This window comes from Muscardinus avellanarius (assembly GCF_963383645.1).
Source record: "Muscardinus avellanarius genome assembly, chromosome: 14".
NCBI lineage: Eukaryota > Metazoa > Chordata > Mammalia > Rodentia > Gliridae > Muscardinus > Muscardinus avellanarius.
In genome coordinates, this window is record NC_137800.1 from 78,335,304 (window position 1) to 78,479,482 (window position 144,179).

A 144,179-nucleotide genomic window follows, 5' to 3' on the forward strand; every position below is an offset into this window, starting at 1 on the left:
AGACCCAGTGCCTATGGGCTGACAAATATGTGTATGAAGTTAGTTAATGTTTTATAAACTGTGAGTGGCCAGAAAAAGAGAGAAGTATTTCAAAATAAGTATGTCTACATTTACTAATAAGAATCAACCTTGTAAGCACAGAAAATAAATAGATATATTATCTAAAAGTATGTATATTATGAGTTGGTTAAAAAAAAACTCAACTTTTTGTAGCCGGGTGTGGTGACACATGCTTGTAATCCCAGTACTTGAAGGATCACAGGTTTGTGGCCAGCCTTAGCTACTTAGTGAGGCCCTCTGCAACTTAGTGAGACCCTGTTTTAAAGTAAAGGATATATATATATATACACACACACACATATATATATTTATATTTACTGTGTACTTGGGATATTATTGCTGGGTGCTTAGCTCAGAGATAGGATGCCCCTGGTTCAAGCCCAAGTACTGAAAAAAAATACAATGTGTGTGTGTGTGTATGTGTGTGTGTGTGTGTGTGTGTGTGTGTGTGTGTGTGTTCTACCTCTGAGTACACCCCCAACCCTATTTTATTTTGAAACAGGGTCTTGCTGAGGTGTTGAGGGTCTTGCTAAGTTACTGAAGCCGGCTTCAAACCTGAGATATGCTTGTCTCAGCCTCCCAAGTACTGAGATTATAGGTGTGTGCCACCACATCTGGCAGGTCCATTATCTTTAGCTTCCAGATGTTCATAGCTGAGAATCAAAATAAAATTTACCGCTGGGCGTGGTGGGGCACGCTTGTAATCCCAGCATTCGGGAGGCTGAGACCGGAGGATCGCGGTTTGCGGACAGCCTCAGCTGCTTAGTGAGGCCCTCTGCAACTCAGTGAGACCCGGTTTCAAAATAAAGAATAAAAAACAGGGCAGGGGATATAGCTCAGAGGTCAAATGCCCCTGGGTTCCATCCCTAGACCCGCAAAAAAAAAAAAAAAAAAAAAAAGAATTTACCATGTACTGTTCTCCTACTATCCTACTATCACTTTCTTTATGTCTATTAGAAATCATCTGCACTCAACAAATGACAGCCGTTTTTATTACTTGTCATGTTATATGCTAAGCACTTTTCATTTTTTGATAACATTTTAGCACTTTACTCTGGTCCAAGGAGAATTGTCATTTTTTGAGTGGTAATGATGTAACCTCATCACGGACACACAGTTGGGGAGCAGCGAAGGCCTGGGATAGATTCTTTCTTCCTTTCTTTCTTTCTTTCTTTCTTTCTTTCTTTCTGTCTTTCTTTCTTTCTTTCTTTCTTTCTTTCTTTCTTTCTTTCTTTCTTTCTTTCTTTCTTTCTTTCTTTCTTTCTTTTTTTCTTGTACTGGAGGTGGAGCCCAGGGGCTTTTCTACTCTACCGCTGGGCTGGGCTATACTCCCAGACCTTTTTTTTTTTCTTATAGTTTATTTGGAAACAGGGTCTCACTAAGTTGCTGAGAACCTCACTCACTCAGTAGCTGAGGCTGGCGTGCAACCTGTGCGTTCCTCCTGTCTCAGCTTTCCAAGCACTGGGATTACAAGCGTGCACCAACATGCCCGGCTATAGAAGATTACATTCTTATCAAAATTTTATTTTTTTAAACCAAGTGTGGTAGCCTATGCTTGTAATCCCTGTACTTGGGAGGCTGAGACAGGAGGATCCCAAGTTCAAAGCCAGCCTTGACAGCCTTGACAATTTAGCTAGGCTTTCAACAACTTAGCGAGACCCTTTTTCCAAATAAATAAAATTGGGTTTAGGGTGTAGCTTGGAAGTAGAATGCCTGTGGGTTCAATCCTTAGTATGAAAGAAAGAAAGAAAGAAAGAAAGAAAGAAAGAAAGAAAGAAAGAAAGAGAAAGAAAGAAAAAGAAAGAAAGAGAAAGAAATTCTTTTATTGGTACTAAGAATTGGGCATTTCTACCTCCAAGCTACAACCCAGCCCTTTTTATTTTTCATTTTGAAATAGGGTCTTGCTAAGTTGCTGGCTGGCCTTAAACCTGCATCTTCCTGTCTCAGCCTCCCCAGTACTGGGATTACAGGTGAACACCTCCATGCGTGTCTAAGAAAATTTCATTCATGATGACTTTCTACAGTTCCTGAGGGCTAGACACATGATATATGATAGGACCATGGAGAAGGGACATTTAAACCAACCTGGGGATTCCAGGAAGACTTCCCATGGGAGATGGTGGCTTTAGAAGGTTATGAAAATTGAGAGGGAATTTGAAAGAGGAAAGAGAGGAGCTGAGAGGCAGCTCAGTGGTGGAACACTTACTTGGCTTGCATTTGCAAGGCCTTGGGTTCAATCCCCAGTACCAAAAAAATAAAAATAAAAAATAACAAACAGACTATACAAATAGCCAACAACGGGCTCCGTGTCTTCGGGGAAGGCTGGCATGGCATTGCTACAAGCAGCCAGCCGAGCATTATCAGAGTGTAAAGGAGGTCAGAGATTTATGGGGAAAGAAGACTGAAGGGAGAGGAGGGTGGTACCTGCCCCACAGCTGTGTTCCTTTGGAAATCTATAGAAACAGCAATAACCACAGGAGTGCAGGTAAAACCAACAATCCCCCAAGCCTCAAAATAAAACCCGACAGATATTTTTTTGGGGGGGAGAAAGTAAAAACATGGATTATTTGTTATCATTCCTGGGAATTAAGAAAATAAAGATTTCAGGATAAGCAACTTTTCTTAGTAATGTTTCTGACCACAGGGAACTTGTGAGGCAAGCCAGAGAATATCTGAAATTGAATAGCAGCTACTATTATTTGTAACCCCTAGATTAAGTACTTTAATTTAGTATTTAATTTTTTTTTTGTGTGGTCCTGGGGGTGGAACCCAGGGCCTTTCTACCTCTGAGCTACACTCCCAGACCTATTTTTTTTTTTTTTTTTGGCTTTGAACCTGAGTGATCCTCCTGTCTCCGCCTCCCAAGCGCAGGGATTACAAGTGTGCACTACCACACCCGGCTCCCAGATCTCTTTTATATATATTTTTTGGAAACAGGGTCTCACTAAGTTGCTGAGAGCCTCACTCAAAGCTACTTAGCTAACGCTGGCTTTGAACCTGTGCAATCCTCTTATCTCAGCCTTTCAAGCGCTGGGATTGCTTGTGCCACCACGCCCAGCTTAATTTAGTATTTAATTTAATCCTCACAATAACTCCACAAGTAGATAATGACTCTTCTGATTTTTATCTTTCTTTTGTTGTTCTGGGGATTGAATCCAGGGACATTCTACCTCCAGATGTTCTACAGAAAATTTAAAGTTTCTTTCCAGCTGGGCATGGTGGCACATGCTTGTAATCTCAGCATTTGGGAGGCTGAGACAGGAGGATTGCATTTCATGGCCAGCCTCAGCTACTTAGTGAGGCCCTTTGCAACCTAGTAAGACCCGGTTTCAAAATAAAGAATAATAAATAGGGCTGGTGGTGTAGCTCAGAGATAGAATGCCCCTGGGTTCCATCCCCAGTAGTGCAAAAAAAAAAAAAAAAAAAAAAAAGTTGCAATACTTAGCCAATAGTAGATATCTCATGGTTACACAGTATGAAATGTGTTTGCTCCTCTCATCTGTGGCTGAATCAAAACCCTTCTTTGTTACTTCTTTTTCTTGTCATACTGGGAATTTAACCCAGGGACTTGTGCATGCTAAACATATATTCTACTAGTGAGCTACACCCCCAGCTCCCTTCTATGTAACTTTTGACTCATTTTTCAATAAAGCAGGTTGTCACAGTATTTCTTGTCCTATTGCTGGCTTTCAGCATTAAGGCTGTAGGAACTTCTTCACGATTGTTATGAATTTATGAATAAAACTTTCACACATGATATATGATTTTACTTAATCCCTACTACTGGGTCATTCAGTAAGATATCTGATCTTGAACTCTGACCCAGAAAATAAATGAGATTACTCAAAACATTTCTTGTTACTAAAATAACTTTGGGGGGAGGGAGGGATCTGATTTTGTACCTTCATTCTCCACATAGAAGGAATTCCTTCCTTTAGAGAGAACATGTTGAGTTCCTTCAGATGCTAAATCTGAGCGGAGGATTGGAGGGCAAGCACCATAGTCTGCTTGGAATGGGATTCTAGAAGCACCAGCAGGAAAGACAGTACGGATCTAAGTCGGAAAGAGAGGAAGGAAAGAAAGGAAAGAAGAGGCAGAGGGGAGGGGTGAAGGAGGAAGAAAAAAGGAAGAAGGAAGGAAGGAAGGAGGAAGGAAGGACACACACGGCTCGTCAGAGGTTACTCTAGTAACCAAGACTCAAAGTTGGGGGCCTCAGGGAGACTGTAAAATGTAGTTTGCTATAGTCCCACCTCCCAGTGGGGGAGGATTTTTAGATCAACTGTCTTTGATTGGCTAGGGTCTGTTTTGAGTGGCAGTCCCACCTTTCAGTGGGGAAGGAGTTTTAGATTAACTCCTGTCTTTGATTGGCTAGGGTCTATTTTGAGGGGCATTCTCAGACTGTACCTTTGGGCCCGCCCCTCCACAATAGCCAAGTGGGACCTAGAGCGGAGCAAGCCCTTAGACAGAACCACAAATGTGAGAACCACGCGATCAGATGCCATTGGTCTACCAGGAGACGGCCACCACTTAGTGCAGAGCACTGTCAGGATACAGTGCTGGGTTTATAATAGATGCATTTTTTTTTTTTTGTACTGAGGATGGAACCCTTCTACCTCCGGGCTATACTCCCAGACCTATTTTTTATATTTTATTTGGAAACAGGGTTTCTTAAGCCAGCGAGGCTGGCTTCGAACCTGCGTGATCCTCCTGTCCCCACCTCCCAAGCATGCGCCACCATGCTGGGCATAGATGCATTTTTTAGTTTGGGCAATGTTAACTTTAAACAAAAAGTTTTACGCCAGGCGTGGTGGCACACACTTGTAATCTTAGCATTCAGGAGGCTGAGACCAGAGAATAACAGTTTATGAACAGCCTCAGCTACTTAGTGAGGCCCTCCGCAATTTAGTGAGACCCTGTTTCAAAGTAAAAAGAATAAAAAACAGGGAAGGGGGTGTAGCTGGGAGGTCAAATGCCCCTGGGTTCCATTCCCAGACCGGCAAAAAAAAAAAAAAAAAAAAAAAAAAAAAATTAAAATGTGGCATCTGAGAAAAAACGTCATCCTTTAAAAATGTCACAGTGGCAGGCATGGTAGCACACGCTTATAATCCCTGCACTTGGGAGGTGGAGACAGGAGGATTCTGTAGGTTCAAAGCCAGCTGCGCTGTCTTAAGAGAACCTGTTTCCAAATAAAAAGTATAAAAATAGGTCTGAGAGTGTAGCCCGGAGATAGAAGGGTTTCCAGGAACCCCAGTACCACCCCCCACTAATAATAATAATAATAATAATAATAATAATAATAATAAATGTCACAGTGAACAGGTCCTACACAGCTCAGCCCCAAAGTGGCCTTTTTACAGAGATGGGGGAGCTCCGTCCATTTAAAGACTAATACTTGGAACAACTCCCTTTTTTCACAAGCAGGTTGGGAAAGAAATACTTCAAACAGCTCCAACAGGAGAATTTCATAGGTGGTGGGAGAACCCTTCTACAGCCGTACTGACCTTCCCACCTAGCAAGTGGACCCCAAATTTTCAAAGGATGAGTGATGCTTTCATAGATTTGACTAGTACTCTGTAACAGTAAGTAGACTATCAGATATTCTTTAGAAGTTAAAAACTCAGTCTTGGTTGATTCACTTAAAAAGTTCAGTTATTTTTCCCAGAGTTCTCAAAGTTCTGACTTCCCATGATTTTCCATGCAGACACCCCCCCCCCCAGGTTAGGGGAAGGGAAGACTTTGTCTGGGAGAGAATAGACTTCTCCTAAAAAGAGAATCCTGGAAGTCATCATAATTAAACAAAGAGGAAATTGTGCCAGACAGGAGTGGGTGGGGGCTGTTTTCTCCTTTTGTGCGCTCAAGGTTCCTAACCTAAGATGAAGTTCTGGGCTTCCAAATGCCAGGGTCTGCGGGAGAGACCCAGGACTCTGCAGAGGCCGCAGGTGCGGGGCCACTCAGGTGAGAAGGCGCGCTTGCCTGCGGGCCGAATGCGTCCTGGGTCCAGGCGAGGCGGTGCGGTAGCTCTAGACGCTCTCCCCGCCTAGGGCGCGGCTTGCCTCCAGCTCCTGCAGCGCCCTGGGCTCTCCGCAAAGCCTGGCCACTGTCCTCCGCGGTCCTAGCGGCCTTTTAATCTTCTGGCCACCTTTTCCCGTCCAGCGCTGCGCGCTCGGGAGTCCAAACTAAAAACACAAAGTCCTTAAGCAGGAGCCCTGGAGAGCGCGCGCTCCGCCCGCCCTTGCTCCAGCATCTCCCGGCTTCTTGTGGGCTGGGACCCTTGGCGCAAGAGACGCGGGAGAGGGCATCTCTGGTCCTGGGATGCGATGGTCCCAGGTTCTTCAGGCCCCCGCACGGTGCGCGGTGCGCGCCAACTCGGGAGAAGTTGGTTATAAAGTTGGCGAGTGCGGCGAGGGCTCCGCTCTGCGAGTGCAGCTTGGGCGGGGTGCGGGCTCCGGAGGGGAGGCGAGGACAGAAGCTCCTCGCGGCCTCTTTGTTCTGCTGTTGGGCAGAGACCTGGCATCAAGTCGCAGGGCGGGTACTGAGACCCTACACCCGCAACATTCCAGACCCAGCAAGGGCCCTTAGCCCTCTTCCTTGGCATCCCACCAACCTTACCCGGAACACAGCTCCCGAGTCCCCGGCTGGCTTTTCACCCCATCTCTGTACCTCCCAAACGTCACCAGCCCGCCAAGATCCCCAGGCTGGGGTTGGGGAGAGAGGCGTGGGTCCTGCCAGATGAAGGGTGGTGGGTGTTCTCTGTGGAATGTTTTATTTTTCCCCTGTACCCTAGAAACTGCCTCCCCAGGCAGCCCCTTCTCCACTTTTCCACACCCCTCCACTTTCTTCTTCAATTCTAGTGTGACTTAGAAGGAAAATTGGGGCTGCTCTGAGCCACTCATCCAGGCAATGCAGGGGTCCACAGTGGGTGGAGGGTCGCGGGGTAGGGGTAGGAGATGGGAAGGATGAGGTCCCCAACTCTCGAGGTCCAGGACGACGGACAAGGGACCTAGGGAAGGGCGGGAAGCTGTTCTAAGTTCCGGACACCTGAGTTGCCCGGGACAAGGCTTTGGGGGAGGGGACGGCGAGAGGGGATGCTGAGCCGGGACTTGCCATCACCAGGGGTTAGGGATAGAGAGGCAGCTCCTCCGGACTCTGACTTGCATCTTTGCGGCGAGGACCAGATCTTGGTGCAGGGAAGGGAACGGGCAGGGGAGCTTTGGGCTCTAGGGTCAGAGGGAATGCCGTGGTCCTGAGCACCCGGCCCAGGCAGTTTGAGATTAGAAGGGGTTTGGGGGGGGGGGGTCTGAGAAGGTAGACGGGCTGGTGGAGCTGGGATCCGCCCTCAGAGCCCGGGACCCAGCAGCTCAGCGCCCGCAGCAACAGGTAGCCAAAAGTGGTGGGGGGAGGCCCCGCGCCCGAGCTGGCCTTTGTCCTGTGGACTGGAGGGCTTTCCAAAGGGCAGGGTGGGTGGGTTGGGGTAGGCGCCAGGGCCGGGAGGAGAGTTTTTCTGTTATTCAGGGTCTCCTGTGAGTTGTTCTGGTGTGTTGGGTGGGGGGTCAGGATGAAGAGGCTTGCGTGCGCCCCACCTCCGATTATGTAAGCGCCTTTATCTTCTAGGGCTGACCCTGACCCTTCCCTTAGCGTCTCTCGGGATGATGTAAAACTGGCAGAAACTCCGTGCCATTCGCATTCCCGGAAACAATGATTTTGGAGACCCTCCTCCCCGCGTAGGCTTGGGCGCGCGCTGGGCAGGGGGTGGTAAAAGGGATCGCGGGGAGGGGACCCTGATGGTGTCTCTGGAGGAAAGTTTGCCGCGAGGTGGAGAAGGAGAGGGTCGCCAGAGTGGCCGGGGAGCCGGGGGCTGCGCCGCCCGGGCTCGGCTCTGCACCGGGGTTCCCAGCCTGGCGGGAGATGCGGGAGAGGGAGGGGGCGGGGAGGGAGGGGAGGGGAGAGAGGGAGAAACCTGCCGCCGCTCGCCGCCTCTTTGTCTGCTCCCGGACTTGGAACAAAAGGGGGAAACTCTGATGAACTCTCTCTCCTCCCCTCTCCCCCGGACGCCCAGGGTATCTTCCCTTCGCAACTTCGCCTGCGCGACTTTCTCTGCTGTCAGGCCCCAGAAAAGTGTCCCAGCGCCTCGCGGACCTCGGCAAGGGACACAATGTCTCTGGAAAGTGCGGTGAAGTGGGGAGGAAGGTGAGTGTAGACTGTTGCGCTGTTTACCTCCCGTCCTGGGCTCGCCGGCTCCCCGCCCTGCGGAGAGCAGAGCGCAGTCCCGGGACAAAGTTAGGCTGGTATGTTCGCACCTCTTTTCCCTCCCTCCCTTCTCTCTTTTGTTCTTTTACGAACTTGCAGAGGTTGTTTTATTTATTGTTGTTGATTTTTTTTTTTTTTAGTCTGCCAAACCCAAGCAAGCAGGGGAGTTGGGATGGGAAAGGGGGGGGGCGTTGACTCGCTTTCTCTCAGCTGCGCATTCCTGGATGCAAGTTAGCCGATATTGGTGGGGACAAGCCCACTCTCGCCGGGACCCCCGCCCCGATTTTGGTCCCGCAAAAGGCCGAGATGCGGAGGTGGGGGGTCCGTTCTTCGTCCTCTTTAGAACTTAACTGTCTGCGAGCGCTCTGTGAACTCAACTAGCCAGAGGATCGCAACAATAGAATGCAGAAGAGGTTTGCGTGTGGGGAGGGGTCGGGCTGTCCCGGCTTGTGGTCTGGGCGGTTGCAGCAGACAGATAAGAGTTGGGAAAGTTTTCTTAGGGGCCTGGGTGGGGTGGAGGAAGCCACAGGCTTCAGACTGTCAGAGATGCGGGGATGAAGGGGATGGGGCCTGGACCACTAGTTAGAATCGGCCATCCCCCGGCCCCTTTCAGTTTCCTTACCCACCCGGAGTGAATGGCTGGTGCTATCTTTGGGATCTTGTTCATCTTTTTTACCTGTCCCATTTTAGTGTGCTCGAAAGGAAAAGGTCCCACGAAGCTCCTCTGACCCAGCCCTCCGCCCAGCCTTTTGTGTTTTAACCTTTGTTTGCCTCGGCCACGCCCGCCCAAAAGAGGGATGGCTGTTGGAGCTTCGCCTTAGCCAGAGGAGCAGTTCCCTCCTTGTTTATAGGCCAAGGGCCACTTCTTAACTTCCTTTCCTAAGTGTTTCAACTTCCAAAGGGTTCTAGGTTTCTTCTGAATCAGATGAAGAAAACATAAAAACGTAGTTAGCGTCTTCCCTTTCTAGAGCATCGAGTTCGCTGCTTTTTACCCCGGCCACTATAAAAGTTGTTTATCCCTTTCTGTCACTTGGTTATTAAGAAAGACATCTTGGGGACCCCCATTTGGGGTATTGTTGAAAGTGGCCTAATGTTTGCTGTAGCTCTTTCAATATGATGGATGGGTCTTGATTCTAGAAGACAAATTTAGGTCATTCTCCTTGGGTGCGTTCGTGGGATGCGTCCAAATACCAAGGAAACTTACCACCCTCTCCACTCTTCCTCTCTCTCTTGTATTCCCCAGAGCTGGAGGTTTCCTTCACACCTTTGGACGTGTTTACTTTTGACAAGCCAAAGGAAACAGCAGCAGCAGCAGCAGCAGCAGCAGCAGCAGCAGCAGCAGCAGCAGCAGCAGCAGCAGCAGCAGCAGCCAGGGACAGAATGCACTGCTGATAATTGGAGGAAACGCCCAAACGCAGTCTTTTAACTTCTTTAAAGTTATGATTTCCGATGGTGCTAGAAGGATGTCGTTTAAAAGTCTTCACATCCAAGACTTCTGAAATAGATGAAGGCGACAGTTGCTTCCCTCCAGACAGCAAGTGGACAGGACAGAAGCTCACCTTCCTTCATTTCAGCTGCACAGGTGTAATTATCCCGGTTCTCTGGAAGCATCAGTACAGGGTGGCTGGGACCCTTCCCACTCTGACCTTCTGGATGGTTCTTACTGGATCTATCAGGGGACAACATGGAAACCCTAGGTAATAGTCCATCCCATCGCTCCCGGATGGAAAAGCCATTGCACTTCATGATTGGAGTTATTCACAAGTTAAATTGTTGTGATTCGGGGTAATACCTTCCCTCTGTGGATTACTACAGTTTGGTGACTGGCGATTCTCCACTTGAAAGAAGGTATGTCTCTTTTTAGCCACTGCACCAACACTTAACTTTGGGGGTGGGTATTGTGCCTCTGCATTTGAGCTGTTGCCTGCTCAAAGTGATTTCTGACTTCAGATTTCCTTGTTTGGAACTAGTTTGGGTTGATCCTTTCGCATTTGCAATGATGGTTTGGATACACCGGGTGAGAGTTGTTAATTCTGTCATGTTTTTTCAACCTGTGCACATGGAATGATTATTGCAGATTAATGGTCACTCACTGAGGAAATTTTGTGACAGTCAGGGGTCCATTCAGTCTAATAGGTAAATGCATCATTTATGGTTGTTTTCCTTCTAAAATTTCACAGTGGATGTTTCTGTGTTAGCAGAACTTAAGTGGCTTTATCTTTTTCATTTTGGCGCTTTGTTTTGGTTAAAAAAAATTCAAAAGTGGCCCCAAGTAAGTGAGTTTCTAATGATAAGGAGTCAATATAAAGCATAAGTTCTATCAAAATGAGAACTGTAACTATGTAATAACAATAGTGCCTGTAGACTTGCTTTCAAGGTTTTTGTTTTGTTTTGTTTTTGATACTAAGGATTGAATCCAGGGACATTCTACCTCTTAGCTACACTCCTAGACATTTTTATTTTTTGTTTTGAAGCAAGGTCTTTCTAGTTTGCTTAGAGTCTTCCTTAGTTGCTGAGACTGGTCTCGAACTTCCAATCCTCCTGTCTCGACCTCCCAAGTACTGGGTTTACAGATACGCACCACCATGTCCAGCCGTATATCAAGTTTTGATAGTGATCAATGAGTCTTATAGCCTCTCTCTTTTTTTTAAAGCTTTACAGTTCATTTTTATTCATCTCTGTGAAAACGCAGTTAAAAATCATATAAATACTGGTAGTATAAAAAGTTAACTTGGATATAACATTTACTGACTTTCTTTAAGCAGTTTTTTGCCATGCGAAGTGAGAGTTTTCAGGGTCTAGTCAGAGAAGTAAATTGGGTACTGAAAGTATTTTTATCCTGATATAAATAAAAAAGTATTATCATTTGCTTATTTCTAGTTGCCAAAACTTAGAAAAGATACTTAACTTTCCAGGGCTTCAGTTTATGATCTATAAAATGAAGGCTTAAACGAACTTTATGAGATCCTTTATCTTTAGGATTCCCTGATTTAGTCATTGTTCCTATAATTAAGACACATCCTCTCTTGTGAAGTCTACTTTTAAGTTGTTAAACAATAGAGATACTGACATGGAAACCTTTATGGGAATTAATTATAATTATTTTGTATGAATGCTTAGCTCAGGGAACATTGCTTAAGGAAAGAAACTTTTTATGTTTTCAGTACTGGGGATTGAACCCAGAAGCATTCTACTTCTGAGCTATACCCCTAGCTGTATTATTTATTCTTTATCTTGAAACGGTCTCACTGAGTTGTGGAGGGCCTCACAAGATCATTGGCCAAGAACCTGCGATCTTCCTGTCTCAGCCTTCCAAGTACTGGCATTACAAGCTTGCACCACCACACCCAGCTAGGAAAGAAACTTTATTTTATTTTTTTGGTACTAAGGATGGAACCCAGGGGCATTCTACCTTTGAGTTATACCCCCAACCCTATTTTTTATTCTTTATTTTGAAACAGGGTCTCACTGAATTGCAAAGGGCCTCACTAAGTAGCTGAGACTGGCCATGAAACGCAATCCTCCTGTCTCAGCCTCTCAAGTGCTGGGATTAAAAGCATGTGCCACCATGCCTGGCTGGAAAGAAACTTTAAATTTTATGTAAAGTATACTTTCTGCAAAGTGTGGTATAGGGAAATTTCATATTTTCTGATGTGTTTCTCTAAAAGTTTATCTGCTAAAATATTTTTCTAGAAGTAGAAAGAGCAGTATTACTTCCCAAAAAGTGTTTTACCTACAGTTGTCTAAGGTGAATATGTTTGAATTTGTTTTAATAGCCACGAGGTATTGTTCTTAGAGTTTTAAAAATAGACTTTGGGATGAAACAGATCATGTGAATCCCAGCCCAAGCAATTACTAACTGTGATACCTTGGTCAGGCTACTTGGCCGTCTAGGGTCTCTGTTTCTTCATTTGTAAGGTGGGTACCCTAATACCTATCTCTTAGGGATGTCGTGGAAGATGTTTTTTTTTTTTTTTAGAAAAGCATATGTGTAAGAATAAAACTCAACAGAGCTCTAAGCATCTATAAACATCTAATAACAGGTACTATTAATTTTCACAAGGATTTACTGATGTTTTGTTATTATTTATTTATCTATTTATTTATTTATTGATACAGGATTGAACCCGTGGACACTCTACCTCTGAGCTATACCCCCAGCCCTTTTTATTTTTCATTATGAAACAGGGTCTCACTAAGTTGCAGAGGACCTGGCTAAGTTGCCGACGCTGGTTTTGAACCTGTGATCTTCCTGTCTCAGCCTCCCAGTACTGGGATTATAGGTGTCCATCACTGTGTCTAATGATTTCGTGGTGTTTAATACTTCAAATCTTCTTTCCGAACTGATTTTCAAACTTCAAACCACATTAACTGAAAATTCACAGAAATATTCAAAGTCGATTTGGATGGAAGTTCGCACGTATTTAAATACATTTTTCTCTAGAAATATATTCTATCAATTCTTTTAGCCAACTAAGTATATATGCATTTACTTCAACACACATTTGTTAAGTCTTAACTATGTGTAAGCATGTTGCTGAAACTTACACCTTTCCCTTAGAACTTGAGGCCCTTTCTTCTATAGGAATTGTTGCAAATTGAGACAATAGCGACTTTCTAGAATTGGCTTACCCAAATTCTCTACTTTCAGTGCTATTAATGATGAGTAGACATAGATATAGTTTTACCCGTTTTGTTTATTCACCTGTCAGCTGGAATATAAAGTGGTAGCTGAGTGGTTTCTTGATGAAGAAATCAAGAACTTCGGCACATTTTCTGATATTAGTTTTTACATAATGGTCTTTATTTAAATTAAAAAAACCCTCACAATTCATATAAACGGTGCTTGGAAGAATAATGTTTCATTCTGAAGTGAAGTTCTGAACCCTGGGTTTTCATTTTCCAGATCCGCAATTTAGCAAGATGGAGTGTCTTCTCCAAGTGGCTATTTAGCTTTTAGATCATTTTACTTTTTGGAGGTTTCTGATAGAAACACAAAAGTGTGACTTCCTCTCGGATGTAATTTCCTGGCAGATATTCACCTAGAGATGATGTGAAGAAGGAAAATGTAGGATGAATTGATTTTAAAATGGGAAAAGATCTTTGGAAGAAAACTTGAACCCCCCAAACTTTGTTTAAAACATTTGTTTTAGTTATCATATTATATAATAATAAAGTTTAAAATAGTTAGCATATTATATAATAATACAGTTTAAAATAATAAAATCATTAAAAATTTTTCTGTTAATTCTCGAAATTATAGCCAAATGTATTTAATAATAACTTTACTGTGCATATAAAATTTTTATAGTTTGGGGTATTTATAACTACTCATTGAGTTGGAACAGCCGGGATTACTGTAATCAGAACAATCTACCAATGTGTTCGCCATAAAGTTACATAGGAGGGAAATTTGAATATTCAGCTGTGCCTTTTAGAAATAATAACTTCCATGTATGCTGAAGTTCTTATATGTATACAAAAACATTTGCCTTTGACTTTTATAGTAAGTTGAGAGGTAAACTATCTGAATAATTCTTTATATTCTGAGTACCTTTTCTACTTATTTATTTACTACAAGGTATTTTTTTGGGGGGGGAAGCACATATGTGTGTCCCAAAGTGACTTTGGTTTCTTATGGCCTCCAGTTTACTGATTTCTGAAATGTCAGCCATCTCCAAGAACTTGAGTGGTATTTCTGTCCATTATTGTTAAAGACACAGATGTTTAGAAGTCTATTTATCATGGATCTAGGAAGCCTACTTTGTTCATCCATTCTTTCCTCTCTGATTCTTTCTTGTAGCACCAGGGATTGAACCCAGGGCTGCACACATCCTAGGCAAGTACTCTAGCATTGATCAACACCCCCATCCCTTTTTTAATTTTATTTTGAGACAGGGTCTCATTCAATTGCCCAAGCTGGCCTCAAACTTGTGATCCTCCTGCCTCAGTCTCCAAAGTAGCTGGGATTACAGGCTAAGTACTAGTGCTTAAATCCTATCTATTTAGTACTTTTTATGTGCCCAAAGTGGCTTCAAGTATTAAGGACACAGAACAGAACAAACTAAACCACAATCCCTGCATTCTTAGAGCTTTTACTAGTGACAATAAAATATATGTTCAAAGGTGGTAATTCCTAGTGGGGAAAAGAAAGAAGGAAAGAGAGAAGGGGGCTGGAGGGAGAGGTGGCAGTTTTCATAAGCTGGCCAGGGGCGACCTCATGGGGAAGGTGACATGAAAGTCTGGTACATAGAAACCTAAAGATTGGACCCCATGAGTCCAGGTGAAGAATCCTTAGGCTGAGGGAGAGCAAGTGTGTGGCTTACCAAAGGGAAGCAGGTGGACACAGGGGCTACAGGGCACAGTGGTAGGAGACTGGGACCAGGTTGGAGAGGACCTTGAAGGCCAGGACTGTGGAGTTCACACCAAGGGAGATGGGATGTCCCCGGGAGGGAGGTTGAACAACAAAGGACCTGATAAGACTTAGGTTGTAAGAGGGCAGGTCTGGCTCGTGGATTGAGACCAGAGCAAAGATGTGTGGGGCAGAAACAGGGAGACCACTAGGAAGCTGTACCCCATGAGAGGAGATGGTGGCTGGGGCAGGGGTTAAGGCAATACTTGAATTCTGAATACATCTTGAGAGTAAGGCTGGGGGATTTTGTGGCCAGTTGCATGAGGTGTCTGAGAGAGAGAGAAGTCATGTATGCTGCTGAGATTTTTGGTTCAAGATCCTGGAAAGACTGAAAGCCTTTAACCAAGATGACAAGAAGACTGGCAAGAGGGAAGACCCAGAGTTCAAGTATGGACACATCAAGATACTTTTTAAGCATTTAAGCAATTTGATATGTCAAATTGGGTTTTGGAGGAAGTGACGTAGAGATACACATTTGTGAGTTGGAAGCAGTTAAATGCTCTTTAAAGTTACGATACTGGATGAGACCACCAAGGGAATGAGTATGGATAGAGAAGAGGGCCAGGTCCCGGGCTTTGAGGCCCTTTGGATTTAGAAGTGGGGAGGATGAGGAGGCCAAAAAGACGAAGAAAGGCTGGAAGCCCAGTGAAGAAAATGCTCCCCAGAGCAAGGCCAGATCAAAATGGGAGCTGAGAAAGATCATAGATTTAGGCATGATGGAGATCCTGCTCACCCATAGTCTTGTCCAGATAAGTTTTGGCAGAATTATGAGAAGTCACCTCTTTTCCCTCAATGGTGTGTCCCCCTGCATGATTTCCAAAAGTCGGTTCTAATTAAAGTTTGCCAGTGCTTTATAACTGGCAAGTTACAAATTGACTCGGCAGCCTAAGAAAAAATGCGATGATATTGTCTGTGTTTTATCTCCTGGAAGAAGAAATTGAGATTTGGAAGGGCAGTGATTTGTCCAAAATCATGCAAATGATGGGGGAGATAGTAATAATAAAACCAATTTCAATATAGTGGGTCAGAGGTGAGACAGTGATATTATATGCGAAGTGTAGAAAAGCAGGGGAGGGTGGGGTTGTTTATTAGGTCAGAGAAGATTTCCTTGAGTTGGGATTTAAAAGACTCATAGCTATTTATTTATTTATTTATTTATTTATTTATTTATTTATGCTGGGGATTGAACCCAGGGCCTCGTGTTTGCTGGACAAGCGCTCTACCACTAAGATACATTTCCACCTTCTTGCCCCATTAAAAAAAAATTATTGGTGCATTGGAGTTATCCATCTTAATGGGGAACAGGATGGTGGAGGCATAGATGCACACATCACCCATTTAGCTCTTCCCCAATTCCCACCCCATTCCCCCCGCCCCCCTACTTCTCATGCTTGGCTTAGTGATTGACTGATTTTTTTGTGAATGTACATTATCTACATTATGAAATTTCCCTCCTCCCCTCTCTCATCCCCCTGAATTAGGTCGCCTTCTTTGCTTATCTATGGTTTTACCATCCTCGTCTGGAGTTCTTCCTATGACCATTTTTCTCCCTAGCTTCAGCATATTAGGGAGAGCATCTGATTTTTTACTTTTTGTGACTGACTAATCTCACTTAGCATAATGTTCTCCAGTTCCATCCATCTCCCTGTAAATGACATAATTTTGTTTATGGCTGAGTAAAATTCCACCGTTTATATCCCACAGCTTTGTAATTCATTCTTCTGTTGATGGACATCTTAGCTGGTTCCATAGTTTGGAAATGGTGAATTTAGCAGCTATGAACACAGATAGGCTTGTATTTGTTTGGTAGTTTGGTTTCCTTTCTTTTTGGGTAGATACCCAGAAGTGGTATTGCTGGATCAAATGGTAGATTTGTTCCCATTGTTCTGAGGATTCTCCATACTGTTTTCCAAAGTGGTTGCACTAATTTGCAGTCCCACCAACAATGTCTTAGAGTTCCCACTTCTCCACATCCTCGCCAGCATTTGTTGTTTGTGTTTGGAATGATTGCCATTCTAGTTGGAGTTAGGTGAAATCTCGGGGTAGTTTTGATTTGCATCTCTCTGATTGCCAGTGATGTTGAGCACTTTTTTCATGCACTTATTGGCCATTTGAATTTCTTCTTTTATGAAGTGTCTATTTAGTTCACTTGTCCATTTTTTATTGCATTATTTGTTTTCTTGGCTGTGAGTTTCTTGAGTTCTCTGTATCTTCTAGATATTAGTCCTCTATCAGAGGAATAGTTGGTAAATTTTTTTCTCCCATTCTATCAGCTCTCTGTTGAGGTTCTTGTCCTTGCCGGGTTTTTTTTGTGTGTGTATGTGGTTCTGGGGATGGCACCCAGAGGCCTCTAGGCTATACTTCCAGACCTATTTTATACTTTATTTGGAAACAGAGTCTCACTATGTTGCTGAGAGCCTCACTAAGTAGCTGATGCTGGCTTCAAATCTGTGTGATCCTTCTCTCCCAACCTCTGAAGTACTGGGCTTGCAAGCATGCACCATGATGCCCGGCTCCTGCCTGCCCCATTTTATTTTTTTAAACTGGCCAGGCTGGGCTTGAAAGGAAGAGTGTTAGAGTTTGGAAGGTGTGATGTGCAGCTGGGCAGGATGACCCTTATCTGTAAGCCCAGACACTCTAGAGGGTGAGGCAGGAGGATCGCAGGTTCGAGGCCAGCTGGGGCAAGTTAGGGAGACCCTGTCTCAAAATAAAAAGGACTGGGGAATATAGCTCAGTGTTAGAATACCTCTGTGTTTAATCCCTAGTATCTCATTTCTTCCCCCTCATTAAAAAAAATGTATAAAAGCTCAGAGAGATGAAACACAGGATGATAACTGGATTATATTCAGGAGGCTTAACCATCTGATTCATGCTGAACATGATGGGGGGATGGTCTAAATGGTAGATGCTAGTTCAAGCTTAGATTGAAATTTAGTTTAAAAAAAAACCCAACTATCTAGCCTATTGTGATAAAACATGCCTATAATCTCAGTACGTGGGAGGCTGAGACAGGAGGATTATAGGTTCAAGTTCAGCTTCAGTAATTTGGCAAGATTATGTTATCAAAATGTAAAATAGAGCTGGGTGTGGTGGTGCATGCTTGCAATCCCAGCATTTGGAATACTGAGACAGGAGGATCTCAGTTCGAGGACAGCCTCATCTTGGCCCTTTGCAACTCAGTGAGACCCTGTTTCAAAATAAGAATAAAAAAATTGGGCTGGGGGTGTAGCTCGGAGGTAGAATGCCCCTGGGTTCCATGCCCAGTTCTGAAAAAAAAAAAAAAAAAAAAAGCTTGACCATGTATACATTTTCACACGTGCACATTATTTTTTTGGTAGGTACTGGGAACCCAGGAGCATTCTACCTCTAAGCTGCACGCCCAGCCCTATCTTTTATTTTTTATTTTGAAACAGGGTCTCACTAAGTTGCAAAGGATCTAAGTAACTGAGGCTGGCTGCAAACCTGTGATCCTCCTCTCTCAGCCTCCCAGTACTGGGATAGCAAGCGTGCGTCACCATGCCCAGCTCACTTTCTTTCAAAACTATATTCTCTCTCCAAAATTACAGATCTTTCTGAATCATATACTACTAAATAGGCTCTGTTGAGTGAGATTCTTGTTTATAGCAATCAGGATATTTTTGGCCTCAAGTGCGAAATTACCCAAATCAGAGTGGCTTAAAAAGTAAAGGTTTTATTTTATTTCCCCTTTGGGTTTCACACTGAGAGAATTCAGACCAGAGCTGTTCTGAGGTAGAGTGCTTGTCTAGCAAGCTGTTTAATTTCATAGCTCAGCTGTGTCATGGTTTCTGGTTAACCGGGGACTTAAAGACAGGAATCCTGGAGCTGGGCGTGGTGGCGCACGCTTGTAATCCCAGCATTAGGGAGGTTGAGACAGGAGGATCGTGGTTCGTGGACAGCCTCAGCTACTTAGTGAGGCCTTCTGGAACTCAGTGAGACCCGGTTTCAAAATAAAGAATAAAAAAGGGCAGGGGGTGTAGCTCAGAGGTCGAATGACCCTGGGTTCCATTCCCAGATCCGCAAAAAAAAAAAAAAAAAAAAAAAAGAAAAAAAAAAGACAGGAATCCTTGTCTTTGATATCTACAATTTTAAGCACATATTTATGTGATGAGGGGGGTAAATGTACAAAGTTAGGCATTTTCAGATAATTTTCAGATAATGGTAACAAAGTTACCATTTTCAGATAATTTCACCCAAAGATCCGCTGTGTCCATGTTTGACCAATTTCTGTTCCCACCAACCAGTCCAAGACAACCACTGATCTGATTTCTGTCTCTATAGATTTATCTTTTCAAAGCATTTCACATAAATGGATTTATACAGTCAGTGGTCCTTATCTGGCTTCTTTTGCTCACCATTACATTTTTATGAGTTTCATCCATGTAGTATCAGTAGCTATTCCTTTTTATTGCTGTGTGGTATTCCATTATATGACCATAACTCGTTTTGTTTAGCCTGTCCTTCACCACGTGCTGGCTATGTGAGTCGCTTCTATTTCTTTGCTGTCATGATCAGTACTGCTATGAATATTTCTGCATACGTCTTTGCATGGACATATATTTTCACTGTGTGTGTGTGTGTGTGTGTGTGTGTGTGTGTGTGTGTGTGTGTACATGCTACGAGGGACCAAACTCAAGGACATTCCCCCTCTCATCTATTCCCTCATCCCTACTTAATTTTTTTTACTTTGGAATAGAGTCTAAGTTACAATACACCACTCACTGGCCTTGAACCTCTGATTCTCCTGTCTCAGCCTCCTAAATATTGGGATTATAGGTGTGCACCACCATACCTGGCTAGATAGCTAGGAGTTACATTGCTAGATGTATGGTAATTTATATTAAGCTTTTAAGAAACTGCTGTTTTCAGGCAGTACCATCTTGTAAGTTTGAGCTTTCTATCAGCAGTATATAAAGGTTCTAGTTTCTATACATCTTGGCCTATTTATTTATTTCTTTGGTGGTACTAGGAATGGAACCCAGAGGCATTCTACCTCTGAGATATACCCTCACCCCTTTTGGTATGTATGTATGTATGTATGTATGTATGTATGTATGTATGTATGTATGTATTTGTGATACTGGGGATGGAACCCAGGGATATTGTACCTCCGAGCTACACCTCCTGCCCTATTTTTTATTCTTTATTTTGAAACCGGGTCTCACTGAGTTGCAGAGGGCCACACTAAGTAGCTGAGGCTGTCCGCGAACCGCGATCCTCCTGTCTCAGCCTCCCAAATGCCGGGATTACAAGCGTGTGCCACCACGCCCGGATTCATAATTCCAGTACTTGGAGGACTGCAGGTGTGAAGACAGCGTTGGCAACTTTGTGAGACTCTCAGCAACCTAGTGAGACCGTCTTTCAAAAAAATAAAATAAAATAAAAAGGGCAGGGGTGTAGCTCAGAGGTAGAATGCCTGAGGGTTCATTCCCCAGTACCCTTTCCCCCTAAAAACGTTAGCCGTAGATTGAAACACAAGTCCTCCTTTTTGTGGGAGGGCCACTTAGGGAGGCAGAGTATTCTCTGCCCAGCACATTCAGAATTTCTGAAAATTAACCTGTGTAAACCAACAGCAAAACAAGCAGCACTTTGGTAAGAAATCCTAGCTCTTGCTGAGCCCGGAATTCCTTTCCTATGAGACAACATGTCACTTTTTGGCATCCTGGTAACAGTTTTTCATAATCTTGATTAAGTGTAAGCAAACAGCCACCACATCCTTGGCTTAAGATATAGAAAGATATTTAGACCAGGTTAAGTGTCAGGAAACTTGGCAGCAGCTTGAGCAAAATTATTTGAGTTTGGATTTTAAAAACAGTCTGTATTTTCATGGTTCTTATCGCTTAAATATATATATATTTTTTCTTTTATTTTGGTGCTGGGGATTGAGCCCAGGGGTGTTCTACCTCTGAGCTACACTCTCAGCCTTTTTTCAATTTCAAGACAGGGTCTTGTAAGTTGCTGAGGCTGACCTCAAACCTGAGGTCCTCCAGTCTCATCCACCCAAATACTGGGATGGGGGGGAGTGTCGCCACGCCCGGCGTCATTTCATCTTTTGTTTGAGTCAGATTCTAAAGAGAAGCTTTGGTCAGGCTCATAATTACTGAGTTGAAAACTGGATTGAAGAATTTCCCTTTGGCTCCAGCCTCATTTTGTATCTGAGTTTGGTTTTCTCTTTCTGTGCACTCACAAACAGACACACACACACACACACACACACACACACACACACACACATTTGTCTTTCTGTATTCATTCTAGGACCCCCTCAGATACCCACACTGGAGGATGCTCTAATTCCTTATATAAAATGGCTTGGTATTTACCTGCAGCCTGTGCTCATCCTCTTCTGTGCTGGACATCTCATCCTCTCTACATTACCTCATACAGTGTAAATGCTAATGTAAATAACTGTTATACTGTATCATTTAGAGCCTAGTCTCTAGGGGAAAAAAATCTACACATTCTGTACAGAGGACCTTTTTTTTTTTGTCACTGAGGATTGAACCCAGGGGCATTCTACCTCCCACCTACAACCCCGGCCCTATTTATTTATTTATTTATTTATTTATTTATTTATTTATTTATTTATTTGGTGGTACTGGGGTTCCTGGAAGCCCTTCTACCTCCGGGCTACACTCCCAGACCTATTTTTACATTTTTATTTGGAAACAGGGTCTCCTAAGCCAGCGTGCGCGGCTGGCTTCGAACCTGCGCGATCCTCCTGTCTCTGCCTCCCAAACGCGGGGATTACAAGTGTGTGCCACTAAGCCCGGCCTATTTAATTTTTAAATTTCAAACAGGGTCTCACTAGCCGGGCATGGTGGCACATGCTTGTAATCCCAGCATTTGGTAGGCTGAGACTGGAGGATTGTGGTTCAAGGACAGCCTCAGTTACTACTTAGTAAGGCCCTTTGGAACTTGATGAGACCCTATTTCAAAATAAAGAATAAAGATAGGGCTGGGGGTGTAGCTCGGAGGTAGAATGCCCCTAGGTTCCATCCCCAGTACTGCCAAAAAAACAAAAACCAAGGTCTCACTAGGTTGATGAGAGTCTAGGCTGTCCTAATACTGTGATCCTCCTTGTCTAAGCCTTCCAAGTACTAGGATTACAAGTGTGTGCCATCATAGCCAGCTTTGTTGTTAGTTTTTTCTTTTTACGGTATTGGGGTTGGAATCCAGGGGCATTCTACCTCCGAGCTACACCCCCAGCCCTGTTTTTTTATTCTTTATTTTGAAGCAGGGTCTCACTGAGTTGCAAAGGAGCTCACTAAGTAGCTTAGGCTGTCCGCAACTGCAATCCTCCTGTTTCAGCCTCCCAAATGCTGGGATTACAAGCGTGGGCCACCATGCTTGGCTGTATTTTTTTTTTTTTTTATATTCTTGATGGGCAGTTGGTTAAATCCATGGATATAAAAACTATTGATATGAAGGCTGAATGTATCTATGCAGAGCAGGTCTAAGAGGCCGGGTTCATACCATTCTTTCTTGCTAGGATTGGGTCCTGCTGGCCTTCTGGGTCTTACCAGTTCAGCAGGGAGGACGACCCGGTCTCTTTTCTAAAAGCCCAGAGCAGAACTATGCCAAGATGCACGAGGCTTTCCCTGTTCCATGGGTATGGGTCTCTGAACAAGGCCAGTTCTGTGATAGTGCTTGTGGTGTCTAGAAGACTTCTTGAGCTCTTGTTTATCAATATTGGCCAGGAAGGCAGAAGACACCTTAGTTGGTCACACCAGAAGTTCTAGGGCCTGTGCAAATGGCTGCATGTGGGTCACTGAGGTTCCCTAGGGCCTGGGCCTAGATCTGCAGAGCTCCAGTTTGGCCTGAGGGGTGATCTCTAGCTATGGTAGCGAGAGCACCAGGCTGTTAGAAGACACAAGGAAATCCCTTTCACGCTTTAATTGTGATGCAAATATGGGTGGAAGAAAGATATCTAAAAACTCAGGTCACCCCAAAGTGGGCAGTTCTTTGCTCCGGGGTCTTGCAGGTGACCCCCTTGTCTCTATGCTTGTTCTGTTTTGTTCTGTTTTGTTTTTGCAGGTCTGAGGATGGAACCCAGGTGCATTTGACCTCCGAGCTACACCCCCTGCTCTATTTTTTATTCTTTATTTTGAAACCAGGTCTCACTGAGTTTGAGAGGGCCTCACTAAGTAGCTGAGGCCATCTGCAAAACGCGAACCGCCATCCTTGGGTCTCAGCCTCCTGAATGCTGGGATTACAAGCATGCGCCACCATGCCCCGCTACACTTGTTCTGTTTATCCCCTACCTCAAATCCCTTCCTGTCTGCATCCTCCTCCTCTTGGAAAAATATCTCTCTTCACCTGTGCAGCCAGGATGTTAGTTCCTAGGGGCAGATGAGCACAGACTGGAACACCATTGGGTGGCCCAGTTACTGATGTGAAATAGTTTCTACTCTGTCTGGCCACAGCAGTCAGGATGAAAGAGATGGGAATGTTAATAGAAATTCCAAGCGCACTTTTTTTTTTTCCCCAGCTTCTTTTACTCTTTTTGCAGATTAGTCTAGTTCAAAGGAGCAACAGAATCTACTTGCTGTCATTCTGTCTTTAGGATAAATAAACCTTGGTTCTATCATAATACATTTTCAGCGTTCGCCTCAGTGTGGGAATTGGGGTGAAAGTTCACGGAATGTTTTTCCACCAGAATTTCTGTCTGTGGCTGCCCGGCACCGCAGCCGAATTCAGAACTCTCGATTAAAGTGCTCTGCCTAAGAGTATGGTGGAGGTTTCTAGCCAAATGGCAGAGGAAGTACTTTTGCGAATTGAGCAAGCAAACAGAGGGCAAGAACTACCACGTTATCACAATCCTTGCCCTGTGTCAGCCTTTGGAGCGCCTGGGGCCTGTGCAAGCTTCCTGTCTTGTTCCAGCTTTGTCTAGAACTGTCAATCCAGGTCCCTGGAACAGGATCTCAGAGTGTGAGCATCTGTGGTCCTCACCAGATAATAGTTCCTTCCTTCCTTCATCTCTTCTCTCCTTCCCACCTGTATTGGAAAGCCAGGGACATTTTACCTCCAAGCTATCCCTCAGCTTCTTTTATTAATTTTTTAAAAATATTCGGAAACAGGGGGTTACTAAGTTGCTGAGAGTCCCACTACTTTGTCAAAACTGGCCTCCAGCCTGTGATCATCCCGTCTCAGCCTCCCTCCCAAGTACTGGGATTACAGGCCTGTGCCACCACCCTGGCTCCCTCTCATTTTCTGACTCTGGTTTTGGCATCAGTTTAGGTCACTACTGACCTGTTAGTTCTAACTCAGTTGTGCAGATTCCCTGGCTTCTGACATCCGGTGTGAGTTCCTGGCCTTTCCCGTCCCTCCATTGTTTGACCACAAGGAATAACCCTGGCTGGTCCTGTTCCGGGTGCTGTGTTCCTAATTCTGCAGTTCCACCTTCTTAAGACCTCAGTCCTTCAGAGTGGCCAGTGTCAGGGGATCATGGCCAGTCCCAGCTCCTGTCTTACATGATAGTCTTGGGTCCTAAGATATTGCTAAAAAAACAAGGAGAGCTCATTCAATATATTTCCAAAGTCACAACTCCCCATCCGCATCACGTGCATCCTCCTCTAGGGCGGTGGTTGCATCGATTCTCATGCTGTTAAGTGACATTGAAGTATGGGGAGATACGGAGCCTCGCCTCTCCATCATCTGCAAAGCATGGAGCTCTGCTGAGTACCATTTTCACGTCAAATGTGTCTTAGTGTGCTGGCTGCCTCTTTGAAAACGGGTGATGGATGAATAATAGATGTGGTGGTTCTTTATTAGGCAGACTCTTTGATGAATCCACACAAGGAATCATAATGAGCGAGGTGGAGCAGGTTGGCTCTGCCGGCAGACCTGGAGTGAGCCCGTATAAGTAGAGCATCTTGTTTTGAGACACTTAAGCCTAGAACGAGCGATAATTTACTGTGAGCTGAATTGATAAGCAGCTGGTGATTGAAACACCATCATTTGTAAAATTGCAGGAGAATTAGGTGCCCAGTGGAAGGAAGGAGAATTTTCATGGTACATGTTTGTGTATATTTTGAATTTTGAATCATATGACTGTATTGCGTGTGTGTGTGTGTATGTGTGTATGTGTGTGTGTGTGTGCATGTAGATTAAAACTAGAGGCACTCTGAGTTACACACTCAGTTTTTTTTTTTCCTTTATTTTGATACAGGGTCTCACTAAATTGCAGAGGGCCTCACTAAGTAGCTGAGGCTGGCCATGAACCTGCGATCCTCCTTTCTCAGCCTCCCAAGTACTGGGATAACCAGCACATGCCAACAAACCCAGCTATGTGACTGTATTTTCTCTAGTATATATAGGAGGATAAAAAGAAAAAAAAAGGGAAGGAAGGGAGGGAGAAAGGAAAGAAACTATTAATTATAGGGAACAATACATCAATTAAATAATATTTCTAAGTGACATGCTTATATAAAGCACTTTGAGGAACTCTTGGGAGATAAAAGTATATAATAAGAGGAGCTCTTCAGAGATCCTAATGTGCTCCTCTTCTGGGAAAATGCTCTCCAAACCTGTCAACAGCCAGTAGGCATTGTTATTCACATTTTGCAAGTAAGGAAATGGAAGCTTTGGATGGTGGAGGTGGCTGGGAGCTGAGCTCAGGGCTCCTGACTCCCAGCAGAGATGGCAGAAGGAACCCGGGACTTATTCTCTGAATCAATTGACTGATCAGAACACTTCCTATGGAATTGTCTTGTAGGTGAAATTTGTGGCTGCTACCATCTGCAGTTCCCAGTGTCTTACTCCCCTTTCTCTCTTTACCTTACTCTCTTCTGCTTTCATATTCTTGGTCAATCAAAGTAGGTGGGTTTTTCAGGTTGCTGTTCCATCCATCCATCCATCCATCCATCCATCCATCCATCCAACCATTCATCCAGCCACCTGTCTGTCCATCCATTCATCTGTCCATCCATCCATCCATCTGGCTACCTATTTATCCATCCAGTCACCTGTCTGTCATCCATCCATCCATCCATCCATCCATCCATCCATCCATCCAACCATCCACTCATCTTTTCATCTGTACACCTGTCTGTTTGTTCATCCATCCATGTATCCATCTACCCATCTGCCTGTCCTTCTATTCACCTACCCAGTTACCCACCCAACCATTTTCCCTTCCTCAGATATTTACTCTTTCAAATACCATCGAGTACCTATCATGTCTCAGGCCTGGACTAGATTCTGGAATACAGAGTTGAATAATACCAGGCATGGCTCTAACTGTCAAATAACTGAAGAGAAGTTGTATATACTATGAGCCTTGCAGACTATGCATATTCTTTTGGAATTCACCAAGCCCTCTCAACCTGACCCTGGGATGTCTGCGTAGTGAAAGCTTAACTTTTTTCTTTAAACTTCTTGAATATGAAACCATGGTCTCCTCCAGTTTTTATTTTATTTTACTTGGTTTTAATTAATTAATTAACTAATTAATTAATTTAGTGGTACTGGGAGTGGAACCCAGGGACTTTTCTACCTCCGGGCTATATTCTCAGACCTATTTTATACTTTATTTGAAAACAGGGTCTCACTAAATTGCTGAGAGCCTCACTAAGTAGCTGAGGCTGGCTTCGAACCTGTGTGATTCTCCTGTCTCAGCCTCCCAAGCGCTGAGATTATAAGCGTGCGCCACCACGCCCAGCCTGGTTTTGTTTTATTAAAACTTACAGAATACTTCATAATAAAATGCTACAGAACTAACCTTTTGACATTTTATTTTGTGTGTGTGTGGTACTAGGGATGGAACCCGGGGGCATTCTACCTCTGAGCTACATCCCCAGCCCCATTTTTTATTCTTTATTTTGAAACAGGTTCTCACTGAGTTGCAGAGAGCCTCACTAAGTAGCTGAGGCTGTGCACAAACCATGATCCCCTCTTGTCTCAGCCTCCCAAATGCGGGGATTACGAGCGTTCGCCACCACGCCCGGCTTCTCCTGCGTTCTTTGAGTGGGCCCTAAATCCAATCACTAATGTCCTTAGAAGAGGGAGGTGGGAATATGGTTCCCATGGAGCAGATGGGGCCAGAGGCAGAGATTGGAGCGATGTGGCCACAAGCCAAAGACAGCCCAGGAATGCCAGTGGCCGCCGGGAGTTGGAAGAGGCCAGGAGCACATTCTCCCCTGAGCCAGGCCCTGCTGACGCCAGGACAGAATAAGTTTCTACTATTCAAAGCCACAACCTCTGTGATAATTTGTCACAGCTCCCTGAAGAAAACCAATCCTGCTGTAGACTTTCGGAGGGGCGGGTCTCTCTCCCTCCGGGTTTGGCTTCTGTATAGAGCGATCTCAGACATCCGAGTGCTTGGACTGATTTCTTCATTGTTTCAGAAATTCAGAGTTTGCAGATTGGTATTTAAAATTTTATTGGAAGAGAAGGAGAGAGCAGCAAGACCGTGGCATTTATTTGCAAAAGAAGAAATGAATGCCCCCGAGGCTCGGTACCTTATGAGTTTATTGCATCTGGAAGCTTGGATTTACACTGCGATTTAATGTAGCAATTCCTCTGCTCTGCTAGAATATTAATAAAACCACCGAGAAAAGCTCATCTAGTAGAACAAGAAAAGCGAGTCAGTCAGGAGAGTGGTTTGATGTCTTAATTAGATACTACCTCTGTGTGTGCCTTCGCTCCTTTGCGAACCACCAGTATCTAAATGACAGTGTTTCGGGATTTCTGGATCCAGTGTAAAATGTCTTCTGCTCCAATCTTCCATGAAATGTAATTTTGGGACTGTGGGCTTGGTTCTTACTCAAGCAGAACCCTTGGTGTGTTACTGGGACTGCCGTTGAAAGGAAACTGTGGGATCGTGTGTTTTTACTTATAAGGAGCACACAGCCAAGTATCTGGAATCTCGGTTCAGTAAACCAGGCTGGTGGTGAACATTATTTTTTCTAATAGTAATGGCATGTGTTACAGGATTTTATTTTTATCCTATACATTTATAAGGTCTCATCTAGACCATTTATTTGTCTAGGAAGCTGGGTTACATTGTAAAGCCTAAATGTGGTTAAATTGCTAGATGCTGGCCGGGCGTGGTGGCGCGCACGCTTGTAATTCCCCGCGATTGGGAGGCTGAGACAGGAGGATCGCGCAGGTTCGAAGCCAGCCTCGGCTGGTTTAAGAGACCCTGTTTCCAAATAAAATATCAAATAGGTCTGGGATTATAGCCCGGAGGTAGAAGGCCCCTGGGTTCCATTCCCAGTACCACCAAAAATACAAAAATAAAAATAAATAAAAATAAATTGCTAGAGCTGGGCGTGGTGGTGCTCGGCTATAATCCCAGTACTTGGGAGGCTGAGACGGGAGGTTCACAGTTTTAGAGGACAGCTGCAGCAACTTACTGAGGCCCTCAGCAGGTTAGTGAGACCCTGTTTCAAAATAAAAAAAATAAAATAGAGTTGGGGTCATAGCTCAGAGGTTGATTGCCCCTGGGTTCTATCTCTAGTACCCCAGAAAGAAAAAACAAATTTTTTTCTAGGACGTTTTACCAATATTAAAACCAGGGGCAAAGAAGAGGGAATTAACGTATCACACAGCATTAAGGCTAGCTTGTTGATGATCTTGCTTTTGTTGCTCTACGGCGTATAGGTAGGGGATTTTACTGTCAGATTTATGTTTTGTAAGTATGTATATTATTGCCTGATGCCACGAGGAAGTATTAATACACTACCGGATTTTGCAAGATTCGGTCACTAATAAAGTCTAGCAGATATTTACAATAAACAACATAGCTGAAGCGAAATCACTTAATCTCCACCTTGGCCATGTGAAGTGGATGGGGTAAGGATTTGATTGGAAAGAAACCTTTTCCCCCATGGCATTGAACTTATATTTGGCCTTATATTCGGATTAAGATTTAAATTGACACGAGGCAGTTCAGTTTTAAGTCAACTCCTCTTCCAGGCCCCATTAATGAAATCCTAGGATCCTTTTTTGCCATTTTTTTTTTTTTTTTTGGTATTGGGGATGAACCTAGGGGTATTCTACCTCTGAGCCACACCCTCTGCCCTTTTTAATTAATTAATTAATTAATTAATTTTGTGATACTGGGGGTGGAACCCAGGGGCTTTTCTACCTCTGGACTATATTCCCAGACCTATTTTTTTTTTTATACTTTATTTGGAAACAGGGTCTCACTAAGTTGCTGAGAGCCTCACTAAGTAGCTGGGGCTGGCTTCGAACCTGTGCGATCCTCCTGTCTCAGCCTCCCAAGCGCGGGGATTACAAGCGAGTGCCACCACGGCCGGCTGTGCCCTTTTTATTTTAAAACAGGGATCTTGCTAGTTGCTGAGGGCCTTCCTAAATTACTGTGGGTCTCCCTAAGTTGCAGAGGCTGTCCTCGAATCCATAATCCTCCTGTCTCAGCTTCCCAAATCCAGGAATAACAGGTGTACACGATCACACGTGACTTCTCCGCCATATCTTAAATATGTTCCAGTGCCACTTAGTTTGAATTATTAATAGCAACAATCTTATTAATAACGAAAGAATGAAGTGATATGATTGTGACACTGTCTAAAAGATTTCTTATGAAATTCCCTAGAGATAGGCCTGCACACTGAACATTGTGTGATTTTTTTTTTGCTTTGAACACAGCAGTTGCTCAGTAAATAATTATTTATTGAATAAATTAATGAGTGAATAATTATTTACATTAGCAAGTTTTGAGGTCATCAGGCACTTAACTAGCAATGTGAGTGTCCTGGGATCTCATATCAACTTAATAACTAATCGATTTTTTTGCTGCTCCTAGAGATAGAACTAACAGCTTTGTGGCTAGACAAGTCCTCTACCGCTAAGTTACATCCCAACTCCTACTAACTTGTGTTACACAGAAGAGTGCCATTAAACAGTTTATTCAGTGCTGTCCAAGATAAATATAATCTGAGCCACAAATGTGAGCTACATATGTAACTAAATTTCTTTCCTTCCTTGGAAATGGGGATGGAAGCCAGGGTCATTCTCCCTCCGAGTTATACCCCCAGCCTGATTTTATTATTTTATTTTGAAGTAGGGTCTCACTACATTGCTCTGGCTGGCCAGGAATCTGTCATCCTCCTGTCTCAGCCTCCCACGTACTGGGATTACAAGTCACCCCACCCGGTTTACAATTTAAAATTTTCTATTAAAAAAGGAAAAAGAACAGGATGTGTTGGGGGCACACCTGCAATTTCAGTACTTGGGAGGCTCAGACAAGAGGATCGCAGGTTCAAGGACAGACTCAACAGAGTACTGATAACTCAGCAATCTAGTGAGACCCTGTTTCCTTATAAAAAATAAAGTAGGTCTGGGAGTGTGGCTCAGAGGCGGAATGCTCCTGAGTTCAATTCCCAATACCATGATAAAAAAAAAAAAAGTAAAAGAAACAAGTAAAATTATTTTAGTAACATGTTTTATTTAACTCAGTGAGCTGAAAATATAATCAGAACATGTCATCAAGATAAACACATATTTATATGTATTTATATGCGTGCTCACGGCACATCTCCATTTGGCTTGACCTGATTTGAAATGCTGAAAAGCCACATATAACTAGTGGCTATCATATTGGAAAGCTCACATCTGTACCATCTGAAGGCTCCCATTTTAAATAATTATTTTTGCTAATTAGCTGCAAAATTCACTTTTCACAAGCTATCAAGTATGGTACATGAATTGTCCTATCTGTGTGTCCCTTAAAAAAAAAATCATCACTTAGAGATTGTGTGAAAAATACAATGCCCTCTTAATTTTAGTGATCATGGCATAGCTTGTATGACTCCGATCTGCAGACACCTCCTGTGTTAGTATGGAGTTAGCTACTACTCTTAAGCCTCAGTTTTCTCCTCTGTAAAATACAAATAATATTTATCTCAAGGTATAGTGATAACATTCACAAAGCACTTAACTCTGAAACATTGATTATTTTTTCTTTTTTTTTCTTTTTTGCTGTACTAGGGATTGAGCCTAGAGGCATTCTGCCTCTGAGGTACATCCCGGGCCCTATTTTTTATTCTTTATATTGAAATAGGGTCTCAGTAAGTAGCTGAGGCTGGCCATGAACTTGTGATCCTCCTGTCTCAGCCTCCCAAGTACTGGGATTACAACCGTGAGCCACCATACCCAGTTGTAATTTGTTCTTATTTAGTATTTTCTTTTTATACAAAACTCCAGAAAATAACTGAATGATTTCTCCCATATATATATATATATATATATATATATATATATATATATATGAAGACTTTTAAATATATATTTTTATATTATATGTTTGTTTCCCCTGGTACTGGGGATTGAACCCAGAAGCATTCTGGACTACATCCCAGAGCCTTATTTTATATTTTTATTTTGAAACAGGGTCTCACTATGTTGCTGAGGGCCTGGCTAAGTAGATGAGGCTGGTTTAGAGACTGTGATCCTCCTGTCTCAGCCTCCCAAGTACTGGGATTACAGATATAGGCTTGCACCAGTAGGCCTGGCTTTTCATTTCCTCAAAGACACCCCTACCCCCTTCTCTGTGGCAAGCACTTTCTGGGATTATTTTCTGGAAAGGAAGTCATTGAGATTCAGTTTGAATCCGTTTCATGGGGGCTGTCCACGTGGCCCCTGCACAGGGACTGTGAGAGCTACTGCTCAGAAAAGACAAGACTGAGCTTTCCACAGACACATCACACCTCAGTCAGCTTCCTTGAGGTTATTGGACTGAATTTGGAGACTCTATTAATGTATTTCCATTAAGCATATATCAATATTAAACTATAAGCTATTATCTAGTGTGGAAAGGTGATCCTGGTAGAGAAATGATTATAGATATTGTCTAGACTACTCATTCTGAAAAAGGTTTATGCAGCCCTTCGCTCTTTTCTGATTTAATGCATTTGGGGAAGGGATAATTTATAATAGGAAGATGTTTTTAGTTCTCATTTACCTTGCTTTGGGTAAGGGTGAAACAAATAATAACAAATCAGTGGAAGTATTTAGCTCAAATTTCTTTTCTTTGGTATCAAGGATGGGACCCGGAGACATTTTACCTTTGAGCTATACCCTGAACTGTCAGGAATTATGTCGCAGTGCCCACACCAACCCTTTTTATTCTGAGGCAAGGTCTCACTGAGTGTCTGAGGGTCTAAGTTGTTGAGACTGGCCTCAGAACCTGCCCTCCTCCTACTCAGCCTCCCAAAGTACTGGGGTTAAAGGCAAATGCTATCATGGCCCGCCTTAGTTGAAGTTTCTATTACTACCCTAGCTCGCCTAGGCTAGGTCAGGTTCTTGTTTTTTTGTTTTTAGATGATGTAAAGACTTTTGGAGTACAGGATATCCTCTGGTGCTTCCTTAGAATTTTTGCATAATTTAAGCACCTTTATTTACTTGATTCTAATTTTAAGTAAGAAGATCTTCATGATAAAGGGCTGGCGCACTGAGATTTGTTCTTGGGAATCTGTACTCAGTTTCCTGTAGCTTTCCCTAATAACTGAATAGCATTCTTATCTCCTGTTAGTTGTTTGTGAAGAAACATTTATCAAAGGAGGATTAATACTTTCAACAATTCTCGGCAAAGCCTCAACACTTTCAGGGAGAACATTGTGATTATTGAGGCTGATGTTGATTAAAGCTCTTCTACTATTAATTAGAAAAACTTTGATTAGCCGGGCGTGGTGGTGCACGCTTGTAATCCCTGAGCTTGGGAGGCTGAGACAGGAGGATCGCTCAGGTTCGAAGCCAGCCTCAGCTACTTAGTGAGGCTCTCAGCAACTCAGTGAGACCCTGTTTCCAAATAAAGTATAAAATAGGTCTGGGAGTATAGCCCGGAGGTAGAAGGCCCCTGGGTTCCTCCCCTAGTACCACATACACAAAAAAAACTTTGATTATTTTCAAATCTTGGTCCACATACAGCTGGACTTCTCAAAAGAACTGTTTACTTGTGTGGTTAAAAACAGCTCTGAAATGTAGTAAAAGCAACTTACCTCTTGTTAAACATTATCTTTTCCTACTAAAAAATAAATGTAATGCTGTTTGTTTGCTTTTCATGTTCATGTAATTTTTAAATTAATTAATTAATTTTTGGAAACAGGGTCTTGCTAAGTTGTGGAGAGCCTCACTAAGTTGCTGAGGCTGGCTTCAAACCTGTGATCTTCCTGTCTCAGCCTCCCAAATACTAGTAATACCGGCCTGTGCCGCCAGGCTCTGGCCACTGTCATGTAAATTTAACCAGGCTTCAAGTATCAAAACTGACCCTTATATTTTTTATGTCGCACCCTCCTCAGCTGGGTGTTGGCCTGCTCCTGGAGTCCAACTACTTGGGAGGCCTAGGCAGGAGGATCACTTGAGTCTAGGAATTTCAGGCCGGCCTGGGCAACAGAGCAAGACACCCGTTAAGAAAGATGGAAGAAAGAAAGAAAAAGAAGGAAGGAAGGAAGGAAGGAAAGAAAAAAAAGAAAGGAGAAAGAAAAGCTGAGTGTGGTGGCGCAGGCCTGTAATGTCAATACTTAGAAGGCTGAGACAGGAAGATCACAGGTTCGAGGACAGCCTCAGCAAGTAGTAAGACTCATGAACCTAGCAAGACCCTGCTTCAAAATAAAAATATGGAAGCCGGGCGTGGCGGCGCACGCTTGTAATCCCAGCACTTGGGCTCGAAGCCAGCCGTGCTGGCTTAAGAGACCCTGTTTCCAAAAATAAAAAAAAAGCATAAAATAGGTCTGGGAGTGTAGCCCGGAGGTAGAAGGTTTCCAAAAACTAAAAATAAAAATACAGCTGGGAGTGTAGCTTGGAGGTAGAATGCCCCTGGGTTCAATCCCCAATACATACACATAAACACACACACACGCACACACACACAAAAAAAAAAAAAAAGAAAAAAAGAAAGAAAGAAAAGAAAAGAAAAGAAAAAGAAAAAAGAAAGAAGTATCTAGATGAATCAGCAATACTTTGATTGCAAATAGTTTGTTTTCACTGAATCACTGTTCAAATCATAGGTTTGGTTTATTTGTGGATAGGGGAAAGTTGGCACGTGTAATGTATATTCTTTGAGGGAAATGTCTAAGGGTCTCTTTTGCTATGAGGTCGAGAAGTGTCTTGTGTTTTTATTTAGTTTTTTTTTTCTCCTGGTGTGGGGAATATATGCTCTATCTCTGAGCTGTGCCCTCAGCCCTTTTTGTTTTATTGATTGATTGATTGTGGTACTGGGGATGGAACTCAAGGGCATTCTACTTCTGAAATACAACCCCAGCCCTATTTTATTCTTTTATTTTGAACCAGGGTCTCAGTAAGTTGTGGAGGGCTTCACGAAATTACTGAGGCTGGCTGTGAACCTGCGATCCTCCTGTCTCAGCCTTCCAAATACTGGGATTACAAGCGTGCGCCATCACATCTGACTTGAGTCCTGGGATTGCAGGTGTGCACCACCACACCCAGCTGAGATTCATATTTTATACTAGATGATGATGATAATGATGAATACCACGGATATTATTATTATTATTATTATTATTATTATTATTATTTTGAAACAGTTTTGAAACAGAATCTCATTAAGTTGCCCAGGCTGGCTCTAACCTGTGATCCTCCTGCTTCATCCTCTTGAGTACCTGGGATTAGAAGAGGGCATTTTTTTTTTTAATCTTTTCCTTGTCACACCCCCACCTTGATGGGGATATTTGAAAGTCTTCCCTTTAGAGAATACGTTCTGTCTGGTTTTGTTTGGTGCTAGGTATTGAACTCAGCCTGACCCTCCACCACTGAGCTCTCTCCCCAGCTCCTGGAGTATGATCTCTGCACTGCACTTGATCTCTGGTAGGATCTTCTAGAGCACGTTTCATTTGGCCGTGGTGCTGAGGTGTGGACTGGATGGCGTGCGTGTTCTCCTTCCTATGGAAATGATTACGCAGGAGTCAAAAAGCACTTGCGGAGCTCTAGGTGTCATCCAGCTGAGTAACAGTTGGGTCATTTCTTTGAGGGAAGAAGTAGGAAAACAAAAAAAGCTGGTGACCTGAAAATGAGAGGATTTGCCTGTCTGAATCTATGTCTGAATCTGGTTTCCTCTTTATTTCGTTTGTTTGCAAAATAAAAAATGTAGAAGAAATGTATGACTCACTTCTTTATTTTGTAAGTCTGCATTTTCAACCTTTGCTTCTCCTTTGTCCTGTCGATGATTGGAAATGTAGTTGTATTGCTTCTTGGACCTGGGCTCTGCTTCTCACTTGGTCAGGCTCCTCTTCTCTCAGCAAAGAAGCCCAGAGAACCGGGCATGGTGGCGCACCCTTGTAATCAGGAGGCTGAGACAGGAGGATCCGGGTTCGCGGACAGCCTCAGCTACTTAGTGAGGTCCTCTGCAACCCAGTGAGACCCTGTTTCAAAATACAAAATAAAAAATAGGGCTGGGGGTATAGCTTGGGGGTAGAATGTCCCTGGTACTGAAAAAAAAAAAAAAAACCCCAGAGAAAAATCTAGTGTAACTGACATTTGGGAATCTAGGAAGTAGTTATTGGATGAAATATGTTCACCAGACGGGTTGGCAGGAAATCCTGGGATCTGGTAAGTTCTTTCATGTCTAACAAGGAATTGTACCTCAGTTTCCCTCCTAGAGGGTTTTTATTTCTGTTTCCTGGTCATAGATTAGAGATGAGTTAATTAATTAATTTTGGTTCTGGGGACTGAACTTGGGGACAGTCTACCTCCCAGGTGTACTCCCTGTACCAGTGTTGGGAATGGCCTAGGAAGATTTGAGAAAGCTCTGATTATTAATATATTCCAAAAATTGGGTGAGGGGCAAATCTGTGAAAGGACTTGGCTTCTGCCTAGAAGCAGGCAATTATTCCAATGTAAATTAACCTAGCTAAAGGTAATTAGCAAGTCTGTAGGAGAGGGGAACTAGGACTGCCTCATCCTCAAAGACAGTTTTACATAATAATTGGATAATCTAGCTAGGATGGGAGGAGGGGTCAACCTTCCTGGAAGGAGACACCTTGCCACGCCTTGCTGGGGGAGGAACCTTACAGGGACATTCACTATGTCAGAATTACTTAAACAAGATGGAGGTCATGGGTATAAAAAGTCAGGTCCACCTGTTGTATCTTTGGTGGTGCACTCATTTGAACCACCCCCTACACCATGCTATTCTGGCATGGGACTGTAACTATCTTTGGTATTTCTATCTTTTTAATAAACCTCTTTAAATCTTCATCAAGAATCCGGGCTAATGTGTATTTATCTTTAGCTCAGGACAAGAACCCGTGGTTTTCCTGTTTTTGTTTTTCTTTCTTCTTTCTGTTTTTGGGGTTTTTTTTTTTTTTGTGTGTGTGTGTTTTGAGGGAAATTGTGTCCGGAACCCTAACAGGGATTCTCGGGGACAGTTTCCCCAAAACCATATCATCTCAAACCATAACCCTCCCGGCCATTTTTTATTTTTAATTTGGAAACAGGGCCTCAACTAAGTTGCTGAAGCTGGTTTTGAACCTATGATCCTCCTTTCTCAGCCTCCAAAGCACTAGGGTTACAGGTGTGCCACACCACTCCTCGATTAGATTCATATTTTATACTAGATGATGGGGATGATGATGATGAGTTCCACTGTTGTTGTTGTTGTTTTTTTTTTTAGCTTAGAGTAACTTGGTTTATTCCATAGAGTCTATTCTCAAAAAAAATAGCTGAGTATAGCCCTGAGCATTAGTCTTTATTGAGCCATAAAGATTTATTTGCTTGCTCTTAAAAGCTTGGATAAAAAGCCTGGAGAATAGGTAGATGATTCTATTTAGCAAAGAATTTCAAGTATCTCTCCTAGAAATAAAGCAAGGTCTAGCCGGGCGTGGTGGCGCACGCTTGTAATCCCTGTGCTTGGGAGGCTGAGACAGGAGGATCACACAGGTTCAAAGCCAGCCTCAGCTACTTAGTGAGGCTCTCGGCAACTTAGTGAGACCCTGTTTCCAAATAAAGTATAAAATAGGTCTGGGAGTATAGCCTGGAGGTAGAAAAGCCCCTGGGTTCCACCCTAGTACCACAAAGAAAGAAAGAAAGAAAGAAAGAAAGAAAGAAAGAAAGAAAGAAAGAAAGGTCTAAGTTGTTTGTTGGCTATGCGTTATAAAAGCATTTCAGCTGATGTTCCATTGCTTGGCGATCTGGGGATGGTGCATTTCAGAACTGGTTCTTGGCCTGTGGGAGAGAACAGGATGGTTCTTTCTGCCAGGGCTGAGTAGCTTGCCTGAGGGGTAAGTTACAGGGCTGGAGAGAGAACCTAACCCTACTCTGCCCATAATGTCTCTAACTTGCTGGTTCTCTGGGGAACTATGCAGGAAAAACCACCTGGGGTTATTCAGGGGTCCTGGTGGTGGCCAGAACTCAAGATGCCTGTTCTCTTGTAGAGCTGAAGAGTTATGGTTAGGTATAGAATGTCCTCCAAAAAGCTCATGTACTAAGGTTCAGAGTTGATACACATTGATATAATTAAGTCATGAGGGTTGCAATCTCAGCAGTAGATAAGTCCATTGAAATGGATTTTCTGGATGAAAACCTAGGCAGGTGGGGTCCCTGGGGGTGTGGCCTGGGGGACTGTGCCTGTGTCTTTGAATCCCCTTGCTTGCTTGCTTGGCTTTCTTGCTTCTGGTATCCATGATGTAAAAGCAAAACCCTTGTCCTCTCCCTCTCTTTGATTTTCCACGGCCATTCCCCGAGCCGGAGCTGACCTAAGCTGTCCGCCGGAGCTGCGGGACAGACCCCGCCTCACGTGGACTGAACTCAAAGTCTCCAAGAAACTACGAACAAAAAAGTCTTCCTCCCTTTAAGTTGTGTGGTCAGTTGTTTTGAATTATAGGAGTGAAAATGTTGACTGAGACGTGAAGCCATACCTTTATGATTTGGGGAGATCATCCAAAGAAAAGTGGAATCAGTTTTAAGAAATATTTCTGATGAACCACACTGAAAGTCTCTCGCGAGGCTTGGCTCATCTTGTCGTGAATTGGCTAGGTAACTCAATTTTTTTTTTTTTTTTTTTTTTTTTTTTTTGGTGGTACTGGGGTTCCTGGAAACCCTTCTACCTCCAGGCTACGCTCCCAGACCTATTTTATATTTTTATTTAGAAACAGGGTCTCTTAAGCCAGTGCAGCTGGCTTCGAACCTGCGCGATCCTCCTGTCTCTGCCTCCCAAGCATGGGGATTACAAGCGTGTGCTGCCACACCTGGCCTAGGTACCTCTGTTTTGTAACACTGTCTTACAAATGTTGACTGCTGTGTGAATGTTATATATATTCCTATATGCTCAGGTTTTTGTGGTTACCATCACATGTAGTAAAATCACTCAAGGCCCATGAATTGTTAGGTTTTCCTGGATACATAGAAGCGCCGCCACAAGGCGCAATATTGCCTCCGGGAAGATCCTGGCTTCTTGAAGATAAGTCTTTGCCCTATAATAACTGTTAGCATCTGGTGTAGACAGTCTGTGTTCCTGAAATAGAAATTCTGTGGCAGGAGTCCTGGAGTAATTTTGATTAATATTTAGTTGTACATAATTGAAGTTAAAAAAGACTTTGGTGAAGTTAAGTCTATGCATGTTATCCAGAAAAAGATGCTGATTTTACCCCTACTCGCCACTCGGGTTCAAGAAAGGACCTTAAGGGTATGGGCTGTTGGCTGGTGTTTGAAAGCAGCTTCCAACGTTGAAAGCTCTTGTCCTGCAGGCAATTGGATTCTTCAGGGCATTATCTAGGAAGGTTTGATGCCCTCTAATTCTGCAGATGGTTACTATGGAATATTAAAGCCAGATGCTTGTGAATAGTTTAAAAATAGTGTGGGGTAGACGCCTCGTTCATCATTTTAAAACCGAGTGCACAGACCCTTGAGGGTCCCTCCCTTGTGAATTACAGGGCCTGACATTTCTAGGACCCAGTAGGAGGGACGCAGGTGGCCTTGAATCACTTCTGCCTGGGCTGAAGTGGCAAGCTTCTGTTTTATGGCACCAAAGATCAAGAGGTTCAACAGAGTCGTGGCTGTTCTCAGCAATGGTGGTTTTTTTTTTTGCCTCTATCAACTTGCTGATACAGCATTTGTGTAATAAAAATGGACCTCTGCACCTCTTTAAAGTGCTTTAAATTTAGACAAATTTATGTTTTATCAAAAGGTTAATCTTGACAAATTATTGTAAATTATTTCTGGAAGGTCCGCTAGAGGTTCAGTGGAATTAATTCTATATGAGGCATGGCTGGATGTATATTTTAGGAGAGATGGGCTGCATTTCCTATGGTAAACGGGGAACTAGAAGAATTGGGATGCTCGGGAAACCATAGTGTATTTCCCAAGCACCCCCAGGATCCAGGCCCTGCTGTGCAGATAAATGGTGCTCATGAGAGGTTAAACCGGAACTTGGGATCCTCATTACACATCTCTACTTCTTAGTGGAATCCATTATTTTTTCTGTCTTTGTGACTCTGCCTCTCCTTTTCATTTTTATTCTCTCTCTCTTTTAATGGGAAGGTAGATCCCCTACTCATTTATCTTCTGAACAAAAGTATTCTTTGGGTTTTCATGACAGGTACTTCTCATACCTATTGTTCTAGAAGAAAGAAGACTTTTTTATTTCCTTGACTTTTGGGTCTCGCAGATGCAGAAAGAAGATAAAACAAAAGTGGATCTTGAGAAAGGAATATAAATGAGCTGTTCAGGCATAACACAACACACACACACACACACACACACACACACACACACACACACACCTGCAGGAGATAGCTTGATAAATGAAACACATAAGCTAAGCCTTGGGCCCAGTCCTTTCTTAGAGACACTAAAGTTCTAAGCCCACACAGGACAGTGCAGTCAGGTTTCCTAATGCTCCAGTCAATGGGTCCTTGGTTTCCTTGGGCCGCCATCAAAAAGGGCTATGAATTGGGTGGCTCAGATGGCAAATGCATTTTCTCACCATTTAGGTAGCTGAAGGTCCAACATGAAGGTGTTGGTGGGGTTGGTTTCTACAGAGGGCTTCAGGGATCTGTGTTGCTCTGTGGCTGATAGATGACTTCTGTCTTCTCACGCACTTTTTTTCCATGTGACTCTGTCCAAATTCCCATTCTTTTCTTTTTTTTCTTTTTCTTTTTTTTTTTTTTTTTTTGCAGTACTGGGGATGGGACCTAGGGGCATTCAATCTCCAAGCTCCACCCCAGCCCTACTGTTTATTTTGAAACAGGGTTTCACTGAGTTGCAAAGGGCTTCACTAAGTACCTGAGGCTGTCCTCGAACCAGTTTCCCCCTGTCTCAGCCTCCCAAATGGTGTGGGATTACAAGCCTGCGCCGTCACACCCGGCCTCTTATTTCTTATAAAGGCAACTGTAATTCTGGATTATCCTCTGCCTTGTCGATCCTGTTTAGTTGGTTTGTATTGGTATTGGGGATGGAATCAAGGGGCATTTTACCCCCAGCAGTGTTTTACTTTTTATTTTGAAACAGTTTCTCGCTCTGTTGCTCAGAGTCTTGCTAAGTTACTGAGGCTGTCCTTGAACCTGTGATCATCCTGTGTCAGCCTCTCAGGTACTGGGATTATAGGCATGTGCCACCTTTGCCTCCAAAACAGGAAGATCCCAGGTTCAAGTTGATTCTATTTTGTGAATTACCTCTTTAAAAATTCTCTAGTGTCTAGGGCTGGGGCTGGGAGTGGGGCAGCAGCTCGGGTAGAGCCTCTGTCCGTCATGAGGTCCTCTATTTGATCTCCAGCACCGCAAAAGACTTCAATTACAGTCATATTCTGAGGTACTGGGAATTAAATTTCATTGTATGAATTTGGTGGAACACAAGTGTTTATACTGTCCCCAGATAGTAACACTCACACCACACCCCTTTTTATTTCCTTTCTACTGTTTTTTAAGTACCCAAGAAGGCAGATTTTTCAACGTTATGATGTTTCTTTTTGACTGTTGCATGCTAATGATGTGGAAATTGCTTTTAGGGTTTCTCAAAGTTTTGCAGTTTTATGATAGCCCTCATTAGTGAGTCAAATTTAGTGACATTGCTTCTTGTTTTCTGGTAGTCTCTCTTGGTCTCATTATTATTATTATTATTAGTAGTAGTGGTATTATTATTATTATTATTAGTAGTAGTAGTAGTACTAGAGATTGAACCCAGGGACACTGTACTTCTAAGTTACATCCCCAGCCCTTTTAAAATTTCCTTTTTTCTTCTTTCTTTCTTTCTTTCTTTCTTTCTTTCTTTCTTTCTTTCTTTTCCTTCCTTCCTTCCTTCCTTCCTTCCTTCCTTCCTTTCTTTCCTTCTTTCTCCCATTCATTCATTCATTCATTCATTCAGTGACACTGGGGATTGAAACTATGGGCATTCTACCTCTGAGCTATATCCCCAATTCTTTTTAAAATGTTTTGTTTTGAAACATGGTTTCAATTGCTAAAAGTCTCACAAAATTACTAAGATTGGTCTTGAACCTGAGCTTCTGTCTCAGGTTCCCAAGCACTGGAATTATAGGTGTGCACCACCATGCCCGGCAATACCTGGCCTTTTTGGAAAAAAAAAATTTTTTTTTAGACTGGGTTTTGCTAAGTGGCACAATCTGGCCTTTAGCTTGCAGTTCTCCAGCTGCAGCCTCCATAGTAGCTAGGATTTTAGTAACTCAGCACCAACAGGCCTGGCCTGATCTGATAATGAACAGAACAGTGAGTAAAAATAGGAAAAAGAAAGTGTGAAACAGGAAACCTTGGTCATGTTCTTATAAAGAGCCAGGCCTGATGATGTTCGCCTATAATCCCAGTACTTGGGAGGCTGAGACAGGAGGATTATAGGTTTAAGGCCAGCCTTAGCAACTTAGTGAGACTTTGTTTAAAAAAAAAAATAGTGCTGGGGGTATAGCTAAGATACAAAACACCCCGGGTCCAGTCCCCAGTACCAAAAAAAAAAAAAAAAAAAAGTCTAGTTGACAAGCAAAAATTTCATATATTCAAAGTGTACAGTCCGATGATTGGCTCTGCACATAGATTGTGTAATAATTTTGAACATTTTTGTAAAATCTCCTGTTGAACATATGTGTGCGTTTCTATTATGGGATGGAGCTGCTGAGACATAAACTCTGTAGACACTGCCAAGTAGTTTCCCCAAAAAATGTCTGTCCCAATTTACATTTCCACCAGTAATGCACGAGAACTCCATGTGTTACTACGTCCTGCCTGTACTTGGTAGTATCCATTTTTAAAATTCAACCATATTCTTGGATGATGAGTCGCATCCGATTGTGGCTGTATTTTATATTTCCATGGAAACAAGTGAATTTGAGTATCTCTCATTTATTTTTATCATTGGACCTGATTTGTGAGGCTGTTCAAAGCAATCACAGTCATCAACCCATCCCAGACATTCTCCAAGCTGATATATATATATATATATATATATATATATATATATTTTTTTTTTTTTTTTTTTTTTTTTTTTTGGCAAGTCTGGGGATGGAACCCAGGGGCTACACCCCCGCCACATTTTTTATTCTTTATTTTGAAACAGGTCTCACTGAGTTGCAGAGGCTGTCCATGAACTGCAATCCTTCTGTCTCAGCCTCCCCAATGCTGGGATTACAAGCATGCGCCGCCGCCATTCCTGGCTTTAAATTCTTAAGCATATAAATAATGAATTGAAGCTGGGCGTGGTGGTGTGTGTGGTGCTTGGGAGGCTGACACGGGAGGATCAGAAATTGGAGGATAGCTTCAGCAACATAGGGAGAACCTGCTTTCACACACACACAAAAAAAGAAAAAATGAAAAAGAATGGGAATGTAGCTTAGAGATAGTATGTATGCACCTGGGTTCAATCCCCAGTACCTCAAAAACGACAATAACGAATTGATCTTTTTTGCAAGTTAATGCAAGGGCGAAGGTTGTCTTTGCTTTGGACGCTCCAGGTTTCTATTCATAGAGTCTCTTGTCTCTCAAAAATATCTAACTTGGATGATTAATTTATAGTCACTCTCTTTATAGCCATCGCCTCTTCTGCAATATTTAATGCTTTTCCCACTGAGATCTCTCATTCATTTTTCTCTGTCTTTGCTGAATCCTTATTCTATGTTGGATAGTGGCGTGAAAACTGGGTGTAGAAAGATACATGTGGAATCCCTACCCTTGAAGTCTTAAGTATTATAAAACAACAACAACAACAACAACAACAACAGATGACAGAAGTGTGTCTGTTACCTGTCTTAATCAGAGCTCCCTCATCCTAAATGAACTCTGCAGGAACTATGCCTATGTGAGCCATTCGTGCTAATGAGATGGTCTGATAGCCCAGTGGTTTGTGCTGATAATTCAGATATGTCTTAGGCTACTAGTAAGTGGCTCAGCAGATATGTTGGCTCAGAATCACTTAGGGGATTTGCTATGTGTTTCCTTGTCTTTAGTGAAGCCTCTAGTGTGACATGCAGCTAGCCCCTGGTGTCCTTGGCATGTTGGCTCCAGGAACACCGGCCCTGAGTACTGACATCCATGAATAGTCAAGTCCTATATGTGAAATGGTATAGCGCTGACACCAAACCTACCCACATCCTCTCGCACTTTAAATCATCTCTAGAAGGAAATTCTCTAAAACACACACTGTACTTAAACATATCGACGTCAACCACTAAGCCAAGCATGGGAGGGAGGGATGGGGAGGGAATGGGGTGGGAATTGGGTAGGGGCTTAAATGGGTGATGTGTACATGTATGTCCACACAAGGTTTTTTACCCCAATATGATGTATGAATATAATGCACCAAAAAAAATTAAAAAATAAGTCATTTACAACACAATATAAAGCCTGTTACATTAAAGTTTTGTTACACTACTATTTAGAGAATTATGACAAGAAGAAAAGTTTGTACCTGTTTAGTACAGACGTGTGTGTGTGTGTGTGTGTGTGTGTGTGTATGTGTGTGTTACTGGGGATTGAACCCAAGTTTGTACCTGTTTAGTACAGACATTTTTTTGTGTGTGCAGTACTAGGGATTGAAACCAAGGGCATTCTACCTCTGAGCTACACCCCCAGCCTTACTGCTTTCTTCTTCTTCTTCTTCTTCTTCTTCTTCTTCTTCTTCTTCTTCTTCTTCTTCTTCTTCTTCTTCTTTTTTTTTTTTTTTTTGGTGGTACTGGGGTTCCTGGAAACCCTTCTACCTCCGGGCTACACTCCCAGACCTATTTTTATACTTTTTATTTGGAAACAGGGTCTCTTAAGCCAGCGCACACTGCTGGCCTCAAACCTGCGCGATCCTCCTGTCTCCGCCTCCCAAGCGTAGGGATTACAAGCGTGCGCCACCACGCCCAGCCTTTTATTCTTTATTTCGAAACAGGGTCTCACTGAGTTGCGGAGGGCTTCACGAGTTGCCGAGTCTGCCTGGGAACCTGGGCTCCTCCTGATTCAGCCTTCCAAGTAGTAGGATTACAAGCTTGCGCCACCACACCTGACAGTACAGACAAGTACTTTCCCCCCAGAAGATATTTAATCCACAGCTGGTAGGTTTTGTGGACATAGAACCTGCAGATGTGGAGGGTCAGCTCTCTAAGCCTTTCGACCCTCTTTCTCAAGCTCGTGATCTGTGTTGTATATTAATGGTCTGTGACTGTTACCAATAGCTTCATCAGAATCATGTTTTGGGCACGGGCCTTAGACATTTGAATTCTGTCATAAGGGAAGCATCTTAAATTGTCCTTCCTTCCTTCCTTCCTTCCTTCCTTCCTTCCTTCCTTCCTTCCTTCCTTCCTTCCTCTCTTATTGTGGTACTGGGGGTGGAACCCAGGGACTTTTCTACCTCTGGGCTATACTCCCAGACCTATTTTATACTTTATTTGGAAACAGGGTCTCACTAAGTTGCTGAGAGCCTCACTAAGAAGCTGAGGCTGGCTTTGAACCTGTGCTATCCTCCTGTCTCAGCCTCCCAAGCGCTGGGATTACAAGTGTGAGCCACCACGCCCAACTTAAATTGTCCTTTAAACACACGATTCTGAGTGGGGCTTGGCGATGTATGCCTGTAATCCCAGTACTTGGGAGGCTGAGTCAGGAGAGCCTCAGAAGCATAGGAAGACTCTCAGTATCGTAGCAAAACCCTGTTGTGAAAACCAAAAGTAAAAAGGGCTGGGGGTGTGGCTCAGAGGGAGAATGCTCCTGGGTTCAATCCCCAGACCCGCAAAAAAAAAAAACAAACAAAAAAAAACAAACCCTGAACAACAACAAATGCGTGCTTCTGGGCCCTGTGCTCTCCAGTGGGGTCCAGCCATGTTAAAAGGCCCGCATCCCGGTCACACAGCTTCAGTTTAACCACGCCGGCTGTCGCATCTGCCCGGGAGCTCAGGTGTTGTTCTGGGCTCCCTCGTGTAAACACTGTCTGGGAGTTGCTGTTTACTTTTCCACCCCCTGGATTAGGTTGTCATCGGCTGGAAATCCCCAGCACCTCCATGGAGCCCAAGGAATCAGCGTTTCCGGTCAGCAAATGCCTTTGGAATGAGTGAAAAAGAACAATTAATGCTATACCTAAACACACACTCATTCACTCTTGCTCTTCACATGTAAATGCAAACCGAGAAAGTATACTGTGCTTGGCATAGAGCTGGGTGCTGGGGCTGGGTCATTGTACCCGAGACAGACACTGGCTGCTGCTCCACAGGCGTGTGTGTGTGTGTGTGTGTGTGTGTGTGTGTGTGTGCATGCTAATAATTAAGGAATCACATATAATAGTGTTAAGTCTCAAATTGAGGCAAATGCTTTGAAGCAACAAAGCCTGTGACCCATGAGCCTGACCTAATTTTGAGGACCAGGTAGGCTTTCTGAAGAAAGTGGTATTTGAGCCCCGCATGGTGGTGCACGCCTGTAATCCCAGTGCTTGAGAGGCTGAGACAGGAGGATCGCAGGTTCGAAGCCAGCCTCAGCAAGTGAGCGAGGCCCTCCACAATTTAGCGAGACTCCGTTTCCAATTAAAAGAAATATAAAATAACCAGGTGTAAATTGGGCGTGGTGGTGCATGCTTGTACTCCCAGAACTTGGGAGGCTGAGACACAGGAGGATCGCGGTTCTTGGACAGCCTCAACTACCTAGTGAGGTGCTCGGCAACTTAGTGAGACCCTGTCTTGAAATAATAACAGATAGGACTGAGGGTGTAGCTTGGAGGTAGAATGTCCCTGGGTTCCATCCCCAGCACCATAAAAATACACAAATAAAGTACATAAATAAATAAAGTAGATAAATAAATAAATAAATTAATTAATAAAATAGGTCTGGGGGTGTAGCTTGGAGGTAGAATATCCCTGGGTTCCATCCCCAGCACCACAAAAATTAAATAAAGTAAATAAATAGATAAATAAAGTAGATAAATAAATAAACTAATAAATTAATAAAATAGGGCTGGGGTATAGCTCAGAGGTAGTGTGACCTGGGTTCACCACCAAAACAACAAAGACAAAAGAATGACATCCACATAAATATGTGGGCTGACTTGAATCTTGATTTGGACATATTAACTATAAAACAAAACACTTAGGATGCAATTGGGATAATTTGCGTAGTGACTGAGACTTGATATTAGGGGATTATTATGAATTATTCTTAAGTGTAGTGATGTTACTTGACTTTTTTTTTATGTAATGAGGATTGAACTCAGGGGTACTCTACCTGTAAGCTATACCTTGAGCCCTATTTTTTATTCTTTATTTTGAAACAGGGTCTCACTAAGTTACAGAGGGCCTCACTAAGTAGCTGAGGCTGGCTGCACACTTGATCCTCCTGTCTCAGCCTCCCAAGTACTGGGATTACAAGCGTGCACCACCATACCCAGTTTATTTTGATGTTTTTAAAAAACAACAGAAGAGGCATTTTTAGAAACACATTCTGAAATATTTATGAATGGAATTATGCCATGTCTGGAATTCGCGTCCGGGTTGGGGATTGCGGGAGCCGAATGGCGGACCAACGAGGGTTCATTTTGCTTTCTTTCCTGCTTTAGTGTGTGATTGAAATTTTCCATTTTAAAGAGCTTTGAAAAGTTATGGGGGAAAAATGATCACCTTGGGTTTGATTTTTTGTTCTCATCCCCAAAACCCTTGGTTGTGCTTCAGTTAAGCTTTCTAGCTCATCACATCTGACTGTCCTGATGTACTAAAGGACGTATTCTTGCTGGGCATGCTGGTGCATGCCTGTACTCCCAGTACTTGTGGATCACAGGTTCAAGACCAGCCTCAGCAACTTAGAGGGACTCTCAGCAGCCTAGTGGGACCCTGTTTCAGAACGAAATCATAAAAAGGGTTGGGGGTGTAGCTTGGAGATAGAATGCCCCTGTGTTCAATCCCCAGTAACACATATGGAATAAAAAATAATTATTTGTAATGTACTGGCTTATTTTAATGCCCATTAGACATTATTTTTTGAAAATACAACATATGGTAATTGTAGAAAATTTGGATAGCTAGGAGAAAATGAACACAATAATGGCAGCCACAATTCTACCACCATGGAAAGAGCTATAGTGGGAATCCAATCTCCATAGGGATATACACATATTAAAATATAATTTTAATCATGAGCCGGTAAGCTCCTTGCTTCTTTTTAAAAGTCTATTGTGACCGTTTTCCCAAGGGCTTTAATTCTTGTATAAGCAAATTTTAGTGACTCTTTAATATTATATCATATAAATATTTGTGCAGAACTTGTTTAATCACTTTCCTCTTGTTAAACATTGTTTAAAAATATATGTATATATATATTAGCAAATTATGCTCTAGTGACCAGCTTTACAGATATATCTTTTGTATATTCCAATTCTGTATGTTCGTGTGGCAGATGCATCTAGTTAAATTACTGAACCAGTGAGCATGTACATTTATAGCAATTTTATAGCCCTTTAAAATGTTGACACACTGAATTATATGTCCATAAGCTGGGTATGAGTATTTTCTTTTTAATTATTCTGGAGGTTGAACCCAGAGGAATTCTACCTCTGAGCTACTCCTCCAGCCTGTTTTTTATTTTTTATTTTTTAAATAGAATCTCACTAATCTCAGTTACCAGAGATATCTTTTGTAGCTTTTTCTATCTGTGCAGGCTTCTTATTCTCAATCACATACAGTCTCTGCCAATACATTATCAGTTTGTGAGGCTTGCCCCAACAATTTACCCGATGTTTTTAACTTCATTGTTGGGAGTTTGTTTAGTCTGCTTATGGATTCTCTCTTTGGTAAACCAAGTCTCTTCCATTTCAAAATTGTGTTTGCCTGTTTTTTTTTTTTTAATTCATACGGACCTCATTTTTGCTATATTGCTTAGAGTTAGGGTTTTAAATTATCCCAGAAATAGAACAAGTCCTCTCTCTCTCTGATTTGAATTCCCACCTCTCATATATGTTAAGTTTTTTTTTTTTTTTTTTTTTTGGTGATATTAGAGATTGAACCCAGGGGCATTCTACCTCGGAGCTACACCCCCAGCCCTATTTTCAATTCTTTATCTTAAAACAGGATCTCACTAAGTTGCAGAGGGCCTTACTAAGTAGCTGAGGATGGATGTGAACCTGCGATCCTCCTGTCTCAGCTTCCCGAATGCTGGGATTACAAGCGTGAGCCACCAGGTCCGGCTTGTTAAAATCTTTTATGCTTTTTTTTTTTTTAATTCTGTTTCAGTGATCTGCTCTCTGTTCTTTTGGGGGAAGGGGACTGGGGATTGAACCCAGGGGCATTCTACTTCTGAGCCACAGCTACCTAATATTTTACAATAAGTATAACACAAATTTTAAATTTTTCAAATTCATGGATTGTTTTAATATGTCTATTATATATAATAGACATATTATTAATATATGTCTAATATACATATATTAATATATGTCTAATATATATATATATATATATTACATTTATTCCATTACAAGGAATGTCTTGGTTTTTTTCTCCTATTTATTTTCCAGATGGCTTGTCCAACCAATCAACCAACCTTCCTTCCTTCCTTCCTTCCTTCCTTCCTTCCTTCCTTCCTTTCCTATACTTATTGTAAAAAAGGAAATCAGTATTTAAATGGTATTATAGCAAATAAAATGTTCCTATAGCAGTATAGCAGTGAAGATTTTTTTTCAGGGGGCTGGGGATGGAACCCAGGGGCATTCTACCTCCGAGTTACACCCCCTGCCCTACTTTTTTATTCTTTATTTTGAAACAGGGTCTCACTGAGTTGCGGAAGGCCTCACTAAGTAGCTGAGGCTGTCTGCAAACCATGATCCTGTGGTCTGAGCCTCCTGAATGCTGGGATTACACATGTGTGCCGCCACGCCTGGCTAGCCGTGAAGTTTTCAAACACATCCTGTGTTTCCTTCTCTGTTCACCTGGTATAATATAATCTCAATATAGTGTCTTTTTACTCCGGGCTACACTCCCAGACCTATTTTATATTTTTTATTTGGAAACAGGGTCTCTTAAGCCAGCGCGCTGGGTTCGAACCTGTGCGATCCTCCTGTCTCCACCTCCCAAGCGCGGGGATTACAAGCGTGCGCCACCACGCCCGGCTCAATCTAGTGCTTAATGCTTCAGAATATCAACTTTGTGTCATAAGTCTGTCAGGCATGGCTAAGAATTAGGTATGACCTCATCTGTAAGGATCTGTTGCCTTCTCTTTCAGCTGTTAGTTTTAACACTTTTCGGGGTGGGGGGAACACCTTTTTATTTTAAGGTTTATTTTTATAACAAATGACCCAACGCCAGTATTTTGAACCTGGTAGCATTTTCACACAAACTGTTTTGTTTCCTATCAATGTAAGACTTGGTTTCACCTAAATCTGAAATGAAATCGGAAACACAATTTGAAATCTAAAATGCTTATTAATTATGGGAACAAATGGAGAATGAATGACAGCACCCTGGCCGAGCCGAGGCTGCGTCCTGCGAGCGGCTTTTAGGGTGTTTAGGGTTAGCGGCTCCTCATTTCTACCACTAACTCTGTTCTCAGAAGGAACTGAACTTGCAGAAGTAGCACATGAAGTCATCTTCTATTTAAACGGGTCCGCACTTTTTGGAATAAATTCTCTTTAACTAGGACGATATTAATGTATGTCTTTGACAGCCCAGGCATTGAGAAGACAGCCTTTGCAAAACACTTTTGTCCCCCATCCAAGTGTGGGTCTTTTAGGAGCGATTGTTGTGGGTCTGAAGGAGCTATTGTGTCCACAGTGAGCATCCTAATGAGTCTAGGAATCTGACTCTATGGGACTGATGCATGTTAATGGCATGCCTTTGACTTTAAAAGGATGGACCAAAATAGCGGGCCCTCTGAAAGCTGGGCATTATTTTATAATGAAAGATGGATAGATGGGTACTTCTGGCTAAAGTAAGAAATTGAGGACTGAAAATGAACTTAGGGAAGAAAGAACCCTCGCACCAGCAGACCGGAAGTGCTGGGGCAGGGTTATTTTGAGTGATGCAGGAGAGGAAATTAAAGGGGGGTTTGGTGCCTAAGGAGGCCTTTCCCAAGATGCAGAGTGGGCTGGGGAGGAAGGAGGCTTACTTCCGGGGGGAACTCAGAACACCCTCAGCTTCTGCCCTGGCCACCCAGGTCACGTTTACTCCCTAGAATGCCACGGAAGCCATTATAAAATAACCTATAACCTATTTCTTTTCTCCTTCCTTCCTTCCTTCCTTCCTTCCTTCCTTCCTTCCTTCCTTCCTTCCTTCCTTCCTTCTTTGTGGTACAGGGATACACCCCCAGCCTTGTTTTTATTTTGAAACAGGATCTCACTAGGTGGGTGAGTCTCATTACTTGCTGAAGCTGTCTTTGAACCTGTGATCCTCCTGTTTCAGCCTCCCATATGCTGGGATTACAGGCCTGTGCCACCATGCCCGGATAAACTATTTTTTCCAATGTTTAAATTTTAATTTTGAGCCGAGTGTGGTGACGCATGCTTGTAATCCCAATGCTTAGGAGGCTGAGATAGGCGTATTGCACAGGTTTGCCTCAGCTACTTAGTGAGGCTCTCAGCAACTTAGTGAGACCCTGTTTCCAAAGAAAGTATAAAAAGTAGGTCTGGGAGTATAGCCTGGAGGTAGAAAAGCCCCTGGGTTCCACCCTCAGTAATACACACACGCACACACACACACACACACACACACACACACACACACAATAAATTTTATTTTTTAAATGTGCTGGAATATCGAGGGTAAAAAGGAGTTTAGAGGTTGAAATGATTTTCTAACATGTAGGAAAGTGCTTTATTTCTAGAAGCAGGGACTTAATCTTCATGTAAAAGGTAAAGAAAAAATGATATAAGAGTGATTTTATTTGATATCGACATCACTACGCTTCTGGAATTATTTTTTGAGAACTGTGTATCGTTTGTATTATTTGAAGGAGAACTTCTAATTTGTGGAACTATATACATTTCATTTTGCTTGCACTTATATTATTCTATTTATTAGGATGCTTATTTAAGGTATTGGAAACCCCATACATGTACCCCTTTTTTTGGTACTGGGGATTGAATTTAGGGCTGCTCTATCTCTGAACTACACTCCCAGCCCTTTTTATTTATTTATTTGTTTATTTATGTATTTTTTTGTGGTACTGAGGATTGAACCCAGGGTCATTCTACCTCCAAGCTACACACCCAGTCCTATTTTTTATTCTTTATTTTGAAACAAGGTCTCACTGACCTGCAAAGGGACTCACTAAGTAACTGAGGCTGTCGGCGAACAGTGATCCTCTTGTCTCAGCCTCCCCAATAGTGAGATTACAAGCGTGCGCCACCATGCCTGGCTCCCTTTTTATTTTCAAACAGGGTCTCCTAGGTTGCTGGGAGTCTCACTAAGTTGCTAAGCTGCCCTGGAACCTGTGATCCTCCTGTCTCAGCTTCCCAAGTACTGGGATTACAGGCCCCACTTACAGTGTGATTTGCAGTTTCTTGGGGTGGAAGTCTGAGAAGAGATAAATAACTACAGGAATTGGAGATACCCCCTCTAACTGAGCACAACCAGCTCGGGAAGGTACATTTACAAGCACAGCGGTCTCCCAAGGAATGTGCCTAGTTCTGAAATGTGATCCTAGGTGCCCTTGGGCATGAAGCCCCTGTGTGGCTTAGATGTGGACTCGAATCAGGTGCCCCAAGCTCTGGGATTGCAGGTTGGTTGTACATTTCTCAGTCTTCTGGGCTGGAGGGAATGCAACCTGCCCTTTAGGAAGGACTATGGAGCAGCCACTTTGCTGCAAGAGTGCATGCCGTCCAGCCAGGTCATAAAGTATTTAAGAAAATGACAGCGCTTCCCACCGGAGCACAGAGAACTCCGGCTGAATGAGCTGAGCAGACACCACCACGCTAGTTGAATGAAGGAAAGACATAGAACAGCCATCGCCTCTCCATTGCAAGTTCCTGAGCTCTGGGCTTCTGTGTTCTGTGATTTGCCCCTGCTGAAAAGAGCCCTGGAATGCACGGATAATACAAAGAAGACATTCTTGTTGACTGGCTCTAGAAAAAGCAGGGCAGAGGTTAAAGAGAGAAGAGGGAAAGCCAGGCTTTGGGGCTGACCAAGCGTCTTACTTGGCGAGGTGGAGGGGGCTGCCGGTGGGGAGCGGGTCCCGCCATTGTGCCGCTGGCCCTGGAGGGAGGTCACGGCCCCTTCCACACAGAGCATGAAGGGAGCTGCTTCTCACGGAATTGCAGTCTGGATTCCAGCGATCAGAAAAGGAGTCTTTTGTTTTTTGGCAAACTTTTTTCTGCACATTCCAGAAACTCATTTGGAGAAGTCAGATTTGCAAGTGATGGAAGGGTGCCATTAAAAAAAAAAAAAAAGGCATCTTTGTTGACCATGGAAGCGGGCAGGGGTGGAAAGGTGAGGTGCGACGCGTGTTCCTGCCGTGGGTCACACAGCATTGACCCAAAGTAGGTGCTTGTTATTTATTTGTTGTATGAATGCCTGTTGACAGCTTCTGGGATGCTATCTGCTACATGTATTTTAGCGAAAGTGTATTCAAGGAGTCTTTGAGCTCTTCTGCACTGACTGTGGCTGAGTGACTGTCATCTTTCCAGAGTGAAGCTTAGCACCAGCAAAGAATATGTCCCCTTGAAAAGGCGCCAAAGCTGAGCCGGGTGTGGTGGCGCACGCTTGTAATCCCAGCATCTGGGAGGCTGAGACAGGAGGATCGCGGTTCTTGGACAACCTCAGCTAATACTTAGTGAGGCCCTTTGCAACTCAGTGAGACCCTGTTTCAAAATAAAGAATAAAAAATAGGGCTGGGGATGTTGCTCATGGTAGAATGCCTCTGGGTTCCATCCGCAGTACCGCAAAAAATAAATGAATGAATAAATAAATAAATAAAAATTTAAAAAAGAAAGAAAAGGAAAGGAAAAGAAAATGGGCCAATGTCTATCTTCAATGTCTGCACTTTCCTTTGTACCTAAAGGAGATTTCACAGTGCCCTTGGGAGCAGCTGGCAAAGAGTTACTCTAGTAGGATGAGGAAGATAGAAAAGTACTTCTGAGCTGGGCGTGGTGGCACCTGCCTGTGATCCCAGTATTTTCGAGACTAAGATGGGAGGATCGCAGGTTGAAGGCCAGCCTCAGCACCTTAGGGAGGCTCTCAGCAAATTATCGGGACCCTATTTCCACATAAAAATGAAAAAAGGGCTGGAGGTGTAGCTCAGAAGGAGATCATTCCTGGAGTCAATCCCTAGTATGAAGGAACCACAATTCTACTCTTTGTGTTTATGAATGTGACTATTTCAGATACTTCATGAAGTGAAGTCATACAGTAGCTATCTTCCTGTGACTGCCTTATCTCGTGCAGCATGGTATGCTCAAGGTTCGTTCATGCTGTTGAATATTGCAGAACTCCTTGCCATTCTTCCTTCATCCACTTATCTGTGGATGGCTACTTAGGTTGTTGCCACACGTCAGCTATTGTGGGTAGGGCTGCAGTGGTCATGGGAGTACCAATATCTCTTTGAGATCCCGATTTCAGTTCTTTTAAGTTAAATCCCTAGAAGCTGGCTTGCTGGATCAGGTGGTGATTCTGCAGCGTTTAAGTATTCCGAGGAACCTCCACACTGGTTTCCACTGCGACTGGACCAGTTTGCATCATTCCTACCAACAGTGAGAAAACGGTTCACGTTGTCCACATCCTCACCCTTATGCCGGAGCCAGCCGGCAAAAGTACGGGTTCCGAAGAGAGGCGTGAGGATGGAGAATTCAACTCTAAGAATTTAATTCTCAGAATATTTAATTTATTCTAACGTGGGGGGCCCCGCCAGCCCACTATCTCTACTGGCCGACCCCTGCTCCTGGGTCAATATTTCTACTGGTCGACGACTACTCCTGGGTCAGTATTCTCTACAGCACTGACACTGGGTTTGTTTTTCAAGAGGTGTTTATACAGTTACAGGTCAATCAATATCTTCGTGCTACCACCACCAGAAAACAATAAAGACCAATCCAAAGCACATATATTACAGATAAGTTAATCAGTACCCTCGTGCCATCACCATCTGATCTTCTCCCAGACTTTTTACTTTGAACTTTCCATGACCCCAAACCTTGTTGACTCTGGGTGAAGGACAGTCAGCTGAGTCAGAAATATTCTTTTAGGGGAAAGCCTTAATGGCTCCCCACAGCCTTACTCATCTTTTTTTTTCTTCCCAGGACTAGGGATGGAACCCAGGGGCATTCTACCTCCGACCTACATTCCCAGCCCAATTTTTTATTTTTTATTTTGAAACAGGGTCTCACTAGTTGCGAAGGGCCTCCCTAAATAGCTGAGGCTGTCTGCAGACCACGATCCTCCTGTCTCAGCCTCCCAAATTCTGGGTTTATACTGTGCGCCATCACGTCTGGCTCCAGAGGCATTTTAAACTATTACTTTCTAAAAAATTTAAGAAACTCCCACCACAGCAAAAATAAAAATGAAACAACCAAAAAAGCAAACAGACTTCCCCAAACAAATAATTTAATTAGCAAATGAGCTAAGGACTTGAATAGACATTTCTCCAAAAAAAGATATACAAATGGCCGGCAGATATAGGATAAAATATTCAGCATTTTTATAGGTATCGTTAAAACTCTTAATTCCTATTTATAGGAAATAACAAAGTCACGTAATCAAAGGCACTTCATAAATAACCTAGTTGCAGGTGAGTGCCTTCCCAGGCCCAGGGCACACCACATATGCTGTCAATTACTTCTTTAAAAATGCACTGTTTTAGCTGGGGGTGGTGGCGCACGCTTGTAATCCCAGCACTTGGGAGGCTGAGACAGGAGGATCGCACAGGTTCAAAGCCAGCCTCAGCTACTTAGTGAGGCTCTCGGCAACTTAGTGAGACCCTGTTTCCAAATAAAGTATAAAATAGCTCTGGGAATATAGCTTGGAGGTAGAAAACCCCCTGGGTTCCACCCTCAGTACCACACACATAGACACACACATACAAATGTACTGTTCTAGCCGGGCGTGGTGGCGCACGCTTGTGATCCCCGCGCTTGGGAGGCCGAGACAGGAGGATTGCGCAGGTTCGAAGCCAGCCTCAGCTACTTAGTGAGGCCCTTTGCAACTCAGTGAGACCCTGTTTCAAAATAAAGAATAAAAAATAGGAGGGCTGGGGGGTTGCTCAGAGCTAGAATGCCCCTGGGTTCCATCCCCAGTACTGAAAAAAAATTTTTTTAAATGCACTGTTTTATTAAGCATTTCAAAATTGTGGCTTTGCCGTTCCCTCTGACTATTTTACAGGAAGTGGAAAGGAAATTGTTTTCCCCCACACAATTGCAAGCCAAGCAGTTGAGTGCTCGTGTGTGTTATTGGGAACAGAATAGATCGAGCATATAAGTTTTAGCCGCGAGGTCCCGGAGAGTGTGGAATTCCCTTCTGATGCAAAGGATGCGGCGTAGGCTCCTCAGGACCGCCACACGTGTTTCACGTATATCTTGTTGTGTCTGGGGACCGCTATGCAGAACTTGGCCATCAGTAGTGGGTGGCAACCAAATCTCAGCCTTGAAGAATTCATCTGTTAATTTTCCTTCTTTCTCTGACTTGATGACACCACTGTGGCTACTTCTCCTCCCTCTCCAATCAATAACATCTCATTTTCCATTATTACATCTTAAGTCTATTGCAATGGTTGCAAGCTGTTACATTTTCATTCTGGGAATTCGATGGCTGTGAGGGTCTGTCAGGAGAAAAGCAGCGGGAGTTCAGGTCCTTCAACATGGGCCATCTTCCAGATGGACCAGTGCTTAGAGGCTGGGCATCTCCACCTGCCTGTCTTTTGCACCAGTAATTTACCCATCTGGTGCTGCCATTCCATAGGAACACCCTGGAGCCTGGGGGTCTAAGTCCCCTGCCCACACAGGCAGAGCTAACTCCCAGAACTTGGGGTTCCAGCCCCACCTGCTGCATCGTTGTTGTCGTCCCCCTCCCCCTCCCCCTCCTCCTCCTCAGGTACTGGGGATGGATCCCAGAGGCTTTCTACCTCAGGGCGACACCCTCAGCCCTATTTTTTATTCTCTATTTTGAAACAAGTTCTCACCGAGTTGCAAAGGGCCTAAGTACCTGAGGCTGTCCAGGAACTGCGATCCTCCTGTCTTAGCCTCCCAAATGCCGGAATTACAAGCGTGCACCACCACGCCCGGCTTCTATTGCTTCTTTTAAGATTTACAGCCGGGTGTGGTGGCGCACGCTTGTGATCCCGGCATTTGGGAGGCTGAGACAGGAGAATCACAGTTTGTGGACAGCCTTAGTTAGTGAGGCCCTCCGCAACTTAGTGAGACCCTGTTTCAAAATAAAGAATAAAAAATAGGGCAGTGGGTGTAGCTCGGAGGCCGAATGCCCCTGGGTTCCATCCCCAGACACCCCCCACCCCAAGAAAAGATTTACATTTGAAAGAATACCAGGGTATTTTAGAAGCAGCATCTCATTTCTATTTAGATATCAGGAGTAAAGAGTTTGACCAGGCAGGGAAAAAAAAAATCACCCAGAATTTTCTATGCTGCCCCTCTATACTTAAATTTGAGAGTGTTGGGCTTCATATGATGACTAGATTTGGGTTACAAGTAGGTCTTTTGGCAAATAGAAGGAATCTCTTACTTAGGAGGCTAGGACAGGGGGATTGCAAGTTGGAGGCCAGTCTCAGTAACTAAGGCCCTCCGCAAGTTAGTGAGGCCCTGTTTGAAAATAAAAAATAAAATTGGCTGGGGATGTAACTTAAGAGTTAGAACGCTCCCCAGGCTCAATCCCCAGCACCCTCCAAAATTGTTTCTTTACATTTTACTATAAATGGTATCAGATGTGGCCGTACTAATTTCCGGGCAGGGGTGGGGGGGCAGATGAAATAAATCAGCAGAGGCTTGATAGCTTAACAACAGAAACGTTCCCTCCCAGTTCTGGGCTGAAACAAGGTTTCCTCCCTGAGACTCTAGAAAATCTGTTTCTTGTGCTTCCAGCTTCCGCAGGCTGCCAGCTCTCCCTGGCTCCTGGCCATGTCGCTCTGGTCCTTGGACCCAGCATCTTCAGCTCCCAGCTCCATCTTTCCCCGGTCTCTGCCCCCTTTCAGCGTGGTTTGTCTTCTCTCTGGAGCTCAGTGGGAATGGCCACTGTGGAGGCGTTGGGACGTGTGAGGCCTGAGGGAGGCGAGCAGACCTGAAGGGGAACGATGCCCTCTGCGGGGCCTGGCTTTTCACCTGTTGATTTGGCGAGTGGGCTGCACCCTGTGCTCCGTCCGTCCCTTTTGCCTGGCGGCCTTTGACTTCCTGTGTCGTGGAGGAGCAGAGACCCTCGGCCGAGGTAGGTGGCCTTCCGGTCTTGGATTTTCCAGCCTCCAGAACTGTGAGCCAAAGTAAGTCTCTTTTTTGTAGTTAAATGTCCTCATAGGAGGAACTCTTGGAAGAGGATCAGTAACTTTTAACTCTGTTTACATTGTCTTTGGATATACAATATTTTTTTATTTTTTAGGGAGTTTGTATACTCTTCTGTTGCCTGTGCCATTGAAATCATATCCAAGAAATCACTTCCAATTTCAATGTTGTGAGGTTTTATGACCCAGATTTTCTTCTAAAAGCTTATAGTATTAAGATTTATATTTAGGTCTTTTATCTATTTTGAGTTAATATTTGTATATGTGTTAGGTAAGGGTCCAATTTTATTCTTTTTCATTTATTATTATTTTTCAACAATATTTAGTTAAAAGACTAGTATTTCCTCCACCAAAAGTTCATGGAAACCTTGTCAAAAATAACTTGACAATGTATGGAAGAATTTATCTCTAGGCTTTTATTTAGCTCCAACGGTTTATATATCTGCCTTTAGAACAGTACTACACTGTTTCAATTATTGTAGCTTTATATGGTTTGAAATCAGAAAATATACATCTTCTAGCTTTGAGACTGTTTTGGGTATCTAGAGTCCATATTCCATATCATGATAGATTTTTTCTGAAAAATAAATAAATAAATGTATGATAGTTTCACCTAAAAAAAAAAAGAAAGCAAAAAGAAATATTGAAATGTTATCTTTAAGTCATCAAAAGTTTGGTACCAGACAAATGAAACTGTTATGTGAGATTATCAATGTTAATATTGTATAAATTGCTATAATACTAGATGTCAACCAGTAAGCCAAGCGTGGGAAGGAGGGATGGGGAGGGAATGGGGTGGGGATCGTGGTAGGGGCTAACTGGGCGAGATGTGCATGTATGTCTACAAAAGTATTTTCTTTATACCACTATGATGTATGAATACATTGCACCAATAAAAAATAAATTAAAAAAAATAAAGCATTCCCTTACAGCAACAAAAACAGAGTGATGGGGTGCAGTGGCCCTCCCCTTTAGCTCCCCCTAGTCCTAGTTGCTTGACTGAGTTCAGGAACTGGAGACCAGCCTGAGCAACTTGGGAGACTGTCTCAAAAGCAAAGCCTGGTAAGGCGTGGTGGCGCACACCTGTGAGCCCAGTACTTGGGAGGCTGAGACAGGAGGGTCTCAGGCTCAAGCAGCGCCTCAGAGTGAGACTCTCGGCAACCCAGCAGGACCCTGTTTCAAAATAAATAAATAAGTAAATAAATAAATAAATATAAGGCAGAGGATCTAGCGTAGAGGTAGAAAGTCCCTGGGTTCAATCCCCAGTACTGCACACACAAAAGTGAACCCCACAAAAACAACAAAAACCAAAACCAAAAACGCAAAGCCCACACCACCTGATCATCTATGTCAAATCTCTTTCTCTCCTGTAGTGAGGCCTGTGGCTGGGGCGTAGCTCAGTGGAAGAGTGCTTGTCCAGCATGCTTGAAGCCCTGGGCCTCGTCCCCAGTACCACAAATAAATAAACCCTAAGAAAAGGAAAACAACAAAATAAAAACCCCAAGGCCTGGTGGCCCATGCCTGTGATAATAGTCCTTGGGAAACTGAGACAGAAGGATTGCAGGTTCGAGTACAGCCTCAGCAACTTAGCAAGACCTTGTTCCCAAGTAAACAATAAAATAGAGCTGGGGGTGTAACTCAGGTAAAATGCCTTTGGTTCCACTTCCAGTATCACGAAAATAACAAAACCCCAAAGCGTTCACCAGCTGCTTGGCCTGGGCATTGGCCGCACCTTCCAGGGCCTCAGGTGCCTCGGCCTGAAAATCAATAAAACTGTGTAGTTTCTGCCTCGCAGCAGCTGACATCCCTTAGCCGGGCGTGGTGGTGCACCTTGTTATCCCAGCATTTGGGAGGCTGAGACAGGAGCATCTCAGTTTGCAGACACCCTCAGCTACTACTTAGGCCCTTTGCAACTCAATGGGACCCTGTTTCAAAATAAAAAAGAATAAAAACTAGGGCTGGGGGTATAGCTTGAAGGTAGAATGCCCTTGGGTTCCATCTCCAGTACTGTCAAAAAAAAGTTTTAATCATCTAAAATTAGTAAAGCTTGGCGTGGTGACACACGTTTGTGATCCCAGTACTTGGGAGGCTGAGACAGGAGGATCGCAGTTTAAGAATAGTCTCAGCTACTTAGGCCCTTTGCAACTCAGTGAGACCCTGTTTCAAAATAAAGAATTAAAAAAATAGGGCTGCGGGTGTAGCTCAGAGATAGAATGCCCCTGGGTTCCATCCCCAGTACTGCAATAAAAAATAGGGCTGATAGTGTAGCTCAGAGGTAGAATGCCCCCTCCCCCAAAATTATATATGTAAAAGCAAGACTCCAGTAGCCTTCCCTCTTCACAGGCCAGTTGGGCGGCAGTCCTTTCTTTTTGAAGTGAGCAGAGGCCTTCCTGGGAAGGGCAGGACATTTCTCTTCGAGGCCAGACTTGGTCTCCGGGCCTCCTGTGCAGTTCAGGCTAGATGTCACCTTGTCACTTAACTTGCTGTCTGCATTTGGTGTTGAGCTCGAGAGAGAGCGGATCAGTCCTTATACCTTGGTGTCAGCCTTCTCAGAAACCCCGTGAAGGTTTCTTGGAGGATCTGGAGCCAAAATCTTCCTTCTGAATTAAGCCCTAAATGATTATGAGTGTAAAACTAGGGTATCATTCTGGCCTGGGCCGTACGTGCTGCTAAATTTGGAAGTGGAATGATTTGTGGATCTTTTTAGCCAGTTTCCTCTTTTTGGGGTCTTAGGCAGACTGCAGAAGGGAAGTGAAAATTTTTACATAAAAAGTCAATGTTGAGTGTCACTTACGGAGCTGACAAAGTTCTAGTAGCCAAAATAAGAAAATTAGGAGTCTCTTGGACCTTAGTTTTCTAATTCGTAGGATCAGATTTTGATTTGTAGGATCTAGTTTTGAAATCTAATTTTCTTTTCTTCCCCTCTCTCTCTTTTTTTTTTTTTTGGTGGTACTGGGGTTCCTGGAAGCCCTTCTACCTCCGGGCTACACTCCCAGACCTATTTTTACATTTTTTATTTGGAAACAGGGTCTCCTAAGCCAGCGCGCGTGGTTGGCTTCGAACCTGCGCGAGCCTCCTGTCTCTGCCTCCCAAGCGCGGGGATTACAAGTGTGCGCCACCACGCCTGGCATCTCTTTTTTTTTTTTTTTTTGTGGTACTGGAGATGGAACCCAGGGGTCCTGTACCTGAAAACTATACCCCCAGCCCTATTTTTTAGCTTATTTATTTATTTATTTATTTTGTGGTACTGGGGATGGAAATCAGGGGTATTGTACCTCTGAGCTACACTCCCAGCCCTATTTTTTTATTTTTTATTTTTATTTTTTATTTTTATTTATTTTGATGGTACTGGAGATGGAACCCTTCTACCTCCAGGCTACACTCGCAGACCTATTTTATATTTTTATTTGGAAACAGGGTCTGTTGAGCCAGCTGAGGCTGGCTTCGAACCTGCATGGTCCTCCTGTCTCAGCCTGCCAAATGCGGGGATTACAAGTGTGTGCCACCATGTCCGGCCTATTTTTTATTTTGAAACAGCGTCTCACTGAGTCAAAAAAGGCCTCACTAAGTAGCCAAGGCTGTCCATGAACTGCAATCCTCCTGTCTCAGCCTCCCTAATGCTGGGATTACAAGCGTGCACCACCACACCTGGCTAGTCTTTTTCTTTTTTAAACAGGGTCTCACTGAGTTGTGAAGGCCCTCACTAAGTAGCTGAGGCTGTCCACGAACCGCGATCCTCCAGTCCCCGCCTCCTGAATGCTGGGATTACAGGCGTGCACCACCACGCTTGGCTTTGAAGTCTGTAATTCTTTCTTTAGCACTTGTGTGGCATTTACAGTATTTATGGGAAATAAACTTTCAGATACCATAAAGAGGCAGAAATCAGATTATCGGTCCAAGGGTTATTTTTTTCTTCGGCTTTAGTCTCTGTCAGTCCAAATCTTGTTATAACCACAGTGTGGCAAGATGTGCTGCCCCAGCTGGAGAATGCTGGAACCATATAGATCTATCATAGCAGTTGTTACACTGGCGAGTTCCCCCCATATCCATCAGAAGAAGAGAATCCATCAGGCTTTTGACGACTTCTTCCTCTGGAAGAAAATGATCTTTAAGAGAATGACACGTAGTATAGACTTGACTCTTCTTAAGGCACTGGAGAAAATGCAGCTGAAATAAAATCAATACATGATGCAGTAGTTTATTTACATTTAAAATATCAGATGGCAGAGCATTTTATCAGAGACTTTGGTATCAAATACATGTCCTGGACTTGTGCGGGAGAAGGCTGGGATGCAGTGGGGATGGCTGCCTCATGGATACCTGGCTGGGCTCCTGTAATCCACGCATGCCCCGTTCACAGAATGAGGTGGATTCAGAAAGTTCAAGTGTGGCTGGGTGTGGTGGCCACGCTTGTAATCCCAGCATTAGGGAGGCTGAGACAGGAGGATTGTGCAAGTTCGAAGCCAGCCTCAGCTACTAAGTGAGGCCTTTGCAACTCAGTGAGTCCCTGTTTCAAAATAAAATAAAATAGGGCTGGGGTGTAGCTGAGAGGTAGAATGCTCTGGGTTCCATCCCAAGTACCACAATAAATAAATAAATAAATAAATAAAAAAGCTCAAGAAGTATGGGTGTTAGGGATGGTGTGTTTAGAAATTTAGTGCTATTGTCTTTTTATTTATTATTAAATTTTTTGGCTCTCGGGATTTAACTCGGGTATTCTACCCCTAAACTACACCCCCAGTCTTATTTTATTCTTCATTTTTGTGTGTGTGTGTGTGTGTTACTGGGGGTGGAACCCAGGGGGTTTTCTACCTCTGGGCTATACTCCCAGACCTATTTTATACTTTATGTGGAAACAGGGTCTAAGTTGCTGAGAACCCCACTAAGTAGATGAGGCTGGCTTCGAACTTGTGCAATACACCTGTCTCAGCCTCCCAAGCGCTGGGATTACAAGTGTGCGCCACCATGCCAGGAAATTCTTCATTTTGAAACAGGGTCTCACTAAGTTGGGGAGAGCCTCACTAAGTTGCTGAGAGACTGGCAGCATACCTGAGATCTTCCTGTCTCAGCCTCTCAGTAGTGGGATTACAAACCTTTGCCACCACTACTGGCTGTTACTATCTTTTTAAAAGCCCCATTACAGCCGGGCTTGGTGGAGCAGGTTTGTAATCCCTGCGCTTGGGAGGCGGAGACAGGAGGATGGCAAAGGGTCGAAGCCAGCCTCTCTGGCTTGAGACCCTGTTTCCAAATAAAATATAAAAATAGGTCTGGGAGTGTAGCCTGGAGGTAGAAAGGTTTCCAGGAACCCCAGTACCACACACACACACACACACACACACACACACACACACACACACAAATCCCCATTACATCCGCCTGCAATCCCAGTACTTGGGAGTGGGGATTGAAGGTTCAAAGACAGCCTAAGCAAGTAGCTTCTATTTAATCTAAGGAGACTCTGTTTCAAAATAAAAATAAAATAGGGCTGGGGGTGTAGCTTCAAGCTAGAATGCTTCTGGTTTGGATCCCTAGTAACACACACACACACACACACACACACACACACACACACTCTCTCTCTCTCTCTCTCTCTCTCTCTCTCCAGTGATGGTTACCAGGTGATTTAGAGGAACAAAAAGTACAATTTTGCCCTTTCTTTTGCTGATGGGAGGACAGATAGGAGGGAGCTGGGCCCCACTGTGGCTGTGTGACCTCGATCATCTGTGCCACCTCGTCCCCAGTCTTTTTGCAAAGAGAGGTTGGGCCACGCTCTTTCTTACTTTGCCCTGTCGGTGCACGCTTGTAATCCCAGCGCTGGGGAGGCTGAGACAGGAGGATTGCGCAGGTTCAAAGGCAGCCTCAGCTACTTAGTGTGGCTCTCAGCAACCTAGTGAGACCCTGTTTCCAAAGAAAGTATAAAAAATAGGTCTGGGAGTATAACCCGGACGTAGAAAAGCCCCTGGGTTCCAGCCAAGTACCACAAAGAAAAAAAAATAGATGTAAATCATGTATTATTGTTTGCATCTTTTCAGAGATTATTTTTTAATTAAAGAATGTTCTGCAACAGTTTATATAGCATGAAAACGACTGGGCCTTGAAACTTAATATAAATGGTCCATAAAACCAAATGAGTACTGAGTCTTTTTGTCTGGTGTCAATGACATGATGTATTTCTTCTCATTTTTGTGGGGTACTAGGGATTGAATCCAGACTCATGCATGTCTGCCATGGAGCTATACCTTCCCAGTGCCTTCCCTTTAGATTTTATAATTTTTTCTATGGTATTGACTTACTGTTGAGAATTGAAATCTATATAGAAAGCTGTTGGTTTCATTAAGATTTTTATTTCTAAACCGGGTGTGGCGGCATGCTTGTACTCCAGCATTCGGGAGGCTGAGACAGGAGGATCTTGTTTCGCAGACAGCCTCAGCTACTTAGGCCCTTCACAACTTAGATCCTGTTTCATAATAAAGAATAAAAAATAGGGAAGGGGGTGTAGCTCGAAAGTCGAATGCCCCTGAGTTCCATCTCCAGACCTGCAAAAAATAAAAAAGATTTTAATTCTACCATAGAATTACATATTACATAATCATATTTAATAAAATTATAAAAAACATGCTGGGCATGGTGGCACACTCTTGTAATCCCTGTGCTTGGGAGGCGGAGACAGGAGGATCGCGCAGGTTCGAAGCCAGCCGCGCTGGCTTAAGAGACCCTGTTTCCAAATAAAAATATAAAATAGGTCTGAGAGTGTAGCCCGGAGGTGGAAGGATTCCATCCCCAGAACCATCAAAAAAATTATAAAAACATTTCAAATTATAGCTACACACATTTCTAATTACACACACACACACACACACACACACACACACACACACACACACACTTCTTTTTTAAAGTAGTACTGTTAGCTGAACGTGGTGGTGCATGTTTTTAATTCCAACATTCTGGAGGCTGAGATAGGAGGATCTCGGTTTGCTGATAGCCTTAGCTACTTAGTGAGGCCCTTTGCAACTCATTGAGACCCTTTGTTTCAAAATAAAAAATGAAAAAGAGGACTGGGAGTATAGCTCAGAGTTAGAATGTCCCTGGGTTCCATCCTGAGTACCGCAAAATAAATAAACAAAGTAGCATTTTGTATTTCCCCCTCCCCACAAATCCAACTCTTTAAAAATTTATCTGTTCCAATATATTTATATATATATAGTCACTTTCCAGTGTGATCTTTAAACTTTTGTTCTTGTCTAGCTCCTCAGTGTTGTGATAGCCCCTATTCTAATGTAAATAGCCCTATGGTTTGAATGTATTCCCACCCCCCAATCCTGTCCTGGGAAACTTGGTCTCCCAGGCAGCAGGAGGAGGGGTGGGACCTTTGGCAGGTGGGTGGATTAACCCATTCCTGGGTGTTGTGGCCTGGCTGTGTGTAAAGCCGGCTCTGTGTAAAGCCGGCTCTGTGTGCTTGCTCTGGGAAACCCTCTTAGGGTGCCGTACAAACCCTCAGCAGATGCGAGCCCCCGGCTTTTGGGTTCCCCAACCTCTAGAACCACGTGCCAGCGAATCTGTATTCTTTATGAAGTGGAGTACTCTTGGTATTCTTTATGGTACTGCCCAGTCTTTGGTATTTTGTTTTGCAATAGCAGAAGGACCAAGATAAGTGGATTCACAGGTCACGCCGAGATCCTGCGGCCTGCCAGGTCTCAAGCTGCCCCTGATTCCTTCTTTGACTCCTGCGCCAGCCATGTCTGTGAGACCAGTCCCTGCCCAGGGTCACTCACAGCCTTCCAGCATCAGTACCCTTGCTCCTCGCAGCCTGGGGTTTACGGTCACCAACCCCCGGGTGACTTCAGAGGAAACTGGGTCTTGTGAAGTCGCTGAGGGTTTCACTAAGTGGCCCAGGCTGTCCTCCAACCTGAGATCTTTCTGGCTCAGCCTCCCAAGTGCTAGGATGATAGGTGCTTGTGCCACCAAACCCAAGTTCCTCAGAGACTTCTCCGTTGAAACTGTGATCCTCTTACCTTAGCCTCCCAACTGAGCCTCTTGTCTTAGCCTCCCAAGTACTGGGATTACAGGTGTGCACAATTGTGCCCAGTTTACAAAGGTGTCACTTTAGGGTCAATGTGTGCGCACCCAGGCTAAAGTCTCACTGAACACAGAAGAGATTTCCTCAGGGTAAGACCTTTCTTCCTTTATTGCTCCTGTTGACATTCATTCATTTATTCGTTTTTGTGGTACTAGGGGTTGAAACCAGGAGTATTCTACCTCTGAGCTTTATCTCCAGGCCTATTTTATTTATTTTATTTTATTTTGGTGTTACTGGGGTTCCTGGAAGCCCTTCTACCTTCGGGCTACACTCCCAGACCTATTTTATATTTTTTTATTTGGAAACAGGGTCTCTTAAGCCAGCAAGGCTGGCTCTGCACCTGCACGATCCTCCTGTCTCCGCCTCCCAAGCACGGGGATTACAAGCATGCACCACCACGCCCGGCTTATTTTTTATTTTGAAACAGGGTCTTGCTAAGTTGCTGAGGTTCGACTTAAACTCACAACCCTCCTGTTTCTTCCTCCCAAGTGCTAGGGTTACAGGCATGAGCCACTATGCCTGGCTGTTCCTTCTTCTCCTCCTAGGGGTGGAACCCAGAGGCTTTCTACCTCCGGGCTATAGTCCCAGACCTATTTTTATGTTTTATTTGGAAACAGGGTCTCACTAAGTTTCTAAGAGCCTCACTAAGTAGCCGCGGCTGGCTTTGAACCTGCACGATCCTCCTGTCTCAGCCTCCCAAGCACAAGGATTGCACGCGTGTGCCACCACGCCCGGCTTTGCCCGGCTTCTTTTATTTTGAGGCAGGGTCTTGCTTAGTTGTTGAGGGGCTAAGTTGCTAAGGCTGGCCTCAAACCTGTGATCTTCCTGTCCAGGCCTCCCAAATACTGGTGTTACAGGCATGTGCGTCATGCTCAGCCTGCTGGGTGATTTCTAATACTATGTCAGAAGAAATTGTGAAGGCTAGGAATTTGGGTCACTGAGCTAGAAAGCTGTCAGTTTTCTTAGGGAAAGGTGGTTTCTTTACTCGGGCAAGTAAGTGAAGGCCTCTGATGACCATCTCTCATGTCATCATCCCACAGTTGATTATAAAACCATGTGTTTTATTTTTTTATTTTTATTATTTTTATTTCATTTTTTATTTTTGGTGGTACTGGGGTTCCTGGAAGCCCTTCTACCTCGGGCTACACTCCCAGACCTATTTTTATACTTTTTTATGTGGAAACAGGGTCTCTTAAGCCAGCGCGGCTGTCTTCGAACCTGCGCGATCTTCCTGTCTCTGCCTCCCAAGCGCGGGGATTACAAGCGTGCGCCACCACGCCCGGCAAACCATGTGTTTTAATCTGGCGCAGTCAATGACGGACTGCAGTCAGGCCCGTTTCCTAGTTTTGCTTCCCACGATAAGATCTCGCCCTCCTCCGTTTGTGTATTTCTCTGGGTGTTTCATAAGAAGTGGGGAGAGAAGAGTCCCAGCACTGCTAGCATTGTACTGTTGTACTCTTTCACTCAAAGCTTTGAAAATTTCTAGAAATGACTATAAATTTGCACCTTGGTGGTCGTGTGATCACGAATAGGGGAATTCTAGCCAATTTAAAATAACCTCGTAACCAAATGTGGTGGCTCACGCTTATCATCCCAGGATTTGGGAGGCTGAAACCAAAGAGGAGGATTATAGGTTTGAGATCAGCCTTAGCCACTCCGAGAGACACTGTTCCAAAACAAAACATAAATAAAACTGGGCTGAAAGTGTAGCTAGGAGGTAGAATGCCCTGGGTTTCAATCCCCAGTACCACACACACACACACACACACACACACACACACACACACACACACACACATTTAAAAGCAATCCTCTCTAGTGTATTTGTTAGCTCTTTGTCCTTATGGCAAACAATACCTAAGATCAATGTAAAGGAAAGTTTACCTTGGCTCATGGTTTCAGCCCATGATTGCTTTGGCCCTGTTGCTTTGGGCCTTTAGCAAGGCACATGATAAAGCAGAGGTGCTCCCCTCCTGGTGGCCAGTACAGAAAGATGGGGGGTGGGTGGGGAGGGAGGGGAGGTGCCAGGGACGAGATAAGAGTCCCCAAGGACACACCCCTAAGGATCTACCCCCTCTGACCAGGTCCCAGGGACTTGGAGTAGTCCCTTGGCGAGGTCAGAGCCCTTCGGAACCAGTCACCTCCCAGAGCCCCCTACTGACCGCTGCCGCCCAAGGACCAAGCCTGCAGCACACGAACCTTCGGGTATGCTCCACGTCCGATCCCGAACACCGAGGGACTTTGGAGTTTCAAATGTCACACAAATTAAGCGTAAAACTAGGAAGCCACTAACGGAGTTGAAGATGAAAGGATCTTTCAGTTTAACACCAACTTTTAAGCCTATCAGTTAATTATTTTACTGTAAAGGATTTGAGGGGCCTCATTGGTACTGTGAAGTGCCTTACTCTGAACTGGATTAACATTGTTCTATGACATTATTAATACCTGAGCTTGAGCCACAGATGCTGGGAGGAAATGTCGTGTGATGGTAAGTCGTTTTGTAATCTGGGCCTTCACTAGACTTCACCTTCTCTCCTCGCCTGATGACCTTGAATAAGCGCCATCGTACACTTTACAGCATTTCCTGGGCTGAGGGGTGGCCGTGGCCCAGCTTTCTGTAGCTACTGAGGTTTTGATGGGCTGCTGCTGCCTTTTTACAATATTCTTTTAGTAGTGCATTGTAATCCCACATCATAATGCAGTTTATTTTTTTATTTTTGGTGGTACTGGGGTTCCTGGAAACCTTTCTACCTTTGGGCTACACTCCCAGACCTATTTTCATACTTCTTAATTTGGAAATAGGGTTTCTTAAGCGTGCATGGTTGGCTTCGAACCTGTGTGATCCTCCTGTCTCCGCCTCGGGCATTACAAGCGTGCGCCACCACGCCTGGCCCGTAATGCAGTTTAAAAGACTGTTAGATCCATGCTCTTCCGTAGCACCTGGTGAGCTTCTCCCTGGCTTTCATCTCCTTCCCTCCCCTTCCCTGCACATGATATCGAGATGTGCATTGGTAATTTTGTGTATCCGCCCTCAAATGAAGAGTCAGCCAGGCGTGGTGGTGCACACTTGTAATCCCAGCATTCAGGAGGCTGAGGACAGGAGGATCGCGGTTTGCGGACAGCTTCAGCTATTTAGGCCCTCTGCAACTCCATGAGGCCCTGTTTCAAAAGAAAGCGTAAGGTAGAAAAGCCCCTGGGTTCCATCTCCAGTCATTGCCCCCCCAAAAACGTTTCTTCCTGGGCTTCTGAGACCAAAGGCAGACCTCGGCCCAACTTGCCTCAGGATGTCGGCCGCAGGGCTGCACCGGGGTCCGTATTGCAGGTGATTTTCCATAGTATTTGTTTCAGCTATTGGTACCCCACTGTGGTCTCTGTCGTCACCACCCTGGCATCCTGGTAGGTATAGTTTTTTTTGAATTACAGTCTTTTTTTTCTTCTCATAGCCATTCTTCATTGTGCAAAGGCCATGGGTTAATACGTTGCATTATTACGTCCTAGCTTAGGACAGAGCAGAGTCACGGAGCGCGAGAGGCAAACGGGGACTTGGGTTCCGTCCAAGCATCTCACAGATGCGAGATGCGTGGCCTGGGGCCTAGAGGGTTGCGGGGATTTGTATGTGATAGTTCGGCTGGTGGTAGAAAAGCAGAGGCTACCTGGGTTCCTCTAGCTGAGAGTCCAGATGGCCCAGGTCACCTGCTCCGAGAGCAGGATCTCCCGTCCTCTTTAAGCTGTAGGAACGCCACTGTGGACTCTTGCTATTTTGGGGTTGTCTTTTTTTCACTTCTTGCAGCATGTGCATGGAATCTGTGGACCTTTGTCAAACATAAACTATTAAATTATTTCAGGTACTTGCATTTATTTGCACTGAGGATGAATGTCATTTCTGTCCCATATACAAAGCCCTGGAGTTTGGGGGTTTGGCACCTGAGGTATGGGTACATTTGTTTTGAAAGCACATAACAAACATTAAGGGTAAAAAGCCCTTTCTGCAAATTTGATTAAGGTCTAGAATATGTGTGCGCCTTTGCAGTATGCTTGTACCATATACTCTGTTTAGGACCCTGAGCCTTTGTTTTTACTTTCTTCAGATAACCAAGTTAAAAAAATAGCTGCTGCCGCCGCCGCCACTGCCACCGCCTCCTCCTCCTCCTCCTCTTCCTCCTCCTCCTCCTCCCTCCTCCGTCTCTTCCGCCTCTTCCTCCTCCTCCTCCACTTCTTCCTCCTTTCAATCCCACCTTCTGCTCCTCCTTTTTTATATTTTTGGTGCTGTGGTTGAACTCAGTGGTGTTCTACCTCTGACCTACACCCTCAGTCCTTTTATTTTGAAACAGGGGTTCGCTAAGTTGCTGAGGCTGGAGTTGAACCTGGGCTCCTCCTTCTATCTTGGCCTCCCAAATCCTGGGATTATAGGTGTGTTCCACCACACCCAGCGAGGATTTCTTTTTGGCTACCAGGGTTTTCTTATGGAAAAATACTTTCTAATAATTGAAAGAAGTTACCGTAAAATACATGTAACATAAAAGTGGACCAATCAGGGGCAGTGACAGGCTCATATCCATCTATGAACATTGCTACCATCCAGCAGCACGCTCCGTTTTACCTTGCAAAACTGGAAATGCTGCTTGGTCAAATCATTTGTATATACAAATAAATCAGCCATAGTGGAGATAGTAAAAATTCTTACAGCAGAAGGTGTAGTAGCGACAGCCATAGTTCAAGTCGTAGTCTCCATTTCTTTAACATTTCAGCATCTTCAAGTACCACTGATATACTGCTTTATTATAAGCCTTGTTTAAAGCTGGGTGTGGTGGCGCATGCATGTAATCCTAGCATTTGGGAGGCTGAGACAGGAGGGTCTGTGATTGTGGACAATCTCAGCTACTTAGGCCCTCTGCAACTCAGTGAGACCCTGTCTCAAAATAAAAGACTAGAAAATAGGGCTTGGGGTATAGGTCGGAGTTAGAATGTCCCTGGGTTCTATCTCCAGTATTGGAATACATACATACATACATACATACATACATACAACTTGTTTAATATTCAAAACTAATGTGAGGTAGGCATCAATATTCCCATTTTTCAAATAAAGAAATCCAAGTAGTGGTAGATAATGAGGGAGGAAATGGGCCTGCGGCTTAGTGCCCATGAGTTTAAATCATGGCATTTCCATTATTGTACATTTCAAAAGACGGTGACTCATGTTTTCTTTGTCTGTCTGTCTATCTGTCTGATCTCTTTGTTTTGTGCGCATGGGGTAAATGTCAAAAGGGAGGATTTCTGGAGTTTTGTTTTAAATCATGGGTCTTGCCCTAACAACAGACCGGCTTGTTCATAACCTTGGGCATCTCATCGGATGAGGGATTATTGTGCTTTGCCTAAACACTTAGTAGATGCGGCAGATGTCTATTCAAATATTACTTTAAAAAATGCCTGGAATTGTATTTAAATTGCTTCAATTATTCACTAATTAAATTGCAGATTGTTTCTCCTGGGGATTTTACACTAGGCTGTGGTTCTTCATTGTTTGTGTTGGACAATGACAAAATAAATCTTACGCTTTGTAGCACGGTGAAAAATCCTGCTGAATGAGCTAAATAAGTCCACAATCATCCCATAACAGACTTATTTTTAATACAACAATCTTTTTTTTTTTTTTTTCTTGCCAGACCAAGCGTGGACAGATAGTGGGCTTTTGTTAGTTTTTATTTCTGTATTCAACTCTGGTGCCTTAAATACCTGGAGGGGTCATAGACACAATGGAGACCCATGTGCTCTATTGAATGTGCCAGCCTCCTCGCGTTGCTGGGGTTTTACCAAGAAATGCATAATGGAGCTCAGATATTTTAAAACCACATGTGTGTTTCTCATATGGTTGCACAATTTGAATCCTTAATCAGTCTTTGCGAGAGGCTCAATGTAGCGCCCGGTTTTCCCGAGTACTGCGTCTAGAGGCCTTATCATTTGTGGTTGTCTCGCTATCCCGGTTACAAATTCTCCCATGTGCTATTTTCATTTACAGCAAGAAGGGGAGGAAGAAACAAAATCCAAAATAGGGAGCAGGGAAGGAGCCAGATGTTAAGTGCTCCTGCAGACCAAAGACTTGTCACGATGTGCCTTTGGTATTTTTAAACAAGAATGCTTGCTTGCTCTTAAAATGTAAATTATTTCCATTCCCCTAAAAAAAAAAGCCCCAACAATTTCATGCTAATATTCACTCGTATCCACAGATAATTAAGACTTTGTTCTCAGAATAAATAAATGTCTAACAGGGATTTGGGATAGTCAGTGGGCAGTCAGTGTCTCTGGGAACCCTTTCAAATGCTTTTTCTATAGAATGCTTTTGACCTAGGAGGGATGCGAGGATTCTTCCCACTCTAGACAAGGAAAGAGAGGCTCAGCAGGTAAAAAGACTTGCTCAAGTGTCATGTGTACAATAAACAGCTTACTTAAGATTATGTCTTTTTTCTGATATATGTGTTCAGAGTTTTCAAAAAGCAACGCTAAGCTGGATGTGCTGGGGCACACCTGTAATCCCAGTACTTGGGAGGTTGAGATGGGAGGACTGCAGGTTTGAAACCAGCCTCAGCAACTTAGGGAGGCTGTCAGCAACTTAGCAAGATCCTATTTCAAAATAAAAAAATATATATAAAAATGTGTAGGCCTAGCAGAGATAGAATGCCTCTGGGTTCAATCCCTAGCATGACAAAAATAATAAATAAGATAAAGGCTGGGGTATAGCACGGAGATGCAATGCCCTTGGGTTCAATCCCCAGTGCTTTCTCTCCCCTCACATTCAGAAAGCAACATTATATTTTTCAAGATGTTCCTAATATCAGTCATCTTTTAGTCATGGGAACTGATGTAGCGGCATCTCAGGCATATGGATGTTATTGACAATCTCAGATAAAATGGAAGAATTTAGTTCCGCTCAGTGACTTGCCCCAGTCTGCAGAGCCAGAGGGGAGCTACAGAAGGACCAGGATCTAAGCTATGAAATAAAGTGCTCTTCCAAACAAAGCACCTCTGAGTGACCCGAGATGGCTGGTGGGAAAGAGTGTGTCACCAACATAAATAATCGGGAAGAAGTGTTAGATGAGATTGAGGCAATCCAGAGGGTCCCTCATGGAGCTGTTGAGAGACCAAGGAGGGCGAAGAAAGGAGGATGACCTGGTGTCCAAGGTAAATTGAGAGATGGATCTTAGCACTGTGGACAGAAACTACAGCCACAAATGGCAGATCCAGAGGAAAGATGTTTCCATCTGGATTTATGCAGCAAAAAAGATGATGGGGAACCAGGAAAATGAAAGCAATATATCGCTGATGGTTACATCCGATCAAAATGCAGGCACATTTTATTTATTTAATTTTATTTTTTGTGGTACTGGGGGTGGATCCCAGGGGCTTTTCTACCTCTGGGCTACACCCTCAGACCTATTTTATACTTTATTTGGAAACAGAGTCTCACTAAGTTGCTGAGAGCCTCACTAAGTAGCTGAAGCTGGCTTCGAGCCTGTGCGATCCTCCTGTCTCAGCCTCCCAAGCGCTGGGATTACAAGTGCGTGCGCCACAATTTAAATGGGCTTTCCACATGCATATTTCTATGGTGAGACCGCCCCCCACACCACAGAAATTATATTGTAGGTAAAGACCTCTTTTAGTCTCATATGTCATTCATTAAACAAGCAAATCCACACACTGTTTCCTGGACTCTCTTCCCTTGATTGTAAAATAAAAATGTAAAATATAAATTCACTTATGAATTTATATCACCACCTACATCACCAGCCCCTTTTTATGGTGATTGTTTGGTTTTGAAACAGGGTCTTGCTAGCTCGCTGAGGGTCATGATACACACCTGAGGCTGTCCTCACACCAGCAATGCTCCAGTCTCAGCTTCCTAGGATTACAGGTGTGTACCACCATGCTTGGCTTCTGTTTCCTTCCTTCCTCCCTCCCTCCCTCCCCTCCCCTCCTCTCCCCTCCCTCCTCCCTCCCTCTCTTCTTTCTTTCTTTCTTTCTTTCTTTCTTTCTTTCTTTCTTTCTTTCTTTCTTTCTTTCTTTCATACAGAGGCATTCTATCTCCCAGCTATACCCCCAGCCCTATTTTATATTTTTTATTTTGAAATTGGGTTGCTGAGTTTTGCTAAATTCCTGAGGCTGGTCTCAAACCTGCAACTCTCCTGCCTCAGCCTCTGAGTAATGAGATCACAGGCACGTGCCAGCACACCAGGCTTAATTTTTTAAATGAAATGTAGCTATTTTGTTCTTTAAAGGTTTGCCCAATGTTAGTTTTTGGTATACTGTGTGGAAAGTGCCTTTTTTTTTTTTTTTTGTACTGGGGATGGAACCCAGGGGCATTCCACCTCCAAGCTACACCTCCAGCCCTATTTTTTTTTATTATTTATTTTGAAACAGGGTCTCACTGAGTTGCAAAGGGCCTCCCTATGTAGTAGCTGAGGCTGTGTGAGTCTGAGTCATTGGCTGGTCATCCTGACAATTAGATTTGCAAGGACCCTTAGCTTAACTAGCAAATACATTGTCGTACTTGCACACTTGGTTTTCTGTTTGATCGTTGTTGTTTTAAATGATATGTAGAAGCCAGGCGTGATGGCGCACGCCTGTAATCCCAGTATTTGGGAGGCTGAGACGGGGGGATCGTGGTTTGCGGACAGCCTCAGCTACTTAGTGAAGCCCTTTGCAACTCAGCGAGACCCTGTTTCAAAATAAAGAATATTAAAAAAAATCAGCTGGAGGTGAAACTCGGAGGCAGAATGCCCCTGAGTTTAATCCCCAATACCACACACACACACACACACACACACACACACACACACACACACAGATGATGGATGGAATTAAAGTCAGATTCTGATCATTTTAATGTGTGGATCTAGTTGGGAGCAGCTCAAGGCAGATACATTCATTCAATGACCATGTTCTAGTTTTCTTTTTCTTTTTTTTTTTTTGCGGTACTAGGGATTGTACCCAGGGGCATTCTACCTCCGAGCTACATTCCCAGCCCTGTTTTTATTCTTTATTTTGAAACAGGGTCTCACTGAGTTGTGGAGCATCTCACTAAGTCACTGAGTTTGGCCACGAACCTGTGATCCTCCTGTCTGGGCCTCCCAAATACTGGGATTACAAGCATGTGCCACCACGCCCGACCATGTTCTAGCTCTGATGTTATGACAGAGGATATAAACATGGGTAAGCTCTGGTATCTGCCATACAGAGCTCTTGGCTTGGTGGGGGAGGTCAGTACAGGAGCAGTGGTTGTATCCTATAAGGTGTTAAGGGCTCAGGGAAAGTCAAAGGAAGGACTGAGGAGCTGACTGGCTCTGCCTGGGGACAGGAGAGGCCCCCAGGCAGGAGACAGGAGAAGGAATGAGACCAGAGGGACCACATTCCAAGCAGCGGAAGAGCCAGCAGAGAGGGAGGTGTGCAGCCTTCTGAGTGTGGGTGGGCTCTGGCCAGGGCCGGAAGGGCCGGGGCCCACGCGCAGGTGAGGATGGAGAGGCTGTGTCCAGGAGGTGCTTGGACTTTTCTCCGTGGACACTGGATGCTCTTGAACAGGTGAAAGCAAGTTGTGGCTATGGATTTGTCTTTGAATAACTCTCTCCATCCAGATCTAAAGTCTTGGGAGGCGGGAGAGCCTGGGGTAAGTAGTAAACTGAGATTGTGCTTGGCTAGAGGAGCTATCTCATCACTTTTATTACTGTTCTTCAAATTATCAAGGAAGTGCAAATAGGCAGAAGTCTGTTGTGGGGCTGGGGGGTTGCTTCCTGAGTGCTGAATTGGTGTGCAGAATAGCAGGTTCTTTTTTATTTTTTTGGTACTGGGGATGGAACCCAGAGACATTTTACCTGTGAGCTACACCCCCAGCTCTTTTATTTATTTATTTATTTTGGTGGTACTGGGGTTCCTGGAAACCCTTCTATCTCCGGACTACACTCCCAGACACCATTTTTTTTTAAAAAAATATTTTTATTTGGAAACAGGGTCTCCTAAGCCAGCAAGGCTGGCTTCGAACCTGTACGATCCTCCTTTCTCCACCTCCCAAGCGCGGGGATTACAAGCATGCGCCACCACGCCCAGTGCCTCAGCTCTATTTTTTATTCTTTATTTTGAAACAGGGTCTCACTGAGTTGGAAAGGGCCTCACTAAGTAGGTGAGGCTGTTGTAAACGGCAACCCTCCTGTTTCAGCCTCCCAAATACTGGGATTATAAGTGTGTGCCACCACGCCCGGCCCAGTGTTGCCCTTTCTAAACTGGCTTGTATGGGGTGAAGAGTAGTGGCCAGTCCTGTATTTAAAATGAAGCAACAACAGCAGTGAGATGCTGAATTCCAGTCACCTCTCACTAGGGCAGAGGGCTGCTCAGACCCAGCACATGTATATCCTTCCTGCATGACTGGGTTTCCCTGCTCTGGCCTCTCGTCAGTGTTGGACACTGGTTTTAATTATGAAAATTCCACTTTTTAAAATTTAATTTAGCATTTGGAAGGTGAAACAGGAGGATCACAGTTCGCAGATAGTCTCAGTTACTTAGTGAGGCCCTTTGCAACTCAGTGAGATCCTGTTTCAAAATAAAGAATAAAAAAATAGGGGTGGGGGTATAGCTCGGAGATAGAATGCCCCTGGGTTCCATTCCCAGTATCGCAAAATAATGATTAATAAAAATAATAATAATAATAAATTTATTTTTTGTGGTACTGGGGATGGAATCCAAGGGTACTCTACTTCTGAGCTATACCCCCAACCCTGTTTTATCTTTTATTTGGAAGGTGGTCCCACTGCTTTGCTGAGGCTTTCGCCAAGTTGCTAAGGCTGCCTTTGAACCTGCAGTCCTCCTGTCTCAGCCTGTCTCAATCCTCCTGTACTGGGATTACAAGTGTGTGCTCCCATTCTAAGTGTATATGGACCAACAAGAGAACATGATAAATGCTCCAGAGGGGTAAGTGCAGGGCACCCTGGAAAGCTTGGTTGGGTCACATAGTGCAGACTTGGAGGACGCACTTGGGGAGGTAGAGTATGTCTGAGGCAAGAGGAGAGAGAAAGGCTCGGGAAGGTGCCGCAGGTGGCCTGGGTTGGTGCCCAAGTCCAGGGCTCGCATTAGACACAATGAAAGGCCCTGCAGCATGGAGGGTGAGGCTCTAGACAGATTTGGCTGGAGATTATACCAGTGCTGCTTTTGCTCTGAGCTCCAGGCGGGCTTTCAGTAAAGATCCCACTGTTTCTGCAGAAGGGCAGTGTCTCTGCGTGAAGGAAGAGGCAGGTCGATGTGTAGACAGGCCACAGGCTCGGGGGCTGGGGTCCTAAGGACCTACTAAGAAGGGGATTCTGTTCCTCGGCTGGCAAATGTGATACTTATCTACGGAGTTGGTCATTATTTTCAGTGTACTTGAAGGAAGAAAATTAAAACCAACTGTTTGATCTAAGAACCCATTAAGTCCCCTGCCAGCGTAGCCAGGATGCAGATGCCCTGGAGAGAGAAAAGAAATAAATTCCTGAGGGTGGATGCGCTCCAATTTTGCTTTTTGTGTCTTTCCTTTCAAATTTCAAGGCCAATCGCAAATGCCTCATTAGCTCCAAGGAGACTAGGGATCCTATAATCTCTTTCATTTTTCAAGAACTACAGAGATGTTCAGCTTTCTTGGAGAAGGTGATTTTCACAGCCTTTGGATAAAAGGACTCCTACCTTTTGTACCTTCAGTTAAAAATCAATGTTGTCTGGTATTCATCAGAAGCCACTTAAGAGTCTTGTGTCCAGGCCACCAGCATTTAAATTTTATACCTATCGCTTTGAGCCAGTTAATCGCCAATGGCTTCCAACTGTTAGCCTCTCTTGCATCTTAAAAAATAAAAATTTACAAACTAAGAAAAAAATCTTTTCTAGAAAAGTAATTTTGTTTCTGGATGACTAAATTTTTCTCCTTCCAAACATGTCATCTAGATCATTAATGAAAAAAAAAATGTAATCTGTGATGCTACAGAGCTCAGTCCTTTTTATCTTAATATGTTTTAAATATAAAATAACAAAATTGTCTGCACTCTGTCAAAAGGATGTAGAGCTGGAATTTTAATTTGATTATTGTTTCCAATTTTCCAGGCTTTCATAGGCAAGTACTTTGTTTGAACAGCTGTACTTTTGGTCAGTCTCAGGAACAAATGAATCAAAAGTGATTTTGTGTCAGAAGTCAGATGAAAGACACTTCCTTAGAAAGATAGGTCTTTAAAAGACTGAAGGAAGAACTAGCAGAAAATTGAGAAATGTAGCAACTCTTTCTTTTCTTTTTTATTTTTTGGCAGTACTTGGGATGGAACCCAGGGGCATTCTACCTCTGAGCTATACCCCAGCCCTATTTTTTATTCTTTATTTTGAAGTAGGGTCTCACTAGGTCACGGAGGGCCTAAGAGCTGAGGCTGGCCATGAACCTGCGACCCTCCTGTCTCAGCCTCCCAAGTGCTGGGATTACAATCCTGTTCTACTATGCCCAGCTTTGTAGCAATTCTTTGTAAAGATACAATTTGTTCTAGTAATTCTTTTCTAATCTTACAATATGCTGTAATTAATAGCAGAGCAAGCTCCTTATTTCTTCTGAGATTTTTATACTAAGTAGAAAGAAAATTTGTAAGGGAACTCATTGGGAAAGGAAAAAGTACTAAAAATGAAAAAGCATAATAATTGGTAATGGAGTTGGGTGTGGTGGTGCAGGACAATAATGTTACTACTTGAGAGGCTGAGGGAGAATCAGAGGTTCAAGGACAGCCTCGGCAATTTAGGGAGTGCCTCCGTAACCTAGCAAGATCCTATGTGCATGTGTGTGAAATAGTGCTAGAGATATATCTCAGAAGTAGAATGTTCCTGAATTAAACCCCCAGCACTTCTCCTTCCCAAATGGGAATAGAGCAGTGTAATCAATTTTCGTTACCTACAAGTTTCTACCTTCTCTGTTTGTTATCCATATTTGGGTTGGGATGGGATGGGGTGGGATGGGGTGAGAAGGTCAGAGGGAGAAGCTGTGAACTCCATAGGCCTCCAGTCACACACAAACATCAAATTAACGTGTGAAAAGATATTTTTGAAGAGCTGCTGGAGTAAAGAGGCTTTTGGCTTTCACCATTTTACTTACTAGATAGGTTTGAAAGCACCGACTAAAGCTAAGCTGAATTCTGGGCAACACTGATTCACCCAATTGAATAAACATCTTATTGCATTTGCTAGTTTAATTAATCAAACTCTACTCCTTTCCAAAGGAGAGTCACAGACAGTAAAATAAGTTAAATCAACATTTCTTTCCTCTCTTAGTAAAAATAAGCTCTCTTTTCCTGGGTGAACTGGTCATTTAAATTCCCAAGGCTGTCCTCTTCCTTCCCCAGTCCCCTGGAAAAATAAAATTGTCACTGTGTGGGCTGCAGGGTTTGAGTTCTGAGCATCCTGTCTTATCTCTACGACCTACACTGATGAATAAAATAAATTGTAACCAAAGTTACTTTGAGAAATAAACGTCTTATGGATGATGTTGGTTTGCTTGTGTACAGGTGAATCTTTTTATGGATCAAAACCATATCGATGGCAAGAAATAATGACTTTGGTCAAAAGTCCTGGGAAGATAAAAGATATTTAAATATTTGAAATGATCATCATTGTGAAAATTTAGACCCAGAAGTAATAAAAAGATTCAGCTCAGTAGTCTGTAGATCTGGTATTTAATGTTGGGTTTAACTCACTTGAAGCCGCTAGAGTCAGATGCAGTTTTAGGGTGCACCTGTATTACATAAAGTTGAACTTCATACACACCTACATTCACAGAAATATAATCTACAAGAAAAAAATGAATTTTTTCAGAGTAAATGGGATGAAAAAGAATCAGAAGATTACAAAGTGCTGAGTGACAGGCTTTATGTAAGGAAGGGCAAAAATATAAGGTAGGAATACCCTCGATTAAAGAAAAAGTTACTCAGGAGTCAAGGGTGTGCCACCAGGTTTTCATCTTTTTTTTTTGGTACTAGGGATGGAACCCATGGCCATTCTACATCTGAGCTACACCCTCACCCCAATTTTTTATTCTTTATTTTGAAACAGGGTCTCACTGAGTTGCAAAGGGCCTCACTAAGTAGCTGGGGCTGTCTGGGAACCAAGATCCTCCTTTCTCAGCCTCCCAAATACTGGGATTACAAGCATGCGCCACCATACCCGGCTTAGGGTTTTAATTTTCTTAAAAGCCTGGTACCAGGCTGTGGGCATGGCGGGCTGCAGCTGGGAACGGAGAAAGCGCATTGTTGAGTCTGCTTGAAGGTGATCTATTTCCTTGTTTTGTCTTTCCCAGCTATATTTTTTTTGTGTGTTTGGAAACAGAGTCTCAGTAAGTTGAGGAGAGGCTCACTAAGTTGCTGAGGCTGGTTGCGAACCTGTGATCCTCCTGTCCCTGCCTCCCAAGTACTGGGATTACAAGTGTGCTCCAGCACGCCCTGCTCCAGCTCACTTCCTACAGTTATGATCTGCACGCTCTTCTCGGTGCCCTTCCCTGAGAATTAAAGGGCTCTAGGATTTCCTCTCCTCACATTTCCCCCAATGGACTTACGCCTTTCTTTTTAATCTTGTTCACCTGAGGACATATGCTCAAAATTCATTTACATGCTCACTTAAATTTTTCTTATTTTTTTGGTACTTGTGATTGAACCCAGCGGCGTTCTACCTCTGAGCTCTACCCCCAGCCCTATTTTACTTTTTATTTTGAAACAGGGTCTTGCTAAGTTGCTTTTTTTTTTTGCGGGGGGGTGGTTTACTGGAGATGGAACCCAGGGGCATTCTACCTCTGAGCTACAGCCCCAGCCCTATTTTTTATTCTTTATTTTGAAACAGGATCTCACTGAGTTGCAAAGGGCCTCACTAAGTAGCAGCTGAGGCCGTCAGTAACCGTGATCTTCCTGTCTCAGCCTCCCAAATGCTCGGATTACAAGCGTGCGCCACCACACTAGGCTTCTTTTTGTTTGTTTGGTACTGGGAATTGAACCCAGGGCCATTCTATTTCTGAGCTACACCCTAACCCTTCTTTTTTTTTTTTTTTTATATTGAAACATTTCTGAGGCTAGCCTTGAACCTGCAATCCTCCCAAATACTGGGGTTACAGACCTGTAACACCGTGTCTGGTTTGCTGTCTTTTCTCTTTTTGCGGTACTGTGAATGGAACCCAGGGGCATTTTACCTTTGAGCTACACCCCCAGCCCTATTTTTTATTCTTTATTTTGAAACAGGATCTCACTGAGATGCAAAGGGCCTCACTAAGTAGCTGAGGCTGTCCATAGACCCCGATCCTCCTGGCTCAGTATTCAAAATGCTGGGATTACAATCGTTCGTGCTCCACCAAGCCTGGTTTCCGCCGTCTTTTCTTAATGGTCTCTTGTTATACTTTTAAGCCTCAGCTGATAGTTGCCTTTTAACTTACAGACTGCTGCTCTCTGCAAACTCTTGTCCATCTCTGACTTGGTTAGCTAGTATTGCATTCTCACAGGGCTGGGGTAGTCTTCTCGGGGGGGCACTGTGGAATGCTGTACACGTTTAGTACCATTTTTTTCTGACTGTTGTAGATTTTCCTGTGTAGTAGGGATGGCTTAGGCAAATCTCTGAAGTTTCCTGCTAACCCCTGTGAGTCTCAGCTGCTGCTCTTGGGTCTTGTAGTAAAGTCTCTTTCAAGATGTAGAGGGTAAAGAAGGAGTTTCTTTCCTTTTTTTTTTTTTTTTTTTTTTGGTTTGGTGATATTTTAAATCCACCATCTTCCATTCTGTTCGTGGTGAAATGTGCTTAAATCTGAAGGAAAAATGTCAAAACCCTACATCAGGGATTTGGTTACACTGTTGGTTAAACTGTTTTCCAAGAATCCGCTTTGTAACGTATTCAATTATCCCCCCTCTATTTTTTGGTGGTACTGGGGATTGAATGCAGATGGGTTCTACTCAAAGCTACACCCCTTGCCTCTTTTAGTTTTTTAATTTTGAAACAAAATTTTGCTAAGTTGCTGAGGCTAACTTCAAATCCGCAGTCTTACCCGTTTTAGCTCCTCAGGTACTAGAATTATAAGTGAGCACCACCTTGCCTGGCTCGGCTCGTAGGTTTACTTTTATTTTGGCTTCATAAAAAAAAACCAAAACACTTTTTTTTCTCCTGCCAGCCCTTTGCCTTATCTAATCTGATCTGCTCGGGGAGTTCTCTACCCTAAGTCTGTTTGATCTTCTTTGCTAGGCCCTTTGCCTAAAATACCATTCCCTTTCCCCAAAGTTTTGCTTGGTTCACTCTCCAGCATCATTAGGACTCCACCTAAATGTTCTTTGTCCAAAGAAGACTTCTCAGAGAGTGAATGTTGTACAATGACCTCAGTAAATGTTTAAATGAGGGTTCTTGGTTGCAAGCAACAGAAACTGACTCTAAGCCGAGAGGGAATTTATTGAGACTCTATTGTGAAGCTCAGAATCTCTTAGCGAGGGCTGAAGAACTAGTTAAAAAGTTTAGGAACAGTGTCCAAAACCATGGCAGAAGACTAGACTAAGAGCACAGTGCCACCTCTGCGCATCTCTGCTGAGTATGGCGGCTGTTTATTTTATTTTATTTTATTTTATTTTTTGGCCCTGCTGCCAGGAATATGCTTTCTGGCTACTTCAGCCACAGCAGTGCACCTCTCCTCTGGGGGGTGCAGCCTGGTGACCCTCCTTGCATTGGACACTGAGGTGGCATGGTTGCCAGTTAACTCCAGTCCAGTCTACACGAGATGCAATTTTTTTTTCCTGCAAATTGTTCATGTGTTATCCAAGTTGCACAATGGAGAATCTAATTGGTGGTATCCCAGATACCCCAGCTGCAAAGGAAGCTGGACAACTGAGCTTTTTTTTTTTATTTTAAGGGAATTTTTTTTTTTTTTTTTTTTGGTGGTACTGGAGTTCTTGGAAGCCCTTCTACCTCTGGGATACACTCCCAGACCTATTTTATATTTTTATTTGGAAACAGGGTCTCCTAAGCCAGCGCTCACGGCTGGCTTCGCACCTGCAAGATCCTCCTGTCTCCGCCTCCCAAGCGCGGGGATTACAAGCCTGAGCCACCACGCCCGGCAAGGGAATTTTTAATATACAAGTAATTTCAACAACTGATCTACACAACCATATCAAAAGTTCAGAAAGCGCTGGTGTGCGAGAAAGCGTGATAGTTACCTTCTGCCCTGAGCTCCTGTGTTCTCATCTGTATTATGGTCAATCATACTTACCTCAAGGGTGGTTGTGAGGACTCAGGAAGGTGATTCATGGGAAACTGCTTGCCACACGCTACAGAGATAAATTTTGACTTGCATCTTTGGCCAAACATAGAATCAAATTCACAATAATTCGACAAATCTCCAATTCATTCTGTTTTACTTACTTATTTATTTATTTATTTATTTATTTATTTATTTATTTATTTTTGGTGGTATTGGGGATGGAACCCAGAGGCTTTCTACCTCCGGGCTATGCTCCCAGGCCTATTTTATATTTTATTTGGAAACAGGGTCTCACTAAGTTGCTGAGAGCCTCACTAAGTAGCTGAGGCTGGCTTTGAACCTGTGCGATCCTCCTGTCTCAGCCTCCCAAGCACAGGGATTACAAGCATGCATTACCTCACCCGGCTTCACTCTATCTTTTAAAAAGAGGAAGGATAGTCTACTCTTTCCCCAAAGACATTTTAAATATTCAGAAGAAATGGGAAAAGAAAAATAAAGTGCTTCTTTTATCAAAGTGGTAGCCTCATAAATTTCTATCATCTTCACGATTTTGTTTTATAATAGAAACATACAAAATGATGGCAAGCATAGAAAGTGTAGGTTAAAAAAAATTGGGTTTTCAGCTACTTTTGACTCAATTCTGAAGTTTAAGGCTTTGTTCCAATCTGTTTTATTCTGGTTTCATGAATACCAGCCTGTTGTTTGAAAACAGATGATAGGCTTATTAAGCTTTCTCTGCATTTATTTTTTTCTGCCCTGGCCTGTGGTGGTTGTACCAGAAGGTACTATTATCTTGGGGAAAAAAATTAGATGTGACCGTTGAGTTTTTAGCACAGGTATTTTCAGTCCTGAGAAAGGCCGTGAGTAAGCCGGGAGTGATGACGCACACTTGTAATTCCAGCATTTGAAAGGCTGAGACAGGAGGATCACAGTTCATGGAGGGCCTCAGCAGATAGCTGAGGCCCTTTGCAACTCAGCAAGACCCTGTTTCAAAAGAAAGAAAAAAAAAAACACCAGGGTGTGGTGGCGCACGCTTGTAATCCCCGCGCTTGGGAGGCGGAGACAGGAGGATCACCAGGTTCGAAGCCAGCTGCTCTGGCTTAAGAGACCCTGTTTCCAAAAATAAAATAGGTCTGGGAGTGCAGGCCGGAGGTAGAAGGGCTTCCAGAAACCCCAGTATCACCAAAAAACAAACAAACCAACCAAACCAAAACAGGGCTGCAGGACAGCAGGACAGCTTGGAGGTAGAATGCCCCTGGATTCAATCCCCAGTACCACAAAAACAAAAGCACAAAACCTGTGAGTGTAAGTGGTTGTAACATATTTATTAAAACTAACACAGTGGTAATTACACACATACACACCAATGCAGTTCTAGTCTTCAGTGTTCAACTCGAGCGTTCAGCTCCAGTGTCATTTCAGAGGAGAGGCAGCCACGTGCAGGGCGATTTTTCCTTTTGATAGAAGTGTTCAACAATATAATGCATTCAAATTTTAAGTTATACTCCTTGACTACTTTTCCTTTCTTATAAATATTGAGTTAAAATCACATTCTGCTAAAGTAAAGCATGAACCAGCATTGCAATCCTGCAAACTAAACTATAATTCTCAGATGGTTAGATGCTTCCATTTTGAAGCTGTGTGTTCTTCAAGAATGCAGAGAACTCAAATATGTGTTCTTAGACACTTTGCTACTCAAATGAAACTTCATATTAAGTTGCACTGACCTAAGTTTCCAAATATCCCATGTTGAATTTGGAGAAATTTTTCATCTTTATATTCTGTTGATACTTCAACATTTTTTTCTTTTGTACTGGAGATGGAATCCAGTAGCATTCTACCTCCAAGCTATACCCATAGCCCCTCTTTTGTTTCTTTTTCATTTTGAAACAGGGTCTCGCTAAGTTGCTGAGGCTGTCCTTGAACCTGTGATCCTCCTGTCTCAGCCTCCCCATAACTGGTATTATAGGTGTCTGCCACCAGACCCGGCACATTGCTTTAACATCTTTACAACCCTTTTCCCCCCATCTACACATGGGCACACAAACTCTCATTTATGCTTCGTTTAAATCAGACATTTCTTTCTAGACATTGAAAAGTCTGGACTCTACATTGTGTCTTCATAAAGTTCTGAGCCTGGAAGCAGAGGTGGTCTTTCATATAGAACCGTAGTAAAATAGAGCTTTTTTTTGGGGTAAAACGGAGCATCCTTGCGAGTAGTATATTTTGACGATTCGAAATCTCTTTCTCTTCTTTGGTATGTATATGTATGTGATCCGTAGACATTTTCCAGCTGTAAAAATTCTAATTTCATATCCCCAGATACGTAGTGATCACATATAGTATGTCTGAGCATCTGCAGCTGCTGTCTATTGGTTGGAGAAAGGGCTGGGGGAGGTCGAGGAACAAAGAAAACTCAATGCCAGAGCATTTTCTTTAATTGGTGGTGTTGATGGGAACTGGACACCAGCCCTTAGGCTTCTAGGGAGCTCTAAGGTGACCGTGTGAGGTATCGCATTTGCCTTGTATTTTATTAACTCACTAAATTCTTAGATTACTCTCTACCGTTGGATATTGACAAACCATAAAATTCTTATGGAAACCTGCTCAGTGGTGTCTTACAAAGAATTATCTTGTTAATACGCCCAGCAACATTTGGAATTCAAGTTTAATTAAAAGGGAAAAGTAAATGACGATGTCAGACATTTTCCTCATTTAAGTCCACGTCCTTTTATTGTCTCATTGCCTGTTCACTAAATTCAAAGACAGAATTGAAGCCCATTTTTTTTTTTTTTTTTTGGCAAGGTGAATTTTTTTTTTTTTACAGAGTCTGTTGCAATACCTCATTTATTATTAGATTTTGATTTTAAGATATTTCTTAATTAGAAAGATTGAGAAGGAGTTCTGAAGTGGAGTCTGAGGGAGGTAAAAATGAAAAATCTATGTTATCGGGGATTTCAGTTCTTAGGGTCCTGTTTAAAGATAATGCTTGTTTATGGATGCTTTAAGATGCTTTCTCATAAGAGTTGCCAGATAACAGATTAGTTATCAGAGGGTGGTTTAAAAGGCCTTTTGCAATTGCCTGGGTGACAATACTACCTTATGGTACTTAGAAAGCTCCTTTGAAGTTGGCTTTTTCTATTGGAAAACTAGAGGGGAAAAAAAATAGTAAGCAGAAAGCAATACGTACACCAGAGGTTTAGTAAAAATGCTGAGGACGAAACACACGTTATGTTAGTGATTCTTTCCAGCTTTTCATCTTTGAGCCTTTGTGGGTCACAGAAATTTTCTGAATTAAGATTCTTAATAGACTGCATACGCTGCCCTTGCAAATAATATGCAATTACGCAGTGCACACCGCCAGGCCCCTTCCCTATTCTTGTACAGATACTCTGGTACAAAGGCCCACTCTCTCCGGACTTAGCTGTTAGGAGAACTTTGGGTTGAAACAGGCCTTGTAGGGCATGTGACATTCCTGCAAAACCTTTATTATACACAACCACCCTAAAAAGAGGTGAAGGCTGGAAACTCACGGGGGCAAGTTTCGGTGTTCAGGAGTTGATGGCTGGCCTCCCTAATCCAAGCTTACCAGGCTCACAAAGGAGATTCACGGTGTGTTGCTTTGCAAAAATAATTTGGGCAGGCTCTCCCCCAACCCCAACTAGCTTTTAAGTGCTTGGGGCCCTGAAGCCCATTCACTTCAGCCTCTTCGATTATGAACACCTCGACCTTAATGATTTGGAAGTCCTAAAGGAGGGCACAGAAACACGATTCCACTAAGAGGATGCACGAGTCCATTTTAGAGTATCAGGACTTCACTGGGCTCTAGAAGTGAATCTAAGCTCTTGTAACACTGGAATGTTTACTGTCCCCTGCATCGGCAAGATGGTTGGTATTGACTATAAATGTGTATTCAAATAGAGGAAACTGTGGCGTGATCCCTCTGACTTCTGAGAGCAGCAGAAATGATTTTAGTTTTTAATGGTTTGAAAAAATATACAAGGCATTTGATAAATATACAAGGTGGTTATTTTGAGCCTTTTGGAGTTTCAGTCTTGTCTCAGATATCTTTCTTTTTTCTTTTCTGTGGTACTAGGGATTGAACCCAGGGGCATTCTGTCTCTAAACCACCAGACTGATTTTTATTGTTTTATTTGGAAACAAGGTCTCATTAAGTTGCCTAGTTGCAAAGGGCCTCACTAATTTGCTGAGGCTGGTGATGAACCTGTGAGCCTCCGGTCTCGGCCTCCCAAGTACTGGGATTAGAGGGGTACACTACCATGCCCGGCTTGCCCCAGACTTAGCAGCTGTGTACATGGTGCAGTTTGTATCCCTTTTTAGATATATCTTTTTTTTTTTTTTTTTTGTACTGGGGATGAAATCTCAGAGCTATAGCCCAGCCCTATTTTTTGTTCTTTAATTTGTTTTTGTTTTGTTTTGTTTTGTTTTGGTGGTACTGGGGTTCCTGGAAGCCCTTCTACCTCCGGGATATACTCCCACGGGCTGTACTCCCTGACCTATTTTTTTACTTTTTATGTGGAAAAAGGGTCTCTTAAGCCAGCATGGCTGGCTCTGAACCAGCATGATCCTCCTGTCTCTGCCTCCCAAGCGCGGGGATTACAAGCATGCACCACTACGCCCAGCTTGTTCTTTAATTTGAAACAGGGCCTCACTGAGTTACAAAGGGCCTCACTAAGTAACTGAGGCCATCCGAGAACTGTGATCCTCCTGTCTCAGCCTCCCAAATGCTGTGATTACAAGCATGTGCCACCACTCCCGGCTAGTTATATCTTTCAAAACAATGTTACTGTCGTTATTATAAGCACACTGAGTCTCTTAATGTAGTTTAAACACTTTGGTGGTAGCCAGGCGTGGTGTTGCACGCTTATAATCTCAGCACTTTTAGGCTGTCACACAGGTTTGAAGCCAGCCTCAGCTACTTAGTGAGCCTCTCAGTAACTTAGTGAGACTCTGTTTCCAAATAAAGTATAAAATAGGTCTGGGAGTATAGCCTGGAGGTAGAAAAGCCCCTGAGTTCCATCCCCAGTACCACACACACACACACACACACACACACACACACACACACACACACACACAGTAGACACTTTGGTTGTTTCAAGCCATGTTGATATAACCTGTCTCTAACTCAGAATCCCTTCATGAGAAGATAGAAACAGCCATTAGAAATGGTTCTAATAGGATTTAACCTATAGCGTTCTGATTCTCCCATCCCTTCAACTTTTATCAGGTATCTAATTGCTCACCAGATGATTTATTTTAGAAACGGCCTACTTTTTTTTTCTTTTTTCTTTTAATGCCTGTGGGCAAATGTAAATCTACAGCTGAATTAGCAAACTAGGGATCTCTGTAGAAGTTAATAACCACAACAGGGAATCAAGTAACTTTGATTTTCCTCCTTTTCTAGATTGGCTGTGCATGTCAAATGGTGGAAACGGGATTGGGAGATGGGGGGCTCCCAGGGACATGATTAACCTCAGATTGTTTTATTAATATAAAAGGAATGTGTGGGGTATTTTTTGTAGAAACAGAAAAGAAAATCCATTATTCTTCCACTCAGAGATAATTATGTGAATATTTTGATACCGTTTACTTCAGTGGTTTTTTTTTTTTTATGTGGTACTGGGGTTTCTGGAAGCCCTTCTACCTCTGGGCTACACTCCCAGACCTATTTTTATGCTTTTTATTTGGGAACAGGGTCTCTTAAGCCAGCGCGGCTGGCTTCGAACCTGTGCGATCTTCCTGTCTCCACCTCCCAAACGTGGGGATTACAAGCGTGCGCCCCCACGCCCGGCTACTTCAGTCTTTTTTTTTTTTTTTTTTTTTTTTTGGTGGTACTGGGGTTCCTGGAAGCCCTTCTACCTCGGGGCTACACTCCCAGACCTATTTTTACATTTTCATTTTGGAAACAGGGTCTCCTAAACCAGCGCGCGGCTGGCTTAGAACCTGCGCGATCCTCCTGTCTCCGCCTCCCAAGCGCGGGGATTACAAGCGTGTGCCACCACGCCCGGCTACTTCAGTCTTTTATTGGGATATATTTATACATGAGTACATATGGTGGGTCTGGTTGCATGCAACTGTAATCCCAGTACTTGGGCAGCTGAAACAGGAGGATCATAGGTTCGAGTCCAGCTTCAGCAATTTAGTGAGATCCTACTTCAAAATAAAAAACATAAAAAGGGCTGGAGTGCAGCTCAGTGGTAGAATGTCCTTGGGTTCAATCTCTAGTACTACACACACATGAAAAATACACACACACACACACACACACACACACACACACAACACACATATTTTATTTTATTTTATGTGGATCATATTGAAAATGGCATGTATTCAGACTGTGCTTGGTGCCCACTCCCCCCACTTCTTCTCCCTCCCAACATTGAGTGTCCAGGTTAACCATGCAACATTCACACTTACACACATATCCTAATGTAGTTCTTCTGTTAATCACCCTCAGCCTTCTTCATCTCCTACCCTTCCCTTTCACCTTTGCTGAGGTTTCCCCTCCATTATCTGGGGTCCCTCTGGAATCCCTAATACTCCTTAGCTTGAGCATATTAGAGAACACATATGTCCCTTCTCTTTCTGTGCTTGGCTAATCTCACTTAACATAATGTTCTCCAGGTCTTTCCATCTTCTTGCAAATGACACGATTTTGTTCTTCTTTATAGCTGAGTAGAATTCCACTGTGTGTATTTCCCATCATTTTGCAAACCATTCATCTGTTGATGGGGACCTGGGTTGGTTACATATTTTGGCTATTGCGAATTGTGTCGCTTTGGACATGGGTATGCATGTGTTACACCGTAAGTGAAGTCGCGGTTCCAGCCTGGTGCCCCCAGGGCCTCGCGCAGCCATGATAAACACATATTTCTGAGTTAAAGGCTAATAAAATTAGCATTTACCTGCACATATTATATCCGTCCAATTCAGATTTATCTCCCTGTCAAACCACCTCAGTTTCCTATGTAATTTTCCCCTTTTTCTGTTAAAATTGGCCTCTCAAAAAAGTTGTCTTGATTATTATAGACACATTAAATCTCTCGGTATCTTTGATGGTACCCTGGCTTTTTGTGGTTTTCATCTTCTTGCCTTGTAATTTCACTATCTGCTTGTGTCCCCCACTAATAGATGTTCTATCATTTCGCATCTTTTAAAACTTGAAATAAGTGGAAGTATATGGTGTTTCCTTTAGAGCCTTATCTATGAACATGGTATGTTTTATGACCCAGGCAGCTTTGCTACCCTTTTCACTTCTGTATAGAATTCCTTTGTAGAAATGTCTCAGTGGATCCGTTTCTCATCAGCAGGTCTCAGCAGTAGGGCGGCTCTCGCCAGTGCTCACCCATGTCTCCGGGGTCCATGTTGGTGTCCTCCCCAACTTCCAAGTGTTGTTGTCTGCACCTCTGCCAGAGATACTCCTCACCCTATACAGAAAGCTGAGCTGCAGGTGCCTCTGTTAGAGTGCAGGAGCAGCTCTCACCAGGGCTCTGGGAAGACACGGTGAACCCCTCAGCCATCTCAGATCATCCCCACGGGGCCCATAGCATGACACTCACTCCCCTCGCCTGCAGAGCGACCAGCTTCATAGTGGATCCCTTGTCTGCCTTTCCTTCCCTGGGGACTTCCTACACTTCTGCCGCTTTTCCTTTTTATCTGTTTCCTTCTAAACAGACTTAATTTTAACCCAGGGTCTGCTTCTGAGAGAGACTAAGCTAGGTCAGGTTGTGTGTGGGTTTGTATTTGCAGATGATGGTGCGGTGAGCATCCTTGCATCCCGGCACACAGAGCGTGTGTGCTCTGGGTTACACTCCCAAGTGGCAGGACTGGGTTACACAGTTGCCTGTATTCGACTTCATTAGGTGGTACTAGCTTAGTTTTCCAGTGTCTGTGGAACATATGCTCATGAATCGTGAATCAGTGTTCTTATTACTTAATATTCCTGCTGACTTACCATTTGCATCATGGTAAGCACAAAGTGATTCCACATAGTTTTAATTTGCAGTCCTGAATATTTACTGTACTTGTATAGCTTTGCGTATATTATTTGACATATTTATTTTTCTTCTGTAAAGCATGTATTTGCATCTTTTGCTACTTCTGTTGGCCTGTAATTTTTGTTTTTTTCAGAAACTATATATGCTAGATACTAGTATTTTTTTATGCCCTATAGATATTCTTCCCAGTTTGTGACTTGTTATTTGACTTCATGGACACTTCTACTGGACAAATGTGTGTGTGTGTGTGTGTGTGTGTGTGTGTGTGTGTGTGTGTGTGGTATGTATGAGAGAGAGAGAGAGAGAGAGAGATAGATAGATAGATAGATAGATATGGGGAAAGATCTTGCTATGTTTTCTGAGCTGGTACCAAACTTGTGGGTTCAAGTTAACTTCCTGTCTCAGCCTTCTGAGTATGAGTATCTGGGACTCCAGGTGCATGCCATAGTGCCTGTCTCTATAATAAATAGCTTTTAAAAATTTATATTGGGGATTAGCCGGGTGTGGTGGCGCATGCTTGCAATCCCAGCATTTGAGAGGCTGAGACCAGAGGATCACTTTTCGTGGACAGCGTCAGCTACTTAGTGAGGCTCTCTGCAACTCAGTGAGACCCTGTCTCAAAATAAAGAATAAAAATAGGCCTGGGGTATAACTCAGAGGTAGAGTGCCCCTGGGTTCCATCCCCAGACCTGCACATTCTATACTCCCAGCTCTACCCTTAGCCCTTTTAAATTTTTATATTGAAATAAAAGTTCATGCCGGGTTGCTGGCAAGTCTTGCTATGTGCTGAGGCTGACCTTGAACTTGCTATCCAGTTCTCCTATCTCAGCTCCCAAGTACTGGAACCACAGGCATGGGCCAGTGGGCCTACCTAGCAAACATTGAAGTAGGTGGCCAGCGTGGTGGCACACACCTGCTATCCCCGTACCTGGGAGCCTGAGACAGGATCTCAGATTCTAGACAGGCCTCAGTAACTTGGCAACACTCTCAGCAACCTAATAAAAGAGGCCAAACAAAAAATGCTGAGAGAGGCGGGTGTGGTGGCACAAGCTTGTAATTCCAGCATTTGGGAGGCTGAGACTGGAGGATCTCAGCTGGAGGATAGCCTCAGCCACTTAGACCCTTCTCAACTCAGTGAGACCCTGTTTCAAAATAAAAAATAAAGAAAAATAGAGCTGGGGGTATAGCTTGGGCATAAAATGCCTCTGGGTTTCATCCTGAGTATCACCAAAAAAAAAAAAAAAAAAAAAAAAAAAAAAAAAAAAAAGGCTGAGAGCGTAGCTCAGGGGTAGAATGCCCCTAGATTCAATCCTCAGTACCCAATTAATTCAGATGAGAACATTCATTCTTTCACAGTGATATATGATTGTACAACATTACTTGTTTTCTTTATTTGCCATTTCAGGTGCTCTCCGTGCTTCATGCGCAGACGCGAGATGTCAGGACATTAAAGCATTAAGAGTTTAATTGGGTTTTTATTGCTTGGAGAAGTGGGGGACGCCTTCCTCTGCCGGAACTGCAGGATGAGTTGTAGATATGTAGAACAGAGTGTTCCTGAAAAGATGAATTTGGGCGTCCCTTCTCCAGCGGGGAGCAGGGTGGTGTGCGTTTGTAATACTGAGCGGCCCCGTTTGTTAATAAGGCGGTTCTTGGAATGCCACGTAAGTGGACAGATATGTTAGAAAGTCCCCAATATTGAACATGACACCTTTCTCGGAAGATGAAATGGGACCAGTGATGGACGATCTGCTGAGATACTCGAGCAGCCGGGTGAGGCGGCGCATGCCTGTAATCCCAGGATTTGGGAGATTGAGATGGGGGATCCTGGGTTGGAGGCCAGGCTCAGCAACCTGGTGAGACCCTGTTTCCAAACAACAAAAGAAAGGGCTGAAACCACAGACCCTGTAGTTCAGAGGTAGAATGTCCCTGGGTTCAATCCCCAGTATTAAAAAAAAAAAAAAAGATGTTAGAGGATCTCGGTGGGGGCAACTGAGGCCCCTGAGACTTTGGCTGCAGGTGGAGAGCCCCGTGCAAGAGACCGAGCCCCGCTTACTTCATTCTCGGGGGCGGGGGGGGGTTGCGGCTCAGCGTCTCATTAACTTTCCTATGGGTTCCACAGAATTCACTTTTTATTTTTTGTTTTTAAACATAGAATTAAATTACACGAGACCACTTTATCAGTCACCCTCAGTCTGGCTTTCAACAGCTCAGTGTAGAAGGAATGTTCACGGTGTTTATAGAATTGAGATTGCACGAGGTCGCTGAAATGGTGTTGACTTTCCTGCCAGCGATTTCAGGGCCACCTCTGTACTGCTTGAGCTGCTTTGTTTGGGAATGTGCGATACCGTAAGCACACAGCTCTTTGGCCTTTACTTCCTGAGGCTGCATTGTACTCTGTGTGTTGATGGTGTAGCATATCATAGTGCCTGTGACTGTGTGTGTGTGTGTGTGTGTGTGTGTGTGTGTGTGTGTGTGTGTGTTTTACTGGAGATTGAACCTAGGGTCATTCTACCTCTGAGTTATATCTCCAGCCTTTTTTTTTTTTTTTTTTTTTTTTGGTGGTACTGCGGATGGAGCCCAGGGGCCTTCTATCTCCGGGCTACACTCCCAGACCTATTTTTTTTTAAATTTTGTTTGGAAACAGGGTCTCTTAAGTCAGCTGAGGCTGGCTTCGAACCTGCGCGATCCTCCTGTCTTGTCCTTCCAAGCGTGGGGATCACAAGCGTGCGCCACTACGCCTGGCTTTCTCCAGCCTTTCTAAAATTTTTTTTTTGCGCTGGGTATGGTGGCGCATGCTTGAAATCCCAGTACTTGAGAGGCGGACACAGGAGGATTGTAGGTTTGCAGCCAGCCTCAGCTACTTAAGTGAGGCCTTCCATGACTTAGTGAGACCCTGTTTTAAAATAAGAAATAAATGCCGGGCGTGGTGGCACACGCTTGTAATCCCTGTGCTTGGGAGGCAGAGACAGGAGGATCGCACAGGTTCGAAGCCAGCCGCGCACTGGCTTAGGAGACCCTGTTTCCCAAATAAAAAAATGTAAAATTAGGTCTGGGAGTGTAGCCCGGAGGTAGAAGGGCTTCCAGGAACCCCAGTACCACCAAAAAAAACAAAAAACAAAAAACAAAAAACAAAAAACAAAAACAAAAAAACAAACAATAAAATAAGAAATAAAAAATAGGGCTGAAGGTATAGCTTGGAGGTAGAATGGCCCTGGGTTCAATCCCCAGTAAACACACACACACACACACACACACACACACACACACACACACACACGGCATGTGCCACCATGCCCAGCTATACCTGTGATTTAAAAAAATTTTTTTTTTTTTTGCTGTGCTGGGGATTGAACCCAGGGACATTCTACCTCCAAGTTACACCTGAGCCTGATATTTTTATTCTTTCTTTTGAAACAAGGTCTCATTAAAATTGCAGAGGGCCTCACTAAGTAGCTGAGGCTGACCATGAACCGCAATCCTCCTGTCTCAGCCTCCCAAGTACTGGGATTACAAGCGTGCCACTATGCCTGGCTCTACCTGTGATTTTTAATAATGGAATTAGAATATGTGAGACTTCAAGTGGGTGGTAGATTTTACCCAGGTGCCTCACCATAGGTTAAAAAAATATAAAAATGGAATACATGGAGAAGGGTACACATTTCAGTCACCCCAGCTAGGAAATTTTGATAGATCATGTAAAATAGAGATTCTCCATCAAAATGTTATCTCTAGGTTTTCAAGCATGAGAATCTCGGGCATTTTAGGAGATTGGCTGTTTCTCTGCCGAGGCATCTGTAGAAAGTGGTGGACAGAGGGTTGTGGATCGCAATTCCATGTTCAGGGTACAGTGTCCACTCTCATTGTACCCTGGAGGTCAGGCCTCAGGCCTGTCTTGGTGTAGCTAGCCCCTGTCAGAGTTTGCATTTAGGAAAGATAAAATGCTTAAAAGGGTGAACATGGTAAGTTTCATGTTTGGTATATTTTGCTACAATTTTAAAAAATGCAAATAAAAACAAAAGAGGTAGCTGGAAGAGGCCTGTAATCCCAGTACTTAGGAGGCTGAGACAGGAGGATCACAGGTTGGAGGTCAGCCTCAGCAAGTAGTGAGACTGTCAGCAACCTAGCAAGCGCCTGTTTGAGATTAAAAAAATAAAAAACAGCTGCGGGGATAGCTCAGAAGCAGAAAGTCCCTGGGTTCTAGTCTCAGTACCAAAACAAATAAACAGACAAAAAAAAAAAAAAAAACCCAAAAGAGTTGGGCTGTGGATTCAGATTACTTTTCCTGATTCTCTGGAGAAAGGGAATATAGGCATGGGTGAGCGCCGACATTCAGTGACTTTGCTAGGGGCGTGGCCAGTTATGAAGTTCAGGTATCTCTTCCGAAGCAGGGACCAAATTATGAAAATAAAAAATTGGCCTGCCTACTGCTGCCGCCTAACACGCTTCTTATTTCTGCCGTGTTGGTTGAGGATGTCATTCTGAGCTCTCTGGCAGTGCTACCTGGAAACCTCTCTGTTCTCCCGATGGGTACTCAAGGGCCTCATGCTTTCTTGTAAGAACCACAAAGACTTTGTTGTTTATTTATTTATTTGTTTGTTTATTTATTTATTTATTTATTTATTTATTGGTACTGGGAATGGAACCCAGGGGCATTCTACCTCCGAGCTATACCCCCAGCCCTGTTTTTATTCTTTCTTTTGAAACAGGGTTTCACTGAGTTGCAGAGAGCCTCACTAAGTAGCTGAGGCTGTCCACGAACCCAGATCCTCTTGTCTCAGCCTCCGAAATGCTGGGATTACAAGTGCGCACCAACACGCCTGGATTTACGAAGACTTTATACAGTACTGCTTATACGTTGAGCCATGTTCTATAAGTCATGTGGCACCATCACCTTCCTGTGTTCCAGTCCACCCTGGGAGTTGGAAGCTCTAATTTTTCTGCAGGAGAATTAAAGTTCTATAAGGTATATTCTTCAAACAAATGCAGGTCGCCATTAAGAGTTAGAATTTGAGCCAAGTATGGTGGCGCATGCCTGTAATCCCAGTACTTGGGAGGCTGAAACTGGAGAATCGGGGATTCATGGCCAGCCTCAGATACTTAGTGAGGGCCTCTGCAACTTAATGAGACCCTGTTTCAAAATAAAAAATAAAAAAATCAGGCTCCGGGGTATAGCTTGGAGGTAGATTGCCCCTGAGTTCAATCCTCAAAAAACAAAGACAAAACCAAAAACAAACACATGACTAGAATTTGAGTCGGGCATGGTGGTGCATGCCTGTAATCCCAGTACTTGAGAGGCTGAGACAGAAGGATCCTAGGTTCAAGGCCAGTTTAGAGAAGCCTTCTGTAACTTAGCAAGAGCCTGTTTCACACCAAAAGAAGCTTAGAGGAGCTGTTGCCCTGCTGCGTCTCTGCTGGGATGTGCGTCGGGGAAAGCAAACGTCTTGATGCCCATTCAGGCGACGCCGCAGAAGCGCCATGTGTGTTCATTCTGGGGTTACGGTTAGCTTTTATCGAGGCAGGTGACTTTGCCCAACAGAATCTATCAATAACGAAGACCGTTTCCACTGGTTTCAGTAATGAAAAATAAATACCAGGTTTGGCTGTGTAAAGTTAAAGTGGGGTGGTGGGAAGCCTGGGGGTGGTTACTGCTGGTGAGAGGCCAGGCTGCGGGGGCCCTGGAGAGACCCCGTTTGCCCAGAGATCTGAACTGTAAGGTGTATACCCTGTGAAGACCCGGGGTGGATCCTTGAAATGCGAGGACAAGCAGAATGAAGACCGCAAGGCAGGAAGGAGCGGGTATGAGGAACCCGGCAGAGGATGCATGACCGTCAGGGTGGGAGAGGTTGGGAGCTGGAGGCAGGTGCGGGCCACTCAAGGGCCTTGTAGGCCTGCGTGGCAGGAAGATGGGATTCTAGGTGTACTGGGGTGTGGGTGGCAGTGTTCGGGTGGTGAACTGTTGTATATGTGTCCAAGACTAGTTTCTCCATTTCTGCCCTGCAAAAGCCCCAAAGCCCTCCCCATCCTGTGAATGCCTGTTATTGCTTTTCTAACATATCTTCCCCTGGGGAATCCTTCCTTTTTTTTTTTTTTTTTTTTTTTTTTTTTTTGGCGGTACTGGGGATGGAACCCAGGGGCGTTCTACCTCCGAGCTACCTCCCCAGACCTATTTTTTAGTATTTTTGATTTTGAAACAGGGTCTCACTGAGTTGCGGAGGGCCTCACTAAGTAGCTGAGGCTGGCCGCGAACCACGGTCCTCCGGTCTCCGCCTCCCAAATGCTGGGATTACAAGAGTGAGCCACCACGCCCGGTAAATCCTTCCCTTTTGGAGCAATGGATATTTTTTGTATTGTTGTTACTGGAGATTGAACCCAGAGACATCCTGCCTCCAAGCTACATACCCCGAACCCTATACTATTTATTTTTATTTTTATTGTTTTTTTGTGATGCTGGTGATTGAACCCAGGGGCACTCTACCTCTAAGACACCCCCATCCCAATATTTAATTTAATTTAATTTGTTTTTTTTGGTGGTACTGGGGATGGAACCCTTCTACCTCCGGGCTACATTCCCAGACCTATTTATTTTTTAAATATTTTATTTGGAAACAGGGTCTCTTAAACCAGTAAGGCTGGCTTCGAACTTGTGTGATCCTCCTGTCTCCGCCTCCCAAGCACGGGGATTACAAGTGTGCTCCACTACGCCTGGCTAATTTACTTTTTTTTTTTTTTTTTTTTTTTTTGACATGGGGTCTTGGCTAAATTGCTGAGGCTGGTCTTGAACCTGCAGTCCTCCTGTCTTAGCCTCCAAGTACTAAGATTTCATGCATGCAGTGTGCCATCACACCTGGCCTATGTTATCTTTTATATTAATACAGAGTCTCACTAAGTTGCTGAGGCTGGCCTTGAACCCACAATCCTCTGGTTTCAGCAACCCAAGTAAGTGCTTGGCTTAAGGGTGTTCCCACTGTGTCTTGCGTATCTTACAGGTATTTTTACAAAGCCTTTAGTGCATCTGCAGCTTGACTGTGCCCCGGCAAATGAGGTTAGATGTGGAATTTTCCACTGGTGATGCCATGCGGAGGCTTAAAAGAGTTTTGGATTTGGGAATTAGGAAAGCTCATCTTGGTGTCTGTTAGGAAACAAAGGCTGGATGGGAAGAACTTTGGAGGTCTTTGTAATTCTCAGTGTCTGTGGTTTTATGATGGTCACAGGGCTGTGTAGACAGCTCAGACCCTTGAGGAATGCGGCGAGGTAAACACAGGGTCGTATACTTTACTACCTTTTGGCATGTCGGTCTCTCAAAACTGCTGCTGGGAGCATGAGCTGCCTCATTAACCAGTAGCTTGCTTTCCTTACTTCTTTTCAACTCCAATCAGGTAAAGGTTTTAGTAAGTGGGTGTCATTCCAGCTCTTGCTTTTGTTAGGAAGCAGAGAGGGAGGAAGACAGAACTTGTGAACTTCTAAGTTTCCCAGAGGGTGGTTGCTGTGTTGTATTGCTCCGATGTCCTTCAGCGTCCTTGGTGAAGGTGGTAAATTAAGTGTGCCTTTTCCAATATCCTCGGAATTTCTAATGAGCTTCTGTGTGTCTTGCCACATTTTCTGCTCATATCTATTGTTTTCATCAAAACTCTGTTCTTCCATTACCCACCCTGCCCCCAAAACTTAATTTATTTCTTTTACTTTCAAGATGGATTCCAAAATTATATGTATGTATGTATGTATGTATGTATATTCCAGAGTTAGTATAATATAGGGTGTGTGAGATTTTTTTTTTCATTGAAAAGCTATGGAATCAAGTATATACACTGTATTACTCGACATTTTCACAGTTATCATCTAAAGAACCGACCATGTAACTTAAAGGGAGATTTATTTATCTATTTTATTTATTTATTTATTTATTTATTTATTTATTTATTTATTTATTTTGGTGGTACCGGGGATGGGACCCAGGGGCATTCTACCCCCGAGCCCTATTTTTTATTCTTTATTTTGAAACAGAGTCTCACTGAGTTGCAAAGGGCCTCACTAAGTAGCTGAGGCTGTCCGCGAACCACGATCTTTCTGTCTCAGCCTCCCAAATGCTAGGATGACAAGCGTGCACCACCATGCCTGGCTAGGAAGGAAGATTTATTTGCTCATGGTTTCAGTCCATTTGAGGCCGGGGTCCATGGATCTCAAGACATGGTGGCAGTGGGAAGCAGAGAGAGGGAACGAAGCCTAAGGCATCGTTCTAACATCATGGCGGCCGGAGGTAAAAGAGCGTTCGAGGGAGGAGGAGCCAGATATCATCTCCAAGGCTGCAGCCCCAGAGACCCACTTTCTCCAGTAACACCGTCCAGCTCAGGCTACCACCCAGATAAATCCATCGTAATGGACTCTCCACTGCTGAGATTATACCTTGGTTGACTTAGTTAACCCAGAATATTAATAAACGAGTGCTTTAAGGGACATTCTTTATCTAACTGCAGCTATATCATGCAGGGATATAGCTATGGCATATTTCTCTGAGAAGAAACCTGTTACTCTAAAGAAATAGTTTCTTTGGAGAAGTTTTCAAGTGCCTCAGTGCTGTGAAAATTGTCATTGTATTATTCAAATAGTAGGATGAGTGTTTTTTTCCCCACAAAGGAGAAATAGGTTCCAAATAGATCTTAGTTGATTTCTTTAATAGTAAGTTTTATATTATGGGTCTTTCTTATTTTTGACAAGCTAAATGTTTTTACTAAACATTGAAAATACACTTACAAGCTACTGTGTCAATTAGGATTTAAGAGTTCTTAGAACAGTGGGTTATTCCAGTTCTGTGAGCAAACTAAGTCTGCTAAAATTCATTTAAACATATTTAAAGACAGAGGTAGAGTTTTTAACCACTTCATTGCTAGCTGTGTGTGTGTGTGTGTGTGTGTGTGTGTGTGTGTGTGTGTGTATAGGGTGTACTCTGGTTTGAACCTCTTGAGTCCAGGGGTGATCTACCAAGCTATACCCCCAAGTTCTTTTTTTGTGTGTGTGTGTGTGTGGTGCTGGAGACAGAACCCAAGGTCATTCTACCTTTAAGCTACACCCATAGCCCTATTTCTATTTTTTGTTTTGAAACAGGGTCTTGTTAAGTTGATGAGAGCCTCACTGAGTTGCTGAGGCTGGCTTTGGACCTGTGATCGTCCTGTCTCAGCCTCCCAAATACTGAAATTACTAGGTTTCATCATTATGCCAGGCTTATTGTTCTGTTTCAAAACAGAATTCGGTTACGTTGCTGAGAATCTCACTAAGGCTTGTCTTGACTCTGCAATCCTTTTATCTCAGCTTCCCAGGTATTGGGATTACAGACAAGATATGCACCATCTTGCCCGCCTTCTGCTAGCTTTTGATATCAGCTATGGCTGATTTTACTGGCATCATATAGTAGTAGATTAATTTAACTAATGATCTTTTTTATTTTATTATTTTTTGTTTGTGTATATGGTACTGGGGATTGAAACCTAGGGGTGTTCTACCTCTGATTTACACACCAGCCCTATTTTATTATTTATTTATTCATTTATTTATTTATTGCAGTACTAGGGATGGAACCCAGGGGCATTCTACCTCCAAGCTACTCTCCCATCCCTTTTTTTTTTGCGGGCTTGGGGATGGAACCCAGGGGCATTTGACCTCCGAGCTACCCACCCTGCCTTATTTTTTTATTCTTTATTCTTTGAAGCAGGGTCTTACTAAATTGCAGAAGGCCTCATTAAGTAGCTGAGGCTGTCCATGAACCGTGATCCTCCAGTCTCAGCCTCCTGAATGCTGGGATTACAAGCGTGCGACACCACGCCTGGCTATTCTTTATTTTTTGAAACAAGGTTTCACTGAGTTGCAAAGGGCCTTACTAAGTAGTAGCTGAGTCTCTCCTTGAACCACTATCTTCCTGTTTCAGCCTCTGAAATGTTAGGATTACAAGAGTGCCACCATACCCAGCTATTTTTTTATTTTGAAACAGGCTCCGAAACAGGGTCTCACAAAGTTGCAGAGTGCCTCACTAAGTTGCTGAAGTTGGCTGCAAACCTTTGATTCTCCTACCTTAGGCTCCCAAATACTGGGATTACATGTGTGCACCAAAATGTCTGGCTTTTATTTTTAAGAGAACTTAAAAAATACAGGTACTAAAACATATTTTCCTGCAGTCAGAATTTTTCTCTTCTTATACCAACACTATAATTTGGTGTTAACACTTTGCTTGATTTGAATCTTGGTTTGTTTGTTGATTTATTTATTTATTTATTTGAAGTGCTGGGGATGGAACCTAGGGCATTCTACCTTTGAATTCTAATTCTTTATTTTGGAACAGTCTCACTGAATTGCAAAGAGCCTTACTAAGTAGTTGAGGCTGTCTGGAAACCTTGATCCTCTGTCTCAGCCTCTCAAATGCTGGGATTACAAGTGTGTGCCACCACGCCCACCTGTACTTTGCTTTTAAACCCTGGAGGAAAGAGTCCTGGCCCTGCTAATTCAAGAGTGAGCACATTGATGTCTTTGTTACATCAACCCTGCAACATATTGGATGTCTCTGTGAACAACTCCAAGGTTTCAAGATGGGTAAGAAGAATGTCTCAGTTATACAGTGGCTATAACTTAGGACCAGGGATGAGATAGGAAATTGTGGCTCTTTTTTGGCCACTGTCTTCCCTGTGCCACCCATTAACATATCACAGTAGTTTCTATTGAGAAAAACTGAACACAGCTAGTAACGCATCTCAGATTCCTTGGATCACTCACAGTAATTCCTGTGATTTTGTAATAACATGACAAGTTCACATCCATACATTGTCTTTATGTGAATGAGAGTTTCTCTTTTCATCAATATAATAATTTTATAAAAGTATTACACCTTTGCAAAAAAAGTGCATATCATTTGTCACTATGATGGGAGCTGTGCAAACTCTAGTATATATATATATATATTTTTTTTTTTTCTTCTTTTTTATGGTGCTGGGGATTGAACTCAGGTCTCATGCTTTCTAGGCAGGTTCTCCATTACAAATACCCCCAATCCCTGTTTTTTAAATTTTTTTAAAAATATAACTTTCTAGCCAGGCTTGGTGGCGCACGCTTGTAATCCCAGCATTCGGGAGGCTGAGACAGGAGGATCGCGGTTCGCGGACAGCCTCAGCTACTTAGTGAGGCCCTCTGCAATTTACTGAGACCCGGTTTCAAAATAAAGAATAAAAAATAGGGCAGGGGGTGTAGCTCGGAGGTCGAATGCTCCTGGGTTCCATCCCCAGACCCGCAAAAATAAATAAATAAATAAATAAATAAATAAATAAATAAAACTTTCTTGTCTGGGACAGGATCTGGGTGATAGAAAACTAGCAAACACACAAAGAAAAGTCACATGTAACCTGGGTGTGGACGCGCACACTTGTAATCCCAGTATTTGGGAGGCTGAGACAGGAGGATCAAGGGTTTGTGGCCAGCCTCAACTGCTCAGTGAGGCCCTCTGCAACTGAGTGAGAACCTGTTTCAAAATAAAGAATAAAAAATTGGGCTGACTACATAGCTCGGAGGTAGAATGCCCCCGTGTTCCATCCCCAGTACTGCTACTAAATTAAAAAAAAAAATTAAATAAAAAAGAGTCACATGTGGCCTTTAGGACTTTTCAATTTGAGGATGTAAAGGAAGCTACTTAAAAGAAGGTTGTGTGGAGCTTAATTCCTCCTCGTTTTTACAACACACATACTCATATCCATGATGGAAACGTGGCTCTGTGTCACCAGCTAGGTGTCTTAACACAAATACAGTGACCTCCTCTCCGTTTATCACGCTCCCCTGCCCAGAGTGCAGCTGCAGAGACCCCTTTCTCACATTTAACCCATTTCCTCTTTTCCTCAATGGTGAAAAGCTTCAACATGCTTTCCTTCCCACCCCATGGCAAGACTTCTTTAAATTTCCAGAGATGGCCTGGCTATTTTTTGTTTCATATTTCTTTTCCAACTGATTTGTGATCTTACCCTTCACGGTTGTTCTCTTCTTCCTGCTCTGCAGAAACTCAGACACAATCTTGGACCTCTTTCCTGTGACTCACACACACACACACACACACACACACACACACACACACACACACACGCTTCACACGATGATCGCTGTGCTTGCTGCTGCCTTCCTGGCCATCTTTTGTCTACAGTTTTGACATTGCAAATGGTCTGATCTTTCCTTCTCTCCTCGTGTCTCTGTCTTGTTCTCGCGCTTCCATCCTGTGTTCCACCAAGAGGTTGAGCCACAAAGACAGTCTTCTTTCTCTCTCGTCCTCCTTTACCCTCACGTGGCTCCTAAAGATATTTGCTTAAAGTCAGTTCCCTTCCCATGAGAGATTTGGAGACCAGCTCTACTCACATTTATTTTCCCCTCAATAAATAAATCAGACATGCAGAATACTCCCCAATGATAAGCCCATTAGCTATCGTTCTCTCTTGGAGCGTATCTGTTGGCTCTTTTTTTTTTGGTTTTATATTTCAGCAGGCTTTGATTACTTTGGCCATCTGTGCCTGGGGGAGGAAGGAGATACTGGTGCTCACTGATCCAGCTGTGAAGCAGGAGAATCATTCTGGCAGCTTCTCCTATTCCACGGCGTGGCACACACAGAAACATGGTCAGGGTCACAGGCAGCCAATGGATGGGGTTGCATGTGGCCAAAGCGGAGTAGCCCGGGGCTTCCCTGCAGCTCTGCCCATGGGGCCATCAGATTGCAGCCCGCCAATGCAAGACTGAGGGGCTGGACATGGACGCACACCTGGACACATCTGGCAGCCACCTGTGGGGATGCTTCCACTTACCATCACGTTGCCCAAGCCCAGGGAAACGAAACCATCTCCTCGCATGTTTGGGCCACATCCTTTCCCAGTATGGAACTCACAAATGAACACACCCAAAAGCCTACCCAATAATTGGTCTTACTGGATTATATTCCACTAAGTGATATTTCTAAATATACCATGTTACGATGCAACAAATCACTATGCTTTGGGGTGGTTATTTTAACATGGCAGTCATTGCTCCTCTTTAATTAGCTGATAAATCAAGGGCTATTTGGAACTTTTGTGGGAAAATCACCTTAGTGACTAATGTGGTTAATGCCAACACTTTGAAACAGCATGCTGTGGTCAGTGGCTTGTCCCGTTCATTCATTCATTGAGAAATTTTGACTGTGTGTCTGGTATGGGGTAAGGAGAGACAGGATGTAATTCATAGTTGTTTCTTCAAGGAAATATTGAACCTAGAGTCAAATGGGGGGCCAGTTCTTGGATATTTGAAATGCTAAAGTCACTGATAACATTTATGAACAAAGGCTGAAATCATACATCACAATAGGAATTTTTCAAAAAGGGTGATTGGGGGAGAGGCGTTGTTGGGGAATAAAGTATGATTTAAAGTGGTCCTCAAAAGACAAGTAGAATTTAAATCAGGCCTGCCTGAAATTCTAGCACCTGGGAAGCTGAGACGAGAATCACAGGTTCAAGGCCAGTGTGTGGCAACTGAGGGAGACCTTATTTCCAAAAGATATAAAAAATAGCTGGGTATGGTGGCACATGCTTGTAAGGCCGGTACTTGGGAGGCTGAGACAAGAGGATCTTGGTTCGCAGCCAGCCTCAGAAACTTAGTGAGGCCCTCTGCAACTTCACGAGACTCTGTTTCAAAATAAAGAATAAAAAATCGGGCTGGGGGCGGGTGTAGCTCAGAGGTAGAAATTCTTTGGGTTCAATACCCAGTACCGTACACATCCAATTTCTTTTTAAATTTTAATTTTTGGTGTTTGAAGTATTGAGGATTGAACCCAGGGGCACTCAACCACTGAGCTTTCTCTCAAGCCCTTTTTATCTTTTTAATTTTGAGACAGGGGCTCTCTCTAGGTTGCCCAGGCTGACCTGGGACTTGTGATCCGTTTGCTTCAGCCTTCAGTAGCTGGGGCTGCAGAAGTGTGCTTTCACACTCGGCAAAATTTAATATGTAATATACACGCACACATTTATAATATTTAGTGAAAGAGAGAATAGGGAAGAAATGATCAATACTGTTGGAATGATTCTGGTGTAAAATGATGATGTAGTCTTAATTTATCCACTGAATATTGGCAAAAGATTGCATTTTAGCTTTTCAGATGGGGGGGGATTATTCTGATAATGAAGAATAAGTGTCTCAAAATAGTCGCCCACTAAGTGAGCAAAAATAGGAGCAAGATGCATTTTTAAGGTCTTGTAAATATTTTATTTGTTCCTAGTAAATACCTTTATAGAAGGGCCACCCACACTTTAGCTACTCTGGGGATAATTGATCTAGTTAGGCATGCTGCAGGTTATTTATTTATTTATTATTTATTTATTTTTGTGAGTCTGGGGATGGAACCCAGGGGCATTTTACCTCCAAGCTATACCCCCAGCCTTATTTTTTATTCTTTACTTTTGAAACAGGGTCTCAATAAGTTGCAGAGGGCCTCACTAAGTAGCTGAGGCTATCTGCGAACTGTGATCCTCTGGTCTCGGCCTCCTGAATGCTGGGATTATAAGCCTGCGCCACCACGCCCGGCTTTGCAGGTTATGCTTGCTAGTGAGAGAAGTAAGAGCGGGTCCATTTCCAAGCCCAACCCAGAGGAACTCCCTTGGAAGTGATTTATTTTCCTTTTTTCCTTAGGATGGCTTTAGGGCCTGCAATAGAAGCCATAGGAAACTGTGATTTTTTGGATTCCTCTGAGCTAGGAGGCCTATTTTAAATCCCTAAGAAGAAGCATGACTAAATTCTTGTAGATTCTTTCATGAATGTGCTGCTCAGAATAAAATCTTTTCTTGAGTTTGAAAATTAGTTCACAGGAGAAAGTTGCCTAAGAAATGACAGTACAGAGAGGCCAGATTATTGTGTGTGAGTGTGAGTGTGTGTGTGTGTGTGTGTGTGTGTGTGTGTGTATGTGTGTGTATGTGTATGGGGAATAGTTCATATTTTTGTCTGTTTTTTTTTTGGTACTGAAGTTTGAATGCAGAAACTTTCTAGTCCAAGCAAAACCCCAGCTCTTTATTTTATTTTTTATTTCTATTTTATTTTATTTTATTTTTATTTAATTTTAATTTTAATTTAATTTAATTTAATTTTTATTTTTATTTTGAAACAGGGTCTCACTAAGTTGCTGAGGCTGGCCTTGAACCTGCAATTCAACAGTCTCAGCCTCTCAAGTACTGGAATTACAGGCGTGGGCCACCATATCTGGCTCTATTTTTGTCTTTTTAATCAGTAGGATTAAGTGAAACACGAAGAGGATTCTTTTACCGGTTGTGAGGCAGTGGGTGCACACCTGTTAAGCAGGCTCAGCTTGTTCTTGAAGCCCGGGGTAACGCAGTGTGTAGTCACCCCCTCCACTCCTCCTCCTGGTTAGATCCCCAAATCCAAATTATTGACACAAGAACCAGTTATTTAGTTTATAAAACAGTCGTTCAGAATGTTTCCTACTCATATCTTATTCATTCTGTTCATTTACCCTGTGAGTGTTACATGCCTATGTACCAGGTAAGGCGTCCTCCAGAGACGGTGGAGCTGTGTTATGGAAAAGAAACATTTCCATAAACGAACATAACCATTATTTATTAGTTAGCCTGGATTTTGTCCGGCAGGTGAGGGTGTGTGTGATTTGGACGATTCCGTATCTGGGACTGAACGGGTGGCAGAGGCTGGGTCGTGTGATCTTCTGTATTTCCGTCCCCATATTCATGGACACATTTACTTACTTAATAAAAGGGTGGCAGGGGCCGGGCGCTGCATCCGCTTGCCTGTTCCATTATCTCCACAGACTGGTTATCTAGGTCTACGTCACGTTTACAAATGGCGGCCAACTGTTTGAGGGAGCAGGATGGGTGGACTACTGTTGAGATGTTACTTGAAGAACTTCCTTTTAAAAAGGCAGCAGAACTGAGCGGTTCTCAAACTAGAGAAGGCAACCTGGGTGTGGTGGCACCTGCCTCTGATTCCTGGACTTGGGAGGATTGCAGGTTCAAGACCAGCCCCAGCAATCTAGGGAGAGCTGGTTTCAGAACAAAAAAATGTAGCTGGGAGGTAGAATGACCCCTGGGTTCAATCCCCAGTAGAATAATAGTAACAACAACAACAACAATAATAATGTTAAAAATAAAAATAAAGTTAGAGATGGCATTAATACATGAATACTATAATAATAATAATAATAATAATAATAATAATAGTAATAATACAGAGTCTCACTAAGTTTTTGAGAGCCTCACTAAGTAGCTGAGGCTGGCTTCAAACCTGCGCGCTCCTTCTGTCTCAGCCTCCCAGGTACTGGGATTGCAAGTGTGCGCCACCATACCTGGCTAATATATGAATTATTTAAAGAATTCCAACCAGGTATGGTGGCGCACACCTGTAAGTCCAGTACTAGGGAGGCTGAGACAGGAGGATCGCAGGTTCTAAGCCAGCCTTAGCAATTTAGTGAGGCTTTCAGGAACTTAGTGAGACTCTTGTTTCCAAATGAAAAATAAAATGAGGCTGGGAGCATAGCCTGGAGGTAGAAGACCCTGGGCTCTATCCCTAGCACCACCCCTACACCCAGTATTCTATAAACCTTTAAAGGGGTCTTGTGTGTGCAAATTAGGTTTAGCAGGTGACATATTGTAAAGAGAAAATCTGAAGCTAACATCACTCCTAAAGAACAAAAGAAGAAATGTTCTGTCATTACGAGGTAACAAACAGTGACAAGAGAAGCATGACGGGCTACCCTTAAGCCCTTGCAGCGTGGGCGGGACATTCTCCTTCAGGGAGAGTCTGTCCTTGCCCATCACTCTCCGTCACTGTGTGTCCCGAGTCACGGTGGGGTTTTTACCTCCCTCCCCATGTGCACCGCAGAGTCCTGTGCATCTGGAGTTCTATGGAAGCCCGCCCACTGGAACCTCTTTATTTAAGAAATCTCTTCTGTTTTACTGTGAATAGAACCAAAACCACAACCACCCTTTTGTAAGGGTTGGCGTAAAATCTGGTCCTGTGGGCGTTGCTGTGCACACCTTAGTACTTGGGAATTCTAGTATTTGGGAAGCAGAGACAGGAGGCTCACAGGTTTGTGGGTTTGTGAGACCATCAGGTGTGTAGCTATGGAATAGAATGCCTCTGGGTTCGATTCTCTGTACCAAGAAAAGACATGGCCCTAATTTTAGAGTATACTGAACCTTTGCTATTTTGGTCTGTCTAAATATTCACATGTCACTCAATGAGAGAGATAGACTGTGAGAAATGCACTGTTTGGTGATTTTTGTGGTGCAAGCATCATCGTGTGTGTCTACTTGCCTGTAGGCAGTATAGCCCACTACACGCATGCAGGTGGTGTAGCCCACTACCCACTTAGGTTCTATGGTGTACCCACCATTGCACATGTGGTCCATCACTCTTTTCAAAAACTGTATTTAGACGGACTAAAAATTTCAAACTCATCTCTGCCAATCTATGTAAACATCATCACCCAAAAGTTCCTAGAAAATTATTTTCTGATGTAATGTATATTATTGTGAAAAACATTTTAGTTTTTATTCTCAAGGTTAAAAAATGAAGAAGTATTTTAATACGATGGACTCGTTAGAACACCAAATATAAATGGTGCTGAAAAGACAATATAGTGCTATTATCTGTTTAGGAATTTACCAACAAGCGCATCTCTCTGGTAATCTAAGAAATAAAGCCTTCCAGAGATGCAGGGATTTACTCTCAGCTCTCGAGTTATTTGAGTGGGAGAGGGTTCTTTCTGTTTGGACGTTCTGGTGAAGTCTGATCCTTCTGTCTTGAGTGCACTTGGCTTTGCTCTGACAGCGTGGGACAGCGCTGGTGCAACCTGAGATGGTAGCACCCCCATCGCTTTAGAAGAACAATAAAAACGGGTCAGTGAGAAGATAAAAATTTAATTTCTCTTAAGTAGAGGAACTTGAGAAAACTATGAACTACTTACCCGGATTCCGATGTTTCCATGCATTTGTAGCTAAGTGACTTAAAATAGACTGGCTCATTTTGATGTCAGAACCAAGATAGACTTGTGCACTAGGAAGCCTCTGGAAAATAATGAAGGGTTGTGAACCAGCCCACAGAGGAAACATGAGAAGGTGGGGCCAATCCTAATCGTGGCAGGGAGGAGAGAAGGTTAGAGAATTAGAAAGACACTTAGAAAGACCAGGTGTCCTACAAAGCAGGCCTACTGAAAAGCCTTTCTCTCTTTCTTTTTGTGGTACTGGGGGTTGACCCCAGCGGTGTTCTACCATTAAGCTACACCCCCAGCCCTATTTAATTTTTTGAAACAGGGGCTTCCTAAGTTGCTGAGGGCCTCACTGAATTGCTGAGGTTGGCCTCAAACCTGTGATCTTCCTTTTTCAGTCTCCAGGTGCTAGGATTGTACATGTCCACGGCTATATCGTCTTTGGATGCCTTTCTCTTAATATTATCTTATAGCGCTACCTGTGCACACCATTGTGCGTTTCCACGACAAGTTGGATTTAGCTCCCACGACACCTTGTATCCTAGACGTATTGATTTCATACGGATGATACACTTGACTGGATAGTTTCGGTAGAGATGTGGCATCGGCATTGTGCATCATCAGATGTTTTTATTATATATTTTCCATTCATTTTTATCGGTGGTTATGGTTTTGTGGAGACTTTAAGCAGTGCTAGAATTTTGGTTTCTCTTTCCTACCTTCCTTACCCAGAAGAAGGTAATCTTTAACTTCTTGTAGTTATTTGGTTAATTCTGCTTTTTTTAAAAAAACAAAAACCAACAGAGTTGTTTATTCAGTGATAATTTACTGAGCATCTACAAAGTGTCCAGCCCATTAGGAAGTATTAATCTGACATTTTTATTTCTTTCAAATCATCTTATTTGATTTATCTGCATTATATTATTTTTGGCAGTGTTGGGAATTGAACCCCAGGGCCTTGTTTATGCTGGGCAAGTGCTCACTGAGCCTTACTTGATTTAAAAAAAAAAAAAAGGATACTAATATAGATGTTCAGAATCAAGATTCTTATTTTCTTACCAGTTGCTTGTTTCTTACATTAACGTGGATTAAATAATTTTTTCTTGTTTTCTTATCATCTACCCTGTAGACTGTTAAAGGCACTCCTGTGGAATCAAAATTAATAGACATCTTGATAATGATTGCATTCACAGATCAGTAGAGCTTTTCAATAATAATTGATTTCTTTTCCTTTCTTTCTTTTTCCCCCTAGTATTGGGAATTGAACCCAGGACTACTCTACCACTGAGCTGCACCCCAGGCCTTTCTATTTTTCTTTTGAGATAGCATCTTTACTAAGTTGCTGAGGCTCTTGGTAAATTACTGAGGCTGGCCTCGAACCTGGCCACTTCCCTTCTTAGCTTCCCAAGTGCAGGAATTACAGATGTTGGCTAATGATACTAGTTTCTAGAGACCAGAATAAATCTTTATGGAAATCCTGGTTTCAGGGACTGAAGAGTTCAAATTTATTATTTTTTCCCCTGAAGATCTGCTTTAAAAATTTGCCCCAGGCCTGCTCTGACCTTGTTTTGGGAATAACCCTGGAGTTATCATTTTTTTCCCTCTTTGGGATTCATCAAACTAAAAAGGGTAGACTTGGTCTGTTTTGCAGTGGAATTATTTTTTTATCTTATCATTTACTTTCTGGGTAAAATCACTCCAACCACCTAGCGTAGACAAAGGTAGGCAGAATGAATACTACAATAAATTGAGGGTAACACTAAAGTCTTAGTCTGGCCTTTGCCACAGGATTCTTCTCCTCCTTCTCTACCTCCTTCTCCTCCTCCTCCACTTCCTTCTCTTCTTCCTCCTCCATTATCATCAAGATAATCTCCTCCTCCTCCTCTTTCTTTTTGCATGAATTTCTGACATTGTATTAACATGTTCAACTTTCACACTTTAATGGGGAGGCTGTGTGTATTCTACAGAGGTATTATCAGTCAATTTAGTTTGCTTTCTGCATCCTGTCTTAATATTTCCCTTTTCCCCATCCCAGGGATTGGTTTCTCTGCTTGTGTCAAGTTTTCTTTTCTCTCCTCATATTTCATTCTTCCAGGATCTGCACTGTGTCCAAGTTCTCATAGCTCACCTAAAAATGGATCGAGTCCAGTGGGACCTAGGCCGACTTTTCCTTAATCTGTCAAGTTTCAAATTTACAGGCTTGCACCGAGTGAGGCTGGGTGCGGAGGAGAGGGAGCAAGGTCTCATCTCTAGGAGAGAAGGGACGGCCCCTCTCTCTGTGCCAGGTTGCTAGGAAGCAATCTCTCCAAGGTGAACTCTGAGCAGAGTGGTATAGAGATACAGCCCCTTGAATTGGGAGCAGAGACTAAAGTTTGGCTGGTGCCCTGCGACAGCTTTGTGGTCAAGGAAGAAGATGTAAATTAACTGAATTCCCAGCCCTGGAAGAAGAGGATTAGGGGAATCCAAGGGTCTCGACCTCACTGTGAGACTGAATTATAACTAGAGCCTCTTTTAAGGAACACAGCTTGAGTTTCAGACTTGAAATTATGTTGAAATGAAAAAGTACTCTCTGCTCTTACTTTATTCTGATGGGAAAGGTATTAAATGTTCAAGTCCAATCTGAAAGCAAACATGGCTATAAATAAAACCACGCAACCTTTTTTTTAATAGTGTTTATCACTAGAGGGACAGGAGTCTGGTCCTAATAACCCAGATAGCAGAAGGAATTCCAAGCTACTCCTTCCCAATCCAGATCTGTCCTAAAGCGTTTATTTGGATGAAGTTTTCCAGCCTGCGGGTCTGTGGTATTGTTTAGACTCTGTGTGAATAAACACACAGAATGATAAACTTCCTTTTCAGGTGAGGTTTATATCTTTTAAGCCCTCCTGTAGCCTCCTGTTCCTGGGCCTTTTCTGTAGAACGGCTACGTAATTCTTTCCTGAAGATGTGTCTCAGAAGCCCTACTGTGTGCCAACCTATACTGGGGTCTTCTAGGCAGATCTACTAATAATATTGTGGTCCTTTTTGGGAAAGGGAGTCAGACACACCTCAATGAAGATACTCATTTAAGAAAAATTGAAAATACAGAGGATGAAATGTCCTGATGTCCGATGTTCAAGGGATGAATTAATGCTATGTAGTCAGGAGGAAGAAAAATGAACGTTGGCTTTAGTCACTATGGGAAGGTTTGTTGAAATACATTGGAGTTGAGGTCTGTGCAGAATGTGTTCAATGTGGGATAGCAGGCTTTCAGAGAAACCAATAAAATTTGTGCAGAACTTCTCATTCAGGTACCGTGAATGACTTATAGGGATGTAAGACTGATCCCCACAACCCTGGGATGGGAGCTGGTATGAAGTCTCCAAGTTGGCCAGCCCTTCCTCAAACCCTTGCTTGTTTGCTTGAATGTATGGCTCACACATTATCATTTTTTTCTGTGTGCATGATGTGAGCAATGGTAACTCCAAGTTAGAGGGTTTGGTTGGAAGACAAGGGGTCCAGAAGCCAGGTTTTAGGAGCAATAGGCGAACAGCCTTGGTCCATGATCTGGGGGCAGAGGAGATGCAGAACAAACAGAACAGAAGCTTTCAAATGTTGCAAAGAGGTTTTTTTTTTTTTTTTTTTTTTTTAAATAGGACAGGTGTATTTTCTATACATCAATATAAGGTGCAGGATTGGGTCTGTTGAGTAAATGTACATGTGAGCATACAAGAATCCAGGTCAGATTAAAGTTTTCTGACAATTAAATGCTCAAGAGTTCTGAGCATTTTCAGAGTAGCAAGCTCTTCTTCCCTGAAAGTGAAGATGGATGCCTTAGGACTGGCCGTATAGACAGAGAGGCTGTGTTAGACTGAGTGGGTGCCAACGTTATCTTCAACTCTTTGTATTTTTTGTTTGTTTTTGGTACTAGGGATTGAACCCAGAGGTGTTCTACATCTGAGCTACACCCTAGCACTATTTTTTTTTTTTTAACATATAGGGAACTGAACTCAGGGACATTCTACCTCCAAGCTTCAAGCTTTACCCCAGCCCTATTTTGTATTCTTTATTTTGGAACAGGGTTTCACTGAGTTGCAAAAGGGCCTCACTAAGTAGCTGAGGCTGGCCACGAATTCAGATCTTCCTATCTCAGCCTCCTAAGTACTTGGGTTACAAGCATGTGCCAGCACTCCTGGCTCCACCCTAGCTCTATTTTAATCTTAATTTTTTTTTTCCTGTGGTATTGAGGGATTGAACGCAGAGACATTCTACCTCTGATCTACACCCCAAACCCTTTTTATTCTTTTGTTTTGAAACAGGGTCTCATTAAGTTGCGGAGGGCCTCATTAAGTTGCAGAGGTTGGCAATGAACCTATAATCTTCCTGTCTCAGCCTCCCAAGTATCAGGATTCCAGACATGTGCCACCGTGCCTGGATTAATCTTAATTTTGAAATAGGGTCTCACTGCATTGTGGAGGGCCTCGCTAAGTTGCCGAGGCTGTCCTCGAACCTGTAAGTCCCCTGTGTCAGTCACCCAAGTACTGGGATTACAGGTGTGCACCACAGTTATTCTCAATGAAACAGAGAAAAGGGAGACAAACCAGAGTTGAATGCAAGAGCTAATGTGGGTTTTCTTGATAATGGCCATGAAATAGAATTCTCCCAATTATTAATTAAAAGATACGTGGTCACTTTGTTAGGTTAGCAAACCAGAATCAAGAATTTGCATCTTGATCTGTCACTGAGGCTCACGAGTGACCTGGGACAAGTCATTAGCATTCCTTATATTATAATTTTCCCCCAATATTATCGCAGTAGAAGGGAATATTGATAAAGCTTTTTTGACTCCTATATTAAAGATGCCTTGCTATGCAATCATACTGTAATGGTTCTTACTAGTGAGGGTGAGGGCGTTGTTCTCAGGTAAGATGCTGGTGTAGTAATTCCTTCATTAGGGATAGTTTTGTTTTATAGGAGAATTCTGAGAGTGGCTTTTCTGGAAGATATTCTCTGAAAGGCTGGCAAATCTTTCAAATGTTTGTTTTAATGTCGGCCCACCAAAGACATGTGAAAAATATGTGATATTCAGGATTATCATTCCAATTTCCTAGCTCGGTCTAATATCTAGAATATATTGAAAATACGTTGGCCTCATCTATTTGTAAAGGGCTGTAATGGCTTTAGATTGGTGCTATCCTGGGGTACTGATGTGTGGGTTTTCTTCTTTTTTTTTTTTTCTGAGGAATTCTCTGAGCAGGGCTTTCCTGAAAAGAATACATTAAGACTGTCAGAATGATTCTTTTCAGCAGATTAAGCCTTGCAGATGCTCTTTGTGGAGGCAGAAACGCATTATTCTGAAAGTCCTTCTGATCTTCAGGAAGACTGAAGATTTCAAATGTTCTTCTACCATTTGAACCTCCCCAATGAGGAAATCCCAGATACTGTTATTTTATAGACCACAATAATTCAGAGCTCATCATAGTTTAAAACATGAAGAAAATCATTTTCTTAAGGAAAAATTAACTTTTTTCACAATCGGTTACTGAAAGACCCTTCCTGATATACCTACCTCTGGAAAGCAGAAATCACAGTGCGCCACATCTATTTATTACATTTTTTTTTCTTTTGCACCTGAACATTTCCCTGGACAAAACGACACGGACATCACATTTATTCTGGTCTAATTACTTGATGTGTTTGAAGACTGCATGGTCCAGATATTTATTGAGCTCTGGTTGGTATTGTCCTAAACAGGAGGGCTCTATCTCAGGGCTGTGAAAACAGCTCCATTGTACTGGAGCAGGAAGAAAGCAAGACATTCCTCAGAAGGGGTTGGTTTCACAGGTTTAGGCATCCATTTCTTGCTCTCACTGTGATTTATGGAGGCTTCTAACATGTGCTGCGCTTTGTACCCAAAGCCACAGACCGGCTGTTAATAGGGTACGCACCCTGAGTTTTTCTGGTGGTCAAATTTATAAAACCAAACAATAATCTCTTTGGGAAGCTCCTCAAAGACGCACCCGAGTCTGTTAACTCCAGTTTGTACAATGTCTAGCAGAGGGCCACGCGTTGACAAGCCCCATAAATGTCTTTGTTGTTGTTGAAGAATGAGGGATGGAAGCCAGGAACAGCCCGGGGAGCGGAGGGGTTTGTTTTACGTGATAGATAGGCCCGACCCTGCACACGGGGAGGGAGAAGATGGATGGGTGGGGTCAAGGATGGATTTTGGCAGATGCTACTGCTGTTCTTTAAGAAAAAGGAAAAAGAAAAAAAAAAAAATAGGACACGTTTTCTGCCGATGATGTCCTGGCCGTCTCCTCTTGAAAATGCAGTCATGGTTCAAAGGTGTCTTGAGACATTCTCCATGAAGAGCGAGCAAAGGTTATTGTGGCTAAATTCTCTTGGCATGGCCGTCTGCTTCTCTGCCCTGCCTTCTCCTCTCTCCCTCCCTCCTATCCTCTTCTCTCTCTCCGCCTTCCTTTCTCGGTGCCTCTTTGTCTCCTAGGTTCTAAAGACTCCATTTTTTCTTTTTCTTTCTTGTAGTTGGAGACCATTCAGGGAAGGTGGAAGGATTTAAAATTTTTACGTATGAGCAGAGAGGAGGGGGAAGGCTACACACGATATTTTTGCCAGGTTTGGTGGCGCGCTCCTGCAGTCCCAGTGCTTGGGAGACTGAAGGTTGAAAGCCAGCCTTAGCCATTTAGCGACACCCTCAGCAACTTAGGGAGACCATATTTCAAAATAAAAAAATAAAAAAGGCCGGGGGTATAAATTGGGAGTAGAATGCCCCTGGGTCCAATCTCCTAGTAGTGGGAAAAAAAATTTAATGCGTATGTTGTGTTTTCTTAAATGGATAGTGGAATACCATATAAATAGAATAGCTAGCCTACAGAGTGAATATAACCTTTAGCAGTATTATAGTTTATTAGCACTACTTCTACTATATTTACTTAAAGCTTTTTTGTTGTTGTTGAGAAAATGTCTCAGTTTTGGGGAAAAGATGGAGAGAAGAATCCAGAGTGAAATTGTTATATTGTTGAGCAATCCTTGAAGTAGCAAGAAAAATGAAGTTATTTTTCTCTGATAGTATTTTGCAACTGAACTGCAATTCCACTCTGCCCAAGTGTGCCTTTGAAACAAGAAAGTAACTCAGAATCGAAAAACCTCTATGCTGCTGAGTTAATGGTTAACGTAATTCTAGTTTGGGTAGAAAAGATGACTTCTAGTTGAAGGAAGGAAAGGTAGACACTTTGTTATGATTAAAAAATAAAAAAGACCATGCATGCAAAAATTACATACTTTTAAGCATCCTTTGGCTCTGGCTTGAGTATGTCCCCCATCCCCCAAGGTTCATGTGTTGGGAACGTCATTCCCCTAATCCATATGCTCCTGGCATTGGGAGGTGAAGTCTTTGGGAGGTAATTAGGATTAGCCCCATTGTGGCTTTATAAGAACAGGAAGCGAGAGCTGAGCGGGCACACTGGCTCTGTGAAGGGTTGAACCCAGGGGCATTCTACCTCTGAGCTATACACCAGCCCCATTTATTTACTTATTTTTTATTTTGAAACAAGTTCTTTCAAAGTTGCTGAGGCTAGCCTCTGATCTGTGATCCTCCCATCTCAGCCTCCTATGTGCTGGGATCACAGGCATGCACCCTGGCACCTGACTCTAAGACACTCGCTTCTGAGCGCTTTCATTTTTTTGTCCTGAAGCTTTGCCCAGTGAGTGAGAACTTTCTTTACGGTGTACTGAGCAGTACCCGTGTTTCTGTGCGCCCCCTTGCTCTAAAGTGAAAGCCCCCGGCCTGGATTTTGTGTCTGTCTCTAGGGTAGTTTCTCTTAGGGTGCTTTTAACTCTATCCTGCACTTTGGCTGCCACAGGGGCTCGGAAATGTCACCATGCCTTCCTGAGCTCGCAGGGGTGCCATCCTTGTCCTTCAGTTTTAGCCCACTGGTTCCCAGCAGGGGGTTTGCCCTTTGCTCCCAAAGCCGCCTGGTGACCTCTGTCAATTTGTCCCTCTAGTTAAAGAGACCCCCACTCCTGCTTGCCCAGAGCTCACTCCGTGGACCTCTGCTGCCCCGCTAGAACACTTGGGCCCGTTGGGGTTCGCGTCTGCTTTTCCCAGCCCTTCGTGGAGAGGCCGGCTCCAGCCCAGGGGTGACTTCATGCCCAGTTCTGTTGACTTGTTAAACGCAGGCTCCACATTTGTGGATTCAGCCAAATGTAAAAGGAAAATGTTCGGGAAAGGAAAATGTGGGCGTGCTGAACAGGTACAGATTTATTCTTATTGTTTCCCTCAACAGGGCATTTATGTTAGGTAATTTTATATATTACCTAACATTTATATTTCTTAGCATAAGTAACCTACAGGAGATTTAAAGTGTATAGGAGGATGCGTGTAGATTATATGCAAATGCTTTGCCGTTGTATAAAGGGCGTCTGAGCATTTTGAGGAAAGGACCTGGTACCAGTTTCCTGAGGATACCAAAGAAAGACTGTTCTATTGTATTGGAGAGGAAAAAGCATTGTTTTTACTTATTTTTTTTGTGTGTGTGTGTGTGTGTGTGTGTGTATGATACCAGGTATATAACTCAGAGGCATTCTTACTCTGAGCTCCACTCCCAGCCCAGTTTTTTTATTCTTTTTATTTATTTATTTTTTTGGTGGTACTGGGGTTCCTGGAAGCCCTTCTACCTCCGGGCTATACTCCCAGACCTATTTTATATTTTTATTTGGAAACAGGGTCTCTTAAGCCAGCGCGGCTGGCTTCGAACCTGCGCGATCCTCCTGTCTCCGCCTCCCAAGCGCGGGGATTACAAGCGTGCGCCACCACGCCCGGCTTATTCTTTATTTTTGAAACAGGGTCTCACTGAGTTATAGAGGGCCTCACAGGTTGCTGAGGCTGGCTGTGAACTTACTCTTGTCTCGGCCTCCCAGGCACTGGGATTACAAACATGGGCCACCATGTCCGGTTTGAAAGCATTGTCTTGGTAGCAGTGGATCGATGCTAATAGGTTTCTGATCTGGGAAATAAATGTCAATTATTCATCTCAGAGGTAAATTTTGGGTCATATACAGTTCTGGGGACTGGGAAGAGAGAGGTGAAGGAAACAAAGGTGTTGCCCTAAAGAAGCATATATTTTGGCAAAGGAGACTGGCAATAATGATAATAGTAGTAGTCATAAGGTATAATTAATGTCAGTTAACAATAAAGGCTATAAAGAATTGCAGTACAGTATGGAGGCAGAGGGTGCAGGGAGGGCTGGCTGAGAAGGGGTGGTCAAAGACAACTTCCAAACAGGGACATTTGAAGCATCATCTTAGTCCTCTAGAAAGATCCTGGGCCACCCGGAAGGCCTCCTCAAATCCCCTCTAGTGCTCACAAAGCCTCTTGAAACAGGTAGGAAGTAACGGTGCCTTCCCCATCAGGCGGGATATGTTTCTAAGACTCGGTGGATCCTGAACCCCGTAGATAACTGTATTTCTTTCTGTGTATACCTATCCATGATAAAGTTTAACAACCAGGTAGGGTGGCTCATGACTGTAATCCCGGTATTTGGGAGGATGAGACAGGAGGATTTCAGGTTCCAGGACAGCTTCAACCCTAGTTTATTATTATTATTAATTACTATTATTATTATTGTTGTTATTATTATTAATCACCATCATTTTGAAATAGAATCAAAATGATGGTGATTAATAATAACAACAATAATAATAATAATAGTAATTAATAATAATAATAAACTAGGGTTAGGGGAGTATCTTGGAGATAGAATGCTCCTGAGTTGAATCCTTAGTACAGAAAAAAAAGAAAAAAAAAAGAAGTTTAAGCATAACATGGATTTGCAATTATAACAAAATAGGATAATTATAACAACACGCTCTAATAAAAGGGATGCTGATGTGTTGTCTCCTGAAAAACCTAGACAGATGCGAGTATTTTCAGATTGCAGGTAACTGGAAGCAGAGCACGCGCATGCCCCGTCAGCTCGTTTTAAGTGCGTGGCTCCTGGTCGGCTGTGGATTCCACAGCTGACATGGCTGGTCCTCACAGTCCTGCAGCGCGCACCGCCTGTGTGGTACACTACCCAGATCACATTTTTAGTTTTAGTGAAAGCGCTAAGAGATTTGAAGAGAGCTGGGTGTTGTCGATCAGGTGCCTCAAAGGGACAGCGTGCTTCCTTCGCCATGCCTGGCCAGTTACGTGGCCTTGGAAGGGAATTCCAGGATGCTAGAATTCTTCCAGTGCTCCAGGTCCTGGTGTGGAGGTTCCCTCCACCTTCGAGGTTTGTGATGTTTTCAGGACCTTAGAGAGGGAAGGAAATGGGCTCCTAAATACCTCCCCCGCCAATCCTAGTGTCTGCAAAGTGCTTTGCAAGTACTTTTCTGCCATCCTTCCCCTTCTTTCTGGGATGAGCTGATCATGTTGGTCCTGCGCTTGACTGCGTTTACGTGGGGACAGATGGAGGTGGCAGAGTGGAGGAGAGCAAAGAGGACATTGGGCTGGGACTCTTCCTGGAATGGCCCATCGGGGGCCTTCCTGGGGCACGGGAATATGATTGGCACGAGGGGTGAGCATAGAACCCCAGGTGAAGGCTAGAGGCATTTAGCCGGAGAGTTTTGAATACAACTTTGTTTATTTATTTGCAGTACTGGGGATGGGACCCAGGGGCATTCTACCTTCAAGTTACACCCCCAGCCCTATTTTTTTATTTTTTTATTTGTTTTTGGTGGTATTGGGGTTCCTGGAAACCCTTCTACCTCCAGGCTACATTACCAGGCACCTATTTTTTATATTTTTGTTTGGAAATAAGGTCTCTTAAACCAATGAGGCTGGCTTCAAACCTGCACAATCCTCCTGTCTCCACCTCCCAAGTGCAGGGTTTAAAAGCATGCGCCACCACGCCCAGCTATTCTTTATTTTGAAACAGGGGCTCACTGAATTGCGAAGGGCCTCACTAAGTAGCTGAGGCTGGCCGGGCGTGGTGGCGCACGCTTGTAATCCCAGCATTCGGGAGGCTGAAACCTGGAGGATCACAGTTCGCGGACAGCCTCAGCTACTCAATGAGGCCCTCTGCAACTCAGTGAGACCCGGTTTCAAAATAAAGAATAAAAACTAGGGCAGGGGGTGTAGCTCGGAGGTCGAATGCCCCTGGGTTTCATCCCCAGACCCGCCAAAAAAAAAAAGTAGCTGAGGCTGCAGGTGAACCATGATCCTCCTGTCTCAGCCTCCTGAATGCTGGGATTACAAGCGTGCGCCACCACGCCCTGCTTTACAACTTTGTTTTAAAAGGAGAGATCATGTCGTTGGAAAGGAATGCTAATTCAAGTCTTTTTGTGTGGATTTTCTTGATCTGGATTTCCTAAAGAATTTTAAAGAAGTGATATGATATTTAGGAGAGAAAGGCTGAGGGGTAGGACAGCTACACGAGGAGGGTCCATACACCATGCTTCAGGGTTTGAATTGTTGACCCAAGCTTGGATGCTGTAGCTGACAGCGGGTTGGTTTGTCTTGTATTTTTCTGTCTGTTCAACCATCTGTCCATCCATCCTACCCACCCTCCGATTCATCCACACATCACCCACTTATTTTTTATTTTTATTTATTTATTTACTTTGTTGCGGGTCTGAAGATGGAACCCAGGGGCATTCGACCTCCGAGCTACACCCCCGGCCCTATTTCTTATTCTTTATTTTGAAACAGGGTTTTGCTAAGTTGTGGAGGGCCTCACTAAGTAGCTGAGGCTGTCCACGAACCGTGATCCTCCGGTCTCAGCTTCCAGAATGCTGGGATTACAAGCGTGTGCCACCACGCCCGGCTCACATCACTCATTTAAAGTGATCATGTTGGAAAAGTTCCTGTTACTGGTTGTGTGTTTTTTTCATCTCACTTGGATTCAGTTTTCTTTCTTTACAGAATGATGAGTTTTTGTCTCGGTTACTTAAAGGATCTTGTTAATCCAAGGGTCCTGAGACTTACGGTTTACGTCTACAAGACATTAGAAAGAACGCAAACATTAATTAAACACGAGTCTTGTCCCCCCTGTGCCCTTCCAAGCAGTCTGGTAGGTGTGCTGACATACAGAAAAATGGTAATAAAGCAAATAGAGTGACCAGGATCCAAACACAGCTGCAATTGAAGTGAGATAGGAGTTTAGAGACGGGGGATTATTTTTGGCTGCAGGTGTGGAGGAAGGCTTCAGAGGAAAAGGCATTTTATGTTTGAGTAGAGCCAGGGAACGCTTCTTCACATTTTTGAGTTAGTGGTCTCATTTTGTTTACTGTTCACCGTAAGTGTGAGTTTGCTTCAGTCCTATCCCCATGAAGAAACTGAGGCAGGAAACGAGATGCTGTAACTGCCCTAAAGCCACACAGCTCTTGAGTGGCTGAGCTTTCATTCCGGAGGTTCCTCAGCCCTCTTTCATCCCGTCTTGAGAATCGAGACTGGGGAGGTGCAGACATCAGGACCTTTAGGGTGCCTGAGAGATCCCGACTGGTTGGCATAAGGGGGCTGAAGTGCCCCCGGGGACTGCAGAGGGGTCGCGGCCCCTGGTGCCCAAGTGGCCGTAGTGGAAAGAGCTGGGAAGACAAGGGGGGCTTTGATAGTCGAGGCTCCTGGTTGTCTGGCTACGGGGTCTGGTCTTTATTTGGCCCCAGTGGAGTCTGTGTGCAGAGACAGACATGATCAGAGCGATGCATTTCAGGGTGTTTATGACTCGAAGACCTTCTTAGGATTCTAACATACTTTCATGCTCCTAAGCTCTTCCATGTGAAGCTGAGGAGGGTCCCCTCCCCAGATGTTCCCTGCAGTCTAAACCCCTGAACATTTTTTATCCTGGGGTTTCTTCCTATAGAATCCAGAAGCCCTGGCTCCACCCTCCCGTCATTCTAACACAGAAATCTTAAAAATCCCCTCTCAGTTCTTAGGATTTTAAGATGAAAACTCCTTCATTCCCCCATCCCTGCCCCCAGTCCCAAGATTGTAACCTACTTCTCTGCTATTTCAAAAGCCTTCTGCCCAATAAATGAATAATTAGATCTTCATGGGCTTCACTAGAAAAAAAAATATATCTACCATAATATTTAGATTAAAACAGTGTAATAACTACACTGGAAAAAACACATCCTGGTTACAAAATGAATTCCTCCTTTTTCTTTTTATTCGTGGTATCCTGGGGTGGCTTACTGGAGAAAAAAAATACTATTTGATTCTCCCTGGGTGGTCAGGGAGGACTTGTAAAGACTCTTGTTTGTTTTGTGTGAGCCTTCAAAGGCACACAGGCTTCCCTACATAAAGATGTACTAAGAAAATAGGGATTTTTTTGAAGTTGCTATGTATAAAGGGAAATTCAGAGCCACCATCTTCCTTTAGAACTACAGGCTCATGTGATTAGAGGGTCCTTTCTTTAGGAGTCTTAGTTGTTTCTATCTCTGGCCATTACCCGGGATTAGGGGGAGATTCTTGCTTATAAAACCCATCTCCGCCTTTAGAAAAAAATTTAACTCATCACACGCACACATTTTAATTTTAAAAGCTACATGTATTGTGTTCATATGGGTTTTCTAAAAAAACAATGGAGGAAGGAATCTGAGTGGTGTGTGTGTGTGTGTGTGTGTGTGTGTGTGTGTGTGTGTGTGTGCGCGCGCGCACGTATAGAGTCCAGGCTGCTCCCCAGGTGTGTGTTGCAGCAACAAATTTCAAGCCACATGTTTTGCACATTCCAATTAGCAAGGGCCTCCTGCTGTGATGTGGGAAAAAAGTTTGGATTGGGGTGAGGGCTGGCTGAGTACAGGATGCTTTTAAATGCAATCTCTGCAGAGCTTCCTCATTAGTACCTGGAGGTCAGTGGGAAAGGGAGCCGGGAGCTGCTCCCGGGTGCACACTTGGTATTTTTCTGCAGTGTGTGGGATGTGTTGGCCATTTTATTTACCCATACCTGTTTTCTCCATTTCATAACATTAATTGTACTTAATGGGCGAGGTTGATAAAGCTGAGTTATTTTTAAGCCTGGCGGGAGCCGAGCAGCTGTGTCCCAGATCAGACCACTGATCTCTCTAATAGGTTGTGTTTGCCACCTGATTCAGGACGAAAGTGCTCCGCCAATTAGGAGCTTCCCTATCTGGAGGAAAAGTGACCTTGGGCGCTCAGAGGGCCAGAGAGTTGCTTTATGCAGCGCTACTACTGAAGCGCTCCCACCGCCCATTAGGAATGTAGTCTATAGTTGAATTCTTCACAAATTGCCAGGAACTTTGCTTTTGGAACTAGGTGGTCAGAAAATAGGTGCTTTGGCATGCAGACATTTTGAGAAGATTTTAGAAATTTTAAGAGATGGCAAAATTTCCAACTTTCCTTCTTATTGTATTAAAATAATCCACTAGCTGGGCGTGGTGGTGCACGCTTATAATCCCAGCATTTGGGAGGCTGAGACAGGAGGATCACGGTTCGTGGACAGCCTTAGTTACTACTTGGTGAGGCCCTTTGCAACTCAGTGAGACCCTGTTTCAAAATAAAGAATAAAAAGTAGGGCTGGGGGAGTAACTCAGAGGTAGAATGCCCCTGGGTTCCATCCCCAGTACCACACACACACACAGAAAAAACACCTCTGCTATGAACTATATATATATTTTATATATAAATATATGTAAGTATATGAATATATATTTGAACTTCAATATAGTATTAGAGCTGAGTAGGGTGACACACATCTCTAATCCCAATGCTTGGGAGGCTGAGAAAGGTGAATCATAGACTTGTGGCCAGCCTCAGTACCTTTGTGAGACCCTGTTTCAAAATAAAAAAAAAATATAGGACTGGGATTGTAGGTCAGAGGTAGAATGCCCCTGGGTTCAATGCCCAGTACAAAAACAAAAACAAAAGACTCTTAAGCTAGATAAAAAACTACTTTTAAGTTAGAAAAAGGAGAAATTATAGGTAATTTTTGTTGGATATTCTATTGGGAAATTAATTTTGAATCATATATACTTTCATAAATTATCACCAGAATTTTAAAAAAGATAAGTCTGGATACAGAAAATGAACTTGACCTTTGATAGGACCTTGTACTTCCTGGGGTCGAAGTTCACTGTGGCTTTGATGTCACACCAGCCACAGAACGGCGCCCAGGGTTTGGCCCGGGATGCTCAGTGGGCAGACCTTTGTGGTGGAGCCAGCCAGCAGGGGGTTTGGGTTGGATCTACTGCTATACCGCTGCTCGCTCTGACCTTGGGCAAGTTGGTGTACAGGCTGGCCACAGGCCGGCTGGGGCCTTTAGAAAATTGTTTTCAAGATTAAATGAAATGAGCCCAGCCACATAGGCTCATGCTGGCTCCTCTTCTTTTCTTCTGAGTGTTTCCCAGGACTAGAAATTTTCCAAGTGCAGCAAGGTGCTGTTAGCTTTGGGAGTTACTCTGGAGAATGTGAAAAGCCCTTCATTTTCCAGATGGTAAAGTCTAAGCCCAGAAAGTCTTCATGGCATGCCGGCAGTGCCTTAGAGTGGAACAGGTCCTAAACCCAGGGCCTCTCGAGAGGCTCCCGCCTTTACCCGGGTTTGGGGGGCTTAGCACTCTGCACTGAGTCCCTGGCCTGGCTCTAGGACAAGTGTCATGATGGGCATAGGGCAGAGTTTAATAAATAAACAGCCTTCCAAATGTTCCTCTAGGTATCCTCAAAGTAGACAGATATGTGCATCGTAGACCCATCCTACTGTGTTCTCCTTCAGTGTACTCTTGCAGTGGTTGACTTGGTTTCCCTTTTTCTCCTAGGGCTCTCAGATGACGACAGCAGTGTGAACACCCAGCATGTTCAGGTAAGAGACTGTCTGGGTGGCAGATTCCAGGTAAAACATTGAACTGCTTCCCCTTGTGGATGTAGCATGGGTTTTGCTCTCCCCTGGATTATCTCCAAGTTTTGGGCTGCTTTTAATGTTTTGGTTTCTTATCTGTGCTACTTTTAATTGTGATTTTTGGCTTTATTTTGGCTTTATTCATGTATGCACCTTGTGATGAGATAAATGATACATGGGGTGTTAAACCTTGACTTTGAGATGAGGGTTACCTCTGCAGAGGAAGACTGGGCTTTGTGGACCTTGTCAGGTTTCTCTGCAGCGTTCCTAAGTTATTTTTTTTTTCATTATGCTTTTCTTAAAGGTAAGAACTCTCTTTCAATATATATGTACAATGCCATTTTTTACACTTTATACTGTAGTTCAGAGTAACGGCTTCAGATCAAATGTGTGGCCAGTATTCTGTATTCCAGTTGTTGCTAGAGATACTGTCTCTAGTTAAAATGTCAATGTTTGGAGTCACTGGAAGTTGAATGGAGAGCAGTTGAACGGGAGCCGGGGGCTGAGAATAGCAGCGTCAGCCAGCCTTACGGGTGAACTGTTAGAAATGTCCCAGGTGGACTACTGAATCAGTGATCCTGGGGGTGGGGCACTTTAATGGTGATTCTAATACATGGTAGACTTAGGAGAACCACTGGTTTAAAGAATGCTGAAGCTTTATGCTCTTTACAAACCTTCCTTTGCATTTGTCTTTGTGCTTAATATCACGACATATACCGAATCACTTAGCTTCATCTTCTGCTGTGAAGAACTGCCTCTCAGCCTGCATGGGAGTGGGGGATGGAGGGTGGTGGCCACGACTTTCTGGGGCAACAGAGACTGAGTGAAATTAAAAGCCTGTGAGGTTTCAACTGGGAAACTTGCTTGTTTTTTAAGCAGCATCCCTTTCCAGCTGTGGATCTCAAATCCTGATTGAGCATTCAAATCCCCCAAGAGGATTTTGATGGCCACTGGTGTCCTTCCTTGACCCCACGTGGTCCTGGTTTTTAGTGAGTGAACATGCTCTTGGGCTTTACCCTTTTAAAACTCAGCAGTGTTCTGAGAACTCTAGTTCTTGAGCCATCAGTGACCTGATTGGGGGTTTTTCCTGACATCTCTAGCATTTTGGTTTTGTTTTGTTTTTGTTACTGTGGATTGAACCCGGAGGGATTCTCTGCACTCTACCCCCAGCCCTTTTTTATTTATTTTCATTAAAATTTTTTTTTTTTTTTTTTTTTTTTTTGGTGGTGGTGCTAGGGATTGAACCCAGGGGCATTCTACCTCCAAGCTACACCCCCAACCCTATTTTTTGTTACTTATTTAAAAACAGGGTCTCACTAAGCTCCAGAGGACCTCAGTAAGTAGCTGAGGCTGGCCACAAACCTGGGATCCTCCTGTCTCAGCCTCCCAAGTCTCAGGACCAGCATGCAACACCAAGCCCAGCTCTCATTTTTATTTTTTGAAACAGGGTTTTGTTTAAGTGTGGAGGCTGTTCTCTAACCTGCAATTCTCTTGTCTCATCCTCCCAGGTACTAGGATTATAGGTGTGTACCACCACACCAGCTTGCTTGTTGTTGTTTTGATTTGAGCAGGTGCATGAAAGAAAGTAAACATATATGTGTATATTTCCTGAATCTTTCTTTAACATCCATGAGTTTGTGTCTAGGTAAGAAAATTTGACTAGGTTTGTCTATTTACCTATAGGTGTCTGGAGTCAAATAAGCACTTCTGCAGCATACACATGATACCTCCTCTCAATTCTGTTCTTTCCTGTAAGAGGATATGGCTCCAGGAAAGGAACTCAAGGGGGCTGATATTACATTTTGCAGTGTGAGGCCTTTTAATTTTTCTAAGACTATCAATGAGGCCAGAGCCTTCCTTGCAGACTCAAAGTTACGGAAAGGAAAGGTTGAGCTGTATTTGTTGGTCGAGTGTTGAAATAGTCCGTGGAAAAAGGAACGGGAAACGAGTTCTACTGATTTTCTTGGCAGGGTTTATCACCTTTGCCCCCAAAGTTTCTGGCAAATGCGATTAGAAATTGACTTGCAGGATTTGCTCCCTCTGGTTTCCCCTTGCTTACTGCAATGGCAGTGGTTAACTTGCTATCTCCCACGTGCGTTATCCAAAAATCACAGAACTCATTAGAAATAAACAGCATGGATCTGGTTGGTCACATTTGGGGGATTAGCCAGATGTAAACCTGAGTTCCTCTTGGGAGGTTTCGTGTGCCTCATTTAAAAATAAACAAGACTCTAACCTTGAGTAAAAACAGATTTTTAAAAAACAAAACAAAACATCTTACTGGAAAACAAAATTTATTTTTTTCCATAAAAAATAAGGGGGAGAAGGTCATTTTTTTTCTTTATTTTTTACACCAGTGCTTATTTTACTTTGAGGCCTTTCTTTCTTCTTGATGGCAGATGGGATGGAAATAAAGATCCAATTCCATTTTCCGAGATGGGAAAAATTTAATCAATTTGTGAATTTACTTATTCTTAATGGACAACAGACATTTAAAATCTGGTAGGTCTCAGTCAACTACTTCCTCTTAGGAAAATAAACATACCTTTGCACATTTCCCTAACTACTCTGTGGAATCATCACTGCCTAACAGGTTACCCAAGAGGTGTTGGCCCTAAGGCTCTCTGATTCTTGGGCCTTCTACAAAATGTTTCTCACTAAGAGAAATCCAGAGAGCTGTTCTTCATTTGATTACAATTTTTGATTTATGTGATTAGAAAATTTATGTTTTCTGATGATATGTAAATTTGCTGCTAGCAATCCCAAATATTCATCTGCCACCTGTTTCTAATTCCAGAAAAACCTATAATCAGAACGAATAAAAATACCTTACCTTATAAAAATCAGAAAAACAATTCAAATATATTGAAACTTTCTGCTTATCCTTCGAGAATCCTACTAAATCAGATGAGTACACAAAAGCCAAGGGGCTGATTACCAAGTAGAGATTATTTTATATAGATATGAACTATGAATTAAAGATAGTCTAGCCGGGCGTGGAGGCGCATGCTTGTAATCCCCACACTTGGGAGGCGGAGACAGGAGGATCACATAAGTTCGAAGCCAGCTGTGCTGGCTTAAGAGACCCTGTTTCCAAATAAAAAGTATAAAATAGGTCTGGGAGTGTAGCCCGGAGGTAGAAGGGCTTCCAGGAACCCCATTACCACCAAAAAGAAGAAGAAGAAGAAGAAGAAGAAGAAGAAGAAGAAGAAGAAGAAGAAGAAGAGGAGGAGGAGGAGGAGGAGGAGGAGGAGGAGGAGGAGGAGGAGGAGGAGGAGGTGGTGGTGGTGGTGGTGGTGGTGGTGGTGGTGGTGGTGGTGGTGGTGGTGGTGGTGGTGGTGGTGGAGGTGGTGGTGGTGGTGGAAGAAAGTCTAGAGTTAAAGATACACTAAAGAGAGACTTCACATGAGCTGCTTGGTATCAACCTGGTATCTGGCATTCTTAAAGTTTGACTATTATGTATCACGCCACCTTCTGTTATGTGTATTTATTTTTCCAATGGCTACTCTAACCTGCCATCATACAAATCTGCTTAATCGAAACCAGGACAGGACATCCCATTGTCCTGTGTATCTTGCTGCCCGCAGAAGCATTCATGCCCCATTTCTCTTTAATACTGAGATGAGACTGACAGTGTAGAATTCTACTATTTTTCTAAGGGCAGTGATTTTTTTTTTTGCCTGATTAGCTTTTATTGAGTGTTTCAAAAGAAATAGATGGTCAGATGTGGCAGCAGCCTGACTTTGAGGATTTGTTCTATGAAGGCCTCAGTGGCAGAAGGTATGAAGGATGCGAAGGCTGTGGTAGTGATGGAAGAATATTTGACTGATCTTCACTTCCAAAGAGCTACCTTTCCCTCACGAGCTCTTCAGGGGCTGGGTACTAGAAAAGGTCAATAAATGTGCCTTCAGGGAAGGACAAAGAGAAGAGGTATGAAACGAAGCACCAGAAGCAAACAGTTCTATCCATATTCATATCATGTCCAGGAGACCCAAGAAACTGGTATTGAAGTAGGAGGAATCAGACTTATTTCTTCCTTCCTATGCTTTAATTAAATGTATTTTCACTTAAAAAGGATAATAATGTTAGATCTTAATGGGATTAACCTAAGTGAAATTGATCAGGCTCTGGTTTGACAGTAAAGATTATGGATGGCTCGAGTTCCATTCTGACATTGCACTGTCTGGTCCCGTTGTCTTGAAGCCACATCCCCTGGCAATTGCTGCTCCACTGAAGATTTCAAAATGACCGAGCGGAATTTGTGTGCCATTCGACTGAGATTTGGAGTCAATTTGAGAGCTTGATTGTTTTTCTCTTTAAGTTTTTGAGATGATTAGCGTTTGCACTCTTTTTCTACTGAAGTGAGATCAGGAAGAGCTTTTTCTCTTTTCTTTTTCCTCCTCCTCTTCTCTTCCCTCATCATCACCTCCAAAGAGGATTAAGGCAGTGTTGCTACCTAGTTACTTAGGATTTCTCTTCCTCAGAATTATCTATATCTAATTCTGTTTCTTTGGTCTAAGTTCAATTGCTTTGCATGAGTTGCAGGAGCTCAATAATAATGCATACATACATGCATACACACACATGTATGTGTGTTATATATGTGGTCTATATTTAACTATATGTATGTAGTTAAATTTAGAATGTCCCTGGAGGGCTCATGTATTTACGTTCTGAGTTGAGGTGTTCAAGTCATAAGAGTAGTAATCTCATCAGTGTGCAACTCCATTGTGATGGGTTTACTGGGTTATAACCTAGGCAGGTGGTGTGTGGCTGGAGAAGGTGGGTCCCTGGGGGTCTGACCTTAGGGACTGTGTTTTTTACCTTTGAATCCCCTTGTTTGCTTGCCCTTTCTCGCTTCTGGCCTCCATGATGTGAAAGCAGAGCCCTTTCTTCCTCCATCTCTCTACTTTCTGCCACCAGGCCCTGAGCTCCACAGACCCGGCCTAACATGGACTAGACCTAACATCTCCAAGAAACTGACAGTAAATAAATCTTCTTTTAAGTTGCGTGGTCAGTTGTTTTGAATCATAACAGTGAAAATGCTAAAATGTTAAAATATTCATAATATAAAATTGACCATTTTAGATGTCTAGCTCATTACATTAAGTCATGTATGTTGTTGTGTTACCATTACCGTCATCCATTCCCATACCCGTTTATCTTCCCAACCTATAACATGGCACTCATCGAACACTGACACTTTAATTCTTGCTTTGTACTGGCTCCTAGCAACTATGGTTCTACTTTTTCTGTAGAAATTTGAGTACTCTGGGTACCTCAAGTGGGACCCTACCATGTTTGTGCTTTTGTAACTAACTGCCTTATTGCAGAAAGTATAATATTCTCAAGTTCACATGTTGCCTGTGTCAGAATTCTTTTGTAGGACTGAATACCATTTCATTGTACATCTATGCAGCACATTTTGTTTATCCATTCACCCAGGAACGAACACGTGGCTTGCTTACACCTTTGGGCTACTGGGAATAGCACTATGAACATGAGTACATGAATATATGATCCTTTTGAATTCCTCACCTCCCCAATGTCTCTTGTTCATTATTCAATCTTCCTTGTTTATGACAGAGATACTGATTTGATGACTTGGAATATTATATATAAAGCTGGGCGTTGTGGTGCACAATTGCAATCCCAGTTCTTGAAAGGCCAGGAGGATTGTAGGTTTGAGGCCAGCATTAGCAATTTAGTAAACACTGTTTCAAAACAAAAATAAAATAAACCTGGGGGTGTGGCTTAGAGGTGGAATGCTCTTGGATTCAATCCAAAAAGCAAAACCAGAATATTATGTTTATAATAAAGAAATATTTTTTATGTAGGGCAATTTGAATTACTATTGCCAGTAGGGCTTATAGAAGCCCCCCCCCAAAAAAAAAAAAACATACAAGGACAGGTACACATATGGCAGTAAAAACCTGTCTGGAATACATGTCACTGGGTATCACCATCCACTTTGTCTGGTAAGTACGCATTGGGATAAACTTTAGTTTTTAAAATCTGGTCTGTTTGTAAAGACCCATGTCATGAAATTCTCATTCATAAGAGGTGTTACTGCATGACCCTCACAGTAATGAAACTGTACAATGACCTTCCAAATTAACACCTCTGGTTGACCAAAATCTTTGACCTGCCTGGCATTGGGATGTTTGCCTGAGGATAATCTCTTGGAAGAGAGAATACCTGCTCATGCTACTTGCCCACACCACCCAAAGACAGGCATCCCATCATTGTGTCCTTGATGTTTCCAGTGCTTTATGTCTGTTCTGGAACAACCTGGAGGCTATCTCTTTCAAATAGCTGCAGCCTAGAGAATCAGAGACAAGCTCCTTCTTGTAGCTAATACTCTATAGTGAGGGTGTGCCCTGTGTCATAGCTGTATGATACTCCTACCAGCTCATGTGTATTCAGTGCCTGGCATGCGTCAGGCACTGTGCTCAGCTTTTTGTATGTGTGATAACGTATTTAATGCTTCTGATGTCTTTGTGTGTTTGATACCAGTCGGACTTCATTTTATACATAAAGGACTGAGGCAATGGCAGAGATGGGGCATGAACCCAGGCTTCTGACCTCAGACCATGCATCTTTGAGTGCTTACACATCCTGACCTGGTACTCTAGTGTTGATCAGATGGATAAGCAGCGTGGGTAGCATTTCCTATAGGACAGATGGTTTTGATGGAATAATAGAACTTGTGTGTGTGTGGGGGGGGGTCTGGGGATAGAACCCAGGGGTATTCATCTGCCCTAATTTTTATTCTTTATTTTGAAACAGGTTCTCACTAAGTCGTGGGGGGGGGCATCACTAAGTAGCCGCGGCTGACCGCAAACCCAGATCCTCCGGTCTCAGCCTCCCGAATGCTGGGATTACAAGAGTGTGCCACCACTAAAAGCCCGGCATAATAGAACTTTTAAAGTCTTCACTTCTCTGCATCTATCCAGGAACCCATGCTCTAACAAATGTTCACACAGTAGTTCAGAAGTCCAGCAGCTTAGGTTTTGAGGTTTCTTGTGAACATAGTACCCTTTATTTCACCTGGAAAGCAAAACACATTTCATAGGAAAGGCAATTTAAAAAGCAATGCTTAGTTTCTTTTATAAAAACAATTTAATATGTTTCTGTAAAAGGTTTATTCTTTATGAACTTATGTTTCCTGAAAGTGAAAAAAATTTAGTAGGACTATTGGTATTAGCCCTACACAGAAATTGAGTGCTACAGAATTTGCAATAAATATTTATATACGCCCATTTATAATTAAGAGAGTCTTCTAAAATTTGTAAAAATTTCTTTTTTACTCTATTTCAGCTTTACTGAGAAATCATATTCAGATAAAAATTGTAGATATTCAGGGCAGACCAATATAAAGATTTTCTCTACATTGTTTAATGATTACCATGACCAGATCAATTAACACGTCCTTTGCCATGCCTAGTCATATATGTGTCCAGGACATGTAAGACGTGCTCCTTCAGTAAAATTCAACTAAACGATACTGTCTTACTAACAATAGTCACCGTGCTGTACGTTAGATCTCCAGAACTTAGTCATTGTACAATTGAAAATCTGTGCTCTTTAACCAACATCTCCCTACTTCATCTTCCTTCTCCAGCCTTAACCACTATTCTGCTTTCTACTTCTGTGACTTTGTCTTTTCAGGAATTCACATATACTTAATAGGATATAATATCTGCATTTCTGTGTCTGGCTTATTTTACCTCACATGTCTTCCAGGTTAAGCCATGTTGTTGAGTATGACAGATTCTCCTTTTATTTGTGATTGAATATGTTTCATGGTATGTCTCACTGTGTGTACACATGTGTATTGAATTGTGTGTGCGTGTGTATGTGTGTGTGTGTGTATGTGTTTGGTACTAGAGATTGAACCCAGAGTTGTTCTACTTTTGAGCCACACATCCAACTCTATTTTATTTTCTATTTTGAAACAGGGTCTCCCTAAGTTGTTTAATGGGCTCACTAAGTTGCTAAGGCTGGCTTTGAACCGGTAATCCCCCTGTCTCAGTCTCCCAAGTACTAGAACACTTTTTACAATTTTTTTGGGGGGGTGGGGAATGTGAAATTGGGCATTGAACTCAGGGACATTCTAACTCTAAACTGTGCTCTCAAACCAATTTAAAAATATTTTTATTCAGAAACGGTGGTCTTGATTGAGAGCACTGCTAAGTTGCTAAGGCTGGCTTCGAACCTGCACTTTTTCTATTTCAGTCTCCTAAGTACGGCGCTAGTGCGATTACGGGCCTACGCTAACATGCCAGCACGCTTTTTATGACGTTAACAGGTTTTACCTGTATCCTTTTGGGGCAGGGGTGTGTGTTTCTGAGAACTGGGCATCTTTGCAGGATCCTGTGACCATCAGTAGGGAGCTGCTCCTTTACTGTGTACTTCTCAGGACACACTCTACGCCCAGCTCCAGCCTCTGGCAACTGCTGCCTTGCCCATACGTTTTGTGTGTGCCTGTTTTAAGATAACACAACCATATATTACACCTTCCTAAGGGCAGCAGTCCTGTTTTCAAACTCTTTACTCCCCAAGTAGGCCTGAGCACTTAACAGGCACTTCATAGCGTCTATAGAAACTTCAGAGTATGAAAACAGCAACAAAGCAAAACACCCAACGGAGGCAAAGGGCATATGCGGAGTTTTGAGGAGCAGGTGAATCGGGACGATTTGCAGAATTGCCAAAGTCCAGACTTTCTTAAACATGAAGTCTTCATTGAGAATCAACGACTATTCATCATGCTTTTCAGTGACTGAGTCCACTTCAATATGCAATTGGCTAGAAATGCTACAGAACAAAGCTTCTTACTTTTCCAACTGTTTGCATTTTTGTATATATTTTTCTGCCTTGAAGGACCTCGGTGATTTTGGTGAGATAGCTTGTCCTGCCCAGTGAGCCAATGGGAGGCTGCGTTAAGACAGGAAAGAAATCTATTAGTTGGCATCTAACACACTGTCCCGTTCAGTGCTCTGGACAGACTGCAAGGCAGACAATGTTTTTATTTTACAGGAGAGTGTGGGGACTCTCAGTCTTGGTCAACATTCTCACTGTGTAATCCAAAACAACTGACCACACAGCTTAGAGGGAGGAAGATTTATTTGCTCACAGGTTTTGGAGATTTTGGGGTTCAGTCCATATTAGACCGTGGTCTGTGGAGCTCAGGACATGGCGATGGGATGCAATGGAGGAGAGAGCAAGGCTCTGTTCTCAGAGCCTGGGGTCTGGGAGCAAGAGAGCAAACAGGGGGGTTCAGAGACAAAGCCACAGCCCAGGAGCCCATCTTCTCTAGCCACAGTCCAAATGCTTAGGTTATCTCCCAGCAAATCTATCAAGATGGGTTTACCCACTGATGAGATTATAACCCTCATGACTTAACTATGTTAATTCTGAATGCTAACACATGAGCTCTTCAAGGGACATCCCATATCTAATCAGCACCTCCCAAGGCTCAGTTCCTTGCCTCTAGTCAAGCAGTTTATACAGACCAGATTCTAAATCCCATTTCACAGTGAATGCTTTCCTGGAAATTAAATGTCACCTAAGACTTCAGATTTTGTGTCCCCCATCTCCTTAAGTGGTGGTAGGAGTGGTGTTTTGGTAGTTACCCATGGACAAAAGACACGTACCACTACAGTTTAGAGGAGTGGTCCATGGCTCTGGAGCCAGCCAGGCTTCTGTGCCAATCCCAGCCTGGCTCTTCTCTAGGTTTGCTGGCTCTGGACAGGTTGTTTTATTGAGCTAAGCCCCATGTAGTCATCGATCCATTGGAGATCACTGTAGTTCCTTCATCTGGTTGTGGGAATACCATTGAAGGGAAGATGGGAAATCTGAAGCACAGTGTCTGGTGTAAACTAACCAGTCAGTCAGCAGCAGTCGTTATTTTATGTGACTCTTTCATCTTCGGTACTTTCTACTTCCAATATCAAGATGTTAAGTAAATATTTAGATTGTGTTATGTGCAAAATGATGTGCTATTGATGGTATTAGTGGAGCTACACAGTAATTTTACTTTTTGTGTGTGGGGGTGTGTGTTACTGGAGACTAAATCCAGGGGCATTCTTTGTCTGAGCTACATTCTTTTCTTTTCTTTTTCTTTTTTTTTTTGAAACAGAGTCTCACTAAGTTGCTAAGAGCCTTTCTACATTGCTGAGGCTGGCCTTGAACCATGATCTTTCTGTCTCAGCCTCCAAAGTACTGGGATTATAGGCATGTACCAACATACCCAGTAATGCTCAATGATTTAAATTTTTAAGTTGAATACATTTGGAAGCAGTTCACGGTGGTGCATGCCTGTAATCCTAGTACTTGGGAGGCTGAGATGGGACAGTTGCATGTTTGAGGCCAGCATTAATAACTTAAGGAGACCCTCAGTAGCTTAGGGAGCTCTTGTTCAAAAATAAAAATCTTGAAGGTAGAATGCTCCTGTGTTCCATCTCCAGTACCAAATATAAATGAAGGAATGAATGGATGGATGAATGAATGAATGAATAAATAAATAAATACATGGGCTGGGGGTATAACTCAGAGGTAGAATGCTCCTGGATTCAATTCCTAATACCAAAAATAAAAAAGTAAATAGATAAAACACATCTAGACATTGAAAATGCTGTGTTGCCTATGAGATTTATTTCTAATAAAAATTATTCAGTAATCATTCTGTATTCTTAAATTTTAAAGCTGGGGCTGCTTCTTCAGTGGTCCTAATTTGGGTCTAGGAGTGAATAGATTTTTTCTTTGGAAATGAAGGCTTTCTAGTAGACCTTAAGTAGGGTTCTGGCAATCTTACCCTGATACACCAAGAGGCAGCCAGGAGAGGCTGGAGCTGCCAGGGGTATGTGTTGAGGGTGTTCAGAGCACATGGCTTTTATCGCTGTTGAAAGACAGTGGAGGCACACAGGCTGCCACACACAGGGCTGCCACCAGAGTCGCATCCCAGGGTCCTGCAGAGAGGATGTCTGTTTCTTTAGAGCAAGGAGTTTAGGATGTTTGAGGTAAGTGTGAGAAGTGTTTGTATCACCCTGACAAGACAGCAGAGTGTTCTTTCCTGTGTAATAGATTGCTGGGGAATTGAGAGATCGTATCCCCTACCCTTTCCTAAGACAGGCCTGTGTCATAGAGTAGCCGGGCGCTGGGGCAGGGTGCAAACCACCGACTCTACGGAGGTATGGTGACTAAGTCCTCTCTACTTGGTCCTCTGTACACCACCGTGTGGAGCATCCTTGGTTTTGTATGGAAGAAGGTCTAATGTTCCCAGACAGGAAGATGTGCTGGGCAGCTTCATCAAAGGCCTCATGGCCAAGTTTAATGCTGAATTTGTGAAGCTGAAGTCAGGCTGGGCTAGAGCAATGTTTTCCCACCCCTGCTGTCTCAGGGAGACCTCTTGGAGGGGGCTTTTTTCTACTGAAGATCTGAGATAAAGAGGAAAGACCTTGACAGACAGGCAAAACCAAACACCCCAAATGTAAATGACTGAATTGATTAATAAAAAGAAACACCAAGCTGGGCCGTGGTGGCGCATGCTTGTAATCCCCAAGCTTGGGAGGCGGAGACAGGAGGATCACGCAGGTTCGAAGCCAGCCTCAGCTGGCTTAAGAGACCCTGTTTCCAAATAAAAATATAAAAATAGGTCTGAGAGTATAGCCCAGAGGTAGAAGGGTTTCCAGGAACCCCAGTACCACCACCAAAAAAAAAAAAAAAAAAAAAAAAAAAACCTACCAGTGCTGGGTGCGGTGGTGAATACCTGTAATCCCAGGACTTGGGAGGCTGACAGGAGGATTGCAGGTATGAGCCTAGCCTCAGCAACACAGTGAGACCCTCAATTTAGGGAGACCCAGTTTCAAAATAAAAACCAATAAGGGCTGGGAGTGTAGCTGGGAGGTAAAACGCCCCTGAGTTCAACTCCTAGTGCCAATAAATTGGTGAATGAGCGAATGAATATCTAAGCCCCGCTTTGAGTTGACTAGGCCTGGTATTTCCCATTGGCCATCTCAGTTGGCTGGAGTCTTCTCTCCACCTCTGCAGATGGGGCCGCTGAGCAGCTCTCTAGGTGGCTGCGAGTCCTCCCCACCCCAGCTGCACATCCTGCTCTGAGAGCCATCCCTCAGATGGCGGGGAGCTCACCGTTTTTCTGGGGATCATTACTGAGTAATTGGGCCCTAGGTTGTAAACAGAAACGGATGGGACGTTGAAAGGGCCATTGCATTTAAATCTTGATTGGCTGACTCTTTCCCATATAAGTGAAATAAGTTTGTAGGGTAGACGGAAGCCCTCTTTAAAAAGCACGTGTTTTACTTTGGCCATGAACAACTCATTCCTTCTCTTTCCTCTTCAAAGTCCATAATTTGGCAATCTTTTTTGCCCTGTGAACACCAGAAAGCTGCTTTCCAACCTCCCCCACACCACACCTTCTTTCAAGAGAAGCTGTAACAAAGGTTCCAGTAGGTGTAGGTGGAAGGAAACTTTGGCTCTGAGATGGCGCAGGTGCCATCTTTTTAGAGCACCCTTGGGAAGCCTGCTGTTTCCTTCCTATCTCAATTGCAGGTGTCTTCTGTCCCTGGAACTCCGTGTCCAAGCCTGATGTCACCCATATGTCTCCAGGACCAAGTGCTTTTGCAAATGGCAGTTACAGAGGACACAGAAATTGGATGAGCCCATAAAATGTATTTCAGGAACATCCTAGCTGGGCTGTTTCGGAGACCCTAAATTCCAAAGTCGTTCCTGACATTTATCGTCTCGCTTCAAGTTATTAAATGTCTTTCCGATCACGTGATGCTTGCATTTTGCATAGAGTGACATGTCAGTCCTCTCTCAAATGCACAGGGATTGGTAACAACCTCATTTCGGTGTTGGGTTTGCTGAAGCATTATCACTAGACAGTCAGAATGATGGATGAGTGCTCTTCAGGTAGGAAGAGCGCTGCCAGCTTCGTTTGTATTTTGTCTTATCTGGAGTTTTGCTCCTTAATTTTCTATTTCAGTTTAGAATAATCCCCTTTCATGCTCGTAGCCATAATCACATTATAGGGATTTAAGATTTGTCGTTTCCCAGTAGTATTTCTTACAGTGTAAGCATTTTTACTTAATGTACAATTGCTCTCCTTTTATTTTTTTTTAAAACACTGTTGAGAGCTATCACAAGCCAGTATTAAGAATTTTCAATTGTAATTTTAAGAACTAAGGACATGTTCTGGTCAAGTAGACAAGTTAAAAGGGAGACTGAGTGTAGTCCTGGGCTTTGTCTGAAATGGTCGCCTCCAAGCAACTTTTTCTTTCTTTTCTTTTCTTTTTTTTTTTTTTTGTGGTACTGAGGATGAAACCCAGGGGCATTCTACCTTCGAGTTACACCCCCAGCCCTATTTTTTATTCTTTATTTTGAAACAGGATCTCACTGAGTTGCAAAAGGCCTCACTAAGTAGCTGAGGCTGTCTGAAAACCACGATCCTCCTGTCTCAGCCTCCCGAATGCTGGGATGACAAGCGTGCGTCTCCACGCCCGACTCTCCATGCAGTTTTTAAAAGTAACATTAAGCTAGGTGTGGTGGTGCACACTTGCCATCCCAGCATTTGGGAGGCTGAGACAGGGGGATCATGATTTGCATACAGCCTCAGCTACTTAGTGAGGCCCTTTGCAACTCAATGAGACCCTGTTTCAAAATAAAGAATAAAAAATAGGGCTGGGGATGTAACTTGGAGGTAGAATGCCCCTGGGTTCCATCCCCAGTACCACAAAAGAAAAAAAAGTAACATTAAGCTGGGCATGGTGGTACATGTCTGTAATCCCAGTACTTGGGAGTCTGAGACAGGGGCATCATAGGTTTGAAGCCAGCCTCAGCAACTTAGTGAGGCCCTCTTCAACTTAATGAGACCTTATTTCAAAATAAAAATAAAATAGTTGGGCGTGATGGTGCAGGCTTATAATCCCAGTGCTTGGAAGGCTGAGACAGGAGGATCGCACAGGTTCGAAGCCAGCCTCACCTACTTAGTGAGGCTCTTGGCAACTTAGTGAGACCGTTTCCAAAAAAGTATAAAAAAATAGGTCTGGGTGTATAGCCTGGTGGTAGGAAAGCCCCTGAGTTTTACCCTCAGTATCACCAAAATAATAATAATAAATGATAATAAAGTAAAAATAAAATAGGGCTGGGGTGTAACTTAGAGGTAAAATAGCCCTGGCTTCAATCTTCAGTGCCACACACAAAAAAATAAATAAATAAAAATAAAAAGAGAAAAAAGAAAAGTAACATTAGAATGGTGTCGAGATTTTGACTTTGTCTAGTGTGGGATCTTGTGAACCAGTATTCATTTCTTTGTCTCTCCAGATTTCTTCAATCATGTGTGTTTTAGTGTCTTTGAAATTTCCTCTAGATACAACTATTCTTTTATTGTGTTGTCCTTAGTGGGGAATGAACCCAGTGGCATCTGCTTTGGAGCCACACCTCTGGCCCATTTTACTTTTTATTTTGAAACAGAGTCTGGTTAAATCACAGAGACTGGCGTTGAACCTGCCATCCTCTGACCCAGCCTCCCATGTACCGGAGTTCTCAGTGTGCACCACCACGCCTGGTGAGACAGCTGGTTTATTTTTTGTTTGATTTTTTTTTTTTTTTTTTTGGTACTGGGGATGAATATACCCCAGTCCTATTTTTTCCTTCCTTCCTTCCTTTCTTTCCTTTTCTTTCTTTTCTCTTTCTTTCTTTCTTTCTTTCTTTCTTTCTTTCCCCTCCCTCCCTCCCTTCTCTCTCTCTCTCCCTCCCTCTTTCTTTCCTCCTTCCTTCCTTCCTTTCTCTTCCTTCCTTCTTCTCTTTCTCTCTCCTTCTTTGTTTGTTTGTTTGTTTGTTTGTTTGTTTCTTGGTGGTACTGGGCTTCCTGGAAACCCTTCTACCTCCAGGCTACAGGCTACACTCCCAGACCTATTTTATATTTTTTATTTGGAAATGGTCTCTTAAGCCAGTGTGGCTGGCTTTGAACCTGCGTGATCCTCCTGTCTCTGCCTCCCAAGCGCGAGGATTACAAGCGTGTGCCACCCCACCGGCTTATTCTTTATTTTTTGAAGCAGAGTCTCACTGAGTTGCAAAGGGCCTCACTAAATAGTAGCTGAGGTTGTCGGTGAACTACGATCCTCCTGTTTCAGCCTCCCAAATGCTGGGATTACAAGTGTGCGCCACCATGCCTGGCTGACAGCACGATGTTTCTTACACTTGGACAGTCCCAGAGATGCAGATTAGCTCATTCTTCATGGCTATCTGTCTCGTGTCCTATCATGTAATAAGGCTGAGGGTGTGGGGAGCAGGTACCTGTGTGTCTTTTGCAAGAATAAAATTACTTTCCAACATAGGAAATGTACTATGGCCCTCTATACATCTAGTGTGTACAAGGCCCATGAGCCCTTTGGCCCCTGAGTAATTGTACTTTACCTTTGTATTCCTAGAATGTCTGCTTTCTTTCATCTTTCACAGAGTTTATATACTTCATTAGGTTCTTTTCCATTCAGTACCAGATATCTAGTGGTTCTCTGCTTGTTGATAAATATCAACTGAGTTGATTAGTTATGATGGTTGCAGTTCGAATTTGTAGATATTGCAGATATTATGAATAGCTTTGTCATCAGGTAGAGGGAACCAGCATTTTTTTATTGACATTGAACCCAAAGCTCTCTACCTCCAAGGCACATCCTCAGCTTTGTTGTTGTTGTTGTTGTTGTTGTTGTTGTTGTTGTTGTTGTTTTTGGTGGTACTGGGGTTCCTGGAAGCCTTTTTACCTCTGGGCCACACTCCCAGACCTATTTTATACTTCTTTTTTATTTGGAAACAGGGTCTCTTAAGCCAGAGCGGCTGGCTTCAAACCTGCGTGATCCTCCTGTCTCCGCCTCCCAAGCACGGGGATTACAAGCGTGCGCCACCATGCCCGGTCAGCTTAGTTGTTTTTAATTTTAATTTTAATTTTTTATTTTTTGTGGTACTGGGGATGGAACACATCTACCTCTGAGCTACATCCTCACTCCTAGTTTTTATTCTTTATTTTGAAACAGGGTCTCACTGAGTTGCAAAGGGCCTCACTAAGTAGCTGAGGCTGTCCTTGAATCACCATCTTCAGCCTCCCAAATTCTGGGATTACAAGCGTGTACCACCACGCCTGGCTATTTTTAAATTTTTCTTTTGGTTTGAAACAGAGTCTCCCCTGGTTGTTGACAGTCTTGCTAAATTTCTGGGGCTGGTGTTGAATCCAAGATCCTTCTGTCTCAGCCTCCCAAATACTGGGGTTACAGGCAAGGGCCACACACCCAGCATAATAATTTCAAGCTAGAAAAGTATTAATTTTATACTGGGGGGTCTCTAAGTGGTGGCTAACACTATTACCGGTATGTTAATGCATTTTAGGAAGAATGAATTGGGAATGTTGTTGATTAATATTTGTTAATTTGATCTTATGGATAAGTGTATTAGCCAGCTTTGTTACTATAACGTAATGCCTGAAATAGTTAACTTGTAAAGAGTAAATGTTCATTTTGGCTCCACAGTTTTTGAGGTTCCATGATTAGATAGGGTAACGTCCGTTGCTTTTAGGCTTGTGGTAAATGTACCAGGTGGTGACGGGAGAAGCACCTGGTGAGACAAATTCTTCACCTCATGGCCCAAGACAGAAAGGAGAGAGGAAGGAGCCAGTGTTCCACAATCCCCTCAGGGACGCCCTCCAGATGACCTAATGAGCTCCTATGAGGCTCCTCTTCCTAAGGTCCTGCCCCATCTTGGAGACCCTGTAACATGGGAGCGCTTGGGGGACTTTCAGTATCGAAACCACAGCGATACGTGATGGTGGAGACTCCAGGCAATCATCTGTGGTGCTTGGCACAAAGGCCACGTGGCTCCAACTCTATAAAAGACCTGGAAACACATGGTGCTCGTCTCTTTTTGATTCTTATGTTTTTCTTTCTTTCGGCTTTTCTTTTTGAGTTGATTCTTCTGGAGGTTCTTGGTGCTTCTTGAGTTAAGACTTTTAGATCATAGTTGCTTTGCAGACAGTAAGCAAAGCTCAGAGAAGTTCCTAACCATCAAGTAATCACATTCAAGTGTAGAGATGAGAGTATTGAGCCAGCTGAGGGCGGAGAGGAGAGAGGAAGGGTCTAGAATGATGAGTCTCAAAGCAATTTATGTACGTATGTGTCCTGTTTCCCAGATGTAGCCAAGTTCCTTTTTTTTTTTTTTTTTTTTTGGTGGTACTGGGGTTTCTGGAAGCCCTTCTACCTCCAGGCTATACTCCCAGACCTATTTTTACATTATTATTTGGAAACAGGGTCTCCTAAGCCAGCGCGCGTGGCTGGCTTCAAACCTGCGCGATCCTCCTGTCTCTGCCTCCCAGGCGCGGGGGGATTACAAGCGCGCGCCACCACACCCAACTCGATGTAGCCAAGTCTGGTGTTAAAGCTGAGGAAGTTTGTTTGTTTTCCACTTGGAGTGGACCATGTAATGGATCACTGCAGACCTCAGCTGTCGAATACCCTGCCTAGAATGGAGACTGGGAAATTCAAGGCTATCCAGAGGGGAGTTTCTAACTCTTACTCGATCCTTTCCTGCTTCCTTTCCTCCTTGATGCTTGAATAGTCCAGGAAATAGAGATGGAAGACGCAGAAGAAAGAAAACAAGATTTCCAGTTTAGACTTATTAAAGCGGAAGTAGGAGTGGGCATCCTTAGGTCTTATTTTCTCCTAATACAAGTAAAAATCAGAGGGCCGTGTATAGGAGTTGTAAGCAGAAAAGAACATTCTGTGACCTCAGTTGTAGTGAGGGTAGGTGACATCTGTGTGTAGCTAGGTATATTTAGACATACAGTTTTTATACCAGTAACTATTACATAAATCATTTTTTTACTAGGCTAAAATTATAAAAATCTTCCTTTGATATTTTATGCCTTTGAAAACAGTTCAACATTTTGGGGTTTGAATCATGGATATTCCAGTTGGCCCTTCAAGGCAAGCAATTAATGTGAGGCTGGTCATGTTGAACCTGTATATAGAGATGTAGAATTAATGTGAGGTTGGCTATCACAGCCAGCTCATTCCCATTTTAAAACCAGCAGTGGATGTCATGGCGTTGGTTTTAAATTCGTGCTACCTAAACCTGGATTTTTTTCTGTGAGAGTGTGTGTGTGTGTGTGTGTGTGTGTGTGTGTGTGTGTGTGTGAGAGAGAGAGTTAACCAAATTGCAACATTTGCATCAATTCATTTTCTTTGGTTACTGTTTAGTCATTTGAAATATGCACAGTCTTCTCTAACAAAGACCCATTCCATGCTAATTTTTTTTTTTTTTTTTTTGTGGTACTGGAGGTACAACCCAGGGGCTTTTCTACCTCTGGGCTATACTCCCAGACCTATATTTTATACTTTGGAAACAGGGTCTCACTAAGTTGCTGAGAGCCTCACTAAGTAGCTGAGGCTGGCTTCGAACCTGTGCGGTCCTCCTGTCTCAGCCTCCCAAGCGCAGGGATTACAAGCGTGCGTCACCACGCCCGGCTCCACGCTAAATTTTCAAGTTAAGTGACCACTCTACAGACCACGATGTTGTAATTAATCAGTTTAGTCCAGTGTCCAGCATGATGACACACCATTATAACCCCAGTAGTTGGAAGGCTGAGACAGGAGGATTGCAGGTTCATAGCCAGACTCAGCAGCATAGTGGGAATCTCTACAACTTAGTGAGACCCTGGTTCAAAATAAAATAAATAAATAAATAAATAAATAAATAAATAAATAAATAAATAAATAAAAATAGGGTTGGGCGTGTAGCTCAGAAGCAGAATGTCCCTGGGTTCAGTCCTCAGTACCAGAACAACAACAACAACAACAAAAAGATCAGTCATTAGTTTTTGAAAATGAACAAGAGGCTGGGCGTGGTGGCGCACGCTTGTAATCCCCAGCTTGGGAGGCTGAGACAGGAGGATCGTGCAGGTTCGAAGCCAGCCCCAGTTACTTAGTGAGGCTCTCAGCAACTTAGTGAGACCCTGTTTCCAAATAAAATATAGAAAATAGTTTTGGGAGCATAGCCTGGAGGTAGAAAGGCCCCTGGGTTTCACCCGCAGTACCACCAAAAAAGCCCAAAAAACAACAACAAAAAAACCCCAACAAAATAACCCATGAAAACGCTGAAGAAGGTCAGATGGGCGGAGGAGCAGGCTGGGTGCTGCCAGAGCTCTGGGCTGGCAGCATCTCTGGGCGGCAGAGGGCTGCAGCTAGATCCAGGTTGCACCCTCTGTTTTCTTTTTCCACTTGGACAGAAATGGAGGTGTTGGGCCTGGAGTCGGGTCCTTATCCAAAGCCAAGTTGCTGTGATGTAGCATTTCTGTTTTGAACACATTTGTCCTGGTTTTCCCTTTCTCTCTGCTTGCCCACGAGAAGGGAAAAAAGTCCTCAGAGGTAGTGCCTGGGCGGAGCACGCTCTGATCTCAAAGCTCCAGGGCTTTCTAGGTTAACAAATTAGAGCT